Source organism: Esox lucius, chromosome 8, assembly GCF_011004845.1.
Source record: "Esox lucius isolate fEsoLuc1 chromosome 8, fEsoLuc1.pri, whole genome shotgun sequence".
Taxonomy (NCBI): Eukaryota; Metazoa; Chordata; class Actinopteri; order Esociformes; family Esocidae; genus Esox; species Esox lucius.
Genome location: NC_047576.1, coordinates 12877430 through 13021608, shown reverse-complemented (window position 1 = coordinate 13021608; position 144179 = coordinate 12877430). Strand labels below are relative to the sequence as shown.

The window sequence follows — 144179 nt, the reverse complement described above, 5'->3', positions numbered from 1 at the left end:
ATTCCAGTAAGACAGGTACCTGCCCCATGTGTAAGGCCCCAGAACTGGGCCTAGTCACCATGGTAACACGGTGCTGTGTATGTAAAACACTAGAATGCTTTGGGATCAGTGGAGGGTGTTAACACCCCCCCCCCCCAACACACACACACACTCACCTCGGTTTCAGCAGTGTCCCCCCCCTTCTGTCTGCTAATGCTTCTTTGTGCTGGGACCCCTTCCTAACAGGGCTGTAACGGTGCCCGCTTTCAAGAGCGCTTGGTGTGTTATGTAGGGCTATGGGCACTTTACACATGAACTTGAATATCCATTTCAAAGACACATTTCTAGCTTCACTGTGTTGAATACCTCTTCAATAAATCTGAGCTTATAAAAAACCACCTATTAGGCTATTCCGATTTAAACGAAAGCCTTTCCTCACACCATAATGAAACGGGTAATTGTTGGCACTTTGCCAGCCGTTGTTTGGCAGCATTTGAGCTTTTCAGTGGACTACAACGGTGGACCAAGAGTTGATGATTAAACATTTAGTGTTTGTTGCCACTGCCTTACAAAAGTAGCCTATGCAGCGGCTCACATTTCAAACCTGTACCCGAATCCTGACTGTTAGAAATCTGTTCTGTGGGTTTGGGATGTCGTTGCACCCCTACTTCCTCATCAACTTTCCCATTCAGGGGGGATATACAGCTATGTTGGCATCGTGGTCTTCATTATTGGAGGCCCTGTCCACTTTCACTAAACCGTGGTTAGTGAAATTATTTGAACAGTATTGAAGTGGCATACTGGTTATATGAATAGCTATATTGTCCACATGCAGTATAGTGTTTAAATGCTGATTTAAGGCCATGACCTAACATCAGATCTAGTTAGTATTTTAAAACGTGCAGAATCTGGCGAAATATTTCTTTGGCTCTAACATATATTAGTACAGAAGTAAACACACGATTGCACACTTACACACACACGCACACACACACACACTAACACACAATCACACTATCATACACACTCTCATTTGTTTCTGTCCTGCCTCAGTGTTTTCCTATCCCATCCATCATCAGTGTTGCAAAGGAACAGATTCCAATTTCATTTGTTTTCATTCCATTCTTTTATTTGCTTATTTCTCTCCATTCCTTTGTATTTGTATCCCTAGAAGAACCAGTCAACAGTCAATAATCTGTTAAATAGCATTGATTGCCACCATTTAGTTTCCTGGCCAGCTACTTAGGCTGTAAAGCTGATCAATGCGTTTGAATGGGAACCTCCAAGATAGGGGATTGACTGCTGTGCTCGCAGTGCAATCATACCATTTGTCTTCATTTGGCATTCAATTATTCGCTGTAATGGCTTCCGTCAGAAACTGCCTCATGCAGCCCTGACACAGACACACCCTCTCTCCCCAAATTGGAATGTGTGTGTTGATCAGGCCCTCCCCGCCTCCTCTTTTACCTCTCCTCATCCACTCCTGAACCCTCTGCCTCAAGCTCCCCACTGCGCTCCGTATCAACCGAAAACCTGTTACTGCCTCACCGGTGTGGCTGTGTGCTTGTCAGCCGGTGTGGCTGTGTGCTTGTCAGCCGGTGTGGCTGTGTGTTTGTCAGCCGGTGTGGCTGTGTGCTTGTCAGCCGGTGTGGCTGTGTGCTTGTCAGCCGGTGTGGCTGTGTGCTTGTCAGCCGGTGTGGCTGTGTGCTTGTCAGCCGGTGTGGCTGTGTGCTTGTCAGCCGGTGTGGCTGTGTGTTTGTCAGCCGGTGTGGCTGTGTGCTTGTCAGCCGGTGTGGCTGTGTGTTTGTCAGCCGGTGTGGCTGTGTGCTTGTCAGCCGGTGTGGCTGTGTGCTTGTCAGCCGGTGTGGCTGTGTGCTTGTCAGCCGGTGTGGCTGTGTGTTTGTCAGCCGGTGTGGCTGTGTGTTTGTCAGCCGGTGTGGCTGTGTGCTTGTCAGCCGGTGTGGCTGTGTGCTTGTCAGCCGGTGTGGCTGTGTGTTTGTCAGCCGGTGTGGCTGTGTGTTTGTCAGCCGGTGTGGCTGTGTGCTTGTCAGCCGGTGTGGCTGTGTGCTTGTCAGCCGGTGTGGCTGTGTGCTTGTCAGCCGGTGTGGCTGTGTGCTTGTCAGCCGGTGTGGCTGTGTGTTTGTCAGCCGGTGTGGCTGTGTGCTTGTCAGCCGGTGTGGCTGTGTGCTTGTCAGCCGGTGTGGCTGTGTGTTTGTCAGCCGGTGCGGCTGTGTACGCTTTCTGGGGGAAATATGCAGTATGAAAATGGTTTAACATACGATAGGGATGTGTCTTAAGTGGTGTGACGCAGTGTGTGTAGACGAGGTAGTGCACCTGTGAGGTGTTTGTGAGTCCCAAACCAGCCCCTAACCCCTACCAACTTGCTTGTATTGTATTGGGTGCGTGATTTCAGATGGTATCTAGCGGATCAATAAACCCATCAGCTTCGGGACAGTCGTGACTCAAATGATTCAATTCATGTTGCATTTACAAATAATAATAAAAAGCATGTAATTCTGGGGATTAGCGTGTATAAGTAATCCCTCCTGCCGTTAATAAATAAACCTCAGTAGCAATTCGTAATTTCATTTTAGAGTCTCTGTCTAACTTAAACAAATGCATGTGCACGTGTGATAAACGTCCGTTATTTTGGATGCAGTTCTGCGAGTAAAAACAAAAGGTGATTCCAGTGGGAACATACTTCACTCACTCAGGTCGCATGGTTGCACTCTCACTGGAAGGGGCCACTGGGGGGTCTCATTATAGGGTGAAGGAAAAGGGGTTTTACACACACTAGGTGTGTTCACACTGCACCTAAGCCCAGGGTTAAGGGCCTCCCTTGCATGTTTTGAAGTGGGCTAGCACCGCCCTTAGCCTAGGACTAGCCGGCCCTGCTCTCGAGCAGGGTTAGCACCGACTTTCGAGGGCTAGCCCCAGAAATTACGCTGACAAAATAACCTTTGTGTAACGGGGTCAAGAACAAAACTATTGAACGTTGACTCTCCAATTAGAAAAGTGAAATAATTTACATACGCTCTTGATGCTCGGTATTTCTGTTTTGGTCCTTTCACTCTGCAAACGTTTGTCGTATCATTGGACCTGCTAAATCTTGTTGGAGTAGTTATTGCAGCTTGCTTTGGACTAGCAAATATGTCTAAAGAATGAAGGTTGACTAACGTTTCTCAAAGTTGTCAAAGCAAATACAGACAGTGTGGGCATCTTAATCAAACGGTGTCATGAAGTTAATTGAATCATGGTAGCATAACACTGATCGCGTGTCAGTGATGTACTGTAACATTATTCGAATGCCAGAGACAACGTAACATTTGTAGCTTATTATGGAATGTAAATTGGTATTGTGACATATTTGTCTGTTAGCCCAGGGCTTAGGAATACAAGTGTGAATCCTTAACCTAGGGTTAAACCTTAGCCCAGGGTTAACAAACTGGCTCAACTTACCCGGGGCCTGTCTGTGTGGATGAGGTAGAGGCCCTTTGAGGTGTTGTGTATAGAGGAGGACTGTGTGGATGAGGTCGAGTCCCTGTGAGCACGTGCAGATGGTGCTCATGCTGAGTGAGGCCAGGCTCTGTGGACTATTACTGACCCAGACTGGACTTCCTGAGCTGAAGAGCCCTTTCCTAAACCCATCAATCAATGACATGCGTGCGTGCGTGCGTGCATGCGTGTGTGTGTGTGTGTGTACAGAGTAGTAGGATGAGAGAACCCCTCAGTACCAGCTCTCATACACTCCATCAAAAAAAAAAAACTGCCCTGTGATTGACATTAATAAATGTTATGTGGTTTTGGGGGTTACCTGCCTCATTTTAACACCCCCCCCCCCCCAGACTATAGGTGCACCCTCCTTTACACACAGCCTTACTTGGAGTGGTCTTTACAAAGTGCCATTTTTATGGTGTGCAATAGAGGACCATCCTGCCTCCCTAAAAACGTCCCCACCAGCCCCACCCCTGGTTTTATTGGTGTGAGGATGGAGCATCTCCCACCTCTCACCCCCTCCCCCCTTTTCTGCCTGTTTGAAGTGGCCCTGCTCGTATATCACAACTTCTCTCACAGGATATCCTCCTACATCCTGTCAGGGGTCTCTCTCCCCCTCTCACTCCCTCCCTCCCTCCCTCAGTCTCTTCCTCCCCTGTCTTCTCATTCAGTCTAGGCAGGATAGAAGAAGGGGGGGTGGGTACCTGTTAACTCTATTTCTTCTCCACACTTTAGCACTCTTCCCAAATACCCTGCTGGTCAGCACCCACACAGAGAGAGCAGATCTGTGGGAGGATGTCTTTTTTTGTCCAGCAGTCACATGGCAAAGTTACACCTATCTGGTCCTCACTTGTCAGTTAAAGCTTCCATTGCTGAGCGCGTGGGGTTGGCATAGTCTATCAATCCCTCAAAAAGTAAATGTGCTGTTAAAATGTATTTGATTATATTATGTAAGACAGAAATGAAATGGTGCCACACTAAAGAAACATTTTATTATTTTCTAACAAACGTGTTCTCCGAATTGTTACTGTATGTGAGGCCTAGCCTAACGTCAAGGATCCACTTTTGTTCACCTGCAGTGTTTTTTTTTTGTACTCTGTACGTGTGAGCGCAATTTTAGCCAAACATTTCTGGGTTCTTGTAATTGTAGTACAGGTGTGTTCTCCAAAACGTTGGAATTCAGTGTGCGCGTTTCCCTGCTGTGGATGGAGGTCTTGGGTTGGGAAATAGTCTCCAGTGTGCACTGTTTAATTGACACACTCTGCTGTGGTGCAAGTTATCATCTCAATACCCTTATTTAAAACACACATATACTGTTTATATTTACAGAGGGGGAGAAAACGTCAATTAGTCAGGGAGATCAGTCAAATCTGGTTTGACCCGAAAAAGTTTTGTTCAGGGACGGCCCTAATGCAGTTCATCATAGTATATTATGAAATGTTCTGGGTTTCTAGTGACTATGTTTGAGTGGCGCTGGTTACAATGTATATTATTGGAATTACTGTATGAATCAATGATTCAATGCCTTTAGGCTTTATTACATGGTCCACCGCTATCATGTCCTCCATTTCACGTGTTCTTGATGTTTATAAACAGCACTTCTCTGTTCGGCATACCTCTACTGTATTGGTTTCAATTAGTTTTTCCAAACAATTAATTCCTTTAAAGGGATAGTTCGTCCAAAAATCACATTTCGGTGACCGTCCCTTTACCCCGAGTTGGTCCTTCAGGCACAGACACATTTTTTAAAACAATCCACAATTCAGGTCTCTCAGTCAGTAATTAGCGTTATTAGCATTGTACAAATTATTGAATGGAAACCGTGCGTACCCCTATTGGAAAGCTGCATTGCATGCGGACAACTACTCTAAAACCCTCCAAACTAAGACAAGTGGTGTTGTTTATCGCAAAATGAAGTTGTAATTTTCACTTCATAATTCTCATTTCAAATACACAGGTATTTCCTGTGTTTACCGGTCAGTTTTGATCACAATTGTATCAATCCACATGTTTGTTTGGGAAGAGTAAGTGTATACATCACAGTAAACAAAAATTATTCGCTAGCTAAACACCAAGTTACCTATTTCATTTTTGATTTTCAACTCGGACAGTCAAACTTTATTTACTTGAGAGAGAAAGGATAATGCATATATTTATCATATCTGATAACATAACAATCGGAACTGTTTCTTACAATCTCTCTTGTCTCCACGGGTTGAACTGGGTAACCTGATGGAATTGCATTCGCCTTCAGTCTCTTCTAAGTGAACATGAGTCACGATCCTCTGTATTAAAATGTCTTATTGGCGAAGTTGCTCCATTGATTCTCCTACAATATGACTCTTGAGAGGCAGAGGTATTGTCCCAATTGCAGAGCGGGTAGAATTGAATTTCAATTTGACCCATGAGCAGGCTGATGTCATCGATACAAAGGAAATCCAGAAGTTCAAAGTTTATTTATCAAATGCTCCAAATAACAATTATGTCATCCTTCAAAATGAAATTCTTATGACATGGCACACGACATTTACGTAGTAAGAATTAAGAAATATATCAAGTAAAAGTAGAGTAAAAAATATAGCAATAATTTCATAACACTGTAAACTAGCAGCGGTTTTAAAAAGAGTAAGATGGGGAATATGAACAATATGGGTGAAAGTATTGAATATTATAGATATAGCAAGTATAGCAATAATATACATAACTATGTAAACTACCAGGCAAAATCCAAAATACAAGTGGGTATGTCAAAGAGGCTCAGGTGGAGGTACAGACTAAATGGTAAACACGGAAGGCATGCTAGGATCAAAGAACATTAGAAAGCACAGTCTTGAGTGTGCTTAGTATTTTGGTGATTGGGAGTTTGGAGGAGTGCTGCGTTCATTGTGATTGGGATCTGGAGGTTCTTGGGATCTGGAGGCTATATGTCATCCTGGTGATGTGGTTGAGAGATGGAACTCTGAACAGACCTTACAGATAGGGCAACGAGTGAAACCTCAGAGCTCCTTTCCCATGTCCCTTGTACCTTTCTTATGACCACAGCATTTTTCACAAATACAAATGTTATTTTGATGCCCATTGACAAAAATCAGCCAGCTAGGCTAAGCAACCTATCTTCACATAGCTTGTTGAGGTTAAAGTTTAACTCACCTCGATGACATGACTGCTGAAGAACAGAAGCATTGTATGGTGGCTATAGGAAATAATTTGCTAGTGACAGTTTGAATTCAGACAATTCCGCCAGCTGTTTGGTCAGTGTACAGTTTAAAGAATCGATGCTACCGCGACAGATTACTGAATGTAGTTTTCCGCTTGCAATGCAGCTTTGCGATAGCAGTACGAACCGTTTCCATTTCTGAGTTTGGACAATGCTAATAGCGCTAATTACAGACTGGGACAGAGCTGAATAATGGATTGTTTGGAAAAATGACTCTGTGCCTTCTGGTATATCTCCTGTTAAGTGAACTTAGAGAAAAATATGATTTTTGGACAAACTATCCCTTTAACTTTGCCCTTAGTGTTTCTGTGCCCTTGCCATTACCATCCCCTTTTCTGCTCTCCCTCCTCCTATAACGTATCTCTCTCTCTCTCTTCCTCTGTCCTCTCCTCCACTTCTCTCTCTCCATCTCTCTTCCTCCATCTATCTCCCTCCCTCCATCCTTCTCTCTCTGGTGGAGGACAAGGAGGTGAAAGCCAAGCGGATTACAGTGGCAGTTTAATCTGGCCGACCCACCAAGGGATTTCTTTCTGCTTTCCTGTGAGGCTGCAGGGCTGCTAGGGGAGGGGCTGTGTTTGGAGTATTGTTCCTGTTTGGGCCAGTCAGAGCCACAACACACACACACACACACACACACACACACACACACACACACACTGGGATGGGGTGGGGGGAAGGCAAGCAGGCGGAGGGGGAGGGAGGCAGGGAACTGGTGAGAGTTAGGGTGGTGGGTTAAGCGAGGGAATATTAATTCTACTTTGCCACTAATTTGTATCCATCTGTTATCAAGTTGTCCTCCGCCTGTGGTTTTATGTTGATCAGATATTAGCCTACAACAACACCCATAATTAAACAACACATGTCAAAGGAGAAATGGAAACCTACTCCACATTTGATTATTATACCTCCATATTAAAGTCATCTATATATATATATATTAAATAATTTAACTTCCACCATCCGCTTGTTTATTTTAATTGTTATTTTTCCAAATTGATATTTAATGATATGAATCAGGGTTTTTGCTGTTTACCTGACTGGATCTTTTGGGAGCAATAAAACCCAGCAGCAGTAGAATAATTGTCCTGTAGAGAGGTATGTCTTAATCGCTGCATCAGGTGGTTTTGAACTCTCACAAAAGGGCTTGGTATCCAGGGACTAGTTGGATGGCTGCCCAATAACAAAATGACTTGAACCATATTGTACAATTTAATGATCTAACTAGCTTATTGTAGAGTGGCGCAACACCATTCTGTCTAAACAGCGTCTGCGCCCTAGCCTCTCCAGCCTTTCATGTGCCTCGTATCGTTCCCTCTTTCATCAGGACACCCCGCTGTGCCTTTTCAGTGGAGGGGTCCGGTCGCCAAACGGGATTAGCTTCCAATTGGTACTTGTCCAGTTCTGTTCTGATTTTTATGAAAAGAGGCTTAACTAACCTTCAGCATCAATAGGGTCTCCTGTGGGGGTAATGTGCCTCTCCAATTGTTTACCTTGCAATTAACACCTTGGATAGGCCTTGTCAAGGAAAGACTCAAGTGTAATACGCATTAGACTCTCAATTCAGTCGGAAAATGTTGTTATTATGACCCGGGCCACTGGAGAGGGTAGACAAATCTCTAGTGGTAACACAGAGTCTTCAGGAAAGCCCACCCCCCCATCACCTTCACTCTGGGAATGTTGGCCGAACCGATGGACAGATCACTGAGATGACATGGGCGTCTGTTGTCCAGGTGTTGACGCTATAGTCTGCACTGTGTTCCTCATATGCTCAGAGCCTGTGACCTGGGCAGTTTTACTGTAGCAATGGATGATTAACAAGCAGTGTTGAATTGGTAATACACTTAGCCTTTTCTGACTGCATGTTGCAGGTGTAGTCACTATTCCTGTAGCATCATCACACGGGAGTGGTTGAATTTGGTTCTGTCGTTATGTGTCATCTGATACGGTTATGTTATGCTAATCGCACTATTTTTCAGCAGAATGTTGCGAACAAGATGTTAAGGTAAATGAATACTGGATTACCAGAATGCGTAATTTGCTGTCTTTTTTGGAGCTGAGGTGTACTAACAAGTCAGACATCATGAAGACATCTGTTAATATTAAAGCGTTTGTGACACAAACATGTGATACACATCTATTGAAAGGGTAGTGTGCTCGTCATCGTCGTTTTCAGCTCAGCCTTAGCTACAGCCGAATCCATCAGGTGTTGTCAGCGGCAGTTGACTTGTCACATAGGCAATCGCCATGAACAAATGGCTGTAGCCATTCAAATCAGGGGTGTCTCTGGAACACGTGGATGTGTTTAATTTTGCTGTAAGACACCCACAAGCCATGTTATCAACCAAAAGCTAAGCTAAGGAGTCAAAGGAAAATCACTCTCCTCAGGTGGACTTTCAAATTCCTTAAAAATTCCTTTAAAAACAATTCCTTTAAAATTCCTTAAATAAGTTCCTTAAAAATGACCAATTGTTTTAAATTGAATGGAGTCTGTGGAACACGGAGATGGTTTTGGTTTTGTTCTAGGACACCCACAGGCTGATCTACAGTAGTAAGGGTTAACACAGTACGATGTACGAAAATAATGTTCAAACATTATTTCCATAACAATAAAATAAAAATGATTACTTTTTCCCATCTTTTGGATACAAAATAGACAAAGCAGTAAATAATTTAACAAAACTTTGTTTTGTTTTTTTCACATTTCATGGAAAACTGTAAATTTTGTCCTGTAAGGCTTTTAAGCACAGTAGCATTAAAGGCCCTTTCTTGGTCTTATCAAATCATTTTCCATTATTTATTTTGGAACGCTTCATAGGTTTTACAACTCCCTATCAAAACACAAAATGAACAATGCAAAACTCATCTTAAAACAATTGCGTATGTTGCACTCACAGAATTTAGTGCCTTGGACCTTAATGTGTTTAAAAACAGAGGAACCGGGGGTGACCAAGTGGCTGTCAGAATATACTAGCCAAGCCAGATATGAACATCATATTAGCCTGGCTCTGGTGATCTGTCTGGTCAGTCCTGTCTGGTCTGTCTGGGCTGGTCCGGTCTGTTCTGTCTGGTCAGTTTTGTCTGGCCTGTCGTGTCATTCTCTGATGAGGTGTGTCTGCGTTGAGGAGTCCTCCTGGTGGCTCTCTGGACCTGGGATTGACATAGCCCTACTGAGCAGGCTGTCGTCATCATGCCTCGGGTCAGCAGCAGGGATCATATTTCAGACGACACCAGGTGCAGGGTGTTTCAGGCTTGTTACATGATCCGGAGCGAATGTGCAGGGGGTCCGTGTGTGACAGAGAGGGACACACAGCGATAATAGGTGGAATAGGCCCTGTGACTAGGTCAGCCCTGTCTCTGCCGGAGTTGGGGAAAGGTCAGAGATTGGGTGGAGGTACCAGGAATAGGGGTGTGAGATGCCTGGGTGTCTGTGGGCCATGTGAGCCCCCCGGTGGGGAGGTCTGCCTGTCCCGAGCCACACACCACCTCAGCGCCCCGCCATCATCAACCACGCAGCACAAGAACAATAGCTGGTCAAAGTAGGGCAGTTTTGTCCCTCCCCCTGGTCCCAATGTCTATCTGCTAGCTTTGTTTTTCAGTCTCTCATCCCTCATCTCTGCCCCCACCCTCTCTCTCTCTCTCTCTCTCTCTCTCATTCCCTCTCTCTCTCTGTCTGTGTGTGTGTCTCTGTCTCTCTGTGATGGTTTTTCTCTCTCTTTCTCAAGTGTGCACAGTTTCTCCTGCCCTCCCTGTCTCTGCCTCTCTCTTCTCCTCACTCATAAACACGATTCTTTCTCTGGGATGCCTGAGGGACAGAGCACAGACAGGACCTGTCACCATGACAACGGCTTCTGTGAGCTGCCTGACACCCAGACTCTATTGGCTGAGGGTGTTGGAGGTGGGGGGTGGGAGGGGGAGGGAAGGAGGAAGAGGGGGAGGGAGAGAGAAAAGAGAAGAGGCAGACGACCCCATTTCTCCTCCAGGGACTCTGAGGCCTGCTCATGTTCACATGCAGAATTAGCATAAAGAGGGAGAGGGGGAGAGAAAGGGTGGGTGGGAGTGGAAGATGGAGGGAGGGAGGGAGAGCAGGAGGTAGCCTGGGCACTGTGTGTGTTAAAGAGTGTGGGGGCGCGAAAGGGATCTCTCCTGGGTCCTAGTGACCATGTCTGTTCGTGGCCAGACTGAAACCCAAAGGCCTTCGGTGTCATTTCACTAGTCATTATATGTTATCATTTCATGAAGGCATAGTACTCTATATGAATCATGCATCTTTGTGTGTGTGTGTGTGTGTGCGTGCGTGTGTATTTTCGCTCAGGCCTGTGTGTGTGTGTGTGTTTGTTCAGTAACTGAGCCCTGCCAACTGCAATTCAAGCGTTGTCTCCACAGCTTTAGTTGTCCTGTGTGAGTGTCTCAACAATAAAAGCATGTGAATGAAGAGACATTGTCTATTCTCGCCGTCTGAGTCCCTGAGAATCCTCTTCATTTGCCAAGTACATGAGGATGTTCTGTACCAGGAATATTACCTGGTGACATGGATCTGCCACGGTAAATGTAATACACACATTCAAATGAATATACCAACATTCTGCACAGAAAACAGAGTTTATAAACAATGAGTTTACACATGGGTACCGTGTACACTGTAACATTGGGAACTGAAGACGTCAGCCTACACTGTAAAGATGTGACTAAGTTATAAAATATGCATGTTCAAGCTGTGTGTGTAATGTGGGAAATATACTGTATATGCAGGAGTCCCACGCCTCTCGCACACTCTTATCGGGATCATCATCTGGACTCGCAGTGGATTACCAGGGCTGTGTCACACACACTATGTATTCCTGTCAGAGTAAAAGACCCAATGTTCTGGGTGATGGTTTCGCTCCTTTTGTGTAACCTCGGTTGTATGTGCTGCAATTCTATGGCGAGCTGACCAGCCATGTGTTTGGTCTGAAAGATCTTGCTTTCATTGATGGGGAGAAGGAAATCGGAAGCCTTGACTCCTGAAACATAATCATGTCTCTGATGTCCCTCAAGGCCAGAAACCAAGGGATGTCTTTGGTTCTACATGAGAGCTTATAGTAAACAGACTTCTTCAATCTTGGAATGTGGGTATTTCTGAATAGAAATCATTACAATTATGTTTCCATTTCATCATTTATGGACTTTGTTCCAGAAGTGAACATGTTCATGAGAACATTCATGTTAGGCTGGAACAAGATTAAATTGAATCCAGGCACAGTGGCAGTCATTTCCAACTGATGGCTCGCTGATGTGGCTGACAACTTTCCAATGTTTGTGTTGTCTGCAGAAATGCCATGAAATGCAATGCACCATGGTTCTGCATATTGTGTCAAGCTGCGGCCTCAGCTCAAAGTGAACATAGCTTATGGAGACTATGTTTAGGATGGAAGTATGTGTGATGGAGGCCCTAAACCAAGCGACTGAAGGCAGAAAAAAAAAGACAAGGCGACATCCTGACATCAATTAGCAAACACACCAACAAAACACACTAGTGACGCGTTAGAAAAGGATCACACAACATGGATGCTAACCCACACGACCGTTTCATGAAGCACAGGTTGGAATATTCAGGAGTCAACCACAACAGTCTCCGGCTACATTAATAAGAGATCTGGCTCTTCACAGGCGACTTAAGACATTGACTAGGCTGTGGAGCCAGATGGAAGACCAGGGTGTTCACTCTGAGCACGAGCAGACCAGCTGGCAGAGGTTTTCACGGATGTCTTCACCCTCTTCCTGACCCAGTCCATGATATCAACAGGTTTTAGGCAGAGCACTTTACTGTAGTCCCTTTGCCATAGGCAGCCTGCCTAAATGACTATTGTGGAAAGTCACAGCTCTCATCAACACCATGCCGGACTCTCTGAAACCACTTCTAGTTTGCACAGATGCACAGGCTAGGTGCTTTTTCCTGCTCTCCTATCTGGCCTCAGACACCTGTAGAGAGGGAGTGTCCTTCCAGCTCATCACTAAACTCCATACCCTGGGACTGAACACCTCCCTCTGCAAATTGATCCTGGGCATTCTGATGGGCCGCCCCCAGGTGGTGAAGGTTGACACCAAAACATCCGCCAGACTGAACCTCAGCACCAGAAATCTGTCATCCCTGTTTACCCATGAGTACTTGGCAGTTCATGACTTCTCCAACCTTTCCCTCAATGGTAGTAAGGCAAAGAAGCTGATTGTGGACGGCAGGAAACGGTGGGATGAACCGTTAATGAGCGTCTTGACCATACCTGCCAACATTTGTTTTTCAAAATCCGGGAGATTTGGGGGGGCAGGGGGCAGGGATGGTGTAAGTATTATTTACATTGCAATATCAATGATTGTATGGTGTGTGGATTGTGTGAATATGATGCTTCTCATACAAGATCTGGCAACTGGTCAACATTAGACAAACATTGGTTCCGATTATTTATAAAGGAGTTTGGGCCATGCAAATTACGGGAGTTTCCCGGGAGAAATAACACACTGTAAGGGGTCCGGGAGATAGGGCTAAAAAACTGGATAAACCCGGGAAAAACGGGAGTGTTGGCAGGTATGGTCTTGACCAGCTGTGTCACTGCTTGTATAGCAACCCCACTGCTTTATATATCAAGGCACTTCATGACATGGTGTGAACTGAGGAGTTCATCCGCCAGGGCGGAGTTTCCTTCATCCCATAACGCCACGCTGTGACTGAGGAAAGCCCTGAATATATAGAAAACCCTCAGCCAGCCCAAGTTCTAGGTTGTTCCCTACTCTACATCATAGCGGGCAGAGCGGGTGGTAGCACTAAATCATAAACAGATAAGGTCCTGTACATCTGTACCACCAATTCAGAACAACTGTTCTACATGGGTGATTACTCAATGGCTGCCTGGACCCCCACGGTCCCTCAGTGTCCTCTAGTAGTAAATGTTGGTGAACACACTACCCTTCCCTACACACACACACACCTTTCCCTGCACATACACTTTTCATCCTACACGTTCACATAGCATATTTATAGATACTCACACACATACTTTTTAACTTTGCGTTGTTGGAAAAGGGCATGTAAGTGAGCATTCCTCTTATGATTATTTATTATATGTTTTATTCTCCACCTAAGGTTAACTGAGAACACTCTTATTTACAGCAATGACATGGGAGCATTTAGGATTAACTGCCTTGCTCAGAGACAGACTCAAAGAAATTTTACTTTTTAGGCTCAGGAATTTTTGTTTACAAAGTAGGTGACCAATGAATTAGATTTTGAATTGAGTCGGAGAGGGGAACATCCCATGTAGTTCAGTTTGTAGAGCATGGTTGCAATGCCAGGGTTCTAAGTCTTATTCCCAGAGGGGCAGAGCACAAATAAAATATTGAAAATGTTTGCTGTCAGTAATGTATATGGCTCTGGATAAGAGCATCATGTAAATGTAGAGTGTGTTCAGGGCACCCGGGTCAGGGCACCCGGGTCAGGGCACCCGGGTCAGGGCACCCGGGTCAGGGCAGGGTGAGGAAGAAGAGTAGCATGTAAGTGAAAATAATGGCGAAAAGGCAATGGAATCCAAATCAAAGTTGAAAAGGACTGACAGAAGCACGACGAAGGGGGTCGCAGCGCTACTCTGTGGGGGTGGGAAGGTGAGGCCCGGGCTGAAAGGGGGTGGTGGCTGGCTGGGGGAGGGGTGCTGGTTGGGGGGTTAAACCCTCAGTTTCGGAGGGAACAGTGAGCATGTTGTACTCTCAGGAGTCTACTGGACCCCTCACTGCTAAAGGAATGGGGTCTCTAACCACATCTTTCCTCATTTCTCCCACCCTCTGTCTGTCTCTGTCTCTCTTAGGAAGCGTGATAGTGATCTGTTATATGCGGGGTGAGGCTGGTAGAGATATTTCTGTCAGGATGTATTTATTTATTTATGGCGATGCTGGTGCGAGTTAGCCCTCTAACATGCACACTCATGTTCGGAGTAAGTGAGGCGCCCTCTGGAAACTGTACCACACACCCGCCTCTCGTCTCTTTTCCTCTGCACATCCCACTCTCCCCTCTCCTCCATTACCATCCTCCTGTAAGGTAAATATTTACCTGATAGTGTCCAAACGGCAGTTGGGCAGGTCCAGGAAGTGTCGGGGTGCTAGCTGATGACCTGTGTGTGTTTGTGCGCTGCTGTGTTTGTACTGCTGTGTGTGTGTGTGTGTGTGTGTGTGTTCTAGTGCAGCTCCATCGCCAGCCCAGTGAAGTTTGTTAGGTGAAGTGAATCTGCTATGGTGGTTTGTCTTTCTCAGCCTGTGCTCCGGGAGATGTGGCCCGAGGTGGGTGGACGCAGTCATGGTTTATGGGCAATCTCAGCCTCTCCTGCCACTCACAAATAACTCCTGGCTTTTACTCAAGTAGTCCTCTGTGGCAGCTGGTGACAAAGAGACATTTAATTTGACAGTTTGTGTGCTTGTTGGTGCGCCGTACTAAACAGTATTCCTCGAGTTCTATAATGGCTGGTTCCCCTGTTTTCCTCAAAACACGCTCCGTCACTATCCACTGCTCTTTCTATACTATTTTATCCTTCCATATCCATTCCATTTTTATCACCTCCATACCACAGCCGTGCCAGCCCTCCCTAACTCTCACACCTCCACCCCTGTGTCTACACTATCAGTCATTCTCTCCACCCTCTCTGCCACCTCTTACTGCCCTTTCTCCATCTCTCTCTCTCCCTCCACATCTCTCCCTCCATGTCTCCCTCATTCCTTCTCTTTGTGCCCCAGGCCCTCGAAGGTTCAGGCAGCTCCACAGACCCTCCATTGTCTTGGGAATGCGGTTGCTGTCTCCCCCCTCTCCTTCTCACCCCCTCTCCCCCCCCCCCCCCATCTCTTGCTCTGGCAGGAGCTTGCGGTGCTGTGCTCCAGGGTCCCTAAGGCCACTAGGTTACTGACTATGACCTGAGGAGAGGGAGCTCTGTGTGGACCGGGTGTTATGTCGGCCCTTTGTCTCAGTATGCTGAAAAAGCAGCTGCTCTTTATTAGGAGGTCCCACATTTGCCTTTTTTCTCATTGGCCGTGAACTCATTCTATGAATCCTGTTCCCTCTGGCCCCTTTTGGTCCTTTTGGGAAAAAACTGTGTTCATAACTCTACTGGGTGATTGTGACTGACAATGACAGTGGAGAATGCATTGTCTCTGTCCAACAGGGAACTTAAGTAATGTCAGTGAAATCTCAGGGACTATTGGTGTTATTTTGACTGGTTTTAATCTGGAACAAGTATCCCAAGAAATGAATTATGAGAGGCTTTTATCGTCTGTCAATGTAATCAAGTGTTTAAATTATTATTTTCCAATACAATGTCTTTTTGGCCTTGGTTGTAGTCACTTTGCAGTGTGCAAAAAATGTTTTATGTTTCGGCCCATTGACCATGCACTGTTACATGGGTTTACTCTGGTAGCCTAACCCTGATCTAGAGTGGATCAACTTGTTTACAGAAGCTGGTGTCACGATGTCACTAACATGAGACCGTCATCAGCAGCCAGTTATTTCTACGTAGTGTCATGCTCCTTGTGTACTATAATGTGTACGAGCTGAGGGTTGGTCAACAAAGGACTGGTGCCTCCATTGGGGAGGGTCAGAGGGGAGAGGGAGGGCCGTGGCGCTGCACTGTGAAAGGTCGGCCCTGCCCCCCTCTGGATTTGGAGTGGACGCCTGTTCCCCGGGGAATGCCCTTCCTGCCAGCCAGGCCTATAATACTCCCCATCTGAAATAGGGTGGCTAGACTGGAACTGGATCAGACTGGATTGACTTGGGCTGTTTTAAATGTCTTAGCCTTCAACACGCCCCTCAACCCCCATCTATCTCTCATCCAATTTGGAAGTGTGTGCATGCGTGTGTGCGTGCGCGCGTGTGCGCGCGTGTGTATGTGTGTGTATGTGTGTGTATGTGTGTGTGTGCGCGCGTGTGCGCGTGTGTGCATGTGTGTGCATGTGTGTGCATGTGTGTGCATGTGTGTGTATGTGTGTGTGTATGTGTGTGTGTGTGTGTGGCATGTGTGTGCGGGTGCGTATGGCGTGTGTGTGTGTGTGTGTGTGTGTGTGTGTGTGTATGTGTGTGTGTGTGTGTGTACAACTGTAATAGCATTTCTAAGATGGCAGAGACAACAGTTATAGCCCTAGTTGCTGAGAATGGTCACAACATGTACAGAGAATGTCTTGAAATAACCCCTGCATGTGATACTGTCCCTGCATCCCTGAAAGTTTGTCTCCGAAACAGTTGAAGGCTGTTGCCTCTTCTTTCACCTTTCTCTTGTTCCTCTATATTCACATAGCTGATTGGACTATACTAGCACATTAGTAGGAATAATATATGGTAATTATTTCATTGTTGCAAGCTATAGACGTCTCGTTTAGGCTCTTAAGGTCCAACCATGTGGCCTATGGCGTTCTGGAATGTGTGTACCTCTCTCTCACTGACTTCCGTGCTTTTTATTTTTTCCCTCTTTCTCCCTCTAAGCCCCCCCCCACCCCCCCACCCCCCATCCTCCACAGCTCTGCAAAAATAAAATCCAGTTGTGCTTGAAAAGTGAGAGAGCGAAATAGAGAAAAGGGAGTGAAGGGGATATTGGTACCCGGGCTGCCAGGAACTCTTTTCATTTTTAATAAGCCCCACAGGAGGTCTCCCCATAAAGTGTATTATATTATAAAAACCTTCTGGCCAAGTTGAGGAACTGGGATCCTGGGTTCTGAGTACACTGGCCCTTTAAGTGTTGGAGAGAGGCAGTCTCTCTGAATGAGGCCTACAAAATGAACCCTTTGATCAAGCAGCCTGCAGGTAAGAAACAGTCCAGAGAACTGCCGTGATGATTCCAGTAGACAGGGATCATATCGTTGAGTCGGGCTACACTATCTGAGCTCTATCTGTGTGTGGCGTTAAATGCTCTGAAGCTGTACTAGAGTGTTACTTCATTTATATTTGTTTGCTTGTTTGTTGCCATGGAATTGCGTCATGCCTCCATCTCGTAAGTGATGAAAAGAAATACTCCTAGCATTTAAAGCATATATTATAATTGACTGAAGATAAATGATGAGTGAAGAGGACAGGATGTGTCTGTCTCGGTCTGGTCCAGAATCTCCATCAGGGAGGCGTGGCGGTGACACCTGTGCGGAAGCAGGCTGACAGGAGCACCACATCAGTGACTTCACATACAGTCAGCTCCTGTATACGGCACATGCAGTTGATTCTCCTAGCACTGGCCATCCTATTTCCTAATTAGTGGCATTCATAATGGTCAATTAGCTGTGTGTGGCTGGTGGCAGGCTGGGGAAGGGCCTGCTTCTTGTTTAGCCTGGCGCTCCATCACCTTCCTCTAGTGGCTGACACTGGCCTAATGAGGGAGGGAAAGGCCATCGGCAGAGAAGAGTTGCTCAACACCCACATTACGGGGGTGTTGGGAGGTGTGCGTGTGTGTGTGTGCGTGTGTGTGTGTTTAGAAAGAGTTTTCTGTCCTCTCCCCAGTAATTAAAGAGCAGGGCAAGCGGGGGCTTGGTGGAACAGGGTCAGTGGAAGGAACAAGAGGACCTCCTCATGGCTGGTCATTAACAGCTGACACGGCCGCTCCGGACCTGTGGGTTTGTGTGTCCAGGCCAAACCGCAGAATCTGGACATGTGTTGCATCCTTCTCACGCACGTTTGTGTCAGTTTCACTTAGGTGTCATTTAACCCAAACGTGCGCGCACACACACACACACACACACACACACACAAGCACACACAGGCTCACGGAAACAGTTGCTGCTTGCTCTCTGAACGCCAACGCAGAGAGACCGGAGTGGTGTGTTTGTTGTTGTTTTTTACACCTGTAATATTCCACACGCATCAGCCTTACCTGGAACGCCCCCAGACACCACCTCCTGTGTAACCAACTGCCAGTTGGGCTCCACACCACAACCGCTCATAAAATAGCCAGACATAGACCGGTGTCTGCTGACACCTGACGGCTTTAGTGTGCGTTTGTCTGCTTTCAGCACAGGTCTCAGGCAGGTATTATGTCGGTGATGAGGAGACCGCTGAGCAGCCAGTGACACGGCTGGTTCCCCCGGAGCTGGATGGGTGCTGCGTAGACAGTCACCCAGCCGAGGAGGCCTCTCTCTCGGCTAACAGCTCCCAGGGCTGCCAGAGGCTCCAGAGGCCCTGGTCTGGGAGGCTGCAGAGGTGAGGGTGGTTGGAAGGCATCTGGGGAGAGTGTTGGTTATGGTGCAGAAGGGAGGGGCTTCCTTATTCCCTCCCTGGCGGATTTGTTTGCTGGTAATTAATTGACCTGATTGACACGACAGCTGTCGTAACAGTGGGAGGAGGTGAAGCCGTGTGCCGAGCTCCTCTCCCGTTGTCATGCAGGGCTCTCCCGTGTATTCATGTTGGGAGAGCCAGGTTCCTGAGGTTCGGCACCACACTCACTGCTCTCTTTTCCATTGATTAAAGGGTGCATCTGTCAACCAGAAGCACTGATTACACATTCCAGACTCTCCACCTAATCTTTATAGAGTTGACTTCAGTGACAGAATTATTGGAGCAGTTGAAGCAGGGTCTGAGGAGAGGAGAGAAAAGTGGGGGGAGGTGGGGTGGGGGTGGTGGTGACAGGCCGCAGTCGCGTGGCGAGGAATGCAGCGGTTGGTGGCGGAGATGGACCGGGGCCTTCCAGCCCTAACCCAAGCCAACCGGCCAAACCGTTTTGTCTGCCAGCTCCTCGCCGCTCTACAGGCTGCCACTACAGTCTCACAAACACGACACACACTGAAATAGTTTCATTCCAACCTGTCTGGAGCCACTCACACCTGCTCATCAGCCCCAGATTATATTCGTCTAAAGCCTCCTGTCCCCAAAAAACCTCAGCAGCCAGGATTACTTAGTCTTAGCATTAATGAACTCAGCCAGTGTGCTGCTCCTCTCTGATATTCATATTTCTTGTCCCCGTTGCAGAAAAAGACGAGCTGCAGTCCTGGTGAGTAATGTGGGCTTAGTGGAGTCAGTGGCTAGATCCTCTCTGGACTGTTTGCAGAGCAGTTCGTCTGCAGGAGTCGGGACTGTGTGTGTGTGTGTTGTGGCCAGCAGGTGATCTCATTCTGTGTTGCCCTGCTTGTCTCGGAACAGATAAGACTGGATCCATTACCCCCTGGAACCCAGGTCCAGATCAATGGGGCAGATTGCAGCACTCGCTCACTGTCTCATGTCCAGCTAGGCAGCAGGATGGATACTGATAATTAAAACAGCGGTAGCTAATTACTTCAGAGTGCTCACAGAACAATCAATGGTTTTGGCTTGGTTGTGTGTTCTTCTTAGGGGGAGAAATGAATACAAACCCACTGGAAGGGAACATAAACTGTATTATTTATGGATAGAATGGAGTGTAAGCAGGGCGCAGTGCTGCTGCAGAAATACAGAGCAGAGAGGAAGGAGCAGACAGTGGGCTGTGAAGGGTTAAGTACTGTGGGGGTATTGTGTATCTGTGTGTGTGTGTGTTTGTGTGCATGAGAGAGAGGGAGATAGCGGTGGCAAACAGGCCAGCTATCAAAAGCCACAGGCTCCTTTAAACTCCATCTCCATTTCTCTATCTCACTTCCTCTTTTCTCTTTTCTTTTCTCTATCTCTTCTCTGTTTTCTCCTTTCTCTCTCTCTCTTTCTCACTTGTCTCTTCTCTCTTTTCTCTCTCTCTCTCTCTCTCTCTCTCTCTCTCCCCCTCTCTTACTCATGTCTCTTCTCATTTATCTCTCTTCTCTTCTCTCTCTCTTGCTCTCTCTTTCTTCCCCTCTCTCTCCCTGGCCAGGCTGATGATTGACGGCCTGGGGGTTTTAATGGGCACTGGAGAGCGAGAGCTGAGGTCGGGGTTGTCATGGCAACAAGGAGAACAGGCCTTTTGCTGCTTTACCTGAGAGTACAGTGGAGACTGACTGGCTGGCTCTGTGCTTCAGAAACAGTCCCCCATCCTCTCCTCCCCTCTCCCTCTCTTCCTCCCCCCCTGAGCAGTCCATGTCAGATACTACTGACCAAGCGGCCGCCTGCGGTCAGAATGCCTCGGATCACACTGCAGATGATGTAGGGCAAAACATTTTAACATCCATTCCCTGGAACTGACTGATCATAGTACTGTAAAAGTAACCAGTTTGTTACTAATAAGTTAAAAACAAATGCAATTGTTAATAGTACAAGTTAATTTGTTATTACTATTTATTCTCAAATATTTGCTTTTTGTACTGGTTTCCCATTTTCCAATTTAATTCTTACAGGTCAGTATTTTAATTTAACTAGTGATAGTTTTATAGTTAGTAGATTTTCCCTGGTCAATACCCCAATATTTGTTAAAAAGGGTATTTCATCAAAAATGGATCCTAATCAGAATTAAGATATTAAATGTTAATGATTGACTACATATCAACACAGTCATAGCCCGCAGAGTCATAGCCCGCAGAGTCATAGCCCGCAGAGTCATAGCCCGCAGAGTCATAGCCCGCAGAGTCATAGCCCGCAGTCACAGAGAGACAGTTTACAGAAACAGAATCTAGGGTCCAATTGTAACATTGCTACATGTATCTGAGACCACCCTATCCGGGCCACAGCTTAAACACACGCCTCCCCATATTTCCCAAACAAACGCAACTCTGATACACATCCTCTATTTTATGTGTTGACAGCTTGAGCTTAGCTTAGAATTCAAAAAGTTATGAAAACCAATGGCTCAGTATTCTAGAACACTGCTGTGCATTTTGGACTATGATAAGACTTTAAATCGATACGGCATTATAATGAGGTGTTTTTTCACCAACGGAACTGACGCTCAATGGATGGTTTTCTTTGTCAAAACATTTTCTGCAAAACTCAAGAGTCTAGAAAATCCCAGGACAGCTATTTATGAGATGCTGGAACCACCACATCAGGCACCAACAATTATGCCACCCCCAAGTCGTGCTTAGATCACGTGTTTTCTCCATCCTAATGTTTGGTGAAACAACAACTCTTGACCATGTCTGCATGCTTTATAAAGTGAGTTGCAGTCAGATTATTTGCAATAACAAGCAGGTTATTGCAATAACAAACATTTTAGATTCAGACAATAGGTATCATATTATTATTACTGCATCTCTGGGCATTCAAATTGCCATCGATACAGTTCAGTTTTGTTCGTTGTCCCTACCTTATGTCTCCTCATGACAGAACTACCACAGACGTTTTCAAAGTGTTGACATAATGCTTCCTGCCTCTGCCTGTTAGTTAAAACGTCGAAAGTGAGCTTTTGCCCACTGAAGTTGGTTACGACAATGAACTTCAGTCAGATCAAAACCCTGGTGAGGATGACAAGCTTCCCTGATACAGTTTCTCAGAGTTTCATGAGCCCTTTGGGTTGTTGGTCTGAGACCACCCTCAGGGGAAGCCAGATGTGGAGGTTACTGGGCTGGCATTGTTACAGGGGGTCTGTGATTGTCAGGTCAGTAGCATATACCGCCAAATTTCTCTAAAATAATGTTGGATGCAGGTTATGGCCAAGAAATTACCATTAATTTCTCTGGCAACAGATCTGGTTGAAATGTTACTGTGGATTGGCCTATGGATTTAGGACTATGCAATCAACAATGTATGTAAGTCACTCTGGAGAAGAGCATTAGCTAAATGACAAAATTTGGATGTGATGACTTTATGCTGTCATTGTAATGATACATCTATTAAAATGTAAATATAGCGTATACTGTGCTACAGTATAGATAAGAGTAAAAGAGGATTCCACGATTCTCTTGTCTTTTCACTTGCAGAGAAAGTCAGTTATCGTCACCTATATTGATAGTTATTGTATCAATGTCATTCACAAATGAAAGAAAGACAAGCGTTGTTGTGCTATGAAATGAAATAGCTTTGGCAGTGCAAAGTAAATCTTTAGTCTCGCTAGCAATTGCTCAATTCTTATGATTATTCCTAGGATGTTAGTAGATACCAGTAACTGGTAAATAAGCTGTTAAAATGGCCAGTGGCAAAAGACATACAGTTCATAGATGCTATTTGTGGTGGAAGTAAACTTAATAAGAAACGTTAGTCAGTTTAACACTATGCTTAATGGTGTCTGGCTAAATATTCAAACTTGGCGTGATGTTAATGCGTGACAAAATGATCTAGTGTCAAGACGCTGTACCGACACGTGGCATAAGTATAGCTTTGTGGCATAGTGGTTAAAGACTCAGCCCCTCACACGGGAGACCCTGGTGTGAATCCAATGAGGGCAACAACATTCATCCCTTCTAATTGCGGGCTGGCTGAACTAAGATTGCCTGGTTCCTTTTCTTGTTTTTTTCAAAATTAGTCATTGCCAGTGAGAATTATTGATTGTATAATAAAATTAACAAAACTAAAAAAAATAGTAAGAGCTAAATAGTTAATATATTAACTACTATTCACAATTCTGTAATAGAACTGAACAACTAATTGTCAGAATAATTTTAGAGAAAAATTCTAATTAAGCAAATGCATAAAGTGCTTTAGCAGAGCAAGAAATCGCATGGGCATCACTCACATAAACGTCTTTATAAATTCACCTGTGACATATTTATAGTCGGCAACTTGCCTGCCCTGAAAGGCGTTGTTTGAATTGCAAGCTGCAATTTTGTTGAATTTGTTCAACAACATCTGCCATTTTGCCTTTGTGCGGTCATGCAGTAGACATGCTTTATTGTCTTGAATATTTAGCAGAATATTAGCATATGTTGTAGGTATGAAAAGTCTTCTTTGTTACTTGTAATTATTAGAGGTATTTCTAACTAGTAAAAAGTTACTTGTAGTCTTAATGTTGATTTGACTGAATTATAACTTGACTAGTAACAATTACAGTACTGACTGGTAGTTTGTAATAAGTACTAGTATCAACAAAAGGTACTAGTAAAAATAGAATAGCGACTAGTGATGTAAGTAACTTTCGCTTTTCATATATACCAGTATCAGCTTTTACTAGTAACATGGAAATAGTCATAAGATATTTGGAGTAGTTACTAGTAAACCCTAAGTTCTAGTAATTTTTTCTAATGATGTCTAGTCCATGGAATAAATCTAAAGATGGGCTTCCCTGTTTTCTCTGTTCAGACACTCACTTGTGCGTGTGTGTGGATAGTGTCTCTTAGTATACTCTATCCACTGTTTTGTCAAATTACTGAAAGTGGACTCTACAGTAGTTAACCTGTGGTGACCAGAGAAATTCCTTGTTCCTCCATTCAGTTTTTCTATGAGTCTTCCACTGGCCCTGCCTGGGTGCAGGGTGCTGCTGTGTCAGTTTCAGATGGCTCTCTAGCCTTAACACGATGATAGTAGTGTGTAAATGGCATGCAAGGCCAATCAGCCATCCTGATGGCTCCACTGGACTGGACTGGACTAACAGCTGCCATTGAGTAAATACGTGCTGACAAACCCAGTTAACCACATCTCCTCACCTCTCCTCTCCCTTCTGTGTGGACTCTGCTCTACCACTCACTCCTCTCTTTTCACTCCTCTCCTCCTTACGCCCCTCCCTTACTCCAATCTCTCCCCCCTCTTCGCTCCTTTCCTTCTTACGCCCCTCCTTTACTCCAATCTCTCCCTCTCTCCCTGACCAAGTACTCACACTGCAGCCCCCCGTACATAGTTTGCTGGCAGTAACTAAATGGTTAGCACTTGGTCCTCTCCCAGATAGGGAAGGTTTGGAGCCGCTGAGGTATTTATAGTCCACCACTTCTACAGTCAATATATTTTCTTTGTTGAATAAAGCAGTAAGTATTTAGCCTGTGTTCTCTGGCACCTGGTTCAACAGTATGTAATGAAAACACCTTTTCACTACTGTTATCTTGCACTCACATTACAAGCCTTTTTTATACACAGAGGAAGAAGTGCGCGCACGCGTGTGTGTGTGTGTGTGTGTCTTTGTTTTACTCATGCAGACCAGAAATCCCTATGAGGATAATAAAACAAGGACAATACAGCGTCTTGGGGACATTTTGCTGGTTCCCATAAGTATTTTTATTTTTTTTAGGTTTAGGGTATAATTTGGAATTGGGGTTAATGTTAGAATTAGGGATGGGGTGAGGGTTAGAATAAGGGGTGGGGTGAGAGTTAAAGTTAGGGAAAATTGGATTTTGAATGATCTTTTGTGCCCGTGTGGGTTTGTCCAGCTCTCTGTAAGCCCCTGACGGTGCCTTCAGGACTCACTGCTTCACACCATAACCCCAGGGGGAGCGTGTATGCCCTGCCCTGTGGCCCCAGGTCCTGGTAGCCAACGGAGTCTGGGATGGAGGGGCTGTTTGTACTGAGACTGGCCGGGGGAGGATCTCGTTACAGTGGGGGAGGGAGGAGAAAGGAGAAGAGCGTGGATAGGAGTGGTCTCTAGTGGTGCTTTTCCACTGCATGGTACCGGCTCGACTCTTCTCGCCTCTAGCTGCTTTGGGAGCTTTTCCACTGCATGGTACCGGCTCGACTCTACTCGTCTCTAGCTGCTTTGGGAGCTTTTCCACTGCATGGTGCCGGCTCGACTCTACTCGTCTCTAGCTGCTTTGGGAGCTTTTCCACTGCATGGTACCAGCTCAAATCGGCTCTACACGGCTCGCCTCGGTTGGTTTTCCACTGCAGATAGTACCCTGTATCACTGGAAAACTGTCGTAGCGCCTCCTCCAACGCGACACACACTGGAACATTAATGAAGATATCGTACATCAGATATCGGCGAAAAGCCAGCATTTGCTGGCTAACATAAACCCTGCAGTGAACAGAAAGATCCATTGAATGAACTCTGTAACATTTCTTTTAAATTGACAAGCTTTGAACGTAAAGTGGCAAATCAAAATTAAACTAAATCTGGATAACATGGTCACAGACCCGGTTTGAAAAACTGTGAAAATGTAGAATAGAATTTTCGCCCTACAGTATAAAAGATGACGTAACTGCAATGTTCTGTTAACTTTAAGTGTATACACTTACAACTCAACACCAAAACATTGACTCTGACTCAAGAGTAGCCTACTGTAAACAAGGCAGCGTTTATACCAGTAGTAGCAAGGAAGCACGCGTGAGCAGTAACTTTGGTCTTAATACATTGCCGACTGCAAAAATAGTTAGGAAGATTGGTAGGCTGCTTCTGTTTGGCTTGACATTACTATTCTGACCAGTGCAGTATATGCCAGGTAGCCTATAGAAATACCCTTGAGGAAAAAGACAAGGTCCTTTTGTAGGCCACAAAAAAAGCGCATATTTGTGGGTCTCTCACCGGGATAACGAGTTGATTTCAATGCTAGTAGGTCCAAATCAATAGGAGTTTTGGGGAAATACGATGGCTTAAATTAGTCTGGTCCTATGCACTGGCATTGAAATTAACCCATGTCAATGCAAGGACTGCTTGTTTTGCTTTGCTGCATGTTTTGAGTCACTCTTGCCCAATCAGAAGTCTTCTGTGTTACCACGTCACTCTTGGTATGGCCTCAGCTCGCTTGGAACCTCGACGAAGCAGGTACTAAAAAAAGTATCTGGTACCAGGTACTATCCCAACTGTTGGCCAGTGGAAAAGCAAAAAAGGCGAACCGAGTCGAGCCGGTACCATGCAGTGGAAAAGCAATCAAAGCGGGTAGAGACGAGGGGGTCGAGGCGAGCCGGTACCATGCAGTGGAAAAGCGCCATAGCGGCTGTGTAATCCCCTTTACTGGGTGCTTGCTGGTGAATAGACAGCCTGGGTAACACTCAACAGATCCAGCCACTGCCCAATCTGCTCCAAACTCCATCTATCAAGCCCATTTTTATTACATCTTCTCAATCAGCATAAATGTTTACAGATTTAGAAAGAGACCGGCAGATGCTTGTCTTTTTAGTATGGCCTTTAATGTAGCCATTGACTAGGAATCTAGTCAATAGTCCCCCAGACAATCATGTGTCTTGACTAATGTTTTGAGTAGTGTGTCTGTGTGGCTGAGATGAGTATGTGCGTGCGTGTATTTGTTTCAGCAAAATAAGTGTGTTGTCTTTGTGTTTCTTAGAGTGCAGCCGCTGCCCCAAGTCCAGTGATGGGTAACATGCCTCCAAACGATGGCATGCCTGGCGGACCCATGCCCCCGGGCTTCTTTCAAGTAAGACCTCTCCTCCTGTTGTCCTTACACACTAATCCTGTCCCTCTCTTCCCGTGTTTGATTCTGTGGTTTACCTAATCCATCTCCAGATCTCTCTACCCCTGTGTGTGTGTGGATCTCTCTCTTTGTCTGCCTGTCTCTGTGCATCTGTCTCTGTGTCTCTTTGTAAAAATAACTCAGTAATGTGTATATGCTAATAGCATTTAATATTTTATTCTTTGGTACTTACTATTAACGGAAATAGCTCGCCTGCTATGCAAACATGAGGAAAATGTATCAACATTTTCAAGAGCCCAAAGTTTACAAGGAACAATCAAAAGAAACAATCACAAACCAAACAGCTAACAACATACAGTTTGATTTTAAGGTTTCCCTGTCTGGGAATGTCAGCAGGCTATATGCAAATGTGCATCACCTCTGCAAAACGTTGTGATTGGTTCACCCCAGTGAACGTCCTGTGCACGTTGGAGAGAAGTGCGTAAAAAAGAAATCTGCAGTAAGATTACTACTCCATTCATACTAAGCTGGAGCCACCACTTTACCGTAATCATCAGTTGATGCCAAAAAAAAATCTATCAGCTTGGTTGTCCTCATTCCTTTTGGGTACCATTCATATAGAGTAAGAAAAGTGTGATTCACAGCGTTGTCAAATTGCCGGCATTCAGAGTTGCTATGAATGGGATTTTATAAATGTTTTTCCTAAAAAAGAATTTGAGAATGTTAATATGGTTAAACTTTTTTATGTAGAGAAATATTTATCCCATTCTTGTTGGTATGAACATTTTCGCTAGCCAATGCTTTTGACAGGAATTCTGACAGGTGTGAGGAGTTTAGCACGTTCTATATGTTGACGTATCCCAGCGTTGTGGAGCCATCTTTGGGACCATTAAGGTCAACAGCCTTAAATTACCAAAATGTATAACATTAAATCTGTAAATACTGGAATTTTTTTGTCAGAATTCTGGAATCAGGCCATGTCACAAACTACTACTTTATATGAAGGGATTCTGCTAATCAATGCTGCACACACAAAGATAAATATCTTCCACAAAAGCTAGCTAGCTACAATTGCTAAGTTAGTAGCTGCTAGCAAACACAGTTTTTACAAAGCCTACTGACTTTGTTGGGCGCCGCGAATCTTGTCAGCTGCTGCTTTACACAGCAACTGTTTAAAAGTCACTTCTCTGCCGATCTACCGACTGATTTTCGAGAACCTGCTCTTCATGTAGGCACCGCATGTCTTCGCTGTTGCGTTTACTGTTGAGTTTAACAAGCTAAGCAAGATGTTTACCTTAATAGCTAGTTTCCAGTTATGTCACCATCTTTGCAATGCCTTTCCAGGCATTATAAATGTGATCTATATGTGACATTATATATTCTATCTGCGTTGTGCCAGTGCATTGATACACAGATAATGGTGACTACCTTGTATTGTTGGCCTAGCTGTACTAGCTGACTATTCGCTAAATCAATTTTTTCCTCCCGGCTTCCCTATTTGTGTTTGTATCCACACCATATATCAGTAGCATTAGACCTAGGTCTGACTGGCTAGTAACAGGGAGGTTGGGTTGTGAAGGAGATTTTTCTCTGGGTTGTGTTGCTCTGCTAATTCCTCCTGTCATCACTGCTCACTGATAGTTGTCTGGGAGGCTAGAGAGGTCAACCTGATGATTGGGGTTTACATGCTCTCTTAATTGTGTAGAGAGACACACCATATCTAAAACATATCCCCCAAAAATTATATTGATCCAATAACGTCATGAAGCTACTGTAAATATAGTTTCCAGGTTGTTTAGGTGTCTTATGTGTGGGGTTTATGCAGACTTGGCTGTGTGTGTGTGTGTGTGTGTGTATGTGTGTATGTTTGTGTGTGTGTGTATGTGTGTATGTTTGTGTGTGTGTGTGTGTGTGTATGTTTGTGTGTGTGTGTGTGTGTATGTGTGTGTGTGTGTTGGGGTCGTAGGGAATGTTAATGATGTATGAGGAGTGATCAGAGCAGAGATATCTGATGGTGTTGCGTGAGTGACATTGCTTTCCATAAATAGTCTGCTGTGTGCAAGGGAGGTGCTGAGAGGTGGGGGGTGGGCGTGGGGGGCAGGGTGGATGGATGGAGAAGGAGCAGAGTAAAGGGAGAGAGAGAGAGAGAAGTACAGAGGGACAAGTAGAGGGAGGGAGGGATTGAGAGAGGAAGTCTCGCTCCAGTGTTCTCCACTGCAGCAATCCCTCCCTCCTCAGCGGCCAGTCAGGCAAAAGAGAGAGGATGGGAGTGTGAAACAAAAGCCTGCAACACACACACACACACACACTGACTTCTCCCCCCAGAGCTCCCTGTGTGTGCTATCAAATTCCCCCAGCAAGTGGACACTGAGGCTGGAACAATGCTGTGGTTAAGTGTGTAGTATAGTATAGAGGAAAGATGACACCAGTTATTCCCATGGCATCGTTTTACAATGGTGTACTACAGACAGACAGACAGACAGACACACACACACACACACACACACAGACACAGGGAGAGAGCTCTGACGAACTGCCGCTCCCACGAATTCAGTCTGTTGCTGTGGTTGTCTATGCACAGTAAGATTGTGCTAATCATGTGTTGCTTTTGTTTGTACTTCTGTATTGACTGCCCAGGCTGAGCCCTCACTAGAGGCTTCTCCACCAGGTGGTGTGTTTTAAGAGATCCAGCTGAAAATGCTCAACACTTGACAGTTGTGGACAGGTGCTGTCTTCTCTCTACGAATGTCCCCTCTTCATGTACCTGCTAGCTTTTCTTTCTGATTTACTCACCATATTTCCTTCACTCTCTTTCAATCTTAAGCACACACACACACACACACACACATACCTCAGACAATGTCACTTCTGCCTCTGCTATTCAAGCTAGTTTCTTTTTTCACCATTACCCATAATTCCACTTCCACATCCGGCTTTTGTGTCTTCTGATCTGTTTTTGGGAACGAAAAACATGGAAAAGATTTAAGTTAGAGGAGAAATGAGAGAATGTTTTCGTATGTGCATGCCAGGGTGTGTGACACAAAGTGTGTGTGTGTGTGTGAGTGTGTGTAAACCCACGTCAGTAGCGAGTGTGTTCTAGCATCTCTCCCAGATGTAGAGGAGAGGGGTAATTAACATAGGTGACCCCAGCACTGCTGTGGTAGCAGCCCAGCCCAGACAGAGAGGACTGGCCAGGGTTAGAAGGGGCCCCCAGACTCCCCTAATCTGTACCTTGCAGGCCAGAACTCGCATCAGGCTCCTGCAGTGAAGGAGAAGGGAGGAGGGAGGGAGTTTGAGGAAGGAGGACCACAAAGCCTGCATGTTGGCATCAGGCCCAGATCTGCAGTTCTCCCTGGTGTAGCAGGGGTCGGCCCGCTTAATAATCCTCACGCCAAAACGCCACTGCAACAGCCCCTCTGGGGAGGGCAGGCCCAGCGCGCCGAGACACCAGGAGGAGATGCTGAAATGCTGGCAGCCCAGTAAGGAACGCAAAACACACTGTCAGTCCTTGTTCCCGTAGTCCTTAGTCTTCATGGTTAACCTCATTTAAATAACTTTTTCGAAAATGTGATCGAAGATTGTGATTTAATCTGCATCACAATGTACTCAGTTAGGGTTTGGATTTTGGCAGAGTCCAAGCTCTGACTTAAAACTGTGTGACTAAAATCTCTGCAAAAATGTCCACATTTATTATGGATTTCTGGAGTTATCGTAGAATAATTCTGTTTACTTAGACAAAGTTGCATTGACATTTTTTACATGGTCTCACTGGGGACAAACATCAGCTACTGCCACTTTGAACCAAATCTCCAAGATAGATTTCACGTTTTTCTTAATGAGCAACAGAAAAACACATGCGTAATCAATGCGTTCAGCTGTTCATTTAAATAAGTGGTCATAAATGGAACAGAACTGGTCTATATGGCACTGTTACAGGAATGAGTTGGTTTATTCATGTTTCAGAGCTGAGGTACTGATAGTTGGACTAATGTCCAGCTTTGGTATTGTAGCTACTCTGTTCTAGACAATCAGGTGCTGAACTCTGCAGAGTTGATTCACCACCTATTATGTTTGGAGATTGCTTGATCTCTCGGGTCAAAGTTTGAGAATGTGTACTGATGAGCGAGTAAGACTACTGGAGAAGGAATGTAGGTATTCCTGGGCCAAGCCTTTTTCTTTGTCTCTCTCCATTCCTGGACCAACCTTTCTCTCGCCATTTACCGGTCTTGTTGTTCTCTCTGCCAAGCGTTTGCCTGTAGCCCAGTCTGGAAATAGTGTTTTGTATGACTGCTTCAACTAAACTTTATTTGGATTCTAATCACAATGACTTGGTGCTCTTGATTCTCATGCCTCCTTTCTGTTCCACCATTGCTGAACTTATTCCACGTTTGCCACTGAAACGAAGACTGACATTCCTCACCACAGAGGCAGGACTCAAAGACACAACGTGTTTGTGACATGGTAAACAACTGTCAGGGTACTATTTAGTGGTCTCCTCAGTGAGCCGACATGGTGCTGTGCCATACGATGAGCCTGTAGAGCTTCTGCTGCTGGAATGTTAAGAAAGGAATGACAATGAGTGTGCATTGTGGTGGTGTTCGTCCAGGCTTTTATTTGTTGTGTTTCAGTTTGGCTTTGTGTTCAGCCTGTCTATTGTAGTTCCACGCTGCCCTCTTGTGGCGGAGGAGCCGTACTCTGTGTGTGTATATATATATACAAACACACACACACACAGACGTACACGCGCACACACGACTGGCTCAGTTGCTCCGTACAGCCATCCGCTCTGTTTTGTGTTCAGTGTTACTGGCCCTTCAGGGACAGCAGCAGCGACGTTGTGTTGTGTTCCTCCTAAAGCCGATCTGGGGAAGGGGAGTCTGAGAGCATGTCGGGGGGCTTTTGTTGATGGGTTTGTGGTACGGTGCCAAGCTGTTATCTCCTTAGCTGGGTAGAAAATGATTTTATTAATTGCTTCATTTAACGCCCGGCCCCCCTCCTCCCTTTTCCTCCTCCCTGTCTCACACACACTTTCTCACAAACGTATACCAGCTTGCACAGACACCCACACACAGTCCGGCCCATTGTTTCCCAGACGCGGATTGGCCCAGTCCCTTTCCCTTCCTGCAGGCACACGTCGGAGGGACAGCAAACCTCATGAACGCCTTCTGCTTCTCTATTCAGTCATAATTGTGTTGAGGCAGAGGGAGGCCAGAGCAGTGGAGGAGCTTCATTATGGAGGGGCAGGCGGTAGAGGAGGAACAGGGGTTTGCAGGCTGCAGCAGCTGGGTTAGTGTTGCCAGGCTCTGCAGGGGTGACTTGTTAGACACACCGCTAGAACAAGCTCCACAACAATAATGACTCCCGGGACTGACGGACAAGCGGCATCACCGCGCTAGGCTTCCGCTCTAAACCTGCTGAGAGCCGAGCTAGTACATCTGCTGTTAACCACCCCCCCCCCCCCCCGGTCTCTGCTAGCTACTTCTGACCTCTGCTCAGTCATAGATGCAATGCCACTGTCACGTGCATGTCATGACCACGACACCTTCATTTCTATGATACCTGTCATGTCAGTTCCATAGCTTCATAGCTGGTGGCACTTTTGCTACTGTTGAAATTATATATAATTTATCCTTTTTTGGGGGGGGGGGATTTTTAATGAAAGCACAAGGCTGCTTTGTCAACAATACTTTGGCTGTGTTTTAACAGGCAGCCCAATTCTTATAATTATTTCTGTGCTAATTGGATTTTTGACATCTCATCCAATCAGATCACGTGCAGACATTTTCAGAGCTGATCAGATCAGTGAAATGATTAATTATTAAAAATATATACATATTAATTTAGCTGCCTATATGTAAATGCAGCCAAATGATTCCGAAGTCCCAATGCAATTCATTTGATTAGGCAGCACGTTATGTGGATTTGCATATTTGTTAATAGATCAGAACAGTGCTGCCTGTGTTGACAGCCGTGTCCGCAGCTTGGCCTTGTCCTCATGGCCCTCACATGGAGAGGCTTCTGCTTTCATTCCATTGTTTATTCTGCTCCAGCAGTGCCCACCCGTTTGCCCAGCTCCCCTCTCTCTGTCGGCATACCCCCTTCCCCCAGTGCCAGGACTTCTCAGGGTGGGTGAGGATGACAAGGGGAGAGGCTGCTGCAATCCGCAGGCTATAGCTGCCTGGTCTGTCTGAACTCAAGAGAGCTTCTTTCATTTGCTGGGAATTAGTTTTTGTCCGTCAGGTCAGATATTCTAGTAAGATGTGTTAAAGAGAAGAACTGTCTGGTGGCCAGGTGCAGAGGACTGCAAACGCATGCGGAGAGACGGGTGTATTCTCCCGTGGACGGACGGTCAGGTGAAATGGGGACTGCAGTGAGTGTGGATGTGGGGTTGGAACTCATACAGGTGCTTGGTGTGTCTGTTTGAAAGGACAGTTAGGAGACGGGTAATTCTGAAGGTGCATGCCCGTGTGGCTGCGTTGGTGCTCCTGCGGCCGCATGGTTGCCTGACAGCTTTAGGCCTCATGGAGGCCCTGACTGAGCAACTGATAATCTGATAGCCCATAGCTGTGAACGTGTGTGGTCTCTCTGTGTGACTCAGTTTACACAGTGAGTGTTTGAGTGTGAACAGGCCCTAGCCTGGAGCTGGTTGGTTATCTGAGGTTAGATATAAACTGTGCAGAGAATATAATACGTAAGTGCATAGTAAACACCAACAGAGGCTGTGTCTGGTCATAATGAATGCTGTTATCGAGATGCCTTGTGTTAATTGTGTTTTGTATTTGAAGAACCAAGTTGATACACACATTTTGATAATACTATTCTGTGAGCGCAGTGGAATAGTACCGGCATTAGAAATGTTAGCCCTTGTGGTGTAGGGTAGGGTGTAGTGTTTAGTGTAGGGTGTAGTGTTTAGGGTAGGGTGTAGTGTTTAGGGTAGGGTGTAGTGTGTAGTGTTTAGTGTGGGGTAGGGTGTAGGGTAGGGTAGGGTGTAGTGTGGTATAGGGTGTAGTGTGGTGTAGGGTTTAGTGTAGGGTGTAGTGTGGGGTGTAGGGTAGGGTGTAGTGTGGTGTAGGGTGTAGTGTGGTGTAGGGTGTAGTGTGGTGTAGGGTGTAGTGTTTAGTGTAGGGTGTAGTGTAGGGCAGGGTGTAGGGTGTAGTGTAGGGTAGGGTGTAGTGTAGGGTAGGGTGTAGTGTGGGGTGTAGTGTAGGGTAGGGTGTGGTGTAGGGTAGGGTGTAGTGTGGTGTAGGGTGTAGTGTGGTGTAGGGTGTAGTGTAGGGCAGGGTGTAGTGTTTAGTGTAGGGTAGGGTGTAGTGTACTGTAGGGTGCAGTGTTTAGTGTAGGGTAGAGTGTAGTGTAGGGTAGGGTTTAGTGTAGGGTGTAGTGTGTAGGGTAGTGTAGGGTGTAGTGTAGGGTAGGGTACTGTGTAGTGTTTAGTGTGGGGTAGGGTGTAGGGTAGGGTGTAGTGTTGTGTAGGGTAGGGTAGTGTAGTGTGTAGTGTGTTTAGAGCAGCAGCAGATGAATGAGACCCAGGGTGTGTATTGCACTGCATCTGTCTTCAGTGGGGGTTGTACAGCGAGATGGAAGAGCTAGGTCACCTCCATGGCCCTCCGAGCCTCACTGTTTCACTCATCTCCCTCCCTCTTCTCTCTTAAAGGGACCTCCCGGCTCCCAGCCGTCACCCCACGCACAGCCACCCCCACACAACCCCAGCAACCCAATGATGGGACCTCACGGCCAGGTAAGACATACGCACGCACGCAGGCACGCACGCACGCACACCCACTCACACCCACACACCCTGCTCTCACCCACCATGATTTCACTCATTCTGTCCTGCCCTCTCTCCCTCATTGCTTGCTTCCTCTCTCTTTCTTTTTCTATTTCTTTGTCTTCCTCTTTCTCTCCCCCAGTCTCCCTCTCTCTGTCCACTTGAGGCTTCTTCTCCTTTTTACTCTGTCTCTCATCTGACTCTCTCTGTTCTCCACTAACCCACTGCCCCTTCTCCACCTACATCACTCCTAACTCACCTCCCACCCCCACGACAGACATCTTTACAAACAGACCCACTTCTTAGCTATAGTCAGACAGTGGCCATGACGCTTTAGATAGGATAAATAATTGAGCTGTGTTGGCCCCCGTTGTTGGGAATAGAGCAGGAGTGGAGTAGAGTAGAGTGGAGGTACATCTGGCCAGGCTGAGAAGAGTGGGCCTGCTTTCTCTTCTTCCTAAGCCCAGCACTCACTCCCTTCAATATCCTATTAATATTGCAGTAGGGCCTGACACTGTGGAGGCCTCACAGACTAACTCACCATAACTGGGCTAAGACAAAGGCAGGAGAGAGGGATGGGGAGGGAAGGAGACAGGGAAGGACAGTGGGGGTGAGAGGGAGATACGGGGGGGGGGGGTGGAGGGAGAACAGCAGTTTTTCCCTCCAGGGTTTGGTCATTATATAACTTGTCCTCCAGCTGGCCCCATGCCAAACTAGTAGCTCGCGTTTAATTGGTTCTGAAAGCTTGTTTCTTTGTTGTCATAGCGTCATGTTTCGCCTGCCTGTACACATCTCTTACACAGATGCCATATCTTAATTTAAGCCAGTTTGTTACAGCTGGGGAAAAAAATGTGTAGCAAGAGGAAATATGGATTTTTATTTGGATTATAATTAAGAATGTTTTTGTATGGGTTGATCATGGCTAGGACAAATTAAGTCTGAAACACTGAAGTGAAAATGCCAAAATGTAGAAGCCTTTTTACCTTGAATATACTTGGTTGGCATGTTCTGCTGTTCAGGACAATTCCTGCTGCACAAGGATGATCAAATTAAAATGGAATCTGTAGTGTAATAATGTGTCTGTTATGTTGTTATTGTCAGTAACATTGGCTGTGTTGCTTTGTGTCGTAATTTGATTACATTTAGGTTGTTGTTCCTTGATGGATTATATATTTTTCAGAGTTATTAGTTGATTCAATAAAGACACTGACATGTTTTGTATTGTTGCATCACTGTTGAATGTAGAGATGTTTCTGCTCTCTGTGGTATGCTGATCAATACAGTCAGTCATTCAGTCGTGTGTGTATATGTGTGTCTGTGTGTGTGTCTGTGTGTGTGTCTGTGTGTGTGTGTTCCTTTTTGAGATAGTAAAACCATGGAGTAAAATGTGGAAATTCATGCAAGGGGTTATTATTTTTCTCACTTTATCAAGATTATCTGACTTGGGGTTACGTTTGCGGCTAGGGTTGAAATTTGGGTTAGATTTAGGCTTATACTTAGGGTTAAGTTTAGGCATTAAGGGTTAGGTTATTGAGGTTAAGGTAAGGGTTAGTTTTAGGATTAGGTAGTTTTTTAATGGTAACAAATTGTAGGTCCTCAATCACGTAAAACATATGTGTGTGTGTTTTTGACCACATGTGAAATATGGACATAAATTGGTCAAAAATTTGTATTTGTCCACTAGCCTCTTGCTCCTGCACACGCTCTAGTACACATCCACCACCCATCTATAGACCTTCTAACTGTTCCCTCATTCAACATGCTGATGTCATCCACCACCCATCTAGATGCCTTCTAGCTGTTCCCTCATTCAACATGCTAACATCATCCACCACCCATCTATAGACCTTCTAACTGTTCCCTCATTCAACATGCTAACATCATCCACCACCCATCTATAGACCTTGTAGCTTTTCCCTCATTCAACATGCTAACATCATCCACCACCCATCTAGATGCCTTCTAGCTTTTCCCTCATTCAACATGCTAACATCATCCACCACCCATCTATAGACCTTCTAACTGTTCCCTCATTCAACATGCTAACATCATCCATCACCCATCTATACGCCTTCTAACTGTTCCCTCATTCAACATGCTGACGTCATCCACCACCCATCTATAGACCTTCTAACTGTTCCCTCATTCAACATGCTAACATCATCCATCACCCATCTATACGCCTTCTAACTGTTCCCTCATTCAACATGCTAACATCATCCATCACCCATCTATACGCCTTCTAACGGTTCCCTCATTCAACATGCTGACGTCATCCACCACCCATGACCATTTTCATCCTCTATTCACTCAGCCACCTTTCCCTCTCCCTGTATCACCCTCTCTTTTCCTCTTTACTTCCCTCTCTATTCTATTGGTCTTCACCATCTGAGGACAACTGTCAGGACTAAGACACAACCTTTGCCTTGTGTAGAATGACAACAAAGCTCCTCCAAACTCTGAGCATTTTTCTCTGGGACAACGGCTCCCCCTGCTGACAGCTGAAAGTCAAACGCGTGATGGATAATGTTGTTCTGTCCTCCCACAGCCTTTCATGTCTCCACGTTACCCCGGTGGACCCCGCCCCTCACTCCGCATGCCAAATCAGGTAAGGTTACCTTCCCCCTCCCCCCATAGATGACGTATACTAGACAAGTCTATTACATGATGTGAGTACCGTTTCCAGAGAGTTGACCACTGTGCCAATGTTTCCCTTTGGTGTCCCAGCCCCCTGTGGGGGTTCCGGGGTCCCAGCCACTCCTGCCAAACAGCCTGGACCCCACCAGACCACAGGGTACACTATAAACACCTGCATTTATATGCTCATGGTTCTATATATTCTGTCATATATATTCAGTCATATATTTTATATTATTGGTCCAGCATTGTCCCTCGCTGATAGTCTTCCTCTCGGTCATTCCACTTCCAGGACATCCAAACATGGGCGGCCCGATGCGGATGAACCCCCCGAGGGGGATGGGCGGAATGGGCCCACAGGTACAGACTGAAACCAGCACTTCCCACAAAACTATACTGCCCTCCACCCCCACGTTCCACTGCTGGTTTCAGCGGTTGACTTTGTTTCTAGGTCACCATGACGCGACCCCTCACATAGCCCGCTCCTCTTGTTCACTGTAATTCCACTGTCTAGTTTCCAATCACCAAGTTAGTTTGTTAGAGTGTCATGGCCCCCTTTGCCCCGCTGCCCTTCTGCCTACCTGCCTTCCTCACTGTGGTACTTTGGCATTCAACAATTTAGCAGCTGGTGTGGCATCTGCCTGACAAATGTAATCATCTGTTGAACAAAATTCCACCTCTGAGTGGAGCTGTTCTGTGTCCTGCCTGCAGTCCTGCCAAAGGACCCCGTTGAGCAGCTGTCATGCACAAACATATTTAAAATACTTCATTTGAATCCTCAAATCACCTTACGTCATAAGTGGATTCAGACATTTCATAGGTGGACTAAGCATCTACAAAGACAGGTCAAATATCTACGCCACCACTGTGCATTTGTAACCCGGCCTGCTTAACCATAAAACGAGGGGGACGGTACATTAAGGTGCATGTCAGCAAAAGCCTGCTGCATGTAATCGAATGAGTAGCCCAGTTACACAATCCACACCTCCCTCTGGCCCTTCCCCCAAATACAATATCTAGCCCATTCATCATGCAGGAAAACACTAACATCAAACCAGACTCATCTGACATGTGAAATGTTTTGCGAGTTCACCTGTCTCACCTCAGTAGCCACCAGGTCGACAGGGCACGCCATGTACACACACTTCTGCCCCTGTTATCATTCTACACATACGTTGCTTATCGGGATTGGGTAGTTCAAAACACAGCACCTGGATGAGGCACGAGAGAGGAGAATGTGACTCCCTGTGTTCCCTGTGTAGAACTATGGTGGTGGAATGAGGCCTCCTCCCAACTCCATGGGGCCCGGAATGCCAGGAATGAACATGTGAGTGCATTCATTCCCCAAAAAGCATTTCATCACCTCAGTCTACTTAGTAGGATGTTAATTATATCCAATAGAATTACTGTTAATATCACTGGTATGATCATTATTTGACGATCGCTGATCTGGTGTTAATTTTGTTTTTCGACAAGCATCAGTTTGCCGTAGACAAGCTTTCATTTGCTCCTCAGTGAGCCTCTCACTCAACGTCCTCCACTCTGTCTGTCTCAGGGGTCCTGGAGGTCGAGGTCCATGGCCCAACCCCAACGCAAACTCAGTAAGTTCTGCTGACTTGCCTTCTATGTCTGGTCTTTTTTAGAGGGGTTTCTTTGCTGTGAAAGTCAACCGTTTACTGACTGTCCCCCCTTTCTGTTCTCTCTCGGTAGATAGCTTATTCCTCCTCATCTCCTGGCAACTATGTGGTAAGTCTGAAGCCTATACTTTGATTTGTGTTTCAGCAGAAAGCCGTGGTTGACATGCTTAGTATTCAGATCTGGACTGTTCCCTGGCCTCTCCCCGGGAACATTCCAGCATTTCTGGAAAGGTGTTTTTGGCCCCACAACCTTCAACAGAGAGACAGTTTGGACAATTAATTGAGTACCGCACTCCTGATTTCAACATTTATTACATGCAATTAAGGGTATACAATAATGTGCCAGCCCGAGTCAGCTATAAACAAGCCGCTGATCCATGTATTTTGCCAAATTTTTTATGTAGGTTTTAAGAAATTGGAAATTACTTAAACAGTTAAAGGTGTCTTCTAAACTTGAAAAAAAAAATTAGAATGTAATGTTTCCATTTAATCAAACATTGCTATTTAAATAAAAACATAAAAAACAAAGTTTATAAAATGGTGGCTAAATGTACTTACTGTTGTGAATGTGAAGTCAAGGTCTGAAATTAGACTGAGGAATTTGAATGTGAATGTACAGCAACTTGTCAGGTAACCTGACAAGTTGAAAATCTGTCCTTCTGAGATAGAGGTAAAATAACTGTCGCAAATACTATCATGTGAACCTTAAGGAGCATTCTGTACAAGCTAAGGGAACTGCAACAACAGCCAAGCACTCCAAATAATAGAAATTGATGAGACAAACTGAATATCCACTGATTGTCTATATATAACTATACCTCTTTCCCTAATTCCACCCTTCCCACTCACAAAACTACTTACATTTTTGGTTTACCAATTTCAAAGAACTGTATTTAGATTTTTAAAAACATTTCACTGCAATATAGATGCCCTACAATGTTCACGTCTTGAATTTTATCAGTAAGGATATAAAAGGGATTTTGCTGGCCCCGTCAGCCATTGTTCATCGATGTGCTTGAGGAAGCAATGACTCGGCGTCTCTTAGTGGCAAGCACGGAAGAGAGTAAAAGTGCAGCTATTCCATACGACAACAGAAGCCAGTCCTATTTCTGTTGACCAATAGAAAGTGTGCAGTTTAGATTGCAGTTTTGTTTGCTCCCAACATAATTACTGAATGCAAAAATATTTTAATTCCACTATAAATGCAGATATACATTACCATTCAAAAGTTTGGGTTCACTTAGAAATGTCCTTGTTTTCCATGAAAGCATACATGAGTTTGAATAGGAAATATAGCAAAATGAATAGGAAATATAGTCATTGACAAGGTTATTAAAAATAATAATTGTGTCCTTCAAAATTTGCTTTTGTCATATGGAATCCTCCATTAGCAGCAATTACAGCTTGCAGACTTTTGGCATTCTAGTTGTCAATTTGTTGAGGTAATCTGAAGATATTTCACCCCATGCTTCCTGAAGCACCTCCCACAATTTGGATTATCTTGATGGGCACTTCTTACTTACAGTATAGTCAAGCTGCTGCCACAACAGCTCAACAGGGTTGAGATCCAGTGACTGTGCTGGACACTTTCTTATAGACAGAATACCAGCTTATTGCTTCTTCCCTAAATAGTTCTTGCATAGTTTGGAGCTGTACTTTGGGCAATTGTCCTGTTGTAGGAGGACACTGGCACCAATCAAGTGCCATAGGGTATCATAAGAATTTCACTGCTCAGAACGAGTTATTTTGTGCATTTGACAATAATAAAGACTTTGATAGCATGGTGTTGCATAATAAAGTGATAGCTGTCCTAATTCAAGATCCTCTTTACCCTGTACAATTCTCCCACTTTACCACCACCAAAGCAACACAGACCATCACATTGCCTCCACCAATGCTTGATTTATGGCGTCAAGCACTCCTCCAGCATCTTTTCATTTGGTTTGTGTCGGACGAATGTTCTTCTTTGTGAGCAAATCTAGATTTGGGTTTTTCTTTGCAACTCTGCCTAGAAGGCCAGCATCCCGTAGTTGCCTCTTCACTGTTGATGTTGAGACTGATATTTTGCGGGTACTATTTAATTAAGCTGTTGAAGACCTGTTTCTTTAACTAGACACTAATTTGTCCTCTTGCTCAGTTGCGCACTAGGGCCTACTATTCCTCTTTCTATTCTGATAAGAACCAGGTTGTGCTGTTCTGTGAGGGGAGTAATGCCCAATGTTGTTAGAGATCTTCAGTTTCTTGGCAATTTCTCGCATTGGAATAGCTTTCATTTCTCAGAACAAGAATCATTTGTCTACTTTCAGAAGAAAGTTATTTGTTTCTGGCCATTTTGAGCCTGTAATTGAACCCACAATTGCTGATGCTCCAGATACTCAACTAGTCTTAATAAGGCCAGTTTTATTGCTTCTTTAATCATCACAAATGTTTTCAGCTGTGCTAACATAATTGCAAAAAGGTTTTGTAATGATCAATTAGCCTTTTAAAATGATCAACTTGGATTAGCAAACATGCCATTGAAACACAGGAATGATGATTGGTGGAAATGGGCTTCTGTACACCCTATGTAGATATTCTGTAAAATATCTACCGTTTCCAGCTACAGTAGGCATTTGCAACATTAACAATGTCTACACTGTATTTCTGATCAATTTGATGTTGTTTTAATGGACAAAATGTGCTTATCTTTCAAAAACAAGGACATTTCTAAGTGACTCCAAACTTTTGAACAGTGGTGGTACATTTACAGATATCACAATGCCCATTCAAAACTCTCTCTACACCATGTCACTCTAAGGGAAGTATCTGTATATGAAAACAATATGTGTATTGTGAAATGTACTTATTCTAATCAGTTTCATATTCTCTTATTCCTTTTAGGGTCCTCCAGGGGGTGGAGGCCCTCCCGGAACTCCTATCATGCCTAGCCCAGGAGGTATGTCACACATGATCACATTAATATATTGAAGTTGTTTGTTTCTAGTGTTTGACATTATGTGGGCACAATCACACTGATTACACTTTTATGATACTTTTTACGCTAAAGGAATGTTTGTAAAAAAAAAAAAAATCAGTTATTTATTTACTTCCCTCTGTCTAATAACATAACTAATGGCAAAAATATTCTTATTGAACCCATGGAAATTGCTGAAAAATTGCTTAAATTATTAATTTAGAATTATAGTAAAAAAAAAAAAAAGAATTCTGTGTTTTATGATTTACACTTATTTAATCATCAGAATGTGTCTAATAATGCGAATGAATAAAATTTCAAGCATTGAATGTGATATGACAGTCAATTTGTAATGGTACAACACAGCATTGCACAACTTTTTTATATTTTTTTTTGTGTAAACACAACATAGATACAGGGATAGTTGGCTAGATGGAGAGGCAGACAGCTGCTGACATTATACATCGCTATATTTCACCACGATAGCTCATCGTTTGGGATTGCAGAATGTAAATGTAGGCTATATAAACAGTATAATAATAGGCTGTTCATATGTTGTTCGAACATGGGGGTAAGTGAGTTTGAATGAGGCTGCTCTCATTTTTGGGCAATGCTTTTCCCTGTATGCAGGGCTTCAGTAGAAACAGCTGTAGCTTTCTAAGCTTTTCTAAGGGGATGTCAGACTTGGCGCACACAGCCACAAAGTCCGGAATAAACTCTCATCATGAATCTGCTGATGCGCCTGCACTAGTAATGGTCATTGGAAAAGCAATGCTGTGGCTAACACAGTGCTTTCCCTTGTCCTTCACATGGAATTGTGACTTTAAGTTGTCATCAATTTCATCTAAATTATGGAAAATTCTTCAACATTCCACGTTTTACAGTCAATTCCATTTTTATTACCAAATTCCGCGATTCCAGCCACGTTTTCTGTCCTAGTTTTAGGGGAAACACTGTTTATACAAAATATTGTAACAACTCCCACAGTAGAGGGCAATATAGATACCTATCTAAATAACAAATAATGGATTCTGATCCTGGATCACAATAAAATAAGTGGAATTGCAGAATCTGGATCATTCTGCCCCCCCCCTCCCCCAGCATAAGTCTGATGTTTCTGTTGAGAACAGCACAGATATAGAACAAACCACTCAGGACCAACGTCCAGTGAATGTCCTGTAGTCATTAGGATGGGGAAATGTTTATTTTTTTATTCTTCTCTTCATTATTTATATACATACCCCTCTATTGTAATGTGTTGCCTGGGCAACCTGTGCTCAGCGCTTCTCACACTTAAAGCAGGAAAACATGTCTCCGCTGCAGTTGTTGAGAAGCACCCCCCATCCACCCACCCCACACACACAGTCACGACTGCACAACCTGCAGCTAGGGCCACACATTCACTCTTCTGTCTTGTTTTTCTGTTTCCCAAATTCTCTATCACCCCCCCTCTCAATTGCTCTCTCGCTCCCTCTCTTTAACACTCTCTTGCTCTCCTTCCTTTTCTCTTTTGCTCTCTCACTTGCTCTTGTCCTCTCTCTCCCTTCATTCCTTTGGATCTCCATCTATCTCCTACTCTCACCACACTGCAATGTCGGCTCAAGGTCACCTCTTCTCATATTGTATTCAGGGTGGAGACACAAGGAGACTAGCATCATGTGCTTGTCCTGTTTACTTTCCTCTGGCTCAGGAGTAATAAGAATGTAACCCTAGGTTCATGAAAACACAAGATATAAAAACTATAAGACATTAGCCTTTCACCATCCATGTAGCAAGTTGAATTTTAACAAGCATTTTTAGTTATGGAGCATGGTGATGTTTGGTGCTTCATTTTGTTATTTCAAGGGTGAACAAGGCCATACTAAACTTAATAAACTAAACTGTGTTATTCTGCTCAAATGTACATGATCTTTTTGAAATGGCTGATGTTTCCCTCTCCCCAGACTCCACAAATTCCAGTGAAAACATCTACACGATGATGAATCCTATCGGCCCTGGTGGAAACAGACCTAACGTAAGCAGCCTCCTGTTTTTTCAATGGAGCACATGCAATTGATTATTCAATTTAATTATATAGTCAATTCTAATATTAGTTCTGTGCTTAATCTTTCATGTATTAGTTCCCGATGGGGCCGGGCCCTGATGGCCCAATGGGTGGAATGGGAAGTATGGAGCCACACCATATGAACGGTTCGCTAGGTGAGTTTCCTGCATATACAAGCTGATCAGTAATTGTAAAATTCTCATCTGCCAGGATGTAGATCTGTTGAATTGTGATGACCTATGTGATGACTTAACATTCCTGAATATGTCATATTATTAGGTAGTCATTTCAAACTGGTGGTGATGTGGTCCAAATGTTTTATTCGGTTTTGGAGTTCTGTGAGTTTTAAAACTGGGCTAGTGGGTCTGTACATGCTTGTGTACTAGGCGGTAGACTGACCAGCCACTCCTTCATAGTATTGATTGAACTGAAAGCAGATTATATGGGCAGCAAGTGAGCAGATGTAATTGATTCTGTAGACAGGTGACATGATCAATTAAGTTTGGTATCATCTGTATCTGAAACAAATGGACTAATTAAACACATAACCCATTGTTAAGTGCTGTGATTCCAGTCAAAAGGAACAGTTGATCAAAGCTTTATAATCATGAGCTTTTCTCCTATGTCAATCTCTTCTCTTTTCTTCAGGCTCTGGTGACATGGATGGGTTGCCAAAGGTGAGACCATTAAATATTGAATTTCTTCAGACTTCAGTTATTTTCAATGTACACCCATAGCTACTCACTGAAAATAGCTGATGAGAGTGGGTAGGCCTGCCTGGCTAAATATTCCCGTGTTTCTTTCCCTCTTTGTGTAGAATTCCCCTAACAACATGGCAGGCATGAACAATCCCCCAGGCACTCCGAGGGACGATGGGGAGATGGCAGGCAACTTTTTAAACCCATTCCAAAGTGAAAGTGTGAGTACTAGCACCACATATGTTCTCTTTCCTTCTCTCTCCTTACCGGCAACCATCAGGCAGTTTGCTTCTGTGAATACATTTTCATCTCACTGCTGAATTCCGAAACACTTTCCCTTCACGCTTTACCTTACTTTTATTTGTCGAAATGCAGACAATATCCATAAGTCTTACCTGTCTCTTAAAGCAAACAGCACGTGGAGGTGTATTGTATAGCATTATATGAACAGTGTAATATAGCATTGGAGCATTGGCTCATCAATTTCCCCCCCCCTTCCCTTCTTCTCTCTTTGCAGTATTCACCCAACATGACGATGAGTGTGTGATTTCTTTTTTTATTTTATTTCTTTTTTTTTTTTTATCTCTCTCCCCTTCCCACCCACTGCATCTTCCGTTGACCTTTGCCCCACCCCCCCCCCCCCCCCCCCCCCCCCCCCCCCACCCCGGATGGCGTGCTGCGTAGAAGTAGAATGACTGAATGAAATGAAATTCATTCTATTTCTATGGCGCGCTGTGTTTCGCAGCCTTCCGAGATGTCACTGGAGCGCAGGACTCCCATCAAGGCCGCCCATCCCAGTGTGGGCAAAGTGGGGGTTCAGGGCAGGAAACAGTCTCTGATCCACAGGAAGTGCCAGCTCAGTGACTCTCCCTGCCTGCCTGGCTTCCTCACAGGCCCAGGACAGTGAGAGTGGGGGGACTCTGTCTGTGTGTCTGTCTTTCTGTCCATCTGCAGGAGTCCCCTCAACAACAGACCTCTCTGCATCAATGCTGGTGGATCCACTCTACTCTACCATTTTATTATTTTCTTGAAATGTTGTTTTTGCATGCAGCAGTTGAGTGAGCGTTTAAACGCTCACCCTCATTCAACTCCTGTGTCCTTTTGTTAAAATGGAAAGCGGATCTGGTGATATATTATGGCAAGAATGGTTTTCATGATGTTTGTATTTTATTAATAATATTATTGTTATAATTTTCATAATTGATATTGTTATAATTATGTAGTTATGATTTCCTGTTAAGGGCACATTGTAACTCAACAGCATCAACAACAGAATAAGCACACACTCAAAAAATGCACAATGACACTTCTGTTTACATGAATTTAGGTATTTGATGTTTCTCGTTTTTTTTGTTTGTCTCAACCCCCTACGCATACCTCTCTTTTGTTTTTGTAGCCAATGTCTTCACTACCCAAACTCCATGGCACCAAAATGTTAAAATTCAAGCAGAGTGCGATAGGAATACAAGGATTGCTGTTCACCTGTTAGAAATCACTATTGTCTAAGAACAATCCTTCTTAAGACTCCCATCCATGTTAGCACTGGAGTTCCTCAAAACTTGTGAACGTGGAAATTGAGGCCATCTCTGAAACAATTTGGTACTCATCAGTCCGTCAATCTTCTACATGGTTTGTCACAAACACACACACACACCCCTCCCAAAATGTAACTTCAGTCTGTCCGAGTGTTTCTTCAGGCTTGTTGCTTTACAGTGCAAAGATGAGCTGCTCGAATGTAATATGGAAATTGCTCATATGTCTACTTTTGGTTCAGGTGACATCAAACATTTATTCTGTCTGGCTACCTATTTCCTTCTCGTTTAGACAGAATTGGTTTTACAGATCCTCTTTGCTCCTCTACGGATTTGCTTTTGCCTGTAAATAAAACCTATTTAGCTTGTATGGTGTTTATTTGTTGTTTTGATACACAACTTGTACGTGAATCCTGAACGTGGATCGTCCTCATCCTGCGTCCATTTCACTGTTACCCTGCAAACAAACTCCAGGCTCCATGTTTCTTTGCTCATCATGTCATCCAGGTAAAGTGCTACTGGCTTCCATGTCATAGTCATTGGTGTATAAAATACCCGGTTCCTTCCTATTTGGGTCGACTTCACAGATCCTTATGATCCGGTGTCTGACCCCTCTCACGTGTAACCATGGATCAGAGAGGGATGACCTCCACAGAGCTCCCATCCACCAGTCCCCTCCATGGGTCTTGGGCTGTCCATGGGCTGCTAGACCCTGGGTATTGGTGGCCGTAGCACCACTGGTGATGGGAGTGTGAAATGACAGGTGTGACGGCACGGTCGGGGCTTAACTGACTCTCCTATCATGAACAGAGAGTAGCTTTTAGTCTACCTGCTCTTTCTCGAATACCTACTTTGAGAAAGGAGTTCTACCTGGTGGATTGAATTATGAGGTAAATTCTTATTGTATTTTTTTTTTTTTATTTGTTTGATTGTTTTAATTTCTATGAAGTGTATTCAAGAAACTGTAAAAAAAAAAAAAAAAAAAAAAAAAAGCCCATGGAATCTGCACACCTAAGGATGGACTTGACCCAAGGCTGTTCCTGAAACATTAATATGAATCGGTTATAAATCCTTGGTGTTAGACTCTGTAGCAGACCGTTGTTGTGCATCTCTCAATAGTTACACTAGATATGTTTTCATTATTTAAAAAAAAAGTATTTTAATAAGCGGCATATTTCATTCTTATTTAAAATCATTCTGGCTTGGTATGTCTGTTATTGGTCTTTTGCCAGTGACCACTATAGTATTGGTGGATCCAGTATGGAGTAGCTTGGATTCAGAGCTAAACCAATTCGGAGCTAAACAGGGCCATCTTCTGGGTAGGTTGTCATGGGGATTATCTTGCTCTAGCGTTGGCACAAAGTCCTCTGTCCCACACCCACCCCCTACAGCCCCATCCTCACACTCTTGAGCCCTTTTTTCCTTTAATTTCCTTTTTGTAAATACTGTATAATGCATTTTGATATCATTGACATGTTTTTATATGTCAGAGTCACTACCAATGAATACAGCTTAAAGTAAATTATAAATGAACTGTCCATGTTTTCATATTATAGAGACGATGTGCTTGACATTTGATTTTAAGTTGGCCAGAACAAATTGTGGTAAAAATTTAATATTTATCTAAATCGACTTGACCAGGCAGTTAACTGCACCCCTAAACACTTTTATTTCTGGTTGGGATACTTGTGTAAAATGTGAAAACAAATTGCCATCCGTAAGCTGGTTTGAGGCTTCATGTTGTTATTTTCTACGGACAGAGAGAGGACGTGAAGGGGTTCTTTGATGTCATTGATACAGTTTATTCTGGCCACTGCAGCGTCCTTACTCTGTCCTTGTCCCATTGCCAATACAAATGATCTCAAAGGGTTTCTAAGAATGGTTATTGGCTACTCAAAGGCCGTCGTCTCATTAAACATGTGAGCACACATTACAGTTTTTAATATGAAGGATTTTTATCAATTTAAGAATAAAACTTTAAAAAGGAAAAAATACTTAGAGAACCTCATTTTAAATTAAAGAATAGATCAAAGGTAATACTTATGGGGAAAACTGTGTCCTTGCTATTCACTCCTGATGATATAGCGCTGTATAGATTGATGCTCACTGATCCTCTCTCAGTCCTCTGTGTATACCAATTGTTGGCCATCTCTGTACTTCTATTGTGATGTATAATACTGTAACATTGGGTTGGGGGGTGGGGGTGTTGGGGGGGGGGGTCAAAGGGAGGGGATATAAAGATTATCCTGTACCGTTAATTGTCCTTTCTGGCGACATGGCAGTATTCTATATGAAGCAGTCTGTCTCATGGGTTTGCTTTGTATTTCATGGTAGGATAGTTCAGATCTTGTCTTAGGGACTTAGCTGTCTTGTGTAGGTAATAAAGGTGTCATTTGTATGTTTCTTTATATTGTAAAGTTTCTTTAGACTGAAAGAAAAACAGATAATTTGCTTATAAAAAAAGAAACAACTGCATCAGTAATAAATGTAATTTGATTTTTTCCTGTTGTTTGAGTCTTTCGTTCTGTACATCTTTGATCTGTAGTATATAACTACATAATATAACTATTTGCTAAAACATTATCTAAAAGCCTTTGAGACCGTAATTTACTGTATTGTACATTAATATAATTCTGGTTTAAAAAAACTTGGTGATAAGTTGGTTTTATTGAAGTTTGAAGAACAGTTGCCTACTCATATGGAATACATAAGATACTCTACATAAGTACAGTGCCTTAAATGTATTCACTTTTCCACATTTTATAAAATTTGTTGAATAAAATCCATGTGTTCAATTACAGTGTTTCACAACATTTTAGGTTAAATACTCCTGTCTCTGGGAGGTGCCAAAGTTGGTTAGTACAATTCCTAACAAAAACGACAATGAAAACAAAAGAACACAATGCAAATCCAGAAAAGTGTTCTTTAAAAGATCCAATTCAGTGGTAGATTATAACAATTCAAGATTCTGACAAACTAATAGAGCTTAGTGGCCTTAATGCTATGTGGTACATCACAAAATCCTGGTAACTCCATCCCTAGCTTAAAGCATTCTTATGGCAGCATCATGCTATGGGGACGCCTCAGTGGCAGGGACTGGAAGACTGGTCAAGATGGAAGGAAGAACAGAGCAAAATACAGAGGTCCTTGAAGATAACCTGATCGAAATCACACAGGAACTCAAGACTCAGGTGAAGATTCATCTTTCAGCACGAAAAACAGACAATGCTGGAGTGGTTTCTGTAAAGGTCTGTGAACGTTCTTGAGTGGTTCAGTCAAAGCCCATACCTCTGGCCAATTGAAAATATGTGGAACGAGTTGAAAATTGCTCTTCACCAAAAGTCCTTGAGCAATTTTGCAAAGAAGAATGGGGAAAAATGTCTGTCCAGATGTGCAAAGCCGATAAAGACATATCCAAATATGTCTGGAATTGCTGCCAATTAGGTGCATCTTCCAAATATTGTTTAAAGTGGGTGAATACTTATCCATTCACTTATCCAACTATTTTCAGTTTTATATTTGTAATAAATATAGAAAAATGTGCAGATTTTACTTTTCTCTGTCATGGATGTTTTTTTTGCAAAAACTCCTAATCAAATCCATTATATTTTCAAGTAACACAAAATGTGGAGAAGTCCATGGGGGGTGAATGCTTTTGACAGGCAGTATTTACTGGATTTGCCAAATGATTCAATATGTTGGAGAAATTCGATGATTAGATTCAACTTTATCATTGAACAGTAAAAGTACAGTCCAGCGAAATGCACTAAGCATCAAACCAGACGTGCAAATATAAAAAAGGGCAGAAAATGTACAAGTTCACTATTAAGTAAATTACTGCAAATTTGGGGTATGCCCCGAATGTATTATGATACTAGTGACGCCTCTGGCAGAAATCGTGACATTTTGGCATTGATTATGAAAATGACTGATCATGCAGAAAAATGTATTTATTTTAAGGATAGTGATCATATGAAGCCATTTTTTTATCACATAGTTGGTTGACTCCTTTCTAAATCATAATGATAACAGAAATCACCCAAATGGCCATGATCAAAAGTTTACATACCCTTAAATGTTTGGCCTTGGTACAGACACACAAGGTGACACACATGTGAAAATGGCAATTAAAAGGTAAATTTTCCACACCTGAGGCTTTTTAAATTACATTGAATGTCTGTGCATAAATAGCCAATGAGTTTGTTAGTTCTCAGGCTAGATATTGAGCCATGGGGAGCAGAACATAACTGTCAAAAGACCTGCGTAACAAGGTAATGGAACAAAAAATATGGAAAGGGATATAAAAAGATATCCAAAGCCTTGCAAAGGCCAGTCAGTACTGTTCAATCACTTGTTCAATCACTTATTAAGAAGTGGACAATTCAGAGATCTCTTGATACCAAGCCAAGATATCAAGAAAGATTTCACCCAAAACTGCCAGAAGAATTGTTCAGGATAAAAAGAATAACCCACAGGTAACCTCAGGAGAAATATAGGCTGCCCTGGAAAAAGATGGTGAGGTTGTTTCAAGGAGCTTGAACAAAAATAAGCTGCATGGTTGAGTTGCCAGAAATAAGCCTTTACAGCACCAATGCCACAAAAAAGCCTGGTTATAATATGCCTGAGAACACCTTGACACACCTCACAGCTTCTGGCACTTTAATTTGGAGTGACATGGCCACAAGATGCCGCTGGACTTGACCCTAAGCACAATGACCCTAAGCACAAGGCCAAATTGACCCTCCAGTGGTTACAGCAGAAAAAGGTGAAGGTTCTGGAGTGGCCCTCACAGTCTCCTGACCTTAATATCATCAAGCCACTCTGGGGAGATCTCAAACTTGCGCTTCATGCGAGACGACCATAGACTTTGCATGACCTGGAGGCATTTTGCCAAGACGAATGGGCTGCTATACCACCTTCAAGAATTCGGGGCCTCAAAGACAACCATTACAAAAGACTGCATGCTCTCATTGATGCTAAAGGGGGCACTACACAGTATTAAGAACTAAGGTATTCAGACTTTCTTTGTTGCTATGTTTTGTTTTATGATTGTGCCATTCTATGTCCTACAGTTGAATGTGAATCCCATATGAAATAAAAGACGTGTTTTGCCTGCTCACTCAGGTTTTCTTTACAAATGGTACATATAATACCAATCAGCCAAGAGAATGCAAAGTTTTGAGCACAATTATGAGATACAACAGGGCTCCACTGTGATTGAGACCTTTTGTCTTAGTTTGACACCCTGCATCAATTAAGGAACAACAGCCCAGCCACAAAGTGGTCGAACTCACAGAGTGCTGAAGCACATATCACGAAAAAGACTATCATCTGTTGCATCACTCACCAGAGAACTCCAAACTATAATTGGAAGCAACAACAGCACAAGAACTGTGCGTTGGGAACTTCACAAAATAGTTTTCCATGGCCGAGCATTTGTCCGCAAGCGTCACATCAACATGCGCGATGCCAAGCGTCGGCTGGAGTGGGGAAAAGGACATCGACACTAGACAGAATTCAGCTTTACAGAGTTTGACAGATAATTCAACGGTTTATCAAGTTTACCGGTGGAGTTAGTTTAGATTAAAGTTGGTTTAAATTGATGGCTAAATATTCAGTTTGATGTCTAAAGTAGAATCATAATTAGTGTCACATGGTTGGAATCGAGATAAATGCTGTATTTTTGTGTTAGTAAACAACGATGACGTATTTTGTGGGCGGAGCCGAACTGGTGGCATAAAGTGACAGTAACCTCTTTACAACATAGGAATATAGATCGTACGCACGCCTTCTCCAATTATTTTGTAAAGTAAATGTCATCTCACAGATATATTACTGTACATCCCATTCCTTATTTAAATATTTGCATAAATAGAGTGATGTAAACTAAGCTGTCTAAGTATGAGCAATTAGGTTTGTTTGCATGTTAATTCTGCTTACACGCTAGCTAATGTTGCTAACGTTAGTCAAAGTTGTTCACCATTGTGAAATAGCCTACTGAGAAAGCCAGCTTTGTGGTTGCTGCATTTACTAATGTATCGTTATTATTATAACTACATCACTGATTTTGCCTATGTGTGATAAACAGAGGACAAAACGTTGCCGGATATGAAATGAGCACTGTAGAGACGGGCATTCCGGATGATTTCATCCGTCCAGTCTGTTTATGGCTCGCAACCATAAACGTCTGCATATAGCTTCAAATGTTGGCTTCGAACGGTATCCTATAAAAATGAACGCCAATCTTTTTTGCATTCCTATTTTGATATCCAACAGCCCAACGAGACATTTTTTTCCGTTAGTCCGAAGACCTTGCCCGTTTCCTTACACTTGGTCCCGCAATTTTCTGCCACCACCAAACTTGGGTGACGTCCATTTCAAATGGGTCTTTGCAGTGTTTCTTAAAACCCTGCTCCTGGGCTGGCCTGCTTTAGATCTATCCTTGCCCTATCATACCTGATGTAGCTTATGAAGGACTTGATAATGAGTTTGAATCATTTGAATCAGGTGTGACAGAGCAGGGGTGCGCCCAGGAGCAGGCTTGAGAAACCCTGGTCTATAATATGTATTGAAATACACTCTTAATTTAACTTCATGAAATTCAACATCTATTTATTTAGACTAGTTTACCTTAAAAATTAGATGCATTTAATTCGTTTTAACACATTTTCTGTCAGGATCCGTTTCAGCAGTCATGTCTGACATGATACAAAAAAAACTGATAAAAATAGAGCTAATCTACCAAATTCTGATTGGGCAATTTAAACGCATGCGCACATCGGGACGCGCCAAACAAAACATCCCAGATAGCAATCACCATTTGAATTAGCCAGTTGTCGGACTCCGGTTAAGCCCAGCCCACAAACCACCTTCTGTATTCTGATTGGGCAAAATCAATGAAAGCTTAACACTGGGCTTCCTCCTGAGGGGAGAGGAAATTACGACATGAAGCTTTAGATTTACACATCCGGTGGGATCTCTGGTAGCCTTTCTATCTGTGACAGAAGCATTAAGCTAAGCTTTCATCACTTCTTGAACCAGACATTCACTATTTGTACGTGTCATATGAAATTTTAAGGTAACGTACAGGTGCCATTTAATCTATTATCCTCTGTAATCTGTTTTTTCATGTTAATATGAACGAAGCCAGGGAGTCATTTTAAAAATAGCATATAGCTAATGCTAGATAGCTAACTCAAAACAACAAACTTCTCGGAAAGTTCTCGAAATACCCACTGAAATCCGTGAATTTTTGTCACCAAAATCATAAATAGTATTACTACAGTACTACTTTGTAATGTGTACAGTTAAGCTAGTTATCTTACTCAGTAGTTGTGTTACTAGGTAGTTGTATTCAGATATGTAGAAAAGTATATCTGCTAATTGTTTATAGACTACTGTAATTACGCAGACAGTTGCAGCTTTATCAAAATGAGTCTTTGGTCGTCTTGCGTGAAACGCACGTTTGAGATCTCCCCAGAGTGGCTCGATGATAAGGTCAGGAGACTGAGGGCCACTCCAGAGCCTTCAAAATGTTCTGCTGTAACCACTGGAGGATCAACTTGGCCTTGTGCTTAGGGTCATTGTCGTGCTAATTTGGAGAGCGTGTTCTCGTTTTGAAGATGTCGCTGACATCAGAATACATTGTTGATGCATGGTGTATGTTCAAACGAAGTATAACTTAACTAGTGTAGACATTGTTAAAGACATCTTGCCAATGCAATGTGCTAACGCTCTCAATAACACATTCGTAATGTGTCGTGTACATTTCGTTCCTAATTTTAACAGATTTGTGTGTGGTTCCTTATTGCAGTACTACAGTTGGTGTAACATTCATTGCTGGCTAACCAGCTGTTTTAGTTTCTCTGAAGTACACGATAGTTAGGTAATGTTACTAGACACAAACCCATGAACCAATATGGTCAAATCGTAGAAACTCAGTATTTGATGCAATTCTTAATAAGCACATTAATATATATATATATATATATTTTAAATCACATTGATTGATTGAATTTAAACAGATGACTGACAAAGAGCAGGTGGCTGACCCAGGTGATAACTCAGACATGGCTCCAACAGCAAAAAAGTCAGGGAAAGCCTCACTGCTGGACAGTGGTGAAGACTTTGAGATGTTGGACGAGGATGATGTTGATGATGACCCTCCTCCTTTGGAAGATGCTGGAGGTGGAAAGAAAGCTAAAAAAGAGGAGTCTCCAGAGGACCAGAGCACTGGTCTTTCTGCTCCAATTGATGAATGGATGGATATACTAGGTAATATAATCACCTTCATTTGCTGTAGATGGACATCTACGGTTAGTTGATTTACAGTCACTACAGTTTGGTTAAACATTTGGTTAAACTGTCCCTGCAATATAATTGGTGAGGGGACTGTAAATCTGTCTGTGCGTGTGTCTACCACACATGCATATATAGTCAAGTCACTCATTCTCCAATGGCCTGATTTTGAATAAACTTGTGGATAAAATTAGGCCTTGTCTGTTTGCCTATACACTATCAGTATAGCAGCTGTTCGAAAAATGGCCGGTGCCATTGAGGCCATCTCCATGTTGAACTAGTCAGTGCCCTTATAATACATTGGCTGATTCCTCCTGATGACCCAGTTGGACTTCAGATCACAGTATCAATTCAGCCATCAGGATGGATCAGCAAATGACAAACCAGGTTGTTAGTAGAGATCATGATGGAAGTTCCAACCAATTGAATACATTAAATGTATCAGGGGTGATATCCATGCTAGAACGTGTTTTCTGAGTGTTTATTGGTGATTATGGGTAAGTGAAGTGTCTTGTCATAGAAATCCATCATATACAAAGTTACACTGTTTGGCCACTTGGTGGTGCTGTAACACTTGATTGAAATGTTACCTTTGCAAGGTCATGTCTCAACCTTTGATCTAACAGTGGTTCCCAATTTTGATCCCCCAGTACCCCCAACAGTGCATGTTTTTTGTTGTAACCCCAGACAAACATCCAATTCAACTCATTATGGTCTATGAAAACATATATGGTTGGAGATACTTAAGCATGCCTTGTTTCACCATCTGTTTGCAGGAAATGGCCTGCTAAAGAAGAAAGTCCTGCAGTCAGGGAATGGTCCAGACACTAGGCCCACGAAAGGCCAGAATGTCATTATTCACATGAGGACTACACTGGCTGATGGAACTTTCATAGAAGAGCAACCTAACGTCTCTTTCACTCTGGGAGATGGAGATGTCATCCAAGTATGGTCTATATTTAGTCTTTTAAGACATGATATTTCTGATGTAGTGATGCAATTCAAGTTCAGCGCTTGCTTTATTGACCAGCAAGTCTTTCAAATTTGATCAAGATAATGAGAAGTGCAATTATCAGGCTTTAACTCTGGCATGTCCTCTCTCAGGGTCTGGATCTCTCAGTGCAGCTCATGGAAATGGGTGAAAAGGCCCTTGTTCAAGCCGATGCAAAATATGCATATGGTACTCTGGAGAGGTATGGAGGGTTCCTTAATCTTTCTGGTTTCGTTATACTTTCACTGGCCTGTCTTGTTTTTGTTACCCTAACTAGCAACCTGCACTGTGAATTTCATAAAGGCAGCTCTAAAGTGCTCACTTCGCTTAATTATTTCAGAATAGAGCTAATTAATCTGATTTGGTTCTTCTTAAGTGCTCCTATTAATGGGGGAAAAAACAATTCCACGCTTGTCACTCAAGCTCACTTCTGATAGTACATAACCTGACTGTTTCCTGCCGGGTGTCCACTGGCAGTCTTTCCCCTCCAGTGCCTCCCAGTGCCGATCTGTCCCTGGAGGTGCAACTCCTGGATGCCACTGAGGCCCCCGACCTTGAGCTCTTGCCCCCCCAGGAAAGGATTGCCCTGGCTGGGAAGAAGAGAGAGAGGGGGAATTATTACTACCAGAGAGGGGACTATGCCTTTGCTGTGAACTCTTATGGCATCGCTCTACAGATCACAGAGGCTAGCTCTAAAGGTGATTGTGTTGGTACATTTTTTTGTTACATCTCTCAGAGCCACATTTGGCTTGAGCTCTCGTTCTTAGTGATGGTGTGTGAGAATCTGTCATTTCAGTGGACATTAGCCTGGAGGAAGAAGAGGTTCTGATGGATGTAAAGGTGAAGTGTCTTAACAACATGGCTGCTGCCCAGCTCAAGTTGGATCACTATGAAGCTGCACTACGGTCCTGCGTTTCAGTACTGGCTCACCAGCCAGACAACATCAAAGCTCTTTTCCGCAAAGGCAAGGTATGTCTCACGACTGGTTGTGTATGTGTATTTGTGTGTCTTTAGGAACTTGCATGTGCATCTCTGAAAGCATCACCATGGGTTACTATTTGTATGCATAGGTTTTGGCCTTGCAGGGAGAATATGCAGAGGCTATAAGTATTTTGAAGAGGGCTCTGAAGTTGGAACCAAGCAACAAGGTACTGCACTTCACCTTTGCTATTTTCACTCCGTAACATTATTTAGGCAGATCTAGAATGGATCCAAACTCTCAAGTCAACTTGAAGTTCTCACTGACATCCACCAGGTGGTACTAGATTTTCTAATATCTGTGATGATGAAACCAGATGGACTGCAGACTCATCATTTTTACAGATCTGATTTCATGTTGCTACTGTAAATAGGTTGGTTGCTTGTTGCCGAGGAAATATCGAAAGCATTGCTTAGGCATGAGGGTCTTTGCAAAGGGCAACCTCACAGTCACAACGCGCTGTCTTTTTGGACCAGCTGAATACTAACCACTCCGGCCCAAACCATTCCTTCTCCTGTCCTTTCAGTTCCACCCACCAACCTGTGAAATGTTACTACCCTCACTGAATGTCTCTGAGTGGACCATACAGTGCATTTATCTATTTTAGCTCTATAAAGCAGTGTGCACACATGTTGGATGTACCGTTGAAACTTTTGTGTCATTCATTCGTTTATGTACCATTATTATTACACAAGCCTTGTGAACTGGTTTACAGTGCACCAGTGACCGGTAGGTCATAATCTCTTAAGTGTCACAGGCTTTGTGGTGAGGTTTTTGCAGAAGCATTTTTGATAAGGAACAAGACCTGTTTACGGATGTTGGGGAAAGACATTTGCTGTTACGTATTTTCAGTCCTCAGATATTACTGGTGTGTACATTAACTAACTAAAGTATAAGCTGATTGTAAAAAGAGAATTCCAAGAGACAGGGCTATATACTGGCATGTTTTTAAAATCTATGAGCAAACACATGTATATTTAGGAGCACAGTTCAATTATTGTGAAAGAGTTTTAATTATCTCTAGTGCTTACAATAAACCACAACAACTATGGACAATAACAGAGTTGAAAACATCATTTATGTAAATGTCTATTGCAAGTATCTCCAAACTTTTCAGGAGCTACATAAATATTTAAAAAATATATATTGCTTTGTTTTTGTTAGGCACATCCTCCTCTGCTACAAATTTTCCGTAGATCCTTATTTTATACAAGAGAAAGTATTGTACTAGTATTCTATCAACATACCTTGGTTAATCAACTAAAAAAAGTGTCCCAATAATATCTGGTCCTTTCGGGTCGTTTGTAATCTACTAATAATACATATGCTCAGGAAGTAAACTGAATGGCAGTTATTTTCAATTCATTTCAATGATTCAATCTCATCAGAATAAAACATTTTAATGGTGAATCTGGCCCTTACATGGCCCTTCTAACAATAAAGGGAAGTGTTGTCTTTATCTATGTAGCCTTCTGCTGCTGTATTAAACAAATAATAAATACATAAGAATAATTATGTAGTTTGTGGTGTAGCAGGTACAATTACACTGAGATGTTTTACAGATGTGCACAGGCAAGCCCTGTAGCTCTTACCACCCTTTGATCAAAAGCATGCCAAACAAACGGGGCAAGCAACATGCAGATCATTTTTTTTGCCAGACATTATGTTGAATTTTGTTAAAGGAAATGGGTAAACAATAGTGGAATAACTTCAATGATGCGTGGTTGGGAGCTTGCAGTGTCTAAAATGTGATCAAAAAGGAGTATTTTGCGGCGGAAAACACTTTCGCAAGCTACATTACGGGATTTGAAGCGGCTTTGCAATAGTTGCCGGTAAACAGAATCTTATCTGTTGTTTTGGGGGTTGACATTGGCATTTGCGTATGAGCGAATACTTTGAGTTCTATTGAGAAGCTCCACAATTTGGGAGGCGATCCTAAGAGCAGAAACATACCCAAGCCTTGTGTCCTTCCGTCAACAACAGTGGCTGTAAGTGGCTGCTCAGAGACTGAAGAGTGGCAAGATAAGGAAGTTATACCCTGTATGCCCCAATTAATTGCATAATTAGCGTCGTCCAAAATCCTGAATTGAAACTCTGTCCTGAGCCACAAAAGCTGCATTGCAAGTGGACATGAAATCAAAAAACGTTTAAAACCAAATTCTGTAATCTGTTGGGCTAACATGTATTTCTTTATTGACTCCATCCTGATGAAACCGCTGGCGGAATTTGGTGACCTCAAACTAGCACAATGCAAACTATTTTCTGTAACTGCCTCTGTAAATTGACAATGATGTAATCGGTAGCTAGCAAATGCTAAGTGGTTGTTCAAGTTATGTTGACTTTTCTCCTGGAGAAAAAAACAGACCAATTACCAATTGTCAACAAAACTGACCTGTGAACATAGAAAGTATCAGTTCAGTTGAAAATGAATACTTCATAGCAAAAATGAAAAAATGTTGAGCAGTATAACATCGACAGGTTCTTTGAGGTAAGAATCACAGAGACTTAGTTTGAAGTGTTTTGGTGTAGGTGTCTGTTTTAAATGCAGCTTTTGTGGCTCTAGACAGCTTGTGAAAAATGGGTAAGCAGAATTTGACTTCTTTCAATATAATCACACCTTGAACGAGGCCAAGTGCAATGAAGAGCCCTGCTTTATATACAGGTGCTGGTCGTATAATTAGAATATCATCAAAAAGTTTATTTTATTTTAGTAATTCCATTCAAAAAGTGAAACTTGTATAATGTATACATTCATTCCACACAGACTGATACATTTTAAGTGTTTTTTCTTTTAATTTTGATGATTATAACTGACAACTAATGAAAACCCCAAATTCAGTATCTCAGAAAATTTGAATATTGTGAAAAGGTTCAATATTGTAGACACCTGGTGCCACACTCTAATCAGCTAATTAACTCAAAACACCTGCAAAGGCCTTTAAATGGTCTCTCAATCTAGTTCTGTAGGCAACACAATCATGGGGAAGACTGCTGACTTGGCAGCTGTCCAAAAGACGACCATTGACACCTTGCACAAGGAGGGCAAGACACAAAAGGTCCTTGCTAAAGAGGCTGGCTGTTCACAGAGCTCTGTGTCCAAGCACATTAATAGAGAGGCGAAGGGAAGGAAAAGATGTGGTAGAAAAATGCCATGTCATCTGCTGGTGTTGGTCCACTGTGTTTTCTGAGGTCCATGGTCAACGCCGCCGTCTACCAGGAAGTTTTAGAGCACTTCATGCTTCCTGCTGCTGACCAACTTTATGGAGATGCAGATTTCATTTTCCAACAGGACTTGGCACCTGCACACAGTGCCAAAGCTACCAGTCCCTGGTTTAAGGTACCTGTTCTTAATTGGCCAGCAAACTTGCCTGACCTTAACCCAATAGAAAATCTATGGGGTATTGTGAAGAGGAAGATGCGATATGCCAGACCTAACAATGCAGAAGAGTTGAAGGCCACTATCAGAGCAACCTGGGCTCTCATAACACCTGAGCAGTGCCACAGACTGATCGACTTCATGCCACGCCGCATTGCTGCAGTAATTCAGGCAAATGGAGCCCCAACTAAGTATTGAGTGCTGTACATGCTCATACTTTTCATGTTCATACTTTTCAGTTGGTCAACATTTCTAAAAATATTTTTTTTGTATTGGTCTTAAGTAATATTCAAATTTTCGAAGATACTGAATTTGGGATTTTCATTAGTTGTCCGTTATCATCACAATTAAAAGAAAAAACACTTGAAATATGTCAGTCTGTGTGGAATGAATGCATACATTATACAAGTTTCACTTTTTGAATGGAATTACTGAAATAAATCAACTTTTTGATGAAATTCTAATGATATGACCAGCACCTGTATGCTGTACATTCAAATCGTTCCTCTCTTCAGATCAGTCTAGTTGTGCATAAGCAGCAAGCAAAACAAGCATCGAATCTCTTAAAATGTCTTATATCAAACTCTGTAATTTGGTTTGTGTCACGCGTGAAAATTTTGATCACAATGTCAGACATGCCCATGGGCAACTTAGCAATTAGGACCACCTTTCTACACACGGAGGGGTGCAGCTGGCCCCATATACCCATGGTATCAGTTAATTTAGGATACTCTGACTTTGGAGGTATAGTTCTCTAGTAGGAGAAGGGCACATTGGGGCATGTTACGTTGACTAGCTTTGTAGCTACTGTACATTTGATGTATATTTGTAGTTCTACTGCCATATCCCTAACTGAGTTGCTATGAATTTGTGTTACATTGTCCAGTTTGTCTGCATCTTTAGCCAGTTTGTAATATGTGTGTTGGGGGGAGTTTAGTCACTTCAGGAAATGTTTGCCAATACTGTGAACATTTCATAAATTCCACAACTCATCTGGTCTCTGACTCATTCCTCTGAAGTGGTGTGCTCATTTACTGAAGCTGTTACTTCGTTTTACTTATGTCGGTTGGGTTTTTGTTTAGCAAACATATGAATTTCACAGTAGCATTAATCACCAGTATTCAAGGCCACCTGCAGTTACCAGAACACCTGACTGTTTTATTGAGCTTGGTGATTTAGTCTTTTCTTTTGACAAATTGACTGAATATATGTAATGAACAATAAAAAGAATGATGGTTCATAACATTAACACTCCAGCTTATTTCCCCTGACCCACCATTTACACACACTCAAGTCCCTATCACTTAGACACACTTTCTAACATTCACAATTTACCTGTACACACATTGACCAACACGCATACATTGAATTATGTTCATTGTTAATACTGGTCACTTATCTTTATTTTTATACTTTTTCCCCCTTTTCATTTAACTTAAATATTTACGTGATACTAGTTTGATTATTGTGGTTATCAATTGTCCCATGAAATTAAACTTATTTATGAACTTCACATTTCTGTAGTTAAGGTTACTTAACGTAATGAAGGATATGTTAAGTAAACTTATTGTGGTGCATAAATGGTGTAATGAGCATTTTGATTGTGTGTGATCTTATCAACACAGTCAGCATGGAAAGGCGGTAAAGGCGTATGCTTCTAGCTCATTTTCACACTTTGTTGTCTCCTGGATTAGACAATCCATGCAGAACTCTCCAAACTGGTGAAGAAGCACTCGGAGCAAAAAGGTGCAGAGCAGGCCATGTACAAGAAAATGCTAGGCAACCCAGACAGCGGTAATTATGGGATGCAGAAACACCAGGCCAAGTCATCATGGGTGAGTCCTCAAGATACTTAACATGCTCATGTCAACAAAATGAAATTAGCCTTAATACAGCCAACAGATTCTGGATTTTGAGTAAGTCATTAGAAATTTTCACATTTGTTGTCTTGTCGACAGGGTGTCAGCTGGAAATGGCTCTTCGGTGCCACTGCTGTTGCCATCGGAGGTGTTGCCTTGTCAGTTGTCATCGCTGCCAGAAATTAGACAGGAAATTCTGGTAATTGGCTCACCCTCCAAATAAGGAGCCCACAAAAAGCAACTAACTTGACATCTGTTTTTGGAATTTTGGGGGGTACTATTTTATTTTTTTATTGGACAGCTCATCGGTGTGACTGTCAATAGGTTTCTCAAGTGTCATTGCATTCGAGAATTATATGATTACCATACAATATTATATAAAATGATTAAAATATTATACAATCGATGTTTGCGTAAGAAAAGTACTCATCACTTTTTTAAATGTACGTACGTCCATTCCTAATGATTGCCACACTAATAATTGTCAATTGGTGCCAATCTCTTGAGCTCCTCTTATCTGAATGATCTATCAAAGTTATTTAAAATTAATGTGATTATAATTGTCCTATATTTATAAAGCATACGATTGTACAATTATTTTTATTTTCTTTAGACAGGTATTCTGCTTTTATTAGAGTAGTGGTGATGTTGAAATGGGATATAAGATTTATCTGGAGGATGTATTATCTCACCCTTTGGTTCACACTCTCAGACAGTCTACATAAATGGAAACTGTCACAATTGTTTGAATGGCAGAAAGACGATACCCACACTTTAATGTATAGAGCAGCTAGATAGTCAGTGAAGTATACCTCACGTTTTCATGATTGACCAAACTTTCATAACATACCAATTTTAGGTCTGGTCTGTTACATTCTTTTGTGATTCTTTTGTAGTTTTGTATTTTTCTTTGACGGCTATTAAATGTGAATTGTGTCCCGGTATTGTGAGGCTTATGTAGTTGATTTTCTATAATTAATTTTACACAGAAATGTTATAAAAAATACTGTACGTAAAATGACATTCAAATGTTGAGTTTGTCATGTTCCCCTGTGTGTTAATTTTGTATTTATTTCAATAAATATTTGTGAGTTGTTACTATATGCCATATTACTTTTTGTGTTATAAATCTTCTGGAATCTGATTTTGAAGTTTTCTTGACACCCATAACACTCCCAAGCTGTCAAGCCTGCGAGTACTTTACGTGTATCATTACAGTAAACAGACCCACGTCTGCACAGTTAATTTAAATGAGTGCTTACCACTAACTGTCATATAAAGTAAAACTACAGGGGGAACAACATTAATTAATATTTTTGTTTCCTAAATAAATGTCACTTTTTGCTGTCTGTACTATCGGACACTCAGCTCTTTTTAACCAAAATTCTATCTGAAGACTCGTTTTTTTTCCTTGTGTCCTTTTTGTGTATCCTTAACAATTTGTTATTGACTGGACATTCCTAACTCGTGGATTCAGTCAGACGTCTTGTTGACGTAGTCAAGTGACCTAATGTTTCCCTCTTCCTGCAAATATATTTGGGGAGAGTTCAGTGGATGCAACTTCTATATAGATAATCAGAATAAAATCCATCTCGAAAATCAATCATGTATCTCTTGCTATTTCGAAATGGGTTTCGCACTATGCTTTCCCGATTAGCCGCTGTCTAGACAGAATATTTCGAATGATTAACATTTCTTCTCAATGCTACATTATGGAAGGAAACTAAGTCTAGTATATTATTTATCCTGATTAATGGGTCAATTTTAAGTGGCTGTTGCATAACAATATGATATATATTTTTGTTTTGTATAATATTTAGCATGTTTCAATGTATTATTTACTTTTGACTTCATCACGCATCACACGTAGCATGCATATTCATTGGGAAGCTATGTGAGTTTTTCTGGGTTTACGACAGAGTGGTGCTCTTGCGTGAGCGTGAAGGAAATGGTAGCAAGATGGCGGCGTTGAAGGAGGAGCAGTGCTACGGACTGTCCTGTGGACGAGTGAGCAATGGCAGTAATGTCTCCGTCTTTCACGTTAAACTAACTGACAGCGCCTTGAGAGCATTTGAAGGTTATCAGAGCAGCAAGGTAAGTGAAAAATTTAAGTATATTGTTATTTAACTGCAAATTAGGTCTATTTAGCTGTTTTTTTGACAGAGCTACCTAACTAGCCTAACTAGCTTGCAAGTGGCTACAGTACAGTACTGCCAAGCCATGCCGTGATGACATGGTTGGCCAGCCCAAGTAGCCAACAAGCTTTATTAAGATAGCTCGATATCTAGTTAGCTAGCCAACGTCACTATTTTATTTAGTTAATAATAGTGTGAGTTAGATACTAGCTCATTACTCATCAGCTAACTACCCAGCCATAGGTTTATTAATGTATACAGATTAATTACCCTTTTTGTACCTGAGTACATTACATTGGCTGGTTACGTTAGTTCTCTGTATCTTTTCAGTTACTGTGTAAACCAAGCCAGCTAACGTTAACGTAGCTAGCTAATTGCTAGGTTGTTGGTTAAAAAACTAAGCCTTGGTCTTGGAGGCTCAGTGTTTGCCATCATAGCTAGCTAAGTCATGTATTTAGACATTCAGAACATATTCTAGTAACGTTAGATAATTTGATAGTATTGTCGTTGAAACCGCTAGTTAACCAAAGTGGGAATGATCAAAAATATCAACTTGATTATCGGTAACTTGCAAACCAAGCTAGCTAACGTCAATTGCTTATATTTCGCAAAGTTTCGTAGTAGCCTACTTAACTAAGGTAACAAGTTAGCCAATCGAGCTGCGTTTTGCGATGACACAAAACCGAATTAAAATCAACAAGTGCAGAAGTCCTTGGGTTTAGATGCTTTGTTTCGGTTGCTACTGGTAGCTAATCAAGTCATGGACATGTATGTATCCTGGATGCTAGCCATGATCAGTAGCTCAAATTGACAATTACAGAGCTTGCGTTTTTAACTAGCGTTGAACTTCAGAGGCAATCACATTTCCTAAATATTTGCCAATTAACGTTGGTAAATAACAATTTATGATGGCTAATAAAGAACTTCCTTTTTTACGATTGAGGAACTTTTTTGGTGTCGATAGAAGTCTTCAAGGAACGTGAAAACATTGCTAGTGTAGCTAAATACAACACAGACTTGGAATACTCTGAAGTAGATCCACTCGCTAAGCCCATCATGCATCTCGCCCGACATTTCATCCCTAACTCAAAGTTCCTCATATGGTTAACAAACAAGTGTGATTGCACAATAAATTATTGCAAACAGCTAAATGTACAATAATACGACTGGCTTTTAACGATCTAAAAACTCTACAGTACAGCAATTCTTTGTTATGATGGTCAGTCTTGTTTTTTTCTTGAAATGAATAGCAAGTTGGCTAGCTAGAATATATAGTTCAACAGTTCTTCCTACATTAATGCTACTTGGGTAGCTGTCTGTCCGTCTAAGTATCTAATGTTTCATTCTATATTTGACTGAGAAAAGTTTGGCAGGCTAAGAAACATCTACAAGGTTGGTGCACAACAAGCTCTAATCAAATCCGATGTGTAGGTAGTATCGGATTTCTTTTTGATTCCTGTCTTTAAATTGTTGAATTAGTGAAGTTGAAGTTGCCAACAATTAACAGGGAGCTTTGAAACCCAATGGAAAAACTAACAGCTTTCCTAATACCACTAGCGTCCTTGATTTAGCTAGACTAGCTAATAAGAACATATAGGTAGCTATCTTGTTGTGCATTTCTTTGAAGCGCATGGACGATTATAATAATGCGCATTATTTGTAGCATGTTTACAAAAAGTAACTTCTGATTTTCCTGCATATGTTTGCCCTCAAATGTTTGTGATATAATGTTTACATTGTTTGGAGTTACCACTGATGTGGAATACAAAAATATTGTTTTAAGATCTTGAAATTACAGGACTGTGTGCAAATTATTTTGTGATGCCCAAAATAATTTGCACACTGTCCTGTTGGAGAACTGTTGAATGAAGCATGAATTGGCTGGAGTGATTGGACTGCTGTGGTCTGTGGCATTGCAGGATAGCTTTTCTCTTTTATTGCCCTGCCCTGGGCTTGGCACTGATTTCAGAGGATGCAGACATTACGCAGCCTTGTAGTTGATGAGTAGTGACACTTTTTTATGCCTTTCATCCACAGGCACCATTGTCCACTATACTGTATTCTAATTGCCAATTTCTGGGAATCTTGCTTTTTTGTGGTGAAGTTAAATGGACACACGTTACAGATACAGCCTCTTAGTAGGACATTTTCATTGTGTCTGGTAGTAATTGCTGAGGGAATGAACACTAAAACGTATCCCTTACTCTTTCAGTAGAGATGTGCCTAAATAAGCCCTTCATCTACACCATTGTATAACGTCCTATATTCACTTGTGTTTATAATAAACATGTAGTTGACCTAGCTAGACAGCGCAGTTTTCTCTTAGTGTGTAGGGAGCCATTATTCCTTTTTGACCACTCCGTATAGAGTACTAGGTGCTGGAAACTGAAGCCACGAGGGGTGGGAGGACACTCCTGTATCATTAAGGTGACGTTGTCCCTCAGCCTTGCAGTCAGCTGGCTGCATAGGCAGACACAACATAAGATTCATCTTGAAAAAGTCAGACATTGCAAATAAGGGTAGGAAGTTAAAATGTATTATTATGTAAATTGTGGTCTAGTTTTTAGGCCCAGGGTGTGGGTTGTCCTGTTTTCTTTGCCTGAGGAGTTCTATGTCTATTCTAAACACACTGTAGACTTGTTATTGCTCCTTCGGGGGAGCCTCTGGCCCTGTATTGATCCGGATAAATTGATTACATATGGCATATGTATTTCTTTTTATACCATGTCCGTTTTCACAGTGCTGTGATTAATTCGTCGTCATGTCCTACTGTAATATGAATGTTATGTGCATCCAGTATACACCTGTGCATTTTGCTCAGTGCCTCATGTATACACTTTCATGTACTATATTAGCCTTTGTGGAGGCTTCCCTTCAGAGAACATGAAGAAAAACCTCCCTCTTTTAGATTTATTTTTCTCACTCATTTTGATTTTATTCAATCAAATCAGCTCGGAAAAAGTTCTGATCCAGGGGCATTTCTGCAGTAAGGTCAACCTGTGCACGAAAAGTCAATTCCAATAAATAACTTAAAATTAAAAAAAATTGTGCATTTGTGCCAATTTCCTTGTACTAAGAAAAACAGAATTTTCCGATGGAAGCCTAAGTATTACGTGGTTAATCTTTCATATTGGAAATGCATACGTTTGCAAAACGTCACATGTGTTATGAAGAATCTCTCTTCCGTAACCTAAATTAAATAATTCATATTTTAATAATTTTTGTATGCTACCAAGCCTCCCTTTGAAAGTGACTTTATATTTTACCTTGAGAATGTAGGATTCATAAACGTTTGTCAATATTTGTGTTCTCCCCAAAATGCTGGTCATAATCTTCAACTTTCGTCATTGTCTGCTTTTTAAAGAGCTTGTTTTTTGTTAAAGGTGCCTTTTCTGAAATGTCCACAATACCTGGTTTCCTGTCTCAAAATTAGGCAAAGGTGTTTCCCCTCCTCCTGCTCCACTGTGCCCCACCTGACACCCCTCTGATATACTTTATATCTGGCTACTTGAAAAAAAGACTACTGTTATAGTGTTAAGTCTGCCCTGTGGTCCATGCCTACTTGAGCAGATAATGCACGCTAGTGTCCTTCCGAATAGCAACCAAAATATACAAGCAATATATTTATTCTGTGTTTAATTTAAATGTTACATATTTTCTTTTTTTATATATAAACAAATGCATGTTAAAATGTTTTTGTTCTCCTTTGCCTATCAATGACTAGTAGACATTTTATTGGATTTAAGTGTGTCCAGCCTATAATTTCTGCTTAGCTCTTTTACTAAGCCCCCAATCACATTGTCTCTACAGTGGTTCCAGCATATAGAGCATAACATTCCCTCATCATGTCTTGAGCTACCCAAAAACATTTAACCATTAAGCATCAAAACCACTGGCTCTGTTTGAATCTGGGAATCACAAATGTTCAATTAATCATCTGCTTTATAATTAATCACAAACAATGTTATTTCCTGTTATACTATATTCTTGTTAATTTGACTTGCATAAAAAAAAACGCAACAGACTATATATTGCAGCCTTCTAGCCTAGTTTTTTTTTTCTCCATCCTTGCCTTGACGCCACATTGTTTATCTCTGTCTTGATTTCCTTCAGCTGTACTTGGCTCTGCTGCTTGTGCTGATCCAGTGACTTTATGTTCATATATTTTTATTTGTTAGATACTTAAGTTGTACATTTTATATTACACTGTATATTGCATGTATTGGCATAATGTTTTGGTTGACCGTACATATCCTAATCTGAATCTTTTCATTAGTCATCTTCTGTCTTGAAAACTGTCTTCAATTTTCTTTTTTATCCAACTAGAAGTAATCTGAAATTTATTTTTATGCAGATAGGATCTAGTTTAGGTGTTACGTTTTAATGGCATATTTTGACACGTGGAAAAGAGAGCTAGGATCCACTTGTTTTTCAGATTTTACTCACCTCTGCGATGTCAGGATAGGTCTGGTCCTGTATGCCGGGTTGCCAATTTAATTGACAGTAAATCTAACTTGTAAATCACATGTGGAATCCACAAAAAAATAAACATGCAAACACTAATTTGTCTATACAACCCTATAAATCAACCTGCCCAGGCCCGTTAAAAATAGCCTGGCAAAATGGCCTTTTATGGTCACATTGACTGCAGTTTCTCGCTGATATTATATGTACAAGTGGAAAAACCTTGCTTTACCATGCTGGCGCACAGTGGCGGTGTGAGATTTTGGGAAGGCGGTTACCTTTGAGTTTTATGTGCCTTGTATACAAATGCAGGGTACTGCAAATTACAATTTAGTCCTGTTTAATTTTTATCAACTGTAATAATTTGGGTATTTAAAGTGATAGGTTATAATTGAAATGTCATTGAATCATTTCTCTTGTAAATAAGTCAACACTAAATCTGAGGTCTATTCCACAAGTTCACTATGCACAGGATTTATTTTCGTTAGCTGGCTTCACTAAGCCTAACAACTGCAATCCTGCGAAAGCTGTGTCGCGACGGCGGTTATCAATTTAAATCAACCCAGGTTTTCCCAATCTAAAGACAAGTGCGTTTGCATTAGAATTTGACCGATTCATCCTTTGGCGAATAATCAAGTGACTTTTTAGAAACTATTGCTATTGGCGGAACTTGGCTTCGATGGCTGCACAGCCTCAACCGGTCACTTGCAACTTACATCACCTTGCGATGTGCCGGAGGCTCCATACATGAAGTCAAGGTAATGTCACTGTGTACTGTACCTGAGAATTTATATTTAAATTAAAGTTCACTTTTAGACAGTGTTATCCGTTGTTATGAGCATGATAAGGTTGTTTATAGACTGTCATGAATGCATTACACCGAAGATAACTGCTGCTCTGCCAAAAGCCTGCGGTCTGTTTTGCTACTGTAGCAATGGTTAGAATTTGGATAGCCGTAAGTGCAAGCCTAGCACAACTTTGGGCCTGTGGCCATATCTGATCATTTTGGGGCCACTTTTGCGGAAAATGTAATCGTGTGATTAACTCCTGATAGTAATCTAAACAATGGATTGGCACTCTTCCTTGATTTTATGAGACACGAGCTCTGGTACATGCTGGTGAGGGGCTGCTATAAAAGTACCTTTTTCAATGTAGACTACATCTAAGATATTTTTCTCAGAAAGCAATTCTCCACTTGATGAAAAAACCGATGCATTATTCTGGCGATGGGGTCAGAAAACGTGGGCTAAACCTTGCTGTCCCAGGGTAAACGTTGGAACAGCTGATGGTATTCTAGTATCGGTTTTCAGTTTATTTCTCACCACAGATGTTCTCTTTTGAATATATAACGCCACACTATCCGCTCTAGGGTTCAACCAATGTTTTTTCAGGGCAGATTCCAATAATTAGTGATCAAGGGGACCAATGGCGGATATTTGGGGCTGGTAATTCTGGCTTTTTATATGATTATTTTTTTTTGCTGTCAAAATTTTAAGGAATATAAAACAGAACAGTTGAAACATTATATTTTGAAGAATAGCAATTTATAATAGCCAGTATAGGAAGTGCAAATTATAGGCAACAGTATTTCCTCAAAACGGAGGTGAAATCTTTAATGTTAGCGAAGTTGACGTTACTTTTGCTAAACCTAGCTACCATCATGTAAAAACATATAAAAAACCAATACCCTGCATGTATTCTGTGAAACGGTAGCTGTCTAATTGCATTTGCACTGATATTACAGAAATACCCCTGCATAAATGAAGTCAAACATTAGTGCTAGGTGTCTTACTGCAACAAAGAGCATTAGGTTGGGACTTTAGCATATCAGATGTGGCTGATTTATCCTGTTTGTCTTATTAAACATGGGTTTAGAAAAATCACATTCCAAAGTTTATTTTTTTGCTAGTAGGCCACACCAAAACATTGAGGCATTTTCGGTGGAGTAAATTTTGTCCAAACAAAATTAACTGGATTTTGTCATCATAGTAAAAGATCATTATGAGGGTATTGTTTGTTGCAATTTTTTAGATTATTGTGATGTTAATAGCAACTTTCTTACCTCTCGTCTCAGCCATGCATCTCTGAGTTCTTTCCCACGTCTCTCTCACAAATGACAGTGTTGACTGGCTATTTACTTGTGATGTATAACCAATCTGATAATTCTGTGGATGGGACATTGAGCCATACAAGCAGAAAACTTTCAGAGAGATGCGGCTGCCAGAGAAGCGCTTTTAAAACTAAGTATTTTATCGGCCGTTATATCAGACAAATTAATGATTCTGATTATTGTAAAAGTATGAATATTGGATCCAATTTGCCAGGATGATAATTGATCGACTCCTAATCAGCTCCTTGTTCATGATACAAAACAGGCCGGCAAGGAAAAAAATTTAACTTTACTTAACCAATGTGGCATTCTCACTTCCTAATACTCCAGCCATGTAACTATCCATTCATTAAATTAAATCGCACATTTTAGGATTAATGATTTTTAAGAGTGGCATTACAATATAAGGGGACGCGCAACAGAAGTAATCATTCCTGGCCAGTGATGAATCCATTAAATTGTGTTGCTTAGATGAATCACTATGGCATGTAAGCCAGTTTTCTTGCTGTATTCTTATAGTTGCAATCTTGGTGGTGTTAAGCAGTCTTGGGAGCAAATAAAAAATAAATATAACAAGTGGAAAAGTGAAATATCAATGTTTATTTGAAAGGACTCCATGGTGGAGCGAGTCTGACTGTGAAACCTGTGCTGTGTGAATATTTCTATATGTACTAAAAAGGAATTCCCTTTAATTGTCCAGGCTACTGCTTTTTTTCTGAAACCCTTGGTGTCCATGCCGGCAATATACCAGTATGACCAAACAATAACTATTCTTATTTTTCCTTTACCTGAACGGTGATGCTGTAGAATGACTTGCAATTGACAAAATCGCCTTCATTCTCACCCAGTGAGGCTTTTATTGGAATATGGGGGCCATCTATGGCACCGATCACTCTGGGGAACCTTATGAAAGTAGTATGCTGCATTTAATATACAACCGTATGTCATAGTGTCTGCATTATTTATAGATGAAGTCGCCAAACGTAAGTTATTGTCTACCTGCTACTTCATGAAAGCCCTCTTTAATAGACCGCGTGGGCAAGTGGCCTTGGAACACAATAAATGTATTAGTAGCTCTGTTAGAGCAAGAACCACCTTGCGAATTGCGCAGAAGAGCATGTTTTCGCTTATGTTCTCCGCATCACCCACAGCATACATAACTGCCTGTAGCCAAAAAACCCAACTCTATGCATAGTCTGTGGAACTGGAAGCGCATGACTTCGATGTGTCACACTGGCAACCTATGGCTCAAGAAGTTGACAAAGATTTGTCATTCCCTCCACTGAGAATCTAGATCTTTCTTAAAGATACTCATCAGAGAAAGCCAGTGGGTTTTGTCAGTCTTAAAATATTATTTATTTTCTAAGAGACCCTCTCACTATCTGTGCACTGAGCTCCATGGGACGTTCTAAGAATGATGGCATTTTCAATTGAGAATTGATTGGTCAGTAGTCTGTGCTTTCAAATGTGGTCTGTTTTCTCAAATCCAACATGCTCTGGAGCAGGTCAAGTGTGCAGCATAAGTTACCATGGCAATGTAACACGGTAACAAGAAAACCACTGAAAGTTAGCTCGCTAACCCCAAATCCTGCTTTGTAGTATAGGCCTCTGGAGTTGGGTTCATTTGGAACACCCATTGGCTTACAGGGTACACTTGGTACTTCACTCTTATGAATTTAACTGCATTTTGAATGATTTGTACTATTAGATATTATCACCCCTTAAATTAAGTATATATTTTTTTGGAACACATACGTGTCTCACAAGCTGCATAGGACAAAAGCTGCAATTCAAAGCCCCCGCATGTCGTCTTTTATAGAAAATTCTTCATCTACCCTGACATTTTCATGGACTTCCCCTTACTTGAATTTCTGATGAATTTCAGTCACTGCATAGATGTTAGTCTGTGTGAGAAGCAATTTTTGGTTTTAAGAAGACATGATATGCTGTTCCCAGGCACAAAGGTTTGAAAAGGCTGGTCTCCAGCACTGACTCCAGTGCACGTGTACAGCTACAAGCATGGGGGTGAATAAAAACCCATGCCTTTTCTTCACAAATCTCTCCTATCCAATGAAGCATAAATACCAGAATATATCTCAGTATAAACATTGGGCCTAATAATTCTCTTACTTTGAAGCTTTGATTAAAATGTTCTGCAAAGAGTTCTGATGTGATATTTTTATAATGCAGTAATCCTCTTTGTCTAGTCTGTATTTTCTTATCAAGGGTCACATTCTGTACATGTGCAACTTTGCACATTAATTCACAGTTCTCTTCCTGCATCCTTTCCTGGCTTATCAACCAGTGTCTTGGCCTCATAAAATGCAAAATAAATTTCAGCTGTTTATTTCAACTAAATCATGTGGTTGTTTCCTTATAAATGTCATTGTCTGTAAGAGGATTCCATACTGAGTTTGCATTTCATATAATTGTAATGAAAAGTCTATTTCATGCCCTTGAATAGGCCATAGGTTTGCAAATACTTTATGCCTCAACCTTGCAATAGATTGTTTTTGAATATTATAATTGCTGTTCTTATGAAGCCCAATAATTTTTAAGTAGATTTTACATATTTAATACAGGTTTGTTTGTTTCAGATCACATAGTATCTGAAATTATGTTAGCCAGCATTACTGCTCTTGGGGTGCACATCAACAAGCTGGTCCAAATGACCAATGCAGCGGCCTTATATACAAGTTGTTCCCCACGATGGACATTTGTATCACTGACACGTCTTTTGAGTAGCTATCTGGACCAACAGTTTTCAGCCAGCAAGGTTAATCATGTTAATATAATCTTCGCATCATGAACTGTATGCATTTGCCATTGGAAGGACCGCATTGTGTTTTAGCAAAGTTTACGTTGATATTATGGTTATGTCAATCATGGTTAATCTATGTGCTTTTACCACAATTTTTCACAATTTCCACCATATCTAGAGTGTTTGGTGAGTATTTTCTGGTTAGTTATTGCCTGAGCTTCCAAAATTGCCTATTGTCACTCAAAATAGTATTTTTCAATGTATAGAAGATGAGTTGAACTTTTGATGTCTTGGCTGATTTATATTATTTTAGCCCAAAGTGTTTTAGATGTTAATAGGTGATGAAGGTCATTGTTGGATAGGCAGAATACATGTTTACATTCCATTCCATGCACAGTACACCAGGCCTCTAGTATACCCTAACATTGAGCTCTTTTGGGCCGCTGATGTTCTTTTGGTTAGCCCTGCGTGTTTTGCAAGAGATGACATGATAGCAGCTGTGATGGTGTTATAAAACACATGGAATGGGAGACGATGAGTGCTTCACTTTCTTGGTGCACGTTTAATTTCAGTGTAGCCTTTTCTCTGCATCGTGAAGTTTTATAATGGAAGGGATGTAAACAAAACAGGCTGTTATCGCTGTAAGTCTTATTCTTTTTTTGATTTGATGCTAGAACTACATTTTTATTGTCTTAACACCAGCCCTACTGACCACTATAATCTCTTTCTATGCTTCCTACTGTTCAATAATGAACTATCCCTTAAGCAGCATCTCACAAGTGAATACACCCCTCACATTTCTGTAAATACTTGAGTATATCTTTTGTGACAATACTGAAGAAATTACACTTTGCTACAATGTAAAGTAGTGAGTGTACAGCTTGTAAATCAGTGTAAATTTGCTGTCCCCTCAAAATAACACAACACACAGCCATTAATGTCTACACTGCTGGCAGTACACCCCTAAGTGAAAATGTCTGATTTGGGCCCAAAGTGGGCCCACCATTATTTTCCAGCACTGACTTAACCCTCTTGGGCATGGAGTTCACCAGAGTCCTCTTCCACTCCTCCATGATGACATCACGGAGCTGGTGGATGTTAGAGACCTTGCGCTCCTCCCCCTTCCGTTTGAGGATACCCCACAGATGCTCAATAGGGTTTAGGTCTGGAGACATGCTTGGCCAGTCCATCACCTTTACCCTCAGCTTCTTTAGCAAGGCATTGGTTGTCTTGGAAGTGTGTTTGGGGTCGTTATGTTGGAATACTGCCCTGTGGCCCAGTCTCTGCTTCAGTATGTCACAATACATGTTGGCATTCATGGTTCCCTCAATGAACTGTAGCTCCCCAGTGCCGGCAGCACTCATGCAGCCCCAGACCATGAGACTCCCACCACCATGCTTGACTGTAGGCAAGACACCGTTGTCTTTGTACTCCTTACCTGGTTGCCGCCACACACACTTGACACAATATGAACCAAATACGTTTATCTTGGTCTTATCAGACCACAGGACATGGTTCCAGTAATCCATTACCTTAGTCTGCATGTCTTCAGCAAACTGTTTGTGGGCTTTCTTGTGCACCATCTTTAGAAGAGGCTTCCTTCTGGGACGACAGCCATGCAGACCAATTTGATGCAGTGAGCAGCGTATGGTCTGAGCTCTGACAGGCTGACCCCCCACCCCTTCAACCTCTGCAGCAATGCTGGCAGCACTCGTACGTCTATTTCCCAAAGACAACCTCTGGATATGACGCTGAGCAGGTGCACTCAACTTCTTTGGTCGACCATGGTGAGGCCTGTTCTGAGTGGAACCTGTCCTGTTAAACCGCTGTATGGTCTTGGCCACCGTGCTGCAGCTCAGTTTCAGGGTCTTGGCAATCTTCTCATAGCCTAGGCCATATTTATGTAGAGCAACAATTCTTTTTTTTAGATCTTCAGAGTTCTTGGCCATGAGGTGCCATGTTGAACTTCCAGTGACCAGTATGAGGGAGTGTTAGAGCGATAACACCAAATTTAACTAACCTGCTCCCCATTCACACCTGAGACCTTGTAAAACAAACGAGTTGCATGACACCGGGGAGGGAAAATGGCTAATTGGGCCCAATTTGGACATTTTCACTTAGGGGTGTACTCACTTTTGTTGCCAGCGGTTTAAACTTTAATGGCTGTGTGTTGAGTTATTTTGAGGGTACAGAAAATGTGCAGTGTTATCCAAGCTGTACACTCACTACTTTACATTGTAGCAAAGTGTCATTTCTTCAGTGTTGTCACAAAAGATATACTCAAATATTTACATAAATGTGAGGGGTGTACTCACTTGTGAGATACTGTATATAACTAATACATACCTAATAATCCTCCTATCCCGACTCCTCAGTTCATTCAGAATGAATCGGGCACCAGCTGGCAAGACCTTAACCACAACCAAGTATGACTCACTGGACAGGCTCGGATCAGTTTGTACAGAGCTGACCTGACCTGCATTCTTGCTAGGTCTCATGTGTCTACTCACTGCACTGTGATAGCACCCCCAAATGTCCCAGTGGTTGACCATTGGGAGCTGCCATAGACTGTGCTGGCCTAAGAGCTGAACCAGTGACTCCATTGTGTGTGAAAATGTGCTGTTGTTGGATCTATACACTCTCCCAGGCCCTGGGCTTTTATTTAGATCTGTTCTGTTCCATTGCCCTTAGGTCTCAGACCTGGAAAGTCATCTGCCATTTCCCTCTTACTCCCCTTGACACAGGTTTGGTTAACGTCGCATGGGATTATATGGGTTATTAGGTTTGACATACTGTGCTCTAGTGTTCGCTGTAACATCTTCCAGTGTCCCTCGCTTATATCTGTGCCTAGTTTGAATCTGAACAGCTTTTTGACAGCTCGTGAAAATCCTTTACTCTCCATTTTTCTGTTAGGAATTTGATTGTTCAGTTCCTGTAGACAGCTCTTGCAAAGTCTAACCTAAAGTCTGTTGTTCCTACTAGTCACAATTTTTGTGATTGGAAAAAAAATCCATAAGTAACAATTTGATTCTAATTCTCCTTTTTGTTTCATAACTCAATGCTTTTAGATGAATCTATTTCAGAAAACTGTCTAGCTCAAGTCTTTGTAGCACCCGTTGACATCATTCTTAAGCTAAGACAATGATCCTCAGATTTAAGGGAGCCTTGATGTTTGCATTAGTCTGTATTGCTGTCGGCATCCCTCGGATCCTGACAGAGAATTTCATTACAGAAATGTTTCTGTTGTGGGTGGTCAGGTCATTTTGGAATCAGTAATCAGGTTTTCCAGCAAATTATTTTGGATAGGTTGCTTTAAAATATTAAAGCTCCTCTTTAATGCACTATTCACAACTCTCTAAGGATAATTATTCTGTTCAGTAATCTACAATGGGTATAGAAAGTCACCAACCCCCTTTCAAAATGTTAACTCTTGTCTTGCAGCCTGAAATGAAAGCACACAAAATCAGACTTTCTGGCTTCATTTACTCACATTTTCTCATAATATTTTTCACAGTATGAAGTGAACAAAAAAATCGGCCCACTCAAAGACATTAACCTTCAATTCCTTTAGCCACTGTACGGTTACTTTGGTCCTATGCTTTGGGTTATTGTCAGGTAGAAACTTGAATTATCATCCCCTTTTTAGTTTATTGGCTGAGGGCTGCAGGTTCTCTTCAAGAATCTGTTGGTATTTTGCGGTGTCCATTTTCCCTTCTATCCTGAAAAGTGCTCTATTCCCTACAGAAGTGAAACACCCCGACAACTCAATGCTTCCACCACATTCTTTAAGGTAGGTCTGGAGTTCTTTGGGTGGAAAGGTTTTTTGCCAGACATTTGTCTTTGTCTTCAGGCCTAAAAGTTCAGTTCTGGTCTCATCTTACAATAGAAACTTTTACCCACTTGTACAATGTGCTTTTTGGCAATGCTTAAACGAGACTTGTTCGTTCTTATTTTGAGGAGAGTGTTTTTCTGCCACCCTCCCTTAGAGGCCAGATTTCTGGTGTTGTAGGTCATATGCACACATCTTTGCTGTAAAGACCTGAAGCTGCTTCAAAGTTGCCCTTGGCTTCTTGTTTTCCTCTCTAATCAGTCTTTTCCTTGCCCTTTAATTCATTTTCTGAGAATATTATAGTTATTCTATTCACTTGGATATTATGGGTTATTGTGTATATGAATGTTTCAGGCTGTCAGGCAACAATGGGTGAATAGTTAGAAAGGGAGTGGTGACTTTCTGCACTGATGAGCCAAAACATTATGACCACTCCCAGGTGAAGTGAATAATGTTGATCATCTCTTAACAAGGGCACTTGTCACGGTCTGGGTAGGTTAGATGGTAAGTGAACAATCAGTTCTCGTAGTCGATGTTTTGCATGCAGGAGATATGTGCAGGAGAAAAGACCTGAGCGTCTTTGACAAGGGTCAAATTGTCATGGTCATGCGACTGGGTCAGAGTATCTCAAAGGGCATGGCTTGTGTGGTGCTCCGGTATCTACTGACAAAGGTCTGAGAAGGGACAAACCACAAACTGGCGACAGGGTGTTGGGTGCTCAAGGCTCATCGATGCCCTGCGTTAAGACAAGCCGGTAGAGGGTGTGTGATGCTCTGCGATGTTCTGCTGGGAACCCTGGGTTTGGGCATTCAAGTGGACCTCAATTTGACACGTCATTGCAGATCAGGTACACCCCTTCATGGTATAACCTGATGGCAGTGGGTTTTTTCAGCAGGATAATGCCACCTGCCACAGGTGGGAGACATTGAGAGACATTGCAGAGTTCAAGGTGTAGCCCTGGCCTTAAATCTCTACATCTTAATCCGATTGAGCATCTGTGGGATGTGCTAGATCAACAAGTCCGACTCTCGGCGGCTCCCCTTCGCAACTTACAGGACTTGAAGGATTTGCTGCTAATGTCTTGGTGCCAGACACCACAAGACACTACCCTCTAAAGTTTTACATTGTTATTTTTAATTTCTATCATTTCAGGGCTCGACAATAACGATGGCCCCGGGCCAGTGAAAAGTCATGTAAGGACCAATAAAAGTTGCTGTCCCAATCTGACCATTGCAATAAAATTTGAGAATGTTTATTATAATCTAATCATCCTCCAGTTGTTTTGTAATCTGGCACATGTACCAGTAACTACCTTGCAGCTCTTTGCATGCGCTGTTTGCCATTGAAGATTTGAGCAGTGATGTGACGCGTGGCTGTCTGGTATTGTTGTTCAACAAAACACGAGTCACTCAAGTGAAGGCTGCAAAAGATAATTAAGAGCTCAAACGAAAACAAACATTTTAATCTCAGTGCAAAAAATTATCTACCTGTTTCCACTTTGATGGAACTCAGATGCTTGTTGTCGTCTGTCATAAGTTCCTGGCTAGAGCAGACTTTTTTTAATGGGCACTGACAACTTTCACAGTCCCTGACCAGCCATGCCAATAGCAAACATGACAGCCAAGCATGTGGCTGACAATCTGTCTTCAGGGCCCTTGACCGTACTGGTCAGGAATTTTTAAAAGCAGATTCCCATTGGGTGATTGCAGGACTTAAAACCACCGCATATCTAATAATTAAGCCACAGTGATTTTTTTACCAACCAATCTTTAAAATGAGTGCACTAGCATGTTTTGAATTGCTTCAATACTTTCATTGTATTATTAATACATATTTTATTAATGTAGGCAAATAACTAAAATGGCATGTGAAAATAAGCCTATGAGACCATGGATTTCTCAGATGGTCAAATTGTGCCAATCAGTTTGGTCATATTCGAAAGTAATTGTAGGCCTACATGTTTAAAGAACTTAAAAATTAAAAATAAAACATCTTGACTCATCTCTCAGTAACATAGCATGAAAGTGTCACTTTAGTCTTCAGAGTCATCGGCCTCCTCTTCAGATGTCTATTCATCTTCAAGTTTGGTCTTCCTGGCTCCTCTTTCCTTGAAATCTGGCCTCCTTGCTCTGGTGCTAGCTTGATGCGACAGCTGTATGGCTGACCCGGGATCAAAAGTAATTAGAATAAGAACTGTGACTTGGATAACATTGACATGCATTGCAAATATGTAACTTGCTTTATCAATTTAACAATGAGAGAGACTGCAGTATTTCCTCACGGCTGCTAAAACTAGCTATCTAGCCATCACAAAACATCTTGAAGTTATTCACATACTTGCACATCCAAACATAATCCTGAAAAGGTCTGCCCTTCTTGTCGATGGCATGGACGTTTCTGAAGATAAGTCTTATTCTGTCCAACTGGGCCGATTGCATAAAGCAGATAGCCTTTCTTTCCACACTCCACTCCTTGGGTCCCGTCTTCGCCAGCTGTGTGGCAGTGCACTTGCTATGAGACTTGAATGACTCGTGTTCTTTTATTGTAATTTAAGGTTAGTTGTTCCTCTAACGAACTGAGTTCTAGAATTTTCTGACGATGCATAAGTACGGTGGTAAGAACGGAGCATTTGGCTGGTGCTAATTTCCCGCCCTGTTGTTGATGACAAAAGTGACGTAACAACGCTCAATGGAAGCCAAAATCACCATGCGTTTGAGGGCTGGTTTCAAACATGCGCCAAAAAGTAAACAATCGAAATCACAGGCTGTTCCAGCTTATGTAAATTTCATTATGGCAACTCATAATGTGATACAGTAGTGTGTTTGGCCTCCATGTTCTTCTATGCACACCTGACAAAGTCTGGGCATGCTCCTGATGAGACGGTAGATGACAGTCTGTCATTGAGCTCCTGGACAGTCTGTGGCGCCATTTGGCAGTGTCGGATGCTCCAATAAAGTCAGAGGTTCTCAATTGGGTTCAGATCTGGGGAACGTGAGGGCCAGTTAAAGGCATCAATGCCTTCATCATCCAGGAACAGCCTACACCCTGGCCACATGAGGAGGGGCATGGTCCTGCACCAGGAGGAACCCAGGGCCAACTGCACCAGTGTTAAGTCTGGCGATTTGTCTGAGGATTTCATCCCGGTACCTAACAGCACTGATCCACCACCAAACCGGTCATGTTGGATGGTGTTGCAGGCAGCGCTACTTCCACCACTGTGTCTCCAGACTCTTTCACATCGGTCTCGTGTGAACCTGTTCTCATCTGTGAAGAGTTGTTCTCTTGAGCTGCGCGGGATTGGACTATGAGCACAGGTTCCACTAGAAGACATCGGGCCCTCATTTCCCTTCATGGAGGTTTCTGACAGTTTGTTCAGAAACAAGCACACTAGTAACCCGCTGGAGGTTATTTTGTAGGGCTTATGGCAGTGCTCCTCCTGTTCCTCCATGCGCAAAAGAGCAGATACTGGTCCTGCTGCTGGTTGATGCCTTTCTACAGCACTGTCCAGCACTCCTCGTGTAACGGCCCATCTCCTGGTATCTGCATGCTCTTAAGACTATTGGGAGACACGGCAAACTTTGCGACACCATGTGTTAAATTGTACAACCTGAATGGGCCTCCGGTACCGCCTCATGCTACCATTTGTGACAAGGACACTAGCAAAACGCAAAACTAGAGAAGAATAAGCCAGGAAGGATAAGGAGAGGGCAATTGTCTGTGGCCACCCCCAGCAAAACAATTTCCTTTGGCGGTCCATTTTAATTATTCACAGCGGAATGAAAATATTTGATCTGCCAAATGTGGATATGGCCCTTTGCCCTTTTAACGAATCGTTCAAAATTATTTTCTAACTATTTCTACAGTGTGACAGGCACAATTGCTACACTGAGGTAATGTTTACAGATTGCGCACATGCAAGCCCAGGAGCTCCAGTCAGCTGCGTGCACAACGTTGTGTTATAACCATTTGTGTTGAGAGTTCAATTTTAATTTGGATTTATCTTGACATTTGAAACAGTTTGGTACATTTTCCACTTCACAACCAATCAGCTAAATATATACAGGGATAACAGAACTCAAATGGAATTTCTTTAAATTTGTTGCATTATAAGTGTGTTCTACAATAATGAGCTGCTAAGATAATTCCATCTGCTCTTCCTGTGCAGCGGCAGCTCTGGCTATGACTAAATGAAGCTGTCATTATTTCTGTTCTGGGCTTGCTCTGTCATCAGATGCATTTGGCATGATCTGAAAATAGAAATATTCAATGTTCTCGTTTATAAGCACTGAGTTAATGGAAATATTTGTACTTTTTAGTAATTCAGCATATGCTCTTATCCAGAGCCACTTACTGAAGTGCGTGCACAAATGTTCATACTGTCTTATAATGTAGGAACCCACAACCCTCTCTTCATGCTTATTCTAATCAGCCTTTGTGTTACAATGGCACAGGAATCCAATACTTGGACTCGATCTGATCTCTTTCTGTTGTATGACTCCAGCTGGTGGCCATTCTCTGATGTGTCAACTTTCATGATGATGTCATTGAGCCACCGTCAGGAGCCACACTTGTCCTGAGGTTAGCGCTGTGGAACATTCTGGGCTCCAGTCCCAGAGAATAGTGACATGTCAGCAGCCCATTCAAATGAACAGGCTGACTGTTGCACTCTCTCTGTCGAGGGGTGGGGGTCATGGGGGATGGGGTAGCTAAATTCGATGCTCTGTTGTAAATTTGCAGAGGTGGGGGGTGGCTGAGTTGTGCCGCCTCCATTAAAGGGTTTGTCTAACTGTGTGGACTGAGTATAGGTCTGGCTAGAACTGGTGGTTATCTGATCAGGAAAGGGATGGGATTAAACTGAAGAACCTTCAAAAGAGGATCTCCATTCTTAGTTAGAAACATTGATGTCATGCGCCTTTCAATTACTTCCTGTGGTATTCAGTGTTACTAGTGAAATGGAAATGATCACATTGTATCGCACATTCCATTCCAAATTAACCATTCATTCAGATCTGCGTGTTATCTACATTATGACCGGTCATCTTTTTGACATTGAGGAATGGAACAGTACATAGATGAGGGCTTCCCCATTCACAAAATGCTGTGTCCATGACTGTGATCTCTGTACTTGTGTTCAGAGTCCGTTGTCAGTAGTTAGGTGTTTTTCAGTGCCCACATCCCTTAAGGGGCTGTGTCACCCAAGCAGCTATTTCCAAAACTCTGCTTCTGGTGAGCAAGCATCTTTTTTTGGTTCATAGGTGTTCCCAACAGTGTCAATGAGGAAGGAAACCAAAATAACTTCCACTATTGCTTGTCAGTAGTTGTCAAGCATGTTCCCTCAAACATTTAAATTGTTTCAGTCCGTTCATGTGTGATGTTGATGTTCAGTATACTAAATTATGTGAATTCTGTGCTTTGTCTTCTGGGTAAAATAATTTGGGGGGGGGGGGGGCTTCAGAAAAGAATGTTTGCTCATGCACAAACTGGTCAGGAAGTGATTTTGCAGCGTAAACTAAAACTTTGTGGAGATTAATCAATTCAAATCGTTATGGTTTACAATAAAAGTAATAGGCAACCAATTACTGATTAGTTGGGTCAATGTGCAGTGCGTGTGTGTGTAATAAAGGCTGTAACCTAGTCTACAAGTGTTTATTTTTCATAGAGCTCCATATTAGTTTGGCATCATTCTGTAAGTTGCATGTTGAATTTAAAAATTTCTTTTTAAATGAAAGTACGTTAACATTATGTTCAAAATAGCGCCTAAATCATTGGATTACTTGGGGTTGATTTACATTTGCACATGCTAAACATTCCCCACATTACAGCTGTGATGGATTGTGCCATTAGTGTCAGAAACTTTGAGCAAAAATGCATTCCCTGTCAAACTATTTCAGGGGTATTCAACTACTACCCTACTAGGTCCAGAGCCTGCTCTTAGTTCATGCTTAACGTTGCTCGTTTTATTTGTTGCCATCAACCCATTTTTCTTATTTTAGCCTCAGGACCATCCATAGCCTCTGTTTGACTTGAGCTGGAGCTGTCTGAGTCGCTTCAAAGGTACTTTTTTAACATAGCAATGGAGGGTTGGCATTCACATCTCGCCACCTGCCTGTGAATCTTGCCTAATGTTGTTTTCATAGACTACATATCCATTATTACAATGGATTCGCTGTTCCATGTTTTCGGAAATTGTAACCTCACCTTGAATCCACCATACTGGTCTCCCTATCATATCAAGGGGGTAATGTACTTATATCAAGAGTAATGTATTTAATGTCGTTACCAGCTTTCTGCTGGCCTACAGATGATGGCTTCTTTTTCAGTGTCCATATAAACCATTGTTTAATAGGTTTAAAGGATTGCCTAAGGTTCATGCGGAAACCTTTGAGTTCAACACCTGCGTCGTCTTTTTACAGTGTTCTTCAGGCAACGTCATATGCCTTTTACTGAGTTGTTTCCGTCAAGCCACTCAACCATAAAGGCCTGATTGATGAAGTACTGCAGAGATGGTTGTTCTACTGACAGGATCTCCCATTTCTTCAGTGAACTTCTGATTCGCTGTTAGTGGCCATTTCACAATGATCGAGACCACTGTGCTCCTGTTAACCTCCTGTTTTTTGCTCTGAACAACGCTGTGTAGTGTATGCCCTTATAGGTAGACTGGCATGTGCCTTTCCAAATCATATTCAACCAATAGAATCTGCCACAGGTGGACTCCAAGTTCTAGAGACTCTAGGATGATCAAAGGACATGAGGCATCTGGATTCAATTTGGGGTGTCATGGCAAAGGTTCTGAACTTATTTTCACGTTCAGTTTTTACTTTCAGTAATTTGGCCTTAAGTTGAAGCTACCTATAGACAATATTAATTTTTTTTACCTTAAGTGAAGGAAACATTGAAAATGAACATACACGGTAGTACTGTAGGCTGTCTATGTGGAGCATTTTAGCTATGAAAGAAGGATATAAAATGTTACCGCAACCTCAGGGTTAATGCTGTTTTGCTATGTGCCATGGGGTCTTTAAAGACCACAAAGTGAGGAAACCTGTTTAAAATTTCATCTGAACGACTGCATCCAACAATGGGCATTGGGTTCCCCCTAGTCTAAAGGAATGACTGCCTCCTACTGGTCCTCCAGCCCCACCTCCAGCAGCATCTGGTCTCCCATCCAAGAAGGTGCAAAAGTATTGAAATCCCCAGCGATTCTGTATACTATATAGGTGAACACACAAACAGAAGGAAGCTCAGCTCACCTGATTGAAGTTAATGACCCACTTCTTGCTTTATTTCCCTTCTGTAACCTTTTAAAGGGATGTTTTAATAGGTTGAACGGTGGAAGGGCTCAATGTTTCAAATGGGTTTTAGTAGGACAGCCAGGAAATTGCCACTGCACAGACGCCGGTCCAGAATATGCAAACTGAGGTCTTGATGTAAAATACAACATAATTGTTACCTTTCCTCAAAAAGCACTTGTGCACCTGTTGCTGCTATAAACCCAAGGAAGCTGCTTGAAAGTCTTGTTTTAATTCATTCAAAGGAAATCTGAGATGGGTTATCAAGATTAGGCTGCTCGTGTTTTTGTAAAAACGAAAATGTATGCGTCGCCTGTTTGAATATTAATTGTGCTAATTTTAGCCCTCTGCTTTGGCTCATTGTTTGAGTTCTGTATGCCTGTCACCTGAATTGCCCATACCCAGAATTGGTAGTTCACTCTTGGATTTTGGTTAATTTATTAATTTGTTCTTTGTTTCGCAGGGCCTGTCATCACAACCTCTGATCCGATTTACTGGAAATCAAGGGGTAAGTGCCTATTTCTTAATGTATTTTTTTTTAACCAACCTCAAATTGTCCCTTAAAATGAAATCAAGGGGAGCCTATGGATCAGTCTCTGTACGTTCCTATGTACCTTAGTTTGTCATGCAATGTCTCACACTGGATTGTGGTGTAACTTTAACTTCATGATGAAATTACTAATTTGAGGAAGTTCATCTCTTGTCCGTACTGTCATAGGGGATGTCACGATTACAAGAATTGTGGACTTTGCTAAAATAGAAGATAAATTCTTTATACCCATTTCCATATCACATCAAACTGTTTTTTTCTTCTTTTAAATTAAATTAAATCAGAATTATTTTATTTTTAAGGAAACTTTGGCCTTCTGTGACCAGTTTTTTTTTCCATTTCTTAACTCTGAACAAACAGAATTCATAACCATGTATGTGATATATAACTTGATTGTAGGCTGTATATATATATAAGTGCACCTGGTTTTCAAAGCCTGAGAGCTTCAGTTGTTTGTGACATAACGCAGGTTTCATTCAATAACACGTGATATTTCAACACCTGGCATCCCGTGACCAGAAGTGTTTCGTAACACGTCTTGGAACATTGTTCTGATGCAGTGAGTGTTGAGCAGATCAGAAGAGCATTGAGCAAGAAGTGCCAAACAGCCCATCACTAACAAAAACATGCAGTTATTTCTTGGTTGCTTGTGTTCTACACAGTTCCGCCTTTCTGTTCAAGTGAGTAAGTGGTCACTGAATAATGTAGGGAATCGTTGTGCCTAAATTACCAAAAAAATATTATTCAAAGTAGCAAAACAAATTTTTATGACAGTATTTGTGAGCAATTGGACAAATCTGTGCAGGCAGCCATCACTTTCTGATTTAAGGCCATGTATCTGTTGCAAATGCCCAGTGATTGAGATCAGTAAGAGCTCTTATGTGGCTGAACAGGCAATCAAGAAATAGTGTTTTTACTGACTGTGGTGTAGTTAGGTATGTGTTTAATGGTTGAATGTGAACCTGTTCTATTATTTCACGAGTGTTAATGAGAGATGGCGAGTGAGGGTATCAAGCTACTAAGTTATGTGCTGGCTGCTCTTTGAAACCCCTAGCATTACCATTCGTTTGTATTGGCGGAGCTTTTTTCTACATCTACAGCCATAATCAATCAATCAAATTTATTTATAAAGCCCTTTTTACAACAGCAGTTGTCACAAAGTGCTTTTACAGAAACACCCGGCCTTAAACCCCAAGGAGCAAACAACAGTAGTGTTGAATTTCAAGGTGGTCAAGGTGGCATAATAGGACCAGCTTAAAGAATAGCCAGGACAGGTAAACAAGCCACGGAAAGTTAACTTCCTGTGTGTATTTATGTCCTTGACCGTGTATGTGTGGCAGGCTGTCTGTCAGATCTGCTCAGGCTGTTTGTCTGGCTCTATACTGCAAGGAGGATATGCCTGTGCAAGCGATCGTGGCCCCCTGCTTTGCACGGACTCTCTGTTGTTTCATTAATTACAACTCTGAGGAGACCAGAAGAGCAGCTTTGAAGGGCCTGTCCTCTCAAGTGCTCCCGTCCTGAAAAGAGGCTTTGTTTGCTGTGCACCGTGCAAAATGAGAATGGGTTAAGGGAGCTGAAGGCATAGGGGAGAAAAGGGGTTGGAAATGGCTGTTTAAAATCCAATTGCCTTTCAGGTGGGTGAGGGAGTAGGTTGGGGAACCTTGTTAATGTCTGGGGGTTCACTGCACTGTTTTGTTCAGCTTTTTGTTGAGGATGAACTCTTTTTATTTATTTAAATTTTTTATGCTCTCATTTGATTGTTCTCCACTATTCGGTTATAAAATGCATCATATTGTCATTTTTACTGAGAGAAGACCGCTTCCAACTGCTGCATCATAGTGTGCACTGTGGGTTTAAGGGGCCATGGACAATACCTTTAAAAGACTGTAGTCCGTCATTCCCAGTAGAATGCCTGTATGAAGTTCCAGTTGCCATTTACAAATGCTGGTGGCCTGTTGCTGCTGTTTGGTTGGCCCTTGGCTGCCTGCAGTGGGCTCAGGGCATCTGTTGTATGGCTCCAAAGTCAGCCGGCCTATACTCAGTCAGGCCCTGATCTGTAATCCTGTACTATGTCAGTCTGACTCACCCCTCCTCCATACCTTCCAGTGACACCATCATCTCTGGTTGCACAGACGCACATCCGTGCGTGCGTGTACACACACACACACACACACACACACACACACGCACTATTGTGCCTATGTGAGGTTAACATAGGCTGCTCTTATAGCTGAGAGGAAGTTTACTGAAGAGCTTCTTTGTGGTGTGTACATCTGCAGAGTCACCTCACTGTTACCAGGAACAGTTTCTGATATTCAGCAGAATTTTCTGAATGACGAATCCTGACTGTTTTCCTGTTTGTTCTCGTTTTTGTAGTACCGTAGGACCAACGTAATACCTTGTGACATTTTGTTGGAACAAAAATTTTACTGTTCTTTTTATAAAACATTTGGAGGAAACAGTCCGAACTGGTTCCATGTGTAAAATTCTAACGCGTCCTCTCTGTACACCAGTCTCCCTTGCTTGTCAACTTTACTTTCTTAACATTTGACAATACTGTCTAAACATCATTGCCTAATAATAACTTAAGTACTTTCCCCTCAATTAACCATTCTCTGAAACTGTTAATGAATCGCCTCCCAGACTCCTAATGACCACCACTTTTCCTCAAGGACCTTGAGGTCTTACAAACAAATTTTTTGTGCTCCAAGGTCCCGATCGATGTTCAAAGGAACTGCTTTTTCTGTTGCTGCTCCAAAGTTGTGGAATAGTCTACCTTTATATATTAGGTCTTCCACTAGTAGCTACATTTTTAAATCCCACCTTAAGACCTGTCTTTTTTCTTTAGCATTTGAGTCTGCAAATGGGTGGGAGGTTGTTTTTCTGTCTTGTCCTATGACAACTGTTTTATGTATGTTTTTCCTTTTGCTATCTTAGACACTTGATTGTACATCACTTTGATTGACACTTGTTTTTAAATGTTCTTCATAAATTAATTTGTCTTGACTTTATGCGGCAAATGAATTCCATGTACAGCATGTGTTGCATTGGGGGATAAAAAATATAAAATATAGTTTTCCTGGATGTAGCACACAGTGCCCCAGGATTTCACCTTATACGGTTAAATAATGACTATGGTCTTAGTGCAGACTTCCAGCTTTAATTTGAGGGCATTCACATCCAAATTGGAGGAAGGGTTTAGGAATTACAGTTCTTTTAATATGTAGCCCCTTCTTTCAAGGGAGCAAATGTAATTGGACAATTGACTCAAAAGCTGTGAGGGCTATTCCTTTATTTCTTCATCAATTGTGTAGGTAAAAGGTCTGGAGTTGAATCCAGATGTGGCATTCACTTTTGGAAGCTGTTGCTGTGAACCCACAAACAGGCCATCCTTAGGCTAAAAAATTAATACAAATCCATCAGAGAGCTAGCAGGAACAGTAGGAGTGGTCAAATCGATGGTTTGGTCCATTCTGAGAAAAAACACCAAAAGGCCTGGACAACAGTGGTGGATGATCGTAGGATCCTTTCCATGGTAAAGAAAATCCCCTTCACAACATCCAGCCAAGTGATGAACACTCCAGGAGGTAGACATATCATTATCCAAGTCTACCATAAAGAGAAGACTTCACAAGAGCAAATACAGGGGGTTCACCACAAGGTGCCAACCATTCATAAGCCTCAAGAATAGAAAAGCCAGATTAGACTTTGCCAAAAAAACATCTAAAAAAAGCCAGCCTAGTTCTGGAACAGCATTCTTTGGACAGAATGATAGGAAGAAAACAATATGGAGAAGGCTTGGAACAGCTTATGATCCAAAGCATACCACATCATCTGTAAAACACGGTGGAGGCAGTGTGATGGCACTGGGTCACTAGTGTTTATTGATGATGTGACCGAAGACCGAAAAACCCAGATGAATTCTGAAGTGTATAGGGATAAATTGTCTGCTCAGATTCAGACAGATTCAGCAAAGTTGATTAGACAGCACTTAACTTTATAAATGCACAATGACCCAAAATATACTGCCAAAACAACCCAGGTGTTCTTTAAGGCAAACAAGTGGAATATTCTGCAATCACCTGATCTCAACACGCTCGAGCATGCATGTCACTTGCTGAAGACATAACTTAAGGCAGAAAGACCCTCGAACAAACAACTGCAGTAAAGGCCTGGCAAAGCATCATAAAGGGAAAACCCAGCATATTATCCATGCCTTCCAGACTTTAAGCAGTCATTGCCTGAAAATGATTCTCGGCAAATAATTAAAAATAATGTTTATTTATGATTGTGTTAATTTGTTCAATTACATTTGAGCCCCTGAAATAAGGGGTCTGTGTATGAAAATGGTTCCAATTCCTAAACATTTCACACAACATTTTTGTTCTACCCCTTGAATTAAAGCTGAAAGTCTGCACTTCAATGGTATCTCAATTGTTTCATTTCAAATCCATTCTGGTGGAGTACAGAGCCAAAATTGTGACAAGTGTGTCAGTGTCCAAGGGCAGGGGTTGGAAAATATAGTGTGGTTGGAATCTCTCGTCAAAGCTAATTAACAACCATGACATCAAAATAGGATTTTTATATTAGATGCATTCTCAAAATAAGCACTAACCATTTTTGTCCACCACCTCATAATATTCTTTAACTTATGTAAGGTATTATTTAAATTGTTTTGTTTATGTGATGCGCCGCAGCGTGGCGGCTGCGGCGGCGTTGTTGCTCTGTTCAGATGCTTGTGCAATAATGAACTGCGCTCAGCTTGGAATTTGCTTTTATATTTCTTGAAAATATTTGTTTTTCTCTGGCGGTGCATCACATTTTAACAGCAGTGTGTCGCTGCTGCTGTTACAATAAGAGGGAAACGCTGACTTTATATACACTTAAACGTCCACACACCAAAAAACAAAACTAACACCTTTTTCAATGTATTTATAGACGCTCTCAGCCAAAGCAGATGGTCATGTACCCCCAACCCCTGTGAAGTGCACTGGTGTGGGTGAAGAGAATTGCATAGCTACTTTTCATAAGTTATAAAACTAATCTTTAATAGTCACACCATTGGAACATGGTTATTGGTTATCTGAAAATTCTGACTAAGTAAGAAAATGTGTGATGTTTCAATTTTTTTGCCAATTTCAAAATGTATTTATTTGATATTATAAACCATAACAAGGCCCTCAGCGCCTACCACAAGCCTACAATTAGGCATTCTGAATGTCTTTTCTAGTGTTATTTACGCATAGATGGCAATCTGTTTAAATCTGCCCTGTAGACGGCTGGAGCTCTTTAATGTAGAGTATGTTAAGGCAGGGTTGTACTAGAGCGGAGGCTCAGTGTCTCACGTAACAGCCTTGGTCTTCAAGAGAAGCAGGGGCTCTTTATTTAGAGTTTACCACCTGCACTCTGCATGTTGGGAACTTTGGTACACTGAGCTGGGCTGCTTCAGAGACAGGCCTATGAGCATGTCACTGCCAGAGTGTTGGAGGAGTGAAGCAGAAGTGAGTCACTGCTCTCTAACAGCACAGGCCAGCGGTCAGCCTGGTCATCGGACCAGTCAGTGAGCACCACCAGTCACGCAGCCCTTCTCACTGAATCTGCGTTGCTCTACTTCAGTCAGAACTCTGCTCTGATACCTGGAGCTCCTCTTAAATGAGTCATGTCGTCTTAGCCAGATACCCTCTACCCAACAAGCGTAGGGTTTGCGTTATCTCGTCCAGGTCTTGGGTAATTCAGTTGATTTCCTTGTGGTTCCAGTGTAGTGGAAGGATGCCTATGTCTGTTCATGCCTTCTGCCTTTCATTGTCAGTTTTGCCTTCTCACTGTTGAGCTTTGATTACAGGTTGTGTGTGCAAGAGACCAGGCCGATGTAACTATGATTGCTCAACACCTGTCTTTGCCGATATTGTAATTATCTTATCTCTGCTTGCAGACAGGAATTGTTTTACATGAAAACGGTACATCTGCGTTACATAGGTCACTTGAAAGTAGCCCAATGGTTGTACGATTATTTCCCACAAATGTATTGGCCATCTGTGGCCCCTGTGATTAGTCCTTTGGGCCTCAGCATTGGGCTGTAGTCTAGGTGGTAATTTCACTTTGCCTAAAGGCAACACCTGTAATATGTGAGCCATAGAGCGATGAAGGCTGAATATTGGGGCACAACTTCAAACGTGCCTATGGTTAAGGAGTAGCAGCCAATGTGTACCTTTGCAAACCCAGCCAGGTAAACGAGCAGAATGGGAGAACAGAACGGCAGGGAATTGTGGTCTAGCTCAGCGACTCGCCACCATCTATTAGCTCTAAACCTTAACCCTGTTACTCATCCTCCCACATCACCACCATGCAGGCTTGATGGACATGTACATTACTGGTTGTTTCAGTAGTACACACTTTGCTCGTAAGAGTCACCGGGTTGTAGTCATTTTACTATGTCGGAGTGGGCACTCAAGGGACAAGTAATGTTTTTTAGGCTATATTACTTCACTATAGTAATTCACTGAACACCTGATGAGCCTGGATCATGCACAGAGGGGTTCAACAACATCTAGTGTTAGAGCATTGCTCATATTTTCAGAAGTGAAACCGATGCTTCGCTGTTCTGCTTATGGGGACAAAAGCACTATTCATTTGCGTGCACAGTAGGCTATGTTCCTCAGAAGTTGCAGGCGTTGTGGTAAGTGGATTCCCTGTCTGGGCCACCCCAGGGGCAAAGGAGGCCTTCTGTAAAGAATGTTATATTTTTTTCTGTAAATCTGAGGAATTTCAACATTGAGAAAGGCCTCTGTAATCTATTGCTTTCAGTTTGTCTACCAGGTGATGCGCTTCTAAGGAGAAGGTCAGCCATTGAATATTATAATTTTTTATTTGTTTCTGTCCACAGAAAATTGTAATACCACGGTCAGAAAATCCAAATGAGCTGCGCACATTTACTTTCTACTTGTCCAATGTGGGTAGAGACAATCCACAGGGCAGCTTTGACTGCATCCAGCAGTACATCACCAGGTGAGTGACCCGGGTTGGGTAAATCACCTTCTGGTCCACCAGGGACAGTGGAATGTACATAGATTACATTTTTGTTACAGCATAATTACATGGAAAATGTCAACAAAATATGCTGTGTTTAAAATGTATATATTTATATTACTATCGGCAAGCAATATGCACACTGGATTAACCATTTTCTTTTGTGTTATTAGGCAGGTGTTTGCATTGTTTTGGAATGCGCAAGACCGCATTGTCTAGTCTTGTTTAGATTGCTGGTGTCTGATAGCAGTGTCTCAATAACCCAAATGCATCATAACTCAGCCCATAAATGCATGTGTCTAAACACACTAGACATTGTTTATTTCTCTTGAATTGTTCTGTTTTGGTATAAAACTTCTGGACCATGACCCAAATGTCTGAAGAAAAATTCCTAAGTTAGTGTTTGCATACCAAGGGAGTTGGTTAGCATGTTTAAGGGCTGGCCTGGATTAGTAAAGTTCTAATGACAGATTTTGCTCCAGTGTGGCTGCTATCTGCTCAAGTGCTTACTGTTCTGTTTGCTTTGGGAGTCTGATTGAAGACAAATGTTGAGCGAGTGATTTGAACAGGGCCAGATGTCTGCGTATTGAGGTGAAAGGAGAGTAACTAAGCCCCAGCTTTAACTGACTGACAATTGTTTTAGACCCATCATGTCCTCAGCCATTTCTAATGAGAGACGAGGTTGGCTGGAGTTCACCCATCACCCTGGATCCTCATGAGCCCCTCATTCCAATATAAACCAGAGGCAGATCCGCTGAGGGCTGCCAACTCTATTTCATCCCCTGCCAAATCGGCATCAAAGTGAGGTGGAATCAAAGGCAGGGAAAACCAGACACAGAATAGGCTTTTAAGCAACATTGGTTCATTAATGTGGGAATCCACATTTGAGTAGTGTGGTGGTGGTAATTCTTTCAAGGTCAGTAATATTAGCATGGCTATCGTGACATTGTATTTACTGAATGGACTTCCTCACTTGTCATTATTGGCAAGAAGAGGACATGTTTCATGTCGGCATTTGTTGCTTTTTCCTAAAGAAGATTCCTTAAATTCAGTTCATACTATTTTTGTGTCTATTCTGAATTTCTATGTTTTGACCTTTTGTAGTAAAGATAATTGAATCTCCTCGAGCTGTGGGAGTCAGTTGACCTTTTGGTGCTGTTCTCTCTGTGTGACCTGCTTTCCGCCTCCATGGTGTCCTAGTGAAGGCAGCATTCAGCTGGACTGCCTGGGTGGAATCCAGGACAAGATCACTGTGTGCGCCACGGACGACTCCTACCAGAAGGCCAGGCAGAGCATGGCTCAAGCGGAGGAGGAGACTCGCAGCAGGGGTGCTATCGTCATCAAGCCTGGGGGGAGATACGTGGGTAAGGCCCTTACATATTACTGTGCACACTGAGCTGTGGTAACACAACAGCATTTCTGTCAAAATACAGCTCCCCTGGAGCGCTGTCTCATCTCATGTTGTTTGGGTTTGGGACCGACTCATCTGCTAGGCTTTTTCCTCTGGTTTGTTTTCTCATAAGCCAATTGCTCCGACCTCCTAGTTCAGTGGAAGAATTTTAGCCTCTTAATAGAAATGCCTTTTTTAATAAAAATAGAAATGCCTTTTCCACACTGTATAAAACCCTACTAACTTGTCTGTGCCTGCATTTGCAGTAGTTCAGTAAAATAAGTGTGACATAGTAGCCCTTAAATGATAGGTGACTAACTGAAATGTTATTTTTTCAATAATTAACTAACTGTTTGAACCGTGAGATGCTGTGCTTAATTGGCAGGGATGCCCCCTATTGTGGTTGTTAAAATAACAATTACTTGTAGCTCTTGTACCACTGGCTGAATAATAGTTACTGTTCCTTCAACCTGCTTAAAATCGGTGCAGCCCGCTCGTGTAGCTCTGCCATAACATACCACATCCTTATGTGACAATGCAGTTCATGTCACGGGGTTCTTGTCACAGGTCGTGCTGCTCTGAAGTAGGCTAATGCATAAAAGGCAATGGTGTGTGTATGTATAGAATTCCATGGCTTTTTATAAAAAAAATTGGACAGTGCCTTCCCGAATTATCAGACCCCTTGGTAAAGATAAGAAAAATCTATGAAAAAATATAACTGGTGGTTATCATCTTGATGTTTCATAAAATGGAAAATCTTCATTGGAGGAAACAATCTTCAAAGAAAGTAAAAACTTTTAATCAAGACATTTTTCTCATACCTGTCAATTATTGTCACATTGACATTTTATCCAAAACTAATAGAAGTTTTTATCCCAAATTATACCAAAAAGTGTAATTGCAGAATTTGAGTTTTGGGGATACCAAGTCTACAAAACTACATTACCTCCATGCCAACAAGCTATTTTGATGTCTTCCTAGAAAGTGAGCCTCTACTGTCATCAATATATAATTGTCAGCACCCAGAGTTTCCTAAGCATCAATGGAACTGGTTTCTGTGGTCAGATGAAACAAGTGTGTTTGTGGGAGTTCTGCTATGCATAAATTCCATTCCAACTGAAAGAATCGGTGCCGTAACTGTTTATTTGCTTGTGAAAGTGATCTGCCGCTGCTAAAATGTGATGCGCCGCCACAGAAAAACGTAATGTTTAAACGAAATTTGATTTCATTTTTCTCAATCTGAGTGTATTTTACCTTCGCAGCAGAGTGAGAACGTCCTGCACCAGATTTTCAGTGTAACAAACTAGCGAGTGAGGTCACACATTTGTGTTGAACTGTGACAGTAAGTTGCTGTGACATTGATATAAAGAAGGTAGCCATCATCTGAGTGACAACCATAGGTAAAAAGCAAGCTAGCTAACCAACTTTCGCAACTTGATAGCTAAAACTGGCTACAATAGATTAGCGTAATGCTGGAAACAGAATTTGGAAGCAACAATAAGAACTCAGATTTTTGTATTTTGCATTGAAAATAAACTTCTGCGGTGTGTCTATATAGTGTGTATTATGGGTGTACATTTTCAAAGGAAAAACTGTGGGAAAAATATAAACGTAACAAAATTGCAATTTAAGTAATACTCTATATAATTTTAATATTGTTAGGTGAAGCTCACTCAAAAATAGTTAGAGCTTAAGTTATTTAGAGAACATATAATGTTGAAAAAATTTTATGTAATTGTTTGTGTTAAATTGCTTGTCCTCATTAGCTTTGGAGAGATTGTTAAAATTCCAACCACACCACAAGGGATACTTTTTGCAGAAAACCTATTCAGTGCTCCAGTGAATGTATTGTATGAAATACTCAGGAGTTTCCAGCCAGCAAACTGTATTTTTAACCCTCAATGCAACAAACTGTAATGTACATGGAATTCATATTGCCTCATGAGTTAGTAGCTAGTGGCTTTTATTAGGAGTCTGGATTGCGATTCATGAGCAGTTTTAGAGATTGAGTAAGTAGGTTATTATTGGAGAATGATGTTAAGACACTGTTGTCAAAAAAGTTGACAAGCAAGAGAGACTGGTGTACATGGAGGACGTTAAAGGATTTCATGCATCAAGCCTTTTATCATTAAGCCCACCCCCACACTTGGGGGAAAAAGCAGGGGAAACTCTGACTTAGAGCGGAAGTCTGCAGATGGAACACTTACAGTATTGGATTGGCCACTATATATACATCTGTGTGTGAATGTTTGTGGTTTATGTATGTGTACATCAGTTCTGTGTTTTCATGGTAGCCAAACTAAAACATTTTCCAATGTTTTTATTTTTCCTTTGATTTTGCAAGTGGCTGATTCTCTGATGTTGATGTTATCAGATGCTTCCGAACAGTGCCCCTCTGTCTGTTTGTGTTGGCCATCTATTTCATTCTGCCTAGCTAAAAATAGTACAACCACCAAACCTATTGATGGATAGAAGCCAATATGGGTTTGGCACATTTAAAAAAAAAAATCTTAAATAATTAGCCTATCAGCTTTGAGCTGAGCAGAACTCAGGTTAGGCCTTGCACAAGCCAACTCCACCCAAGGGAAGCCCGTTGGAATCAGGCTTCAAAACAATCAAATCACATCAAAGTCTAAACTTTACTGAGAAAATTATATATAACTCCTCAGGTGGTTAGCTAGCTGAAATTTGACCTTAAATTACCAAAGATGGTTTTGCACTTGTGGTTTTAGCTAATTCTCTCTGATTGCCTGTGATTTAATAATCGTTTTGTGATCTGGACCTAAGAAGATGGGAGAGTTAAGTTCAACTCTGCTTGCTAAATCTGTTAACTAGCTAGCTGCCTCATTTTTGGCATGAAGTTAGTTATGTTATTAGACATCTCTGGAGGTGGGAATTGTGTATTACAACCTAATATAAAATGTGCGTTTTATGAAGGGAAATTCTACTTTTAAATTTAAGTCACCTAAAAGAAGCTTCAGTCGTCTTACAAAAAGGTATCTGAGAAGTTCCTGGACTTGAGCGAGATGACTGGAAATGTTTAAACTTGCACCTTAGACTCGTCTACCGTCATTAAGGTGGACATTCTCGTGAAATGGGGGCCCCACAGTTAATTGATCTGAAATCATTACGTTTCAGTCTTACATTCCACCCTCCGTACTAACAGCAGTTAAACATAAACAATGTACCACAAAGTGATTGCATTTGCTAAACATACCTAAAACGGAACTTGTCATTACAACTCTGACGTTTTATGGCTGTGTGTCACAAAGTCCCAAACTGTTTCTGTTCTATTAGGTAAGAAGGTGCAGATCCGGAAACCGGCGCCTGGCCTGTCCGACATTGCTCCATCACGGCGGACGTCACGACCCGTCATCATCTCCAGTAGCACTGTGAAGAAAAGCACGGCACAGCAGAGGCCCCTGAGGGAACGCCTCACCCACCTGCTGGCCCTCAAACCCTACAGGAAGCCAGAGCTCATTTTGCGCCTGCAGAAGGATGGCCTCTTGCCCTACGACAAGGATTCTCTGGACAGCCTCCTGCAACAGGTTAGTCAAGTCAATCACACACTGCCTTTTGGAACAGATTACATATTCTTGCTGTTAGGCCGCCAACACTGTATTGTCAAATTAATGTGATTTAGGAGAGTTCACTTTACCGTAGTGGTGTGTACATTTTTATACTTTTTCCTAATGTTTTTTTCCCAAGCTGTGGGAATCGATTCCACAATCTTGGCATTGCCGGTGACATGACCTTACCACATTGGCTACACGTGGGCTCACAATGTTACAATAGATAATTTAGGCTACCTGTTCCTTCAGGCTTTCTACTAAAAGTCCTTTGGAGACAGCAGCTTGGTTTATTCGCCAGTCATAGCCAGCAATATTGCCCTCTGCAAACCAGTCAGTCACTACCGGTGGTGAGGCTGTTGATTAAGGCACTTTTCTTGAGGATTGTGTTTAGAAAGTCGGTCCTCTATCCTGCATCGTGGTGTTAATTTACTGCACTGACGTCTGTCCTTGTCGTCTGTGTCTAGGTGGCTAACCTAAATGGGCGAGACAACACCTTCACATTGAAGGACTCGTTGTTTAAGGACATACAGAAGGACTGGCCCGGATACAGTGAGGGAGACCAGCAACTTCTAAAGAGGATCCTCGTTCGGTATGCTATACATTATTACTACAGTGTGTAGTGCATGCTGTATTAAAACCCACCTGTTTTGTGGTGTTCAGTGTGTGAGTATCTGCCAAAGTCACTAGCTTTGCGTGACCACATTATGGAATCTCCCGCCACTACGATAGTCTGGAGTCAGCCATTTTCAGAAGGGTGACAGCAAGCCTATTTGCAGTGCTTTGAAAATGTACTCTTGTGTTTACGAAAGGACCCTCTTCTGAAATTTTTCTCACACTAGGTTTCTGTTATATCTAGTATCCAGGGAAAGCAATTTGTAGGTGATGTAGAACTTTCAATTATAAATAATGCGTGTGGGCAACATGATCTTTTGTTTCATTTGTATAGACTGTGTACTTGAGGTCATGGAGATGACGGGTCTTCAGCTACTATGCTTGACTCCTTGAACCCTGTTAAAAAATTGTTTTGATGTATTTACTTACTGTGACTATTTACTGACTGTGTACTGACTGTCTGTTTAACTGTGTTTAGTGTACCAAGTGTAGCCAGCTGTCTGCACTGGTGATAGTGATTGTATGGTTTTTTGCTGTAAATTATGGGAAAACATTGTTCTCAACAAAAATGGCGTTCCATCAACAAAAAAATTAAGCAAGGCCATCAGTAGTAGATTGCTGCTGGTGACTTTGCTTTCTTCAGCACATTTTGTCAGTTCAAGTAATGACTGGATTTTCAAATGCTCTTGTTTAACGACAGACTGGGCAGAATCGCTGTTGACAAATGACACTGTACTGCAGGGGTGAGTTTGGAATCAGAATTAGCTCATGTTTTGAGTCTAGACACTTCAGGCATTTTCTTGGAGTACAAACACTGAAGGCAACAGTTTAAAGACATAAACATTGTTACTTCTCCACAGAGTTTGGATTTATTCTTTACTGCATGGTTTCTGCCCAGTCTCTTGGGTAAAACATTGTGACTGGCTTGTGAGTCAAAGCAGCTTTAACCAGTGATGATGGAATTTGCTTTACACTGGTTTCTGGAGTAAAATTGTGACCTATGCAACTACAGCTGCATTATTGCGGCTATGTGTTTGAATCTTTGTTGCGACATCCCGACGACGCCTGTGTCCCCCACAGAGGACACTGCGTATTGACTCAGCACTACTCGGGGTGGATGGATATTGTTGTACAGGGCTCCTTATTTCTTGTGGTGCTCAATTGTTGTTGTTTAGCAGGGGAAATGTGGTCTCCTCCCAGCATGCATGTTCCAAAGACCACTTCCTGCAAAACAGCTTGGGAAGATGACCATCAGAGGAAATATTAAGAGAGAAATGCGTGTTTGTTTTATTCGTGGTAGTCTAACAAACAGAAGCAGTTGCTCCAGATTCTTCTCCGGAAGAGAAGATGTAAGTCTGAAACCAGGCGCTCATTTCTGTGGGGATCCCTGCTCTTATTTTCTCTCTGCCCTGTGCTGTTGACACGACAATCTGGCATTTTTCCTGATGGAAACCAGTGGAAAAGTGTAGTTTCTCAAGATCTGGGGCAGTAAGGAAATGCGTCTTGCAGCTAAATTTAGAACAGGCATTGCCAAGTGCTTACTTGGGTGCACTGAGTCGACCCAAAATTGTTGGACTGCAGGGAATGTTTCACATTTTCAATTATTAAATGTTTCTGTGAAACTCATCCCTGAGCAATGCATTTCTACCACTTCTTCTCGACTGCTCTTTGAGCCTTGGCTAGCTTATCAGTGGAACACCCTCTGCTGAAGTTAGAACATCAGCTGTAGTCACGCAACAGAATGATTGGACGGCCTGTGACGCAACACTGTGCCAGCACATGCTGATCCGTGTGTGAGGTGGCACTAGTCCAAGGTCTGTGCCTGAGCTGGGACCTAAAACTTATGGAAGGAACAACCAACCTCTCACCTAGTCCACACTCCCCGCACACTCTCTTGCTGTTTTTCCTCCTAGCCAAGGACGGTCCGTAGTGCTCTTAATTCCCCCCTGTATCCCACCGACGCCTATTGTCAACACCACCAAGACACACAAACATTGTGTGACCGTTATTCAGCTCATGTGTGCTGTGTTTATTAGCGGATGTGACTTACCATCTCATCCCAGCCTTTGTCGGAGATCCGTTTAACCAGATCACTTTTATGTCTTTCAAATGGAATGACATTAAAAGGAAAATACTAGGACGTAATGCATACATAGTGCAAGGCCACATGATACAATCCAGCGAATATCTCACGGTTCTACTGGATCAAGGAGTTGGGTTAACCTTGCAGTTGGTTCTGTTGAGGAATACGCACACCCTCCGCAGTAGAAGCATTGCAGTGTTGCCAAACCTTTCAGCTGAATGTGTCCAGCTCCATCAGTCAGTGGATCAGACTTCCTAAACCAACAGGATACAACACATGAAGGTGGGAAAGTACATTTTGGACTCCTGAGCATTGCCGCCTCCCAAGGAAGCATGCTCTTAACACCCTAGTCCACTCCATACTCACCCATGACTGTTGCTCAAACAATGCATCTGTATGTCTTCTCAAGTTTGGAAAGACTGCATGGTGCACTCAAAATAAACTGGAGCTTAAATCAGAAAGCCATGCAGCCCCTCAAGACTGAGGACTCGGCTGTTGGTTTGACTAAATCATTTGCAATCCTCCATAAGACGCAATGTCAGGCATTCTTCCGCTTTATACTGTACCATCTCAAGCTACTACATCTCTGCCTGGTTGGTTGCTGTCTGGTAAACTACAAAATGTGTACTGTCTGCAGACAGGGTCAGATCAGCTCTTGCCTTGCCTCCATCAGGGTACTACATTACTCCAGGGGAAGGAAGAGTGCCGGAAAGACTGTGGAACCCCGTTCCAAAAACTATCTCCCTGCATATAGATATCCAATGCAGATACTGTAAATATGAACGTCACCTGTCATTCAGTGTATATGCTCCGCACAAATTCCTTTCTTATATGCTCGGCTATTTGTATGGAATTGTATAGCATTTTTTTGTAGCTTGTCTGTACCGTAATTCCCCGTTAATAACCCGTGAGTTAACCGTACCGTTAATTTTATAGCTTTGTGTGGTATACAAACCCGAGTATTAACCACACCCATATATAAACCGCCCAAAGTATTGACCTTTCACAAAACCTCTCCCCTAAATGGTCCCTGTCCAATCCTACCTTAGCAACCGGTCAGTCAGGCTTTCGTCGTTAAGGGTCGAAATGAAGGTCCGTCAGGCATTCATCATTAAGGATCTTTCTTCTGAAGTTGATAGGATGCTGTTGACTGATAAGAGTTCAATAATAGCTATGTAAACAGAACTTACCTGGCAGTGCAGGAGCATGACTGGTCCACAAGGCTGTGCTGGTCACATTTGAGTTCATGGGGTTTTTCATTCTTTGATTGAGATCTGTTTCAGTTTTTGTGCCCCCTTCCTTGTTTATCTGAATATTGTGAACATATCCATCCACTGCAAATTGCAATCCCTTGATCTGGAGGATGTCATGGAGGTATTACTCCAAAAAAATCACTTACACTGACCGGTAACATGCTCCCCTCCACGCATGTTTATTTATTTGCCACTTACAAAGAAGTGCAGCTTGAGTGGTGTAGCAACAGTAACTAAGATAGGCTGGGCTATTACCAAAGGTCAATTATGACTCGTACGTACATTGTACAATTAATAATTAACATCTGTCATGGGGTGCTACCAAATTAATTTGTTGAAGAATTAAAAGTTTTTGAGAATCATGTAATGCCAATTGTATCTTATTTTCTACATACGTTTCTGAAACACCTACGTTCTCATCTGTGAGAATTTTTGCCTGTGAAAACCAAATCAAATTGCTTTTATGAAAAACCCAGCTTTAAACCCCAAGGAGCAAACGAGTGGGGTTGAATTTCAGTGGCTAGGCTGTGTCCAGAGTCTATTTAAACTTAGCCCAGGTCAAAGCATGGCCAGATGGACAAGGACAGGGACAACACGGGGGAGGGGGAGGTGTCAGCACAGTGGCAACTGAAATCGTCAGGTATCTTCTTGATCTGCAACACAACCAGGAGGACTTTGGACAGGGTCAGCAACGGGTCTTTCAAGCCTGGTACCCCTCAGGTGTGGGCCAGGACCTCATGTCCTCCTAAGTTTAAAACGGCCATGCTGTAGAGATGAGCCTTTAGTTGACACTTGAAAGTTTGCACTGAATTTGCCGTTCTAACCTTAATTGGCAGATCATTCCACAGTAGTGGAGCTCTATGAGAAAAGGCCCTGCCTCCGGCTGTTTGTTTAGAAATTCTAGGTATGATTAAAAGGCCTGCATCTTGAGATCTAAGGTTACGTGTAGGTATGTATAGCTAGATAATTTCAGCGAGGTAAGTAGGAGCAAGTCCATGTATTGATTTATAGGTTAACAATAAAACCTTAAAATCAGCCCTAACCCTAACAGGCAGCCAGTGTAAAGAGGCTAATACTGGAGTAATGTGTTCAAAAAAAAAATTCTAGTTAGGATTCTAGCAGCCGTGTGCAGCACTAATTGAAGTTTATTTATTGATTTGTCAGGGTAACCAAAAAAAAGGGCATTGCAGTAATCTAATCTAGAATTAACAAAAGCATGGATCTGTTTTTCTGCATCAGTGTTTGATAGAAAGTTTCAGATTTTTGCAATGTTTCGAATATGAAAATAAGCAACTCTTTGAACATAAATATGCCTCAAGGACCGGTCATGGACAAGAGTAACGCAGAGGTTTCGTATAGTTTTTTGGGATACGACCATGCAGCTGTCATGGTTCATAGTGAGATCTGCCAACATAACTCTTTGTTTCTTAGGTCCTAAAACAAGCATTTCTGTATTTCTTGAGTTTAAAAGCAAGAAGTTCTCTGTCATCCACTTCCTAATATCTGAAACACATGCTTCCAAAGTAGCTAATTCTGGGGTTTTCTCCATTCCAGATTACATCACCCAGAGGCAGCATATATAGTGGGAACAATAATGGGCCCAGAACCAAGCCTTGAGGAACACCAAAACATATCTTTGATTTGTCAGAGGATATGCCATCCACACACATGAACTGATATCTTTCAGATAAATACGATTTAAACCAGGCTAGAACATGTCCACGTAGCCCAATATGGGTTTCCAGTCTCTCTAAGAGAAGGGAGTGATCAATAGTGTCAAAAGCAGCACTAAGATCAAAAAGCAACAGGACGGATGCGGAACCTTTGTCTGAGGCCATTAGAAGGTCATTTGTTACCTTCACGAGTGCAGTCTCAGTACTATGATGGGATCTGAAACCGGACTGGAGCGTTTCATAAATGTTTTTTGTCTTCAGGAAGGCATTCAAATGTTGGGAAACACATTTTTCTTAGATTTTTGAGAGGAACGGGAGGTTCGATGTTGGCCTATAATTGTTTAATATGTCAGGATCCAGATTTTTTAAAAGAATTGTGAGTTTGGAACACATCCGGAGGAAAGGGAGCAATTTATTATGTTCAATGTTGGCTGACCTAGCACAGGAAATGGCTCCTTAAGTAATTTTGTTGGAATCGGCTCTAGCTGACAACTTGTGGGTTTAGAACTCATTACAAATTTTGTGAATGTGTCGAGTGATACAGGATCAGAGAATTCAAGTGTCCCCATTGACACCTGCTCAGGGAGGTTCAGGACATTCCCAGGACAACAGATTGTGAGGACCATAACTATTTAAGGAAGAGTCAGTTATTTGTTTTCTAATGGTGATGATCTTTTCATCAAAGTAGTTCATGTATTCATTACAGCTAAAGTGAAGACCCACTTCACTTGTTGAGCATTGCTTTTTTGTTAACTTTGCGACTGTATCGAAGATGCATTTTGGATTGTTTTTATTCACCTCAATCAGGTTGGAGAAATAAGCTGATCGAGCAGATGAGTGATTATTGTGTACTGTCTATCCAGGCTAGTCTGAATACTTCCAACATGGTGGAGTGCCACTTTTACTCAAATTTTCGGGAGGCTTGCTTGAGTGCTCTAGTATTGTCTGGGGACCAGGGTGCAAGTTTCTTGTTGCATATTTCTTTTGTTTTTAGTGGTGCAACCGTATCTAAAGTATTTCGCAGTGTTGAGTTTAGATCCTCGATTTGATCAATTGCGGATTTATTTACTCTGGGGGTAAATTATTAGATCTACAATATCTATTTCTCGTGACAGGACTAAATCTAAGGTGTGATTGTGGCAATGTGTTGGTCCTGAGACATGTTGGATGAAACCCATTGAGTCAATTATGGCTTCAAAGGCTTTTTGAAGAGGATCATTGGACTTTTGCATATGAATATTGAAATCGTCAAAAATGTGAATACTATATCTGCCATGACTACAAGGTTAGACAAGAATTCTGGAAACATTGTCTATGGCCCGGGCGGCCTGTGAATAGTAGCTATGTAAAACGATTTTTCAGCCTGGTTAACTTTCATGAGTAAAACTTCAAAAGAATGAAAATCAGTGATATGTTTGAGAGTACATTTATATTTACTGTCATAAATATTAGCAAAACACCCTCTTTTTCGGGATGCAAGGGGGGATATGATCTCTAGTATAGCCAGGAGAAGAGGCCTCGTTTAGGGCAGTGAATTAATCAGGCTTTAGCCACGTTTCACGCATGCCAGTTTTAAAAATGTAAACGCGTATTAACTGCACCCAAGTATTAACCGCTGTGGTTGAAAATGTTTTCAAAATTTGTGTAAATTGCGATATTAACTTTTTATTGTATCACAAAGATTCTGAGTATGTGTATATGTACTGTTGTGATTCTATGCACCCTCACCTACTTTTGCTATATATTTTACCAAACTGTTTTTACCAATGTAATGAATGTCTGAGGTGGGCTCACAGCAATGTATTATTTATGTCTGACTGTGTGGTGACTCAGCTTCTTTGACTGGTTTTGTTTTAGGAAAATGTGTCAGGGCCAGAGTCAGACTCCGAGCACCACCACCTCAGTGGCTCCTCCACCTCCGGTCGAGCTGCCACTCTCAATGAGCCCTCCTAAAGAGGTAGCCAGCAGCTCCCCTTCACAGGTGAGACGCTTCTTTTCCCTCCAATTCCTGCTCCTCCTCCCCCTTTATACCCTCCTTCTGTTCTTTCTTATCCACCTCCTTCCCACAGTCATCCCAGAGAGTCCTCAAAGGCCCTTCCACTCTGTGGTCTCATTAGGAAAAGTTGCTGTACATTTTATTATTAGCTCCTTCCCTTCTGGGTTTTCACCTCAGACACCATGTCCGTTTCCATCCCTTCCTGCCTGATGCGTTGTTGAAAACACACTCTAGATATACACAGTTAGTTCTGTTGTTCAATGAAACGGCAGTACAGTAACACTTGCTGTAAACAGAAACCCACAATGGTACACTTGTTTATGTGGCCACCAACCATTGTGGATTTGCTGAAAGACTTTAGTGCACTTATGCCAAATGAAACTGGTCAAGGAGACATACAGATCCACAGGGCTCCAAACTAGGCCCTGTGTTATTTCCGAACCAAGCACTTCCTGCTCCACTGATTAGGTCAGCTACTTGCAAAGTTGTTAGTGTCGCCTGGGTCAAATTTAGTCTGTTGGCAATACAAACCCATCCATTGTGTAGAAAGGACATGGTCATCATACAGCCAATGGTGCTAAGAGGTCCCTTTCACTCTGGCCATTTGCTCCTCTTCACATCAACATACCACATGCTTAATTTTAGCACATTGTCTTAGTTCATTCAGTATTTTTGTTGCTGTTTCTTTTCATGTTTCTTGCTCATAGTTTTTCTCTGTCTTTAGAGGTGAAATGAGTTCACATTCCATGTTTTTAATTTTCCTGCCAGAAACGGCCAGCTGCAGATTTCATCGACCCTCTGGCCAACAAAAAGCCAAGGATATCACACCTCGCCAACAAGGCAACAGGCCCAATAAATGGCAAGCTAAGCTCGTCCAATGGGAAGGAGGCAAGTGGGGCTGTGGTTTCGGCGGTGGGAGACGGTGTGGCGGCCAGCTCTCAGCTCCCCCTGCTGGACATCCCCCGGCCCTTCGACCCACTCTCTGACGTCAGCAACGACTCGAGCCATAACGGCCGGGACTGTGAGGGCCAGGAGGCTGCCGTGGCCGAGAGGTTGAGCCAGCCATCGGTCTTTTCTGGGCCCGCAACGTTGTCCGTTCCAGGGCTGGGGCCCTCCTCACCCAGACACACAGGTCTTGAAGGACCCCAAGGCAAGAGCACCTCGCCCTCCCTGCATGGCAAGTCCAAGAAGAAGTCCAAAAAACACAAAGACAAGGACAAGTCCAAGGAGAGGGAACGAGAGCGGGAGAGAAAAGGAACAGAGGAGCGTGTTCCTGAGCCAAGGAAGACCTTTGAGATCTGTACTTCCAGCTCTGAAAACCTGAAGGGCAGTAGTATTCCACATAGGAGCACAGGTGAGCCAAGTCCAAGTTATGCTGTACATCTCAACCCTTCCAGAACTGTATACAGAGAGGCGTCTGCCTTAGTATCATTCTGAAAGTAGATGAAAGAGGGACCTTGGCTATAACTGTTACACACCATCTCAGATCTCTTGAATTTCTTCATCAGGCGTTTTGCCTGATTTTATACCTCGGTTCCTGACGTTTTTTTTATTGGATGTCCTGTGATTTGTCTTGTGGTTTGATGACAGATGTCACTAATTTGGTTTTAGAATATATTTTTCTATCCGTTTAAATAATAAAGTTAATATTGGAATTACCAGCGTCAATGTGATACATTCTTTTATGCTTCTAAATGTATCGAGATTGTATTTTAGGCATTTCAATATTGTAATTTTGATGAAATTCAACATTGCAAATATGTTGCTGTCTTTATTAATGGAGATGGAGTGATGGTGCTGAAAACGTTTTCAGATTCATATGTAAATGGTACATTGCTTAAGGTCGAATTCTGTGCTGTAGTTTAGTTTTGGTTAAATCTCCTGTACAAGGTTTTCAAGGCACATGCAAAACAAATCACCTTTAGTCGCTAAATACATTCACCCCCACAGAATTTGACTTGGTGCTGTTAGTAGTAGACAACATAGAGGCCAAATACGTAAAATATACTCAATGTTGACTTAGAGTACTGGAGAAATAGCTTGTGAGCATATAGGTTGAAATATTCTGAATGTATACTTTATGGATTATCTGTATTGTATATCTATATGCAAGGTGATGAACAGGGTTTAGTGTGTCTATTTAGTGTAAATTATTGAGTTTGTATGGTTTGTTAGTCAACACAGGGAAAGGAACTGCTGAATGTTTTTCTCTTATTACTTATAGCCATAGCATCTGTATAATATTGTAAAGAATGATATTGTGATCCAACCCCACAGCTGTAAAAGGCTTGAAACCCTATCATGTAAAGCAATCTTGTGCTTTCTTCCAGATCGCAATGGAATGTGCAATAACATCAGTGTTCCTTCGTCATCGACTGAGATGGCCGACTATTTATCGTAAGCACTTCCTTCCTCTTGAACCACAATACATGTGTTATGCAATCACCATTTGTTTCCTTCTACAGATTCTAACTATCTAGAAAGTGTGCAGTAGAAAGTACTTAGTTTTGCATTCTGTTTATCCTTTCTTAACAGGAAGTATACAGTGATTGGCTCCTCTGAGCAGCGTCAGACTTATAAGAATGACTTTAATACTGAGTACAGTGAGTACCGGGACCTCCATGCTCGGATTGAGGGCATCACCCGGCAATTTACTGTGCTTGACTCTGAGCTTAAGCAGCTCCAGCAAGGCACAGAGAAGTACAAGGTACGCCCACTTTGGTCAACTGGAGCGTTCTGTATGAACTTCTACCTACCTAATCACTACAGCTGCGTTATGCTGCTATTTTGGGTTCTTATTGTTACATTGGTCATCTTCAGTATTACAATGTGGTGCAATTCTAACAATCACTGTTGTTTGGTCTTTTATTCCACAGACAATCCACAATCAGATATTCCAAGAGTATCGTAAAATAAAAAAGGTAAGATTTGCAGCTGTGGATCTTATTTGCTTCTTTTAAAGCTGCTCAGGTGATTTATTAACAAATACTGATTTTGTTTATTTCTTTTTCACAGACTAATCCAAATTATAGCCAAGAGAAGAACCGCTGTGAATATCTACACAACAAACTGGCACACATAAAGAAACTAATAGCAGAGTATGATCAACAGCAACTTCAAAACTGGCATTAGATGGACTTTGTTTTCTCTCTTCTCTCTGGAAACCAGAAAGAAAGAGAAACTCTGGATTCCGCTCTAAAAGTACTTATTAAAGATGCCATGAAGGGAGTGTTCCCCTCATTGGGGCCAAAAGCACTAGTGAGGACAAAGCAGACCACATGATCTTTTTTTTCTTTTTTGAAGATGTGACTGTGGCATGTTTGGCCAGATCTGTGTAGCTACACTGCATCCGGAAAAGTGTTGTGTGGCATTTGTCATACTCTCAGCCCCCCTTAATGCACAGAGATCTCTGAAAGAGTAAAAATGGAAAATCCATATACTTTGGAGATCTCCAAACAGCCTTTCCTGGTTTGTAGATGGGGTGGTGGTAGTGACACTGAAATGGAGATGGCTCATCTTATGCCAAATGCAAATAGTTTGAGAACAGAAAGTAATGTATGGATTATATAATATCAATTTTTCCCTTATATTGAAATGGAAGGTTCTGAAGGTAAACTCTATTTAACTATGTTTTCATTTTTAATTTATTCTTTTCTTTTTGAACTTCCATAGGGGTAACACGTTCTGTTATAATTTTACACTCCTCAGTATCAGTACTACAAAGCAGTGTCTCTTGTTCTTTTCGTCACATCTTGAATGTCTGCCAGTATTTTATGCAAAAGCTGCCTTGGCCATCAAATTGTCTATTTGTTGCAGTTCATATTTTTTTTTTTTCTTTTAAAGAGACAACTATCCCCATTGATTAATAAAGACAACGCTATAAATATTCCAATCGGGCACAGCTGCCTATGTTTGGCTTTTCTTACATCTTCTTAATTTCTTAACTACTAGGATATCATGTAAGGGCAGTGCCAGCCTTGTGATAGGATCTTAATGAATTTTGATGGGTTAACCCACTGGGAAAGCATTTTTCATGATCAGTCATGGCAAACTGTAGTTATTGTTTTTTTTTTTTGGTATGGTTACAGTGATGGTACTTGGCTCATGCCCATTATGCTGTTGTACAAGGTTGTCAGCCATATGGTTGTCTTCCCTACTCAATTGTTAAAAAGCCAGCTCACTATGATGTCAGTAGACTTAATTTGCCAGACTCTCTCCTCATGTACATATCAGACAAATTGGATCCTTGTATTACCTAAAGCAGGCAGGAAATATGAAATAATCAAAGCTCCTCCAAAATCATAATGCATTTTTTGATATAATTTGGAAGATGTTAGTATACCTTATGCAGCAGCTTTGACCATTGTAACGTTGCTATGTTTACAGTGTAGTCTAACTTCCATTTAATTCATGCAAACAATTTCTTCTTAAAGAAGGGTTTCATTTACAATATCTAGTGTTTGTTCATCAACATGATTGTCAAGATGACTGTTATCCCAAGACCAGCCTCACCTATCTTCCAAGTGGAGTGGATGACTTATTATCCTTGTATATCTGCCAGTCAAAAGTACTTGAGCTCATCAATGTTTTCTGAAAACCCCTGAAATTACCAGAAACACTGTTCTTGTCATGAAGACTACCTGAAGTCCCTGTTCAGTAATTTTTGGTCTAGTCAACTAATGCATTTGTAATATGGACCATTTGTATGTTATTATAAGTAATTGGCACTTTTTCAACAAATCTCACCTTTACTTTTAACTGACCTTGTCCAATTGACACATGTCCCTTTTTCCATCAGGATGGGCTTCTTGAATGTTACAATGATCAGTATTTGTATCTTTATTTGAAACAGCTGCCCAAGAGCATACAAATCCAAGCAAAGGCTTGATTAAACCTCTGTGGAAACTATTTGATAGTGTTCTGACCAGCATTAACACCAAAACATGCTCTGCCTGGAATCAAGGAAATTTATTTTTTAAAACAAATCAGTATTTTGTACTTACCCTGACTTAAGAAAAAATGTTTTTGTTTGAACAATGCAATTAAACAGTATTTCCCAATGGAAATTCATCAAGCCTTTGGTTATGATATGAGAAGGGCTCTTTTTCACTTCAAATGGGATATGCATGCCTCCGCTCAGATATTTTAATGTAATGTAGGTTTACTGTATCACCTCCTGAAATCAGAACACTACACAACATGGCCTGCTCTGAGTTTCATTCGTCGCAATGCTGATTACTAGGGCTGACTGAGATTGCCTATTTAAAAAAAAAAAAAAAAGCAGATGCCGGTCTTTTGAATGTTTTGTGACCAGAATCAATTCTCAGTATCACCCAGTACCCTTTAAATGATATGTGACTTTTCACTGGCCTCATTGTGAGTTGTTTCGTAGAGACATTCTGATATGATTACTGTATACATTTCTCATGCAGTCAAACCCAGTTTGACTATACTCTTCATCAATAAAGATGGTAAAGGCATATGTGCAGATATGGAGCAAAGGTGTCTTCGTGTGAATTGCCAGCACAGAACACCATGGTGCCAGATTAATTTGCCTAATTATCTGATTTATTCGTTTTCTTGTGATTACAAATGCTGCTGTATTAGCAAAGAGATTTGAAAGGAGTCTGGGATTTATTTTGTTTAAGGTGCACTGTTTAACACCACAAGGGACTGGGACTGAGATTGGTCTTCATTTCAATAACGTTCTGAATCATTTTTGTGTGGGGGGGGGGTCATATTCTGAACTATTTGTTGCACTTTATTGTATAGCAATTCAAACACAAACCAGAGATGCATTAAGGGGAAAACATTTTAGCACCTGCTCAGTCCTGACCTGACATTTTACTAACTACACAGAAAATATAAAGTTCACTTTTGTATTGTTTAGTTGTCCTGGGTCATAATTTGTTTTATTGGCGATTGTAGAGTATTTATGGTAATTTTGTGCCCAAAGTCTTTTTTTGTCATCCTCAGGAGAATAATTTCTGTTTTCTACATAGAAAACTAAAATGGGTGCAGAATTATGTTTCTATCATAGGCTACATTAGTGTAAGGCCCATGTACAAAAAAGAATCAGTCCTTTCAGTATCAGGGGTCAGTAAGTAGAGTAAAGCATTATCATACTTATAAGAATACCGTTAGATATTTTGCATGGATAATTGTTTACAATATCTTATCTACTTTACATCGGATTCTTTATTTTCCCACTACTATAGTGAGTGAGACTGAAATGTGGCTCCAAAAAGGCATTGGCGTAGCTGTGTGGGTAGGACACTGTGTGGGGAACAGGAGGGCAGCAATCTGACACACTGTGTGAAAGATCGCAGAAATCCATAAAGTGTTCCAGTTGGCCAGGCGTAGCTGCCTTTGGCTCCTGTCTGAATGCTGGCATTAGTTCAGGGAGCTGGAGGAGTGTCAGTGAGTTCACTCTGGCAGGCTGCCATCTTCCCCTGTATCTGATGGACTTATGGCCCATCCCTCTCTATCCTACAAATACAACACCACCACAAATTATTTGTAGAGCCCATGAACTGATTTCAACCACCGCAGATTACAAGATAAATTGAGAAAAAGGAAAGACCCAAATGTATTTGACAGCTTCAGTGGAATTTATACCTGTGATCTGTTCGGATAACGCATGGCAGTTTAGTTTATTCAAACAGAACCAATTTAAAAGCCAACAAGCACTCATGTTGGGTGTGGGTAAAGAAAGGCTCCATTCCGATTGTCTGAGTAAACATCAGTAATCAACAAGTAAAATCTACTTGATGGGAGCACCAAAACACCTAGATTGATGTTTTTGATGAAGCAATTAGAATGCTGATGCTCATTGACATTTGCAGGAAGCATAAAGCTATTATAGGGCCATAACTGATTGAAGTTCTACATTGATATCCGCTTAACTGCACCAGTTTTACAACTAGTGATCAAACATCTCAGCGTGCATATTTATGTAGAAATGTCATTCAAGCCTTAATCTCAAATAATTCTATGGTAGGATGAGATGTTGAAAAGAAACATAAATGGAGGCTTTTTTGTTGGTGGTATTTGAAAACTCCGAAGTTCTGCAACCAAAGTGCAAGTATCGCCCTCATGTGGCAAAGTTTGCAAACAGATAAATGCGTTTTGGATTCTAAGTAAAGTAACATTATGGTCAAATCCACCTTTCCCCATGTTAGCAACGGCCCTGAAAACATGTATTATGTTCTGTATTTGTATTGCCAATATGATCAGCTAATTTTTAAGCCCGCATCAGTAATTTCCCCCTGTTTTGTAATATAGCTCTCACTGTATGTGCACAATTTAATGCACCTCCCCCTTGCCGCTCTTCACTCTAGCCTCTAGGGCTTGTTTACATTTCGCTACATTTTCCTGACAAGGACTGGAGACGCTATATTGTTTTGAGTAAACGTGCAAATGTCGCTCTAGACACCACCATCCGAGGTTGTGTTCACCACATTTTCGATAGAGCCCATGGGAGTTTTGCAAGTGTGAAGACAATTTTGTTGGGACTGTAGTAAGTTCTTGCTCTGTGCACAAGCGTGTCGCTCGAAATTCAAACACCAACAGAAAAGATTATGGTTTATGCTTAATGTAAACAATGCTTAAACCTCCCTGCTGCAGACAACTAGCCATTATCGTTTAACGCAAACAGCACCTCACATTGCTGGATCTTATTAGTCTACTGATACTTTACTCTTCTACTAAGATATAAACAACTGTCAAACTTTTTTTTTGAATACTTAAAAACAACTATATTATAACGAAGGGACAATTGGGAGGAAATAGTAGACAGACAGGCATGTACAGGAAGACGCAGAGTAAAGGCCCACACAGTTGAGATGAGATTCGAACACCCGCTCGCTGGGGTATGTGTGGTTAGACTGCTACGCTAGACTCTGGCACTCATGTCCACAGGTGCTTTTTCAACATGGCCACAAATCCACTCCCTCTACTGCTCAATTTGTAAAAAACTAAGTTGGCATATATGCCTACTGTAACTTAACTAGACAGTTTCCTCAATATTTTGCAACTCCCACAAAGACATTTTGCAAGCAGTCATCTTTTATTGTGAGCCTGAGGCAGAACCACCCACTTCATGAATTTCAGTGGCAAAGTTGAAACATTACTGGTAAAACAAATTGATAGGTTAATTAAGCTACTGAAACACCACAATACATAACTTTTGCAACAAAAAGAGTTTTTTCCTCCTTAAGGTTTAAACATTCTTATCTGTAAATCATTTGTTGTGCTAGTTACTCCTTAATGTATCACTTAGGCCTACACTACTCACAGATCAATATTTACATTGTTTTTAGCAACACACAAGTAATATCACCTAATATCGTATAATTCGGTTTTTAACATTGATGCTATGCCTTAATTTATCCATTATAAATTCAGGCGTACCGTATTTTTTACGTTTAGACCACAGCATATCCTGGCATTTCTAACCAACTTAAACACATAGATGAGTGGTTAGCTAGCAGGCTAGCAAACGTTATCTGGTATTACTAGATGAATAAAACATCGACTAATCCTAATAATGAATTGGTTTGACAAAACGGTTTCTTTCTCCCGCCAATTGGCCGTTATTGCTCACGGGAAATTCCCATTCAAACTGTATTACAGTAGAGATTGACTCGTTTTCGTCACGGTCGTCGGAATGTAACTATCCGGTAACTGAGTCCCCCTTCCGTGACGTTTGTCCTATTTGCTTTGGTAGTGGCCGCTTTGCCTTTTTTACGCCGGGCAAGATGGCGGCTGTACTGCCGAGGTGTAGCAGCCGCTCGGCATGAACAATTTTTATTTTATTTTTTTATAAATTGATAAAAATCAATCGGAAATATTTGAACACCGGAATACAAGACGCGTGTACTACTTTTCATTCCATGACATGTATTGATATTTAATTATTTCTATTGTGTTATCGAAGCATTTTTTTCAAGACAAAATGATTACATTGTAGTCGCTCGCTAAACCAGTTTAGCCTACCACCGAGTACCACCCCACACAGCAAACGCCGGAGAAAGTGTAGAATGGGAGAAAAACTAGAACTAAAACTGAAGTCGCCGGTTGGAGCCGAACCTGCTGGCTACCCGTGGCCATTACCAGTATACGTGAGTATTTATTCATATATAGAACAATTTGCCATTACAATTTGCCTATCGAGTACCGGTTGAAGCAGTTCATCTAATATAGTTAGCTTGTTGTGTTAGCTAGCTAAATTCGCTAGCTACCAGCTAGTTACTGTGCTGCTAGGTAGCTAACAAGGTTACTTGGCCAGGGAAGCCATGCAGTCAGTTCGTAGGCGGTCCACCACAGACATATATTTGGAGCTAGTAGTAGCCAGGAGTGGTAGATATGCACGTTGAAGTAATATAAGTGGAAGTCTCATTAACATTATTTATATGAATCAACTTTTTAAGTGGTATCCATCAGTAAGTGGCAAGCATAGTTAACAAACGTTACAATACATTTGTCATTCAAAAGCTAGGATATCACAAACACACGACACAAGAAACATTGAAGCTAACTTGCAACAGTATATTGATTAATATAACTCATCATACATAATCGGTTCCTCGTTGGCATACGTTTAGTTTGAGTTATTCTAGTAACAATGTTTTCTTTGACCTAGGTCACAATTTTGTCTGATTACTGTTAAGCTTTTTTCGCGAAAGTGAGGTACTACTGAATAGCTTGTTTTCTTTAGAATCCCACTAGCCGTACTGTACACTAGCTACAGTAGCGATTCATCTTTTTGAAGTGTGGTTAGACTAATTTGCAACATGTAGAATTCGATTCATTCATGGAATGAAGCGTTACCAAAGCTCTGATGCGGTGTGCCTAAATATTTGAAATGTTTTGAGGTTAATAGTGTGCTTACAGCCGCTTAAATATATTTCTCAGACACTGCCACCCAGTTATATGTATAGCTAGTCCTCTGTTTTTTTTCAGTGAAGTACCTTAATAGTTAAATTTGAATTCTGCAAACTGTGCCCATTGTCTTCTCTCACCCACTATGTCTGTAACCCACTCTTTGTACAAAAAGTATAAATATGGAGCTGTTTAAAAGTGGTTTGTGTAAACATTACCATATTGTTTTTACAGTAAACATAGTGCAGATCCTATGTGAAAGTAGTATTGGTTTCATCTACAGTCTGTGGTACTCCATTGAATATCTTGCTGAGTCAACTTCCTGATATCTACATTTAGCAAAGTCCTCCTGTTTGCCCCTCTGGCTCCACTATAATTTGTACTGACCCTAACAAGGTGTGTTTTGTAAAAGCATTTGAGTCATGTATGGATTCCCAAATGTTTTTGGCCCCTGACCCCATTTTGATTCTTCAATAGGGAATTGTCTCCACCATGTAAGTGAAAACAACAGACAACTTTTACTTTCATTTTTAGACTATGACAGTTCTGTCTGACTGATTTTCATGTTTCTCAATCTGAAAAGAGTTTGAAGTCACTGAAATTAAACCTAAAGGCTTTGGGAAGTTTAGATGATCTACTAAAAGTGTTTATTATAATCAGAGCGGCGCTCAGCTGCTAAATTGTGATGCGCAGCCACAGAGAAACAGAATATTTTAATGAAATACATTGTTTTTGTATTAAGCTGAGTGCAGTTTTACATTGAGCACAGTTTGCCATCGCACAAGCATCAGAGCCGAGCAACAATGTAACTGGCTGTATATAAAGGAGGTTAAAAAGAATATATAAAGTATATATAAAGAGTATATAAAGAAGGTAGAAGAAGCTAGCTAGCTAGCTAGCTAAATGTCACAACTCGATAGCTGCAATATATTAACGTCATGCAGGCAACATTAGAGATTCGGCAACAAGTATAACACTTCTGATTTTTGTGTTTTGTCTGCGTCATATACACTACCATTCAAAAGTTTATGGTCATTTAGAAATGTCCTTGTTTTGACAGAAAAGCACTTTCTGTCCATTAAAATAATACCAATTAAGTGGTACTTGGACTTATTTGCTTGCACATGACTGGCATGCTCTGCCGTTATTTGGGCAACTGTCAATATTTTATGTAATGTCAAGGCATTTATTAAAAACTGTCCATTCACTGTAATTGTATTATTTATTTTAAATATGACGATTAATCGTGTATAGTCTTATCTGGTATCATAGTAATCATTAACAACCTTAAAATCATAATTGGTTTTCCTCTACACTCCGGGGTTGTTAAACCTCCTCCGCATCATCCTATAGTCATGTTTTGACGTCACCCTCTGGGTTCACATCTACCAGGATGTCAGCAACTCTGGACCCACGCACCCTTTGATCCTCCAGGTTTAGCCTGCAACAAGACTAAAAAGACTGACAGTGACAGGACATTGAGTTGTTTGACCCCTTGAGTGTGGAACACACTTTTTGCCTGTGTCAGAGCTGTGGAACTAACTCAAAGGCTGTTTATCTCGGGTAAGCCCTAATGCAACTCCAATTAGACATTAGTCCTGAATTTTTATGTTCGGCAGATAATTGTATCAAGGGAAACAGGAATGGAAGCAGTTGAAATGGTTGTGGGTTCCATGGAGGTTTCAAGTGGTTTTTGGCTGTATTTTCCTTTTATAGTAAATTGCAGTAGATAATGCTTGAACATATAATTTTTTTAACCTGAAACTGCATTTCTCAGAACTGTGGGGAGTTTTGTCTGTTCTTTGCCAGTAGGTCTCTGTGTCATACTACATTGCTCCTTAACGTCAGTACAGGAACTAGGCTGTGCTACTGCTGATGCAATCCTTCACGGTTGGCCTTGGCTGACTTCATTACAACAGACTGATAAAAGCACTGTTGCTTGTCTGGCGTACTGTCAAGAAAGGGCTTTTGCAAACTGTTTTGAACAGCTGCCTCACTGTTATTGTCTTTTGGCGGTAGTGTATTAATCATAAATATAACCTTAGTCTTAAATATCATTAATCTGTCCTGCCCTGAGTAAAGAGACAGCCAGCCAGTCGGTCTGGGTGGGTCGGTTTTTGGGTGGAATGGAGTCATATTTTTCCTCCATGTGTACTACGAGGACTGCAACTGGGAGAGGCAGGCAATAAGACTAGCATTTCAAAGCATTTGATCAGCTGCAGATTTTTCTTGGCATTGTAGTTAAGCCTTTGCCTCACTGTCTGACTATAACTTTTGAGAGCAGATTGCCATTTCAATTCATTTACATTCCTCGTCTCATACGCCGTAATAATACCTCCTGCGCTTCTTCCCAGTAATGGTAGGTTTACATTAGTACTGCTAATGTTAGCCTACTGTCCTGTGAGTTCTCCGTGACCCTTGTTGTGACAAACTTAATTTTTCATTTGTCACCCCACTAATTATTAGCTTTTAGAACCAACAAGAACAGGGTTGCCCTGATTCATATATGTTCCATTACTTCTGACTCCTGTTACACAGTTTTAACCAAATTGTTCCACTCACCCAGAGAGGTGCAACTCACACTGTTGTCTGTAGGTGTAATGTATGCTGCATGTCTGTCTCGACAGTGAAGCTGTTACTACCATATGCTTAAACACTTCCATATGAAGAACACCTGTTGTGCTGCAGAGGCATTTGTTCGTTTGTTTTCTTTGCACTTTAATTAAAGCCAGAATCCCTTTGAACAATAACCTATTTCAATGTCCTCTTCCCTAGTGTGGTGTAAATATTGGTTCCTTTTCAGTGATTAGACATGAAACTGAGACACGAAAAATACAATGATTTAGTTGCATTTGGTTTTGCTTGTGGGTCTTATGTCTGTGTTTGTTTGCTTTAAATGCAGAAATGTAGTTCTTGTCCTAATCCCCAAGATGGTATATATGGCAAAAAAATATTTGTATTAATTGAATTGTTTTTTATGGTCAGGATTGCATGAAGCATCCCCCTTAGTTTTTCCTTTTGAGCCTCTTAAATTAAACTTTGTAATAAGCCAAACCCCATTCGTTAGTGTCTTGAAGCCCTAATAGGACAAGCACATGTTAAAGCAAACAGGCATGTATTCCTGTGCATGGTTCCTCACGACTGATTGAGGGGTTAAACCTGAACCATAATCAAACAGCTTGGAAGAAGACCATCACCATGTTCTATGACGGTTGTTGACTGAGTCCGTTATTTCCTGTGGTGATGATATCACAGCCCCCCCCCCCCATTAGTAATGCTTAGTGGAGCAGACTTGATGCCCCCGTGCCTCAGCTGTGCGTCATGGTGAGGTGAAGGGGGAGTTGAAGAGAGGGAGCGAGTGCGTCACTTCCGCTGACGTGACCGCCGTCGGGGGGCAGAAGAAGCAGAGTAGAAAAAAGAGGAGGGTTGGCTGTTAGCGCTGCTCTCTCACGTGCCACATGCTCTTTTTCGCTCAGCCAGTGTTTATTTTTAGCAACAGTACTGGTGTTACTGTGTGCCATCGCTCTGTTTGAGAGGCAGGAACACCCCCTCTCGCTGTCTCCGTAAACATTTGCACTGTCGTGGCTGATTGTACTCGCGCGCACTGCTGTCTGTCAGGGACTAGCCTAATAACACCTGACACACACGTAGCAGCACAGTTAGCTAACTGGACGCCTCATTTGGCTGCATATATTCCATGATTGGGATTGGCTATTCATAGCAGTATTTTATTCTCTTGTGAATCACTTTGATTCCATTGAGGTGTAATATATTTGATTTCATGTTGTCTATGGTGCTGTAATCACAGCGCTGGGGGTTATGGTTAGCGATGCCATCGCTGGAGTTGTGGAGGTTTTGTGTTGGAAATGTGGAGCCTGGTCACTAAAGGCTGCTGCTGTGCAAGGGACATTCCAGCTGAGGGCAGCTGGGCATGGCTCTCTACCACCTTCCCTCATTTCTCAGAGGCCCTCCCAGTCCCTGTTTTGGAGCAGGAAGCAGAAAGTAGGTCACTGGGTCAGCTCCGGCTGCCAGCAGCCACTGTGGCTGGAATACTGTACTACAGATCCTCCCGTGCTGCCGTAGTCGCAAGAGAGCCCAGACCAAACCCAGCTGACCTCCCAGACCACAAGTATTTAGAGAATACCCACTGGATGCTTGTGATACACTCAGGGATATCTCCTTGTTATGAAGTCATAGTGAGTTACTCTCACTGTGGTAGTTCAGTGGGAGTAACTCAGGATTATTACGTATGTGTATGCAACTGGCCCAGTTTAACTCGGCTGTCTGAACTGGTTTTAGGAGCTATTTGGATGTCTTTACATTCTTTGTCATGTGTTTAACTAAGACTAGCAGTATTATGTGCTGTAGTTACTCTGTAGTCCTCTTGTTGGTTCAGAAATTCATTTTGCATCAACACTTTTTTGTTCTAGGAGGCGACTAACCTCTCTTACCGCATTGTTTCCATTCTTTCTCTAGGATAAACACCACGATGCTGCTCATGAAATCATTGAGACCATTCGGTACGTAAACAGCACTTCTCTTACCAATCTCAAAGTGTGATGCAATGAGTGAATGTCCTTTGAAAATCAATTCCCCTGTATTGACCTTTGTTCTCAGGTGGGTGTGTGAGGAGATTCCAGACCTTAAGCTGGCTATGGAGAACTATGTCCTTATTGACTACGACACCAAGAGGTGAGTTAAGGGATGAGGCATGAAGACCTGATGTTAGATGGTTTTATTCCTGTTATTGATGGTGTATCGCGTATTGGGCGGTTTGTTTAAACTGTACACTTCAACAATTTGTGTTTTGACTTGTCTTTGACTTCATATGCTGCTTTATTGACCAGGGTTTAAAAAACAGATCCCAATGTGACCTTGCTGGTTAAATGGAAGAAAAAAGATTTGCTCTCAAATACCTCTTAAGTAATACTAAGACTTCCACAGTATTTACACAATCAACTGCCCCTTCACTGATTATCTTGAAGATGCTTTATAGGTGTCATTACCTTTTATGTCATTTAGGATTCTTTTTTATTTCATGTGGCAACATTCTTAAAAATGCTGTTTGTGATTAACAAAAAAATGTTTAGTTAGGCTCTGTGTAATGTGTTGTTCATGTGCATAATCAAGAGATCACCATCAAACCTCAGTTAGCCATCAATCACTCAAATCAAACAAATGTATTTATAAAGCCCTTTTTACATCAGCAGTTGTCACAAAGTGCTTTTACAAAATACCTGGCCTTAAACCCCAAGGAACAATCAACAGTAGTGTTGAATTTCAGTGGCTAGGAATAATTCCCTAAGAAGGACGAAATTTAGGAAGAAACCTAGGCTCAGAGGGGTGACCACTCCTCTTCTGGCTGTGCCGGGTGAACATATGAAGAGTACAAATTGTAATGATTAATAAATGCATGTGGGCTGAGTCCAGAGTCTATTTAAACTTAGTCCATGTCGGACTAAGCTCAGATAGCCATGAAAATGAAGGTTTGTAAGCGAGTGGTTTTGATGGCATTGGGCACATTCATGTTATAGTACGCCATTATCTGGGTCCCTTTTTGCTCGACAATGCCACTTTCATAACCAGAGGCCCAAAATCGCAGAGTTAGTCTTTAAGCGATGCTTGCAGTCAAGCTGCTCATATGCAATTACCTTTCCTGCATCCACAGTGCTGAACAAAGTTTCACAAAGATCAACATGTTTTTTGTCATAAAAACATTGATAAGTCATCCCCACCCATGGTATTTATTTTAAAAGCTTCGAGAGTATGCAGAGACTTTGTGACAAATACAACCGAGCAATTGACAGCATCCACCAGCTGGTGAGTTATGGAATATCTCCAGAGGAGTTCATTTTAAAGATTACTTGTGAACACATTGTTTTAGGGCTGCTTAACCCTGTTCCCATAGAGCTACTGTCCTGTAGGTTCTCTTTCCAGTTCTAATCAAAAACACTCCACATTGCAATCATTAGCTGCTAGATCAGCTAAATTCTGTTAAACTGCGATTTAAAACAAAAAAACACAGGAGGGTAGCTCTACAGGAACTCGTTTGGTACCTTAATAAAGACTTGCTCAATTAATCTTTCCTATATTACATTTGCGGTAATTGTTAACTTCCTGTCTGGTGTACATCACAGTGGAAAGGTACGACCCCTCCCCTGAAGCTGAACAAACGGCCGTCCAATGGGCTGCTCAGACACATCCTGCAGCAGGTGTACAACCACTCGGTCACAGACCCAGAGAAGCTCAACAATTACGAGCCCTTCTCCCCCGAGGTATACGGAGAGACCTCCTTCGACCTGGTGGCCCAGATCATCGACGAGATGGAGATGATGGAGGATGACACCTTTGTCGACCTCGGCAGCGGTCAGTGTCGGTTCACCTTGAAGTCTGATTCTGAGTAACGTAACTAGTCTGAATGTTCATCTGTTGGGTCATATGTCTAAATTAGCAGTGTTTTGCTCTTAAATTGTAAGCGTTGGTAATTGCAGGAGTGGGACAAGTGGTGCTGCAAGTGGCCGCGGCAACAAACTGTAAACACTACTTTGGTGTGGAGAAGGCAGACATTCCAGCCACTTACGCTGAGGTGAAATCTCAACATCCTGCACCAGTCTCCATGGTTTTGGACGTCTGTTCCATATGGTTGTCATTAGTACAAGCTGATTTTAAAATTAGAGGAATGTCTTTGCTTTTCCTTTCAGTCCATGGATAAAGAATTTAAGAGGTGGATGAAGTGGTATGGGAAGAAACATGGGGAGTATACGGTATGTAATATTTCTTTTTTAATGACCTATATGTGACACTTAAACACAGACCTTGTCTCTGAGTCAGATGTGCAACTTCTGCCTCTACTTTAAAGCTGGAGAGGGGAGATTTCCTGTCTGAAGAGTGGAAGGAGAGGATAGCCAGCACAAGGTATAGTACCTCTATTTAAATTGGAGACTTCTACTTTCATTGAGATTTCAGTGTATCAGCACCATAGTATGTGAGCGGATTTGTGCTTTTGGAAATCCAATCCCATCGCTCTCCTAGTGAAGATTACCCTCCCTTGTCTTTCCCATAGCTCTGCTCAAAAAATATTGCCCCTCCAAATGCGCTCCATTCATTTTTTGTTTAGTCATAATTAAAACAGTCAGTCAATTTTGTGATTATGTACATTGAGTATTTTTGTTTTTGAATATTGCCAAGCCATATAATATTTGAATGAAAGCTAGCTTGTTTTTATTGACAGCAGGAAAGGATGAGGATGCAGTGTAAATAATCATCATTTCAAGTTGTCTACACATCTATGGGTCTTTTAACCAAAATGTATGGACATTAACAAGTAGGACTAACATTATGTAAGTTTAGTTTTCCAATAATATTATAATTAACAGATTATGTATGTGAAGTAAGCTCTACTCGGAACAGTAATTGTGGGCTTGAGTGAGAACCTTCTGGCCTCCTCAAGTAACGCTCCTTGCTCTGCTTACATACTCTGATCAGCCTTTCTGAAGACATGGGGGGGAACACAATCTAAGTCTAATGGAAAGCCTTTAACTCGTTTTTTTTGCAAATATGTGTATTCTACACTGAACAAATATATAAATGCAACAATATTTTAAAGATCTTTCTTTGTTAAAATTAATATTAGGAGATCTGTTAACTAAAAAGGTTTTTGGGCCCTTACCTACGAAGGGAATTCGTATAATTCCCTGTCGTAGGACACCATTCAGTATCTGTTGTGATCACCATTTGCCTCATGCAGCATGACCCGTCATTGCGTAGTTGATCAGATTTTTGATTGGGAAATGTTGTCCCACTCCTCTTATATGTCTATGTGGAGTTTCTGGACATTCAAACATGTTGTACACTTTGATCCAGAGCATGGCATACATGATAAATACGTAACATTTTCCTAAAATTATTCTAATGGCGGCTTATGGTGGAACAATTAGCTCTCTGGTAACATCTCTGATGGACATTCCTTCAGTAAACAAGCCAATTGTACTTGACATCTTTGGCATTATGTCACCACGGCCAATGGCAGTGGGCTTTTATTGTCCCCAGCAGAAGACGGGCCCATGTAATAACCATTCTCCTTAATCAGCTTCTTAATATACCACAGAGAAACTTTCCCTAACAGGCTGTCCCCCATGAAATTTGGGACCTACTGATGTCATGTTGTGTTTATATTACCGTTCTCTGTTTACTGGACTCGTTAACCTCAATGTAGTCTGAGCGTCTCATCAAACAGTAATGATATGCACAGCTTAATCTTGTGTGTTTTCCTTGTGTTCCTCTCTCCGCCTCTCGCTCTTTGTCTAGCAGTGTTATTTTTGTGAACAACTTTGCCTTTGGTCCGGAGGTGGATCACCAGCTGAAGGAGCGCTTCGCAAACATGAAGGAAGGTGTGTAGCCAATGGAACGTCCGTCAGCTTCTCTCGTGTGGACAACTGCCATATGATTGTTACAGCAAACGGAGTACCTGGGTTCATTTTTAATAGTTTGAACCCTGAGTCCGCTGCTTTCCATGAGCGGTAACTACAGAGGGTAACTTGCGGTAGCCAGTGGCAGCTGTGTCAACACCCCACACTTGAACTCTGATCCTTCAACAGTGTGACCTCTTCCCCACATGACCCCCTGTGTTTTAATAGCTAGACATTATAGCACCAGCTATATTGGCTTTAGAGATTCTACATCTGGGTCTCTATACATCAGTGTTTGTGTTTCAATCTCAAATTGCCTTTTGTGCAGAGCCTCAAGGGATGACTGTGTTTTTTTCTATTTCAGGTGGGAAAATTGTGTCCTCCAAACCCTTTGCACCTCTAAATTTTAGAATCAACAGTCGAAACCTGAGTGGTAAGAATTCTGTTTAGAGATGTATGTATTGTTGACATACTCTGATGCGTCTTAAATACACTAGCATGGCTTTTCATGAACTTAATGAGTTTAATGTCCCCTCTTTGTTTTTCCTTTTCAGACATTGGCACAATAATGAAAGTTGTTGAGCTGTCTCCATTGAGGGGTTCAGTGTCCTGGACAGGGAAGCCAGTTTCCTACTACCTGCATACGATAGACCGCACCATAGTGAGTGTCTTCCTTACTCTATTCTCTGACCCAAGGCGCTTACAATGTTGCAATAGCAGTCGCTTGCAGTGACGTATGCTTCTCCATCACTGCCTCTGTCATTCTGTATGTATCAAATACCATTGAAAATAACACACCCGCATCATATTTGGTGACAGTGCGTACGGGAGTAGTACTCAGAAAATGTTTAGTCGGACATGTCCCAGCAGGAAACAACTGCAACTGCTGCTATAGCCCTGCAGTGGACAGAGGAGATGTGGTACAGAAACAGGTGATGGAGAAACCAGCATTAATTTTACGTTGTACCATCGGTGTTTTCAACCTGTTTACACACATTGAAGACTTGCTCGCTTTGACCTTTTGAATGTTAACTTTCTATCTGACATGTGTTGCCAGTTGAGCTTAGAACAGAGGTGGACAGCCTTTAGTGTATGGTGCCAATTTACAGGAGACACCGCATGCTGGACATTGAATTGCATGTCTTAGCCACACTCGCCTTTCTAAACATTTTAATTGTAATTCGAGCCTAATCAGTTCACTTACAAATAGCTAAAAATAATTTAATTTGAAATCCTGATGTGGCCCCCGAGCCTAAAAGTTTGCCCTCCCCCTGCTGTATGGAATACTCTGACAAACTCAGTCAAGTCCACAGCAGAAGTCTTTTTTGGAAAACAATGCCTTTTCCAAACCAATGCTCTTTCATTTGTTTTTTCTAATTTGTCAAATTGCTTGCTGTGCTTAAAATTGTATCGTTCTATTTTCTTATTGGCTTGATGCTGGTCAGTAAAAGTTGTGCGTGTACAGTCTAAAATGTCGAACAAACAAATGAAACAGTTGACTAAGTCTGTAATGTGTCACGTTGCTTGTGGCAGTGGAAACAGTGAGGTCATCTTTGCATCTGTAGCACCTCACATGCACTTGTTTGAGGGCTTATGGACAGTGTCTCAAGAGAACAACACTTGGAGAGTGACTTCTGCTGTGCTACTGTGTCCTTGTGGGTATGTTTGTACGTGATACTTTATTTTCTTTTTCAGCTTGAAAACTACTTTCATAGTCTCAAAAATCCTAAACTCAGGGTAAGCTCCATAGTGGTTCATCGGTCACTATATTTGATATTGTATTATGGCAATACTGTTGAAGTAAATCTTGTGTTGGCAATTCCCAGTTTACATGCCATGCTGAACGCTTCATGAGGTAAACAAGACTAAGATGTTCCGTTTTGTTTTAGGAGGAGCAAGAAGCAGCTAGGCGTCGTCAAGACAAAACAAATAAAGACAGTAAAAGCAACAGTACCACCCCAACCAAGGCGAAGGAGCACAAGGTATGTCTGTTCCATTGTCGCTTGATGAGGTGGCTTGACAAGCCATATATTCCTCCTTATCTAGTCTCATGACTCCCTGTGACGAAACGATGGCTTCTAGTAGCTGTAGGGTTGGGTTGTCTCGATCACAATAGTCCCTCCCCCCGTGTTCCTGTCAGGATTCCTGCGGGGAGGACGAGCGGCCGGGACTGGTGGCAGTGGTGAAGGCGTCGCCTAAACCCCGCCGCGCCAGTCTCCTCAGCAAGGGCCGCAAACTAAGTGCTCGGAAGCGAGGCCGTCCCAAGAAGGCTGCAGTGGCTGCAGCTGAGCGCAAGAGCAAGAAGAGCCAGAGCGCCTTGGAGCTACTGCATGCCAAGACCCTCTCTGCAGCGCCGTCTCAGGGTGAGCCTCCTGCTCTGCTGTTATCTCGCTCACACACACGCTTTTATCGTGGTTTTTTCGCTGACTTCCTTTCTTGTCTCTGCAGATGCATACAGGTCACCTCAGAGTCCCTTCTTTCAGCTACCTCCTAAAGTTCAGCACTATGCGTCTGGGCAACTGCTCCTGGGCCCCACTCCTCCCGGTCTACAACAGCTGCTGGGTGAGTTTTGTGCCCACGTCTCCTTGAGTTATCGCACAGAGCCAGCACGGCTGTCAGGCCTGATAAGTCTTCTTTCTCCTCCCTCAGACAACATTAAAGTCCAGTACCTCCAGTTTATGGCCTATATGAAGACACCTCAGTACCACAACAACCTTCAGCAAGTCCTGGAACAGGAGAAGGTAAACAGGAAATATCCCTCAGTCTATCCTGTGAATGTTAAAAATTGCTGGTCTTGCTGTCACTTTAATGCATAGCATTTAGATTCACCCCATAAGATGTCCCTCAACCCTCCCTTTATCCGTCATGGTGGGACTGTTACCAGAATGCTGTCTGAGTCAGTCGCCTTTCATTTCAACTTGTGTTCCTCCTTATGTGCCCTTGTTTCCCCTCTGAAGCTCAGACACAGAGAGCTCTCAGGGCAGGCTGAACAGCTTCAGACGGTGTGTCAGAGCCACAAAGAGAAGATCAAAGTCCTCTTTCACACCAAACTAGACGAGGTACGTAGCCATTGGTGAGGTGGTTCATGTCTATTGAAACTAACTCCTAATGAGAAGTGTGATTCCTTAGATGTCTTTGTCCTCTTGTTTCCCTCAGCTGGGAGTGAAAGCCCTGACCATGGAGGACCTGCTCCAAGCCCAGAAGGAGATCTCAGCCCACAACTGTCAGCTGAAGGAGCAGACCAAGCAGCTAGAGAGGGACATGGCTGAGCTGAGGGACCACAGCCTGCTCCTGGTAAGACCACCTCTGTTCCTGACTGGCTTCTGTCTGGCGCCTCTTTCAGAATAGGGCTTGTCTGCGTGCATGCCAACTCTAACGGCCGGTCTCTATGTGTCAGTTAAAGTCTCGGTGTGAAGAGCTGAAGCTGGACTGGAGCTCTCTGTGTCTTGAGAGTCTGTTGAAAGAGAAGCAGGTCCTGCGCAAGCAGATCTCCGAAAACCAGCGACACTGTCTCGAGCTGCAGGTACAATCCTTACCACTCAGCGCTGTGTCCTCTGCCCCCCTCCCCCCCACCTTCTCCACTACATTGAAGGACGGACAGGCTAACAATGTGTTCCTAGTTGGTTTGTGGCATAATGGCTCCCCCTGGTGTTGGTTCTCAGATCAGCATTGTTGAACTGGAAAAGAGTCAGAGACAGCAGGAGCTGCTTCAGCTGAAGTCTTACAGTCCCTGTGATGGCTCCCCCTATCGCAAGGGCCTCCCCGGCTTGGATGGCCGCCCACCCCTGGACCACGACACCCCCAAACTAGGCCACGGCGTCGGCCTTAACGGCCTCAGCCCTGAGCTGTCCATCAACGGCACCGTCTCGCCCTTCTTTGACAGAGGGGCCACTAAGGGGGAGCTCCTCTCCCGCTACCTTCCGATCTCCCCTGACCACGAGATTGTGCCCCCCACACCAGATGCACGGCACAGGCAGTTGGGTCACCCCCTACCTGACTACACCCGCTTTTCCCCGGCCAAGATCGCCCTGCGCAGACACCTGAACCAGGACTCCAGTACCCCGCACTTCAGAGGCCTGGGCTTCACCGGTCTCAGGTCAGATGTCATCAGGCTGTCGTAGTGGTCGTTTGTCCTGAAAACACCACCTGTTGTCTGTTTGTAGACGTTCGCTGTGTTGCTCATACAGTGTTTTTTCCCCGCTGTAGGGGGGAGACGGGTGCAGTCATCTCTCCACTAGGTGCTAAACTCAGCTGTCCCTCTCCCAACTCGTCTGACAGTCAACAAAACAACATCCCCAAGAATGCAGAGAGGGTAACTGTCTGACTGTCTCCCCTGACCTGACCCAGTGTGTCCCGCTGAGTCACAGCATTTACTCTCCCTGTCCCACCGGTCCCCTTTAACTGCCGTCTGTCTGCATGTCTGTCTGTCTGCCGGCCTGTCTGCCTGCCTATCTGTCCCTGCGTGGTGGATGTTCAGGGGGGTAAGGAGAAGAGTCCAGTGGGTGGTCAGGGTGACACCATCACCAGCCTGCCCATCAGCATCCCCCTCAGCACGGTGCACCCCAGCAAGCTCCCGGTCAGCATCCCCCTGGCCAGTGTGGTGCTGCCGAGCCGCGCGGAGAGACTGGTGGGTACAGGGGGTACGGGGGGGGGGTGTAAAGTTAGCTTCGCCGACGTCGCTAACATCTGCCCACTGTTTTGTTCTTGTAGAGAAGCACACCGAGTCCTGTGTCTCAGACGGGCCAGACCAATGGTGAGTAATCATCCACTGGACGATGTTGCCGCCCTCGTCCTGCCCCGCCGGCATCCAACCCCCTCTCTGTCCTGTCCCAGGGTACTCCTCCGGCTCAGGACTGATGAATGGAGGCTGTCACTCTGAGGACCACGACGATGCTGCCTCCTCCCCCCTCCTTCACAGTGCCCCTCCTATGGGGCCGACGCGAGGCCACAGCCCCCCTCTCAGCACCGGAGGTGTCCTCCAGTACGCCGACGGTCCTCCGAGAATCCTCCCTGAGGAGGGGGCTGAGAGGCAGGGTGAGTCCGACTCGGAGCCCCAGGACGGCGAGTCAAGGCGGCGTATGTTCTTCTCTTCCTCCTCATCCTCCTCGTCTTCGTCGTCCTCTGGCGGCGCCGGGTCCCGTCTCCACCTTGGGTCTGCTAGGCAGGGCACACATCACCATAGCAACCACCACCACTCTCCACTGTCCCAGCTCACGCAGACACACGGCCACGGATCTCACGAGGGCCGCAAGCGCGGGAGGAGGAAGCGCAGCTCCACGGGGGCTCAGCCTGGCAGCGGATCCCCTAAAAGGAGGTCATTTCCTGGGCTCGGCTCCACCAGTCACCCCTCAGGATCACCACTCAACATTAACTCAATGGTGAGTTCAAGCCACGTTCAAGTTGATTCCCTCTCCACAGCTTCAGTGGATGAATTGTGTGTGCTTGTGTTTTTGGCTACATAATATCTTCTGAATACTTACTCGAGGGTTATGAGTTTGTTCTGTTTGTCTGTCATATTAGGTGAACAACATTAACCAGCCTCTGGAGATAGCTGCCATCTCTTCCCCGGAGCAGTCTGGCTGTAGCCCGTGTGGAGCAGATATGGACCAGCCCCCGGTGCTGAAGAGGGAACGCCCTTTGGAGATGAATGGCTCAGGACGCTACTCCTCTGCACCCAGCTCTGATGATGACTCCGGGCATCCTGCTGACAGCTCCAGCTCAAGGTGTGGACACATGGGGGACAAACACGGGCTGCTCTTTAGTGGAGGGAAGATTGTGTGGTGACCAATCAGACTTACTTTGGTTTTCTAGTCTGGAGGGACAGAGCTTCCCAATCTACATGTGGGGGTTACGTTTAACCGGACACACAACTGGGCGGATTATAGTTTAAATGCCTCCCTTTTCTGATTGCAAATAATTTATGATTAATATATTACAAGACATTTGTCTGGCTCTCCATTTCATATAAAAAATCCTGATGTGGCCCCCAAGCCAAAAAGTTAGCCATCCCGTTGTCTAAAACAATCTGCCCAGAAAATATGACACTATACTGTAGGCTATAATAAAACCATAACTCAAGCTCATGGGAATGCACATATCCAGGAATTAAATTTAAATGGTGGTTGAAGAATGTTGAAGAAGGATCATTCCTGAATGAAAGTGGTTGTGTTTTTATTACAGAAACCATATACTATGTTACTAAGTTGTTTTTGTCATTGTGACATTGATTCATCTTAAATCTTTATTTTACTTGCCAGAGTTTCAAATTCAAATTGAGCCCAATAATCTCTGCTTGATATACAACCGTTTCCAAAAAAGTTGGGATGCTGTGTAAAATGTAAAGATAAATGGAATGCAGTGATGTGCAAATCATTTAAACCCTATATTCAATAGAAAATAGTACAAAGACAACATATACTGAGAAATGTTTCTTGAAAAAGATATGCCGACTTTGAATTTGATGCCAGCAACATCAAAAAAGATACTACAGGGGCAACAAAAGACTGGTGGAATATCTCACAACTGATTAGGTTAATTGGCAACAGGTCAGTTACATGATTGGGTATATAAAGAACATCCCAGAGAAGATGAGTCTTTCAGGAGATGGGGAGGAGTTCACCACTCTCTGAAAGACTGCGCGGGATACTTGTGCAACAGTTTAAGAATAATGTTTCTCAACGTAAAATTGCAAAGAGTTTGGGGATCTCATCTATGGTACATAATATTATTAAGAGATTGAGAGAATGCGGTTAAATCTCTGTACACAAGGGACAAGGCCGAAAACCAATATTGGATGGCTGTGATCTTCGAGCCCTCAGGCACCCCTGCATTAAAGACACAATTCTGTAGTGGACATCACTGCATGGGGTCAGGAACACTTGTGAAAACCATTGTCTTTGAACACAGTAAGTTGCTGCGTCCACAAATGCAAGTTAAAACTCTACCATGCAAAGAAGAAACCATACATACAATATCCAGAAAAGATCCAGATTCTTCTCTGGGCCCAAGTTCATTTAAGATGGACTGAGGCAAAGTGGAAAACAGTCCAATCAAAATTTTAACTTATTTTTGGGTATCATGGACGCCGCGTCCTTCGGACTAAAGAGGAGAGGGAGCATCCGGCTTATCAGTGCACAGTTCAAAAGCCTGCATCCATGATGGTATGGGGATGCATTACTGCACATCGCATGGGTGACTTATACATCTGCGAAGGCACTATTAATACTGAACAGTATATACAGGTTTTGGAGCAATATATGCTGCCATCCAGACAAGTTTTATTTTTTATAGGGAAAGCCTTGCTTATTTCAGCCAGATAATGCCTAACCACATCTCTGCACATATTACAATAGCATGGCTCAGTAGTAAAAGAGTCTGGGTGCTAAACTGGCCTACCTGAAGTCCAGACCTGTCACTCATTGAAAACATTTGGCGCATTATGAAACGAAAAACATGACAAAGGAGACCCTGGACTGTTAATCAGCTGAAATCCTGTTTCAAGTGAAGACGACAACATTTGAATTTAAAAGTTTCTTTCATTTTTATTTGTTTTTTAGAATTGAAAGGAAGATTGCCACCATTTCCTTGGAGAGCAGGGATGGACCAGGGAAATCAGGGGACAGTGAGTGGGGTAAGGAACATCCAGTGCTACTTTGACAATTGTAAACAAAAACGTGAAGGAGCCCATGGCATGTAAAAACAAAATGTGTACAAATATTTGTAAAAATATGTCATGGTTTTCACTGTACGCAAAAATTCTAGATATTTCTGTATTATATTTGTATTTAGAAAAGGCATGTTCAGTCCGATTTATTTCATTGTTGTATTTCTTTGGAATAATGCCTACTCACACTAAATATTCAAATAGAAATGTTGTATATTCAAATACATGCTGAGCTAGTACTTTATCATCTCATCCTTCATAATCAGATGATTTCGTAATGTCTTTCCCACATTCAAGGCCCCAAGTACCAGGAAGTACCAAAGGAAGCAGAAAAAAACTCAACATTATCATGCCTCCATAATTGATTTTAGGTTGTTCTTTTCTTTTATCACTTTTGGTGGTTGGTAAACATTGGAGGAGTTTCAGAAATGTTATCAGTTGAAAAGCATTTTTACCAGGGATATAACTGGAGAATCACTTTTGGATTATATATATATATATATATATATATATATATATATATATAGCGCTGTATATATTGACAATTCAGATAGTATTCTGCTTGTTCCTTTATTCAAAGGGGATTCAGATAGATGTGCGTTATTACACATTAAAGACGCAGTGCTGGGGTTGTGGCAATAACACAATTGGGGAGGGGAGAAAAAACTGGGGTGCCATGTAATCAGGGGAATGAATGGTCTTCCATCAGGAGAATTATCTCTAACACATCAAAAAGCACCTAAAATGAATACATTTCATAATTGACAGCAATGAGTCCAGATCTGATTTTAGCAGGTTAATTACAGGCAGCTTGCTGCAAAAAAGCTGACCAATTTGTGAGTTTGGGCTGTCGGATGTTGACGTTAGAACCGAAATTCTCACGAATAAAATTTTGTGCAATGTTGGAACTTCAATAACAATGTGTGGCGACCAATTATTTAACATTCATCAATTTTGTTTTTTAAAGGTTTTTACAGTAGTAATAGCATAAAAACAAGCAGAAATGACCAGTTGGCATCTGCAGTTAATGTTTTAAGTTAATCTTTCAAATAATATTTTTCTCCATGAAATATCAGATTGACATATTCCCCATTGAAACTTTCTCGCTGGTCTGCATCAGTTTGCATTGACTTGTAATGTCCGTATACTCGCTTTACAGTCGCAGTACAATCCTCCCAACCCACCCTGGACTAGCTAGTATTACACTGGTCTCATTCATTAAGGGAGGAGGAGACAAGTGTCATTGTGTAGAGGCAGTGTTCTAGGCAGTGTTCTAGGCAGTGTTCTAGGCAGTGTTCTAGGCAGTGTTCTAGGCAGTGCCCCTTTAGGAATGTGTGAATTACTTGAGTGTCCCAGAGTGTTTATATTTGGCTACATCTGTTTTTATGTCCTCATTGTTGTAACAGGAAGAAAATCCGGAGGCAGCAGTGGTAACAGCACAGGTAGTGAGGTCTCCTCTTCCTCATCTTCGTCATCCAACAGCAAGTGGAAGTCTACCTTTTCCCCCATCTCTGACCCCAAGCAGCCCCAGTCTGAGCTGAGGCAGGGGGGCTCCCCCTTCGGCATGGGGCGAGAGCCACGGGGCACAGGTACGGACTCAGACTATGATCACAAACAGCAGCAGAGGAGGGGGTGCGATGGGGGTGGGGGTGAGTCCTTAGGGTCTCAGTACGTCCCCCCTAACCCCTTCCTTAGCCAGGAGTCCGGTGGCCGTTCGGGGGCAGCCGCCCAGGGAGGTAGCGGCTCTGAGAGGCAGGCCACGCCCAAACAGAAACCCAGGGGGGAGTGGGAGCTGAAGACCTCCAGCGGCATGAGCAGCAGCCAGAACCTCTTCATATCTGCTGCCAGCGGTGGCATCCTGACTGGGAAGGTGGGAGGAGGCCCTGTGGCCGTCTCCTCAGCCGCAGGAGCTTCTGTTGGACAGTACCTAGGGGCCCAGTTCCCCCTTGGGGGCGCCTCTGTCCTCCAGTCGCTGTTCGGGGCCCAGGCGCCCGTCACCTCGGTGAATGGGGCCTCGCGTCTGGTTAACGGACACGCCACCCTGGGGAGCTTCTCCAGTGCTGGTCTTGCCGGTGGAGCAGCTGGAGGTGAGACCCGCTGACACACAAAACGCCAGGCTGTACGTTGGGCAGAACCGTAAACGTTGGGTTGTGGGTAGGAGGTGAGTGAGGTCCGTGTTTGGATAGGGATGCCCTGTTAGACCGGTACAGAGTAGGTCCATGGGAGAGGCCCACTGTTGGAAGCAGGTAAGTGTGAGAGCCTTGTGCGGCTGGTCCCAATGCACTCGCTGCTTTGCTTTGCAATGGACTGAAGCCAGGTTGGACACCCTTGGAAAATGCCTAACACCTTGAGTCCATAGCGAGTGTTTATAGACCTGTTCAATGCAATCATGGCCACATGCATGGACAATGCCCTTTATAGGTCTAAATGCTAGGATGTATAGCTGTTCTTTGTTGATTAGCTAATGTTATTTTACATCTCTGAAACATTGACGAATGACTGTGATTAGTAATTAATCACAGAAACCGAATCAGCATTTTCTTTGGGTGTTGTTGTTACTGTTGCTGGTCTTGTGTGTCATTTTAGAGACATTTCACTGTGACTTAGAAGAAAACAGTGCATTCAGAGCGGAGGGGTGGCCTTGAGCTCTGCTGTGATATTGGATTGAATGTCTCAGTGAATTGTCTCTCTGCTTTCTGTGTGCCTGTCTGTATGACTTGCTTGGCGCTATGCAAATCCTAGCTCAGCCCCTTCCCTCTCTCTCTTTATCTCTCTCTTTATCTCTCTCTTTATCTCTCTCTTTATCTCTCTCTTTATCTCTCCCTCTCTCTCTTTATCTCTCTCTCTTTATCTCTCTCTCTTTATCTCTCTCTCTTTATCTCTCTCTCTTTATCTCTCTCTCTTTATCTCTCTCTCTTTATCTCTCTCTCTTTGTCTCTCTCTCTTTGTCTCTCTCTCTCTGTCTCTCTTGCTGTGTAATCCGCAGGTATTTTTCACCACGTGGTGCCCTCAGTGTCCTCCCATCAGTTTGGGACTGTGTTGTCAGCCTCAGGAGGCCTCGGCTCTCTTCTCAGTCTCTCCTCCTCCCAGCAGCACCAGCACACGGCCCCCCCATCAGGTTCCTCATTCCTGGCCTCTGTGTCCTCCTCCCTCCCTCTGCCCCAGTCCCAGCACAGCCGCACCCAGACAGTCTTGCACACTCCTCCACCAACCGCGCTGTCCCTGCCCCCCCCTCCACCCTTACTCAATGTTTCCTCCTCTTCTTCAGTCCTCTCTTCTTCTGAGCCCCCTTCCTCGTCTCGCTCCGAGGTCTTCATCTCCTCCCGGCTGGTTCCCTCCTCCCTGCAGCACCAGAGAGCACAGTCCTCCCTCCCCATATCTGTCTCCTCCTCTGCTTCTGCTGCTGCCTCTGTCTCCCTCTCTTCCTCCTCTCGGAATTTCACAGTGCACTACCCCCCTAACCTGCCCCCTCCCCCCCCGGCCAGTAGCTCAGGAGGTGGGGTTAGCATGTGGAGGACTTTGGGGTTGCCTGCTTCCTACACATCAGCCTCTCAGCACCTCAGCTCCTGGCCTAGATAGGGCACAGGGTAAGGGGTGGGTAGGTGGGGGAGGGAGGGAGGGACGGGGGAGAGGTGGGGAGAGAACCTGGTAGGGAGCGAGACACAGGCGACCTGCTTTAATCTGTACTCCCTATGCTGCTATTCAGGTGCACTACGGTAAGTTACACTCCTATTGTAGGTCTGTGAATAAATCACCTTTTAAAACCAATGATCACAAATCTGTTCATCACAAGCTCTCATGTTAGCCCAGCCCTTGTCCCTGCTTATCTATGTGCCTTTGGACACCATCTGTTTTCTGATCCTAGCTCTTACTTCTCTTTTACAGGTAACTGAAGAATATCTACCTCAACCCGATGTAACCTATGCAAATGGACAGGTGTGGACCAAATGGATTCGGTGCTCCAAAGCCTGTGAAACCACAACTCTGTACTGGGAATCGACACACAGAGCTGAGCGCACACATGTACGCGTAACGCACACCGCATTCGGCCACTCACTTCCACGGCATGGCATCCTGAGCAGAGCTGAGCGTTCATGGTAGCGTTTGTGTCGTGGGTTGAGGCCGACTTGTAGTAGGTTATGTATCCCGTCCTGAATGAATCTGTATGCCGCCTGCTCTTTGACCTGATAGAAACACATGACATGCACTGTTCCCCCAGCAAATGGTTGAAGAGGTACATCACTGTCACCATGTAACCTGGTGCTAGTCCAACCTGTTAAATACAGACAAGAAAATGTTTTAAGACTTAATTCCCACATTTGACCCGAGATGAAAGCACAGTTTTCCATTTCACTGATGCCTCCGTGTTGTGCTGGTAAAGGCAGATGGTAAGTTGTGGGAGGCACCTGTGGTGCTATTCTCACAGCATTCCCCTTTTGTCTGTCGTCTCACCACCTGGTGCTATGTCCTTATCCTTTTTGCGTGCGCACGCCCACACAGTCTAGGCCTGAGACGGTTGTACAGGCCGTGTTCACAGATTCACTTCGGCATCACTCTGGGCCATTTGTATATTCAGAGCATTTTTCTGGTGGAGCTTTGCACTTGGGACTGTCCGAGTGCTTTATGGTTGATGTGTAAGATTGATTGGAAGTTGTGACCGACATCAGTTTAGCCCCCGAATTAATGTTCTAGGCTAGCTTAACTGCTTCTTCCAGATACCATTAAGATAACACCTGAACATTTGATTCACCCTGTTTTCATGTTATCAATGTGGTTAGTAACTTACTGTCAGCGATGCTGGTTTTTACTTAATTTGCTGTCCATAAGTATTTAGACAGTCCAATTTCTTTGTTTTGTCTCTGTACTCTAGCACATTGGATTTTACATGAAACAATGACTAAGAGGGTAAAGTACTTTGTGTTGCAATTTGAGGGTATGTACATCCATAAACTGTGAACTTAGGAATTACCGCTCTTTTTGACATAGTCCCCTGGTTTTAGGGGACCAAAAGTAATTGGACAAATTAACAATCGAAAATAAAGTTGTGATATTTAGTACTTGCTGAATGCCTGAAGTCCGACATCACCAGACACTGGGTGTGAACATTCCACTGCTTGGCCCACTTGCTTTAGCAGTATGTTCGGGGCCATGGAGCTGCTCCAGGCCGATGTGCCATCCAAAGAGTTTTAAGGCATTTGGTTGTATCTGAGCATAGTTACTGTACACTTAGCTGATGGCAGCAATAGGATGAATTACTTTTATTTCATTAATGACGAAAGGTAAGCCAGTTCCACAGGCAGACAAAAAAATCCCAAAACATAACACCCCTTCACTATGTTTGACAGAAGTTTGTATGCCATTTGCTTTTTATTTCTCCAGACTTCCCTCTTGCCATCCCTGGTACATTGTAATATTTGTCTCATCTATTCACAATATCCTTTTCCAGAACTCTTCCAGCTAATTTTGTTAATGTTTAGGCCATCCTGCTTTTGTGGCTCAATAGTGTTCTTGCACCTTGCCATGCAGCCTCTAGTTCAGCTGGTCAAGTTTTTGCGAATGACAGTGGATGACAAATCCACACTTACTTCCTGGGAAGTGTTCCCGATCTGTCTGACACTTCTTTGTCTTGTCTTCATTATGGTGATGAATCTTTGGCCTTTGTCTACCAGGTCATTTTCCATTGCTGAGCTAACCAGTGCTTGCTTATTTTTTTTTTCTTTACTGTTTTGTACCAAACGGTTTATTGGTGCACCTGATGTTTTCCTGATGTCTTTGATATAGTAATTGTGCTTTATCTGCTCCATGATAGCCATCTTGACTTGGACTGACACATTTGGTCCTTGTGTTGTCAGACAGCAAAAACCGACTGCAAATGTAAAGCCGAGAATCAATACTACTCATTGACTGCTCTTGTGTGCATACACCTAATTATGCAAACTAACATACCTGCCTAATAAGAAGAAAGTCCCCCCTAATTTATGGCAATCTACAATATATGCTGTTACTTCTAAACGGGTCATCTGATATGGATGGAAATACCCCCAAATTAAAGTGGAGTCTGTACTTTAAAATTATTGTCATTGTATCATTTAATATCCAAAGTGCTTGTGTGCAGAACAAAACTCATTTCACTGTCCTAGCTCTTATGGACGTGTTTATACACAGCAAACCTAGTTTATAGAATTTCACATGTTTTCATTAAAATGCACCCTAACACTGATACTTAAATTGCACAAGCATAGAAATCCATCCATTCTATTTAATTGGGCTTCACTCTCTAAAAACATGTCTCTGGTCTAGGACGGTTTAATACCCTGTCCTGCTCAGGACTAGGGACCATGCACCTCATCAGCTACTAACGCCTGATCATTTCACCGTAACCCCTGATTTCTCCTTACCCACTGATCATTTCTCCTTACCCACTGATCATTTCTTCTGTGAATGAAATGATAGACCACATTAGCTTTTGCCTAAGCTTTGAAACAAGAAGCTGTTCGTTTCAACACTGGATAACTTCTATATACTCTGACAACATGCCTGGTGCTGCCACAGTAGGTTAGTAGGCTGAGAGTGCAACAATTTGAATGACGTTGATGTCGTGCTTGTCAAGTCAAAGTATCTTTTGTGATTATTAACAAGACAGTATCTGGAGATGAAAAATTAGGCCTTTTGTCTCATTCACTTTAGCCCTGTAGGCTAAGCTGTGTTAACAGCTGTGAATTTCAGAAGGACTGATGTAATTGGGTAACAGGCTTTAGTTACAGAGAGAATTTGTAATCACTACTTATAGAGCCAGTTAAAGTGCTAGGGACCCACAACGCAATGTGCATTTTTCACTAAGCTTCTTCGTTTTGCTTTTATATCCCTACCGAAACACTGATACAATGGAAATGCAGGTGTTATTTTGGGGCTCTTATGTTTTTTGGGTTGTATTCAGTCTTGTCTCTGGAATCATACCTCACTGAGTTCACATGGGACGGGAAGAAAGCGGTCTGTAGACCTACACGTCACCTTCCTTTTGTGCAACCTGTGCTACCTGCAGATACCTTCACTCACACTGCGAAATGCATGAATAACAAACTACTGGGCAGTTTTTCACACACCATTTAATTTGACTTTGTATTTCATTTTTGAATGATATTTTACTGTGAATGGGAGACATTCTCGGACTGTATAATTGTGTATAATTTAGATTATATTTATGCTGTCAAATTCCTCCCTTTGTAAAGTTTTTTTTTTTTTTTTATCTCCTGAACCATTAGTTTAGAATGCAATAGGTTTAAGTGTCTGTACTTGACTCACAGTCTGAAAACAATGGTGCTACAATCTGTAAAGAAGAAAAAAATTGGACTGTGCCTGATTTTATTTATACAATATTTAGAACATCTATAACTGTGTATTAGGTGCTTCTTATACACAGGAACGTTTTAAATGTCATTGTTTGGCATTCTTGTATTTAAATGTAACTATCAGATTGAATTGTTTTAAGCCTAGTGTACAACTGTAGACACTGCTCAATTTGCAACCAATATCTGTCTCAGAGTTAAGAAAACCATTAACACTCATGTGTTTTCACACTATTTTGGCATACTGTGGAACAGCCTTTTGCTTTGGGAAACTTGCAAGTTGTTCAGGACTATTTGTAAATGCATGTGATACACTGTGTTTTGTACACATTAGTTTATGTTAAGGGTGAATAGATGCATAAGAAACTCCTAGATTGACTTTAGGGGTATTATATTATTTGTCGTGGGACACAAATGTGTGACTCACTTCTACAGCCTGTCAGACAGGTTGTTTCTGGACCCAAGAGGGAGACGGCGAAACAGTGGGGTTCTTAACCCGGGGTCCAACTATGTATGGAGTGAAACACCCTGACTGTTCAGTGTCATTGAGGGTTATGTCAGTCACATGGCACAGTCTTCTCTGACATACTGTTCTTATGGAGATACTCGCTTGATAATGCTTCTTCTATTATGTGCATGACAGATTCAGACAGACAGTAGACACAATTTGGATTGTCAGGTGTAGTTCATGCTTTTAAAATCAAAACTACTCTCTGAAACATCATGCCTTTCAGTCATTGTGTAAAAAAAAAAAAAAAATAGATTTTAAAATATAAAACAAAATGGTGCTGTTTTAAGTTAAAAATAAATAAATACAAATCGATTTCAGAAAATGTTCTGGGTGCAAAACCAAATCTCGTCTTTCACTTCTACTGCCTGTCTGGAATGTCTTTAAGACTTTTCATAGGGCAAGGATATTACATTTGTGATGAAAGTTATTGTTCCAATATAACTGGTTGTACTATAACTAGTCAGCATTACATGAGTTTCCAACCACCTGGCTTCCTTTTGATCGAATTGTAATATTGCAGTCCTTACCCATGGTGGATGTGAAGCAGGATATCCATTTCAAGAAATCTTTTTCCGTCTGTGTCCTTTAGGAGAAATAAGAATCATCAAAGCTTTATAGTCACAATGCTGCCTGGTAGATAAGCGTGTTTTGTAAAACCAGGAGTGTGTATATTGAACCTTCTTTTCAAGTGAAGTTAGGATCGTGATTTGCTAATTCTGGTTGTGACCAGGGAAGCTAGTCCCCTTATTACCAGCACTGTCTTTTGTAATTACTGTTGTTGATGTTTTACCCTTTTATTGTTTTCCTGGCGTTTTGATATGATTGCAGTTGGTATCAATGATGCTTTTATTACAACATGATTCAGATCCTTTTAATACTGTCAGACTGTACGGTGCTCTCATGAACTTTAAAACAGGGAAAATGCAGCTATTGATTAATACACTTCCTCTCCTGTTGTGCTAGAAGAGGGGAAAGGTTTAATAAACTTCAACACAAGCTTGCTTGTTGACTATTTAATCTCCCACCTAACAATGTACTTCCTAGTTGGCTCAAGTGGCAATGTGTGTGGCAGTCAGGCTGTCATTGGGTATGGAATATGTTTGAGCAGGTTATTTCAACACACCCCATTTTAGATCTGTTCTGTGAAGTACACCTGACCTTTGACATGGATGAATTATATGTAATACTGTAGTGACGTTTACTGCCCTATTAAATGCTATTTCTCCATACATATCTTTACAGTAAAGAGTATAATCTGAATCCTGCCAAATGTATCTCTCAGGAACTTCTCATGAAGATCTCTTAAAATGATAATACTTGAACTACTGTGTCACACATCTGTAAATGGTGACTTATTTTTTGGCCCCTTAACTCAGGACCAGGGACCTCATTTGTCAAGTATGTAACTTGAAAATGCATATTGGTGCTTTGAGTTGACAAACGACCTTGGATACACATGTTTTTATCCTCAAAGTCTCACTGTCACACACATTCAGCCACAAGATTGCAGTTTTATGGTCGACTAGTCTGAAGATGTCATGGAAAAGCAGTTACTTATCGTCCTACTCACAAATGCCTCAGTCTCTCACTCCTACCTTCCCAGTGCTCTCCCTGTCTGCGAAGGAAATAAATGTCCTTTGTTCAATGTTGTGATCCCTACAGAGGGAAACTGCTGTGTAGTTGAAGGACTGAATTTAACACTTGTTTATGAATCAGTAAAGCAAGGGCAGGTTTGAGGTGCAATAACGGCAAACCTACTTTACTGTGGCTGTTTGGTGTTGGTGCTTTTTATCTTAAAGATGTTTCATTTTTTTCCCCTGGTGCTTATGATAATTATTAATAAAATGGTTTCTTATAAAATTTAATTTGCATGTCTGCTTATTGGTGATATGCATGTTTTAAGAGTTTCTATTTATGCAAAAAAAAAAAGTGGCTTTATGGTGCATGATATTTTAGTTATTAGTTGAATTAGTTCAACAGTGGTGATTGTGGGGTAAGTTCATTTTTGTACAACTATTAGTTTTAGTACATTATGTACAAAGCAAGACTCATGTTTTGTGATCAAAAATGGACAATAATGTTTTGAAATATTTCTCTCAGTAGTGTTCACTAAGTTCTTTGTAGTGTGAAAACACATTTCAGAACGTGTTTTTATTTTATTTAAAAAAAGACAAGCCTGCGTCTAATATAGAATTCAGTATAGAGTTTTGTTGATCGACATTTGAAATACGTTCCTGGTTTTAAAATCAACATTATGATCAGACTGTCTAGTATGATCTATAAATATAAGGAGACTGGTGTAAGTTTCCAAAATACAAAGTTCAATTCTTTTAAATAATATGCCTGTCTTTAATCCACTCTTAAAAACAGGCTTATAACAACATTCTTGTAATTTTTAATGGATGATTGATGTTGCATCCTAGCAGGAATTAGTAAATTAACCTTGGCTTTATCTCTCTGCGTGGTTGACCACCAACTAGGACAGCCTCAAAGCTGAATGACCTTGAATGTTTGTGAAACAGATCCAGCTGTGGGATTCTTCTGTGAATACCTGGCAGTGAGCTCAACCCAAGAGGTTTCAACAGCAGCATCTCATAAAGTGGGAGTCATAGCTTTAACTTAATAGATATTTCCCTCAGCAAAACCAATAGTTTTCAAGCTTTTAAGTAATTTCATAGCTAGCGATTGTTTCTTGTTGGGGGGAAAACCAGGTGTTTGGCTGATAGTAGGTTAGGTTTGGGATGCTGTTAACAAAAGGCCCATGGGGAATGGAGGCAAAAAAAAGCCCCATAACTTTGAATATCTACACCATAGTTTATGGTGGCTATCTTTTTGTTTCTCTTTTGGCTAATTTGTCCCCCATGCTTAAACTTATCAAAAAGCTCTTATATACAAATAGGCAACATGTTTACTGTAGACAAACCAAATGATACATAGAATTATGTGTAAAACAACTGTGATTAATAATATGCAAAAACATTTTAGTACACCCAGGTTCCATTTATCTTATGTCAGTTTCTGGTTAAAGATCTGACATGTTGAAACAGGAGAAGGACCTCCACACACTCAGGATTAATGCTGTTTTCTATTTGAGTTTTTTGGAAAACTGATCATCAGGGTATTTATTAAAGAACTGAATGTTGAGGAAAGAACTTTAACCAAAACTGAATAATAGATAAAAGGGAACCTGAGTGGACAAAAACGTAACTTATGTATTTATTACAGAAACCTATGTCACACCCAATGTTCTTATGTGGGAAAAATTGTTAACCCCTTAAAATCAAACTGGTTACTACACCATAAGCCACAATGACTGCAACCAAACACTTGAGTTACTCAGCCTCATGGTGCTTTGGAGAACTTTGGTCCCACTCCTCCATGCAGAACTGCTTGAAGTGAGTGGCAATTATTACCTGCCACAATATCTCAAAAAGGTTTATGTTTGGACTTGACTAGGCCACTCACAAAATCGTTTCCTGGTGGATTTAAATTCTGTTTGATGCCTTCACTTTTGCGAGCGAGTTGAGAGGTGTGGGTGTATGTGTGTACAGTATGTGAAGAGAGAGAAATGTGTATGAGGCAGGGACTGTTATCTGAGAACCAAGCTGTTTTATAGATGTTTTCCATTTACCTCCCCATTGACATGCAAATCATTATGGGCAATCACAGACAAGCATTTAGATTTGAGAATATAACAATTTGTTTTGGCAGTAGCCTATTCTGTTTTACAGGTAACATGGTTAAATCCAATGTGTTCTTAGAGGGGACAGGTTTTTGTGTAGCTCAAAAAAAAAAAAAGCACACTTTCTGATGGTGGAGCAATGAACACAAAAGAGGTCTGCAGATTCCTGGATCCTGGTTTAATGTTCTTTGAGCCTTCCTGTTTGCTTTTATGACTTGACTGTCCCAAACTCTGTTTGGACTTAATGCCAGAGCTTTAGAAGTGGCGTTGAAACCCTTTTCAAACTGATGCATCTGCAAAAGATTTCCAGAGGTGTTTAGAAATGTCTCTGTGGCATGACTGTGACCTGTGCTGATAACTTTCATCATTAATCTGATGGTAGAAAGTCTTTCATCTTTAAGTGCTGAAAGTCAGGCCTGATTGTTTACCAAGCTCAGACCCCTAATAACCAATTATTTTGGATAGAATTATCTAGGGGGGTAATAACTTTTTCACACCTGAATATTGCATTTTGAATTACCTCGTACACCAAACAAATGAAGCAGACTTTCCCCTATATCTCAACGTGCTATTTATACTGTATATGATTCTAGTGAATTAACCAAAATATTTATTTCTTAAAGGTCAAGTATTGGCACAATTTTCAGCTGCAATTATAGACTTCTGTTTTCCTTGTTATTTAAGTATGGAGACAAAGATGCATTAGGATTTTTTCTGTTTATTTTTTAACTTTTTTGTCTATCTACTAATCAAATTGGAGGTAACTACATATATATATTTTATATATACAGTGGGTAGAACAAGAATTTGATACACTGCCGATTTTGCAGGTTTTCCTACTCACAAAGCATGTAGAGGTCTGTAATTTTTATCCTAGGTACATTTCAACTGTGAGAGACGGAATCTAAAACAGAAATCCAGAAAATCACATTATGATTTTTAAGTAATTAATTAGTATTTTATTGCATGACATAAGTATTTGATCACCTACCAACCAGTAAGAATTCCGGCTCACACAGAACTGTTAGTTTTTCTTTAAGAAGCCCTCATGTTCTCCACTCATTCACCTGTATTAACTGCACCTGTTTGATCTCATTACATGTATAAAAGACACCTGTCCACACAGTCAAAAACAAGACTCCAACCTCTCCACAATGGCCAAGACCAGAGAGCCATCAGGAATAAAATTGTAGACCTGCACAAGGCTGGGATGGGCTACAGGACAATAGGGAAGCAGCTTGGTGAGAAGGCAACAACTCTTGGTGCAATGATTAGAAAATGGAAGGAGTTCAAGATGACTGTCAATTTCCCTCGGTCTGGGGCTCCATGCAAGATCTCACCTCGTGGGGCATCAATGATCATGAGGAAGGTGAGGGACCAGCCCAGAACTACACGGCAGGACCTGGTCAATGACCTGAAGAGAGCTGGGGCCACAGTCTCAAAGAAAACCATTAGTAACACATTACGCCATCATGGATGAAAATCCTTCAGCGCACGCAAGGTCCCCCTGCTCAAGCCAGCGCATGTCCAGGCCCGTCTGAAGTTTGCCAATGACCATCTGGATGATCCAGAGGAGGAATGGAAGAAAGTAATGTGGTCTGATGAGACAAAAATTGAGCTTTTTGGTCTAAACTCCACTCGCCGTGTTTGGAGGAGGAAGAAAAAGGATGAGTACAACCCCAAGAACACCATCCCAACCATGAAGCATGGAGGTGGAAACATCATTCTTTGGGGATGCTTTTCTGCAAAGGGGACAGGACGACTGCACCGTATTGAGGGGAGGATGGATGTGGCCATGTATCGCGAGATCTTGGCCAACAACCTCCTTCCCTCAGTAAGAGCATTGAAGATGGTTCGTGGCTGGGTCTTCCAGCATGACAATGACCCGAAACACACAGCCAGGGCAACTAAGGAGTGGCTCCGTAAGAAGCATCTTAAGGTCCTGGAGTGGCCTAGCCAGTCTCCAGAGCTGAACCAAATAGAAAATCTTTGGAGGGAGCTGAAAGTCCGTATTGCCCAGCGACAGCCCTGAAACCTGAAGAATCTGGAGAAGGTCTGTATGGAGGAGTGGGCCAAAATCCCTGCTGCAGTGTGTGCAAACCTGGTCAAGAACTACAAGAAATATATGATCTCCCTAATTTCAAACAAATGTTTCTGTACCAAATATTAAGTTCTGCTTTTCTGATGTATCAAATACTTATGCAATAAAATGCAAATTAATCATACAATGTGATTTTTGGATTTTCATTCACAGTTGAAGAGTACCCATCATAAAAATTAGACTGCTTTGTAAGTGGGAAAACCTGCAAAATCGGCAGTGTATCAAATACTTGTTCTCCCCACTGTATATAGTCTTAATTTCTAAGGATCTAACAATATGTTAAATACTTACAACTGTCTAGCGTTCAC

General features: G+C 42.2%; 4 protein-coding genes across 14 annotated transcripts in view; all 4 read left to right on the top strand.

Moving 5' to 3' along the window:
* The window catches only part of ssbp4 (single stranded DNA binding protein 4), an 81552-nt gene extending 35149 nt beyond the window's left edge, over positions 1-46403 (top strand). For 2 of the 3 annotated variants that reach the window (XM_034293772.1, XM_034293773.1), the window contains 14 exons: positions 26678-26767; positions 34419-34502; positions 37081-37140; positions 37260-37326; positions 37462-37529; positions 38432-38496; positions 38725-38770; positions 38880-38915; positions 41687-41741; positions 43703-43773; positions 43880-43958; positions 44452-44480; positions 44621-44722; positions 45247-46403. In XM_034293772.1, the coding sequence (XP_034149663.1) occupies positions 26678-26767; positions 34419-34502; positions 37081-37140; positions 37260-37326; positions 37462-37529; positions 38432-38496; positions 38725-38770; positions 38880-38915; positions 41687-41741; positions 43703-43773; positions 43880-43958; positions 44452-44480; positions 44621-44722; positions 45247-45408 (1014 nt within the window). In that variant the 3' untranslated portion in view covers positions 45409-46403. Of the gene's footprint in view, positions 1-26677; positions 26768-34418; positions 34503-37080; positions 37141-37259; positions 37327-37461; positions 37530-38431; positions 38497-38724; positions 38771-38879; positions 38916-41686; positions 41742-43702; positions 43774-43879; positions 43959-44451; positions 44481-44620; positions 44723-45018; positions 45143-45246 lie in introns of those variants that run through there. The other variant, XM_010871708.4, reaches the window with a different exon arrangement.
* Positions 46404-52961: 6558 nt separating this feature from the next.
* Positions 52962-62639, top strand: fkbp8 (FKBP prolyl isomerase 8). Of its 2 annotated transcripts, none has more exons than XM_010871707.3 (9): positions 52962-53111; positions 54116-54307; positions 55108-55277; positions 55436-55524; positions 55800-56020; positions 56119-56291; positions 56393-56470; positions 61372-61512; positions 61636-62639. In XM_010871707.3, exons 2-9 carry the CDS (start codon positions 54166-54168, stop codon positions 61720-61722), a joined length of 1101 nt encoding a protein of 366 aa, XP_010870009.2. In that variant the 5' UTR covers positions 52962-53111; positions 54116-54165; the 3' UTR covers positions 61723-62639. The 2 variants fall into 2 exon arrangements, with proteins under 2 accessions (XP_010870009.2, XP_010870008.2); XM_010871706.3 differs by having other exon boundaries at positions 54058-54307.
* Positions 62640-63110: 471 nt separating this feature from the next.
* On the top strand, positions 63111-109766 carry ell (elongation factor RNA polymerase II). The gene is made up of 12 exons (XM_010871705.5): positions 63111-63630; positions 84588-84632; positions 91557-91678; positions 92900-93063; positions 96387-96637; positions 97126-97250; positions 104140-104263; positions 105047-105632; positions 106609-106675; positions 106814-106985; positions 107155-107199; positions 107294-109766. Exons 1-12 carry the CDS (start codon positions 63496-63498, stop codon positions 107408-107410), a joined length of 1953 nt encoding a protein of 650 aa, XP_010870007.1. The 5' UTR covers positions 63111-63495; the 3' UTR covers positions 107411-109766.
* A 3236-nt stretch (positions 109767-113002) lies between these two features.
* Positions 113003-138336, top strand: dot1l (DOT1-like histone H3K79 methyltransferase). 8 transcript variants are annotated; one of them, XM_029121469.2, is made up of 28 exons: positions 113003-113400; positions 118637-118680; positions 118778-118852; positions 119917-119980; positions 120298-120526; positions 120652-120746; positions 120862-120924; positions 121020-121075; positions 122471-122550; positions 122933-123001; positions 123123-123229; positions 124264-124305; positions 124458-124550; positions 124709-124931; positions 125017-125130; positions 125218-125309; positions 125526-125627; positions 125725-125862; positions 125966-126091; positions 126231-126664; positions 126775-126880; positions 127046-127195; positions 127279-127321; positions 127402-127946; positions 128089-128291; positions 130125-130198; positions 131638-132318; positions 133218-133841. In XM_029121469.2, the coding sequence occupies exons 1-28, from the start codon at positions 113320-113322 to the stop codon at positions 133808-133810; spliced, it is 4722 nt and encodes a 1573-aa protein (XP_028977302.2). In that variant the 5' UTR covers positions 113003-113319; the 3' UTR covers positions 133811-133841. The 8 variants fall into 8 exon arrangements, 7 of the variants coding, with proteins under 7 accessions (XP_028977302.2, XP_028977301.2, XP_010870004.2 ...); XM_029121468.2 differs by having other exon boundaries at positions 122468-122550; XR_002197092.3 differs by having other exon boundaries at positions 113004-113400; positions 122468-122550; positions 131638-132392; positions 133218-133270.
* Positions 138337-144179: the final 5843 nt, after the last annotated feature.

Bases quoted from the DNA above. Each gene is read 5' to 3' on its own strand.
- dot1l (XM_029121468.2), top strand. From the start codon at position 113,320: ATGGGAGAAAAACTAGAACTAAAACTGAAGTCGCCGGTTGGAGCCGAA. The intron at 123,002-123,122 runs GTAAGAATTCTG...TTTCCTTTTCAG, and splicing joins CAACAGTCGAAACCTGAGTG to ACATTGGCACAATAATGAAA. The intron at 124,551-124,708 runs GTATGTCTGTTC...TGTTCCTGTCAG, and splicing joins CCAAGGCGAAGGAGCACAAG to GATTCCTGCGGGGAGGACGA.
- fkbp8 (XM_010871706.3), top strand. From the start codon at position 54,058: ATGACTGACAAAGAGCAGGTGGCTGACCCAGGTGATAACTCAGACATG. The intron at 55,525-55,799 runs GTATGGAGGGTT...GTCCACTGGCAG, and splicing joins GCATATGGTACTCTGGAGAG to TCTTTCCCCTCCAGTGCCTC. The intron at 61,513-61,635 runs GTGAGTCCTCAA...TCTTGTCGACAG, and splicing joins ACCAGGCCAAGTCATCATGG to GGTGTCAGCTGGAAATGGCT.
- ell (XM_010871705.5), top strand. From the start codon at position 63,496: ATGGCGGCGTTGAAGGAGGAGCAGTGCTACGGACTGTCCTGTGGACGA. The intron at 97,251-104,139 runs GTATGCTATACA...GTTTTGTTTTAG, and splicing joins CTAAAGAGGATCCTCGTTCG to GAAAATGTGTCAGGGCCAGA. The intron at 106,676-106,813 runs GTAAGCACTTCC...CTTTCTTAACAG, and splicing joins GAGATGGCCGACTATTTATC to GAAGTATACAGTGATTGGCT.